The 123,712-nt window shown below is 40.0% G+C and overlaps 2 protein-coding genes across 5 annotated transcripts; one reads left to right on the top strand and one right to left on the bottom strand.

The window, feature by feature from the left end:
- The first annotated feature begins 5,131 nt into the window (after positions 1-5,131).
- plcg1 (phospholipase C, gamma 1) lies at positions 5,132-92,910 on the top strand. Of its 4 annotated transcripts, none has more exons than XM_079802762.1 (33): positions 5,132-5,376; positions 5,976-6,257; positions 34,533-34,685; positions 34,788-34,881; positions 36,106-36,153; positions 37,073-37,157; positions 37,395-37,478; positions 38,155-38,177; positions 40,536-40,605; positions 40,797-40,898; positions 41,496-41,614; positions 44,639-44,724; positions 46,324-46,444; positions 46,557-46,725; positions 48,222-48,344; positions 48,430-48,531; positions 51,322-51,509; positions 51,620-51,820; positions 56,531-56,650; positions 56,747-56,927; positions 61,142-61,219; positions 61,326-61,429; positions 67,341-67,434; positions 67,542-67,611; positions 70,000-70,163; positions 70,357-70,453; positions 72,217-72,441; positions 72,521-72,669; positions 75,194-75,308; positions 75,398-75,559; positions 76,884-76,990; positions 77,075-77,325; positions 90,649-92,910. In XM_079802762.1, the coding sequence occupies exons 2-33, from the start codon at positions 6,041-6,043 to the stop codon at positions 90,686-90,688; spliced, it is 3,942 nt and encodes a 1,313-aa protein (XP_079658888.1). In that variant the 5' UTR covers positions 5,132-5,376; positions 5,976-6,040; the 3' UTR covers positions 90,689-92,910. The 4 variants fall into 4 exon arrangements, with proteins under 4 accessions (XP_079658888.1, XP_079658891.1, XP_079658889.1 ...); XM_079802765.1 differs by having other exon boundaries at positions 5,146-5,376; positions 67,545-67,611; positions 76,884-76,972; XM_079802763.1 differs by having other exon boundaries at positions 5,146-5,376; positions 67,545-67,611.
- Positions 92,778-113,172, bottom strand: zhx3b (zinc fingers and homeoboxes 3b). Its single transcript, XM_079802767.1, has 3 exons — positions 112,945-113,172; positions 97,134-100,515; positions 92,778-93,631 (listed from the first exon to the last, which is right to left on the bottom strand). Exons 2-3 carry the CDS (start codon positions 100,354-100,356, stop codon positions 93,621-93,623), a joined length of 3,234 nt encoding a protein of 1,077 aa, XP_079658893.1. The 5' UTR covers positions 100,357-100,515; positions 112,945-113,172; the 3' UTR covers positions 92,778-93,620.
- Positions 113,173-123,712: the final 10,540 nt, after the last annotated feature.

Below are 123,712 nucleotides of genomic sequence, written 5' to 3'. Positions count from 1 at the left end.
CCTATGAGGGCATTGTGCAGTTGCGTGTCTGTGACATTATGCTGCACAACAATTTTGATTTGTAGAACATGTTCTGTGAGAAAACTACCAAAAAAATAAGGTTATGGTTTTAAAAGAGTTTCATAATCAGCCATCAGGAAAATCTCCATTTGCTAAATGTTCAAGTTAGCAGCCATGCTAAACAAACCTTAGAAATAATCAAAACATAATCTGGTGGATGTTATGACCCCATGAAATACTGTATGTATAAGTAACATTATGGCAACTCTTTACAATAAGGTTGGTTATGCATTAGTTAACATGAACTAACCATGAACAACACCTCTGTTCAGCATTAGTTCATCTTTGTTAATGTTATAATATAAATCCAGCTGTGGTTTGTTCATGTTAGTGCATTAACTAATGCTAACAAGATTTTAATAATGTAAATGTTGAAATTACCACAGATAAATAACTCCTTTAAAAGTGCAGTGCATTATTAGTTAATGTTAACTAATGTAGTTAACTAATTAACCTTATTGTAAAGTGTTACCAAAATTATAAAAATTAAATATAAATGTACGCACTCAATCATATGTTTCCTGAACTACACTTTGAAATAATATTTCTAAATTAGCTATTTAGATTAGCCATTCAATTAGCAAATTGACTTATTCTCTGGGACAAAAACAAAACAAAAAAAACTAAATTTATTTTGTGCAAAACCATTACATTTGTTTGTCGTCACATCTCACACACATGCCCTAAATCACATGACTTGTTAGACGTGACATCATTTCCTTAGAAGGAGAACAACTTCATGAAGTCAGGCTGAATCCGAAATCGCCCCCTAAACCCTCATTCACTATTCCCTACGTTCGTCCACTAATAGTTCACTTGAAGGAGTGAATGAAAACGAGTGAGTGAAGTCAGACAGCCGCTGTGTACATCGACTGTACTCTCTTTATTGCAGTGCATTATGGGATTGAATAAGTGCACTTAATAACGTCCAGTGGTTCCGGACACCACTACAAAGTTCCCTAAAATAATGCCCTATTTAAGGTTATAGGGGGTGGTGTCGGATTCATCCATTAACTTGTCTCTTTTCCTCATATTTAGAACACTAAAGTGATCGTGTATTTTTTTTATTTGATTAACATTTCTCCTAAATGTTAATCTTCTGCTAGCATGTTGTTGCGCTTCATTAGCTAAAATAGCTCCCTCAAAATGAACGCTTAATTGTAATGAAGATGAAGATTAGTGCGCAGTCAACTCATAAAGTCGTCGGCTGGTTCCTCAAAAAAGCCAAGCTGTTCTCACTCCAGTTTCATTTGATGTATGGAAACAAGCAGAGAATGCTCTGGTATTTTGACTCATTAGATCAGATATAAAAATATATATATAAATAAAATTGCTTAATAATGTCCTTTTCTAAGATGATAATTAATATGAGCTTGTGTGACAATGTTGTATACTATTCGAAACATTTCTCATTCTATATGCATAGTTTCATGCAGTAGGCACTTTAAGAACAGTAGACAGTGCACACTGCACAGTAGATACTTTAAGAACAGTAGACAGTGCACACTGCACAGTAGATACTTTAAGAACAGTAGACAGTGCACACTAAGAACAGTAGACAGTGCACACTGCGCAGTAGGCACTTTAAGAACAGTAGACAGTGCACACTAAGAACAGTAGACAGTGCACACTAAGAACAGTAGACAGTGCACACTAAGAACAGTAGACAGTGCACACTGCGCAGTAGGCACTTTAAGAACAGTAGACAGTGCACACTGCACAGTAGATACTTTAAGAACAGTAGACAGTGCACACTAAGAACAGTAGACAGTGCACACTGCGCAGTAGGCACTTTAAGAACAGTAGACAGTGCACACTAAGAACAGTAGACAGTGCACACTAAGAACAGTAGACAGTGCACACTAAGAACAGTAGACAGTGCACACTGCGCAGTAGGCACTTTAAGAACAGTAGACAGTGCACACTGCACAGTAGATACTTTAAGAACAGTAGACAGTGCACACTAAGAACAGTAGACAGTGCACACTGCGCAGTAGGCACTTTAAGAACAGTAGACAGTGCACACTGCGCAGTAGGCACTTTAAGAACAGTAGACAGTGCACACTAAGAACAGTAGACAGTGCACACTGCGCAGTAGGCACTTTAAGAACAGTAGACAGTGCACACTGCACAGTAGATACTTTAAGAACAGTAGACAGTGCACACTAAGAACAGTAGACAGTAGACAGTGCACACTAAGAACAGTAGACAGTGCACACTAAGAACAGTAGACAGTGCACACTGCGCAGTAGGCACTTTAAGAACAGTAGACAGTGCACACTAAGAACAGTAGACAGTAGACAGTGCACACTAATAACAGTAGACAGTGCACACTGCACAGTAGACACTTTAAGAACAGTAGACAGTGCACACTGCACAGTAGATACTTTAAGAGAACAGTAGACAGTGCACACTAAGAACAGTAGACAGTGCACACTAAGAACAGTAGACAGTGCACACTGCGCAGTAGGCACTTTAAGAACAGTAGACAGTGCACACTGCGCAGTAGGCACTTTAAGAACAGTAGACAGTGCACACTGCGCAGTAGACACTTTAAGAACAGTAGACAGTGCACACTAAGAACAGTAGACAGTGCACACTAAGAACAGTAGACAGTACACAGTGCACACTGCGCAGTAGGCACTTTAAGAATAGTAGACAGTGCACACTGCACAGTAGACACTTTAAGAACAGTAGACAGTGCACACTGCACAGTAGACACTTTAAGAACAGTAGACAGTGCACACTAAGAACAGTAGACAGTGCACACTAAGAACAGTAGACAGTAGACAGTGCACACTAAGAACAGTAGACAGTGCACACTGCGCAGTAGGCACTTTAAGAACAGTAGACAGTGCACACTGCGCAGTAGACACTTTAAGAACAGTAGACAGTGCACACTGCGCAGTAGGCACTTTAAGAACAGTAGACAGTGCACACTGCGCAGTAGACACTTTAAGAACAGTAGACAGTGCACACTGCACAGTAGACACTTTAAGAACAGTAGACAGTGCACACTGCACAGTAGGCACTTTAAGAACAGTAGACAGTGCACACTAAGAACAGTAGACAGTAGACAGTGCACACTAAGAATAGTAGACAGTGCACACTGCACAGTAGACACTTTAAGAACAGTAGACAGTGCACACTAAGAACAGTAGACAGTAGACAGTGCACACTAAGAACAGTAGACAGTGCACACTAAGAACAGTAGACAGTACACAGTGCACACTGCGCAGTAGGCACTTTAAGAATAGTAGACAGTGCACACTGCACAGTAGACACTTTAAGAACAGTAGACAGTGCACACTAAGTACAGTAGACAGTAGACAGTGCACACTAAGAACAGTAGACAGTAGACAGTGCACACTAAGAACAGTAGACAGTGCACACTGCACAGTAGGCACTTTAAGAACAGTAGGCAGTACACAGTGCACACTGCGCAGTAGACCCTTTAAGGACAGTAGACAGTAGACAGTCTACACTGCACAGTAGGCACTTTAAGAACAGTAGGCAGTAGACAGTACACACTAAGAACAGTAGACAGTACACAGTGCACACTGCGCAGTAGACACTTTAAGAACAGTAGACAGTGCACACTGCGCAGTAGACACTTTAAGAACAGTAGACAGTACACACTGCGCAGTAGACACTTTAAGAATAGTAGACAGTGCACACTAAGAACAGTAGACAGTACACAGTGCACACTAAGAACAGTAGACAGTACACAGTGCACACTGCACAGTAGGCACTTTAAGAACAGTAGACAGTGCACACTAAGAACAGTAGACAGTGCACACTGCGCAGTAGGCACTTTAAGAACAGTAGGCAGTGCACACTGCGCAGTAGGCACTTTAAGAACAGTAGACAGTGCACACTAAGAACAGTATACAGTGCACACTAAGAACAGTAGACAATACACAGTGCACACTGCGCAGTAGGCACTTTAAGAACAGTAGGCAGTAGACAGTACACACTAAGAACAGTAGACAGTACACAGTGCACACTGCACAGTAGGCACTTTAAGAACAGTAGACAGTACACAGTGCACACTAAGAACAGTAGACAGTACACAGTGCACACTGCACAGTAGGCACTTTAAGAACAGTAGACAGTACACAGTGCACACTAAGAACAGTAGACAGTACACAGTGCACACTGCGCAGTAGGCACTTTAAGAACAGTAGGCAGTAGACAGTACACACTAAGAACAGTAGACAGTACACAGTGCACACTGCGCAGTAGACACTTTAAGAACAGTAGGCAGTAGACAGTACACACTAAGAACAGTAGACAGTACACAGTGCACACTGCGCAGTAGACACTTTAAGAACAGTAGGCAGTAGACAGTACACACTAAGAACAGTAGACAGTACACAGTGCACACTGCACTGTAGGCACTTTAAGAACAGTAGACAGTGCACACTAAGAACAGTAGACAGTACACAGTGCACACTAAGAACAGTAGACAGTGCACACTGCACAGTAGACACTTTAAGAACAGTAGACAGTACACACTGCACACTAAGAACAGTAGACAGTAGACAGTGCACACTGCACAGTAGGCACTTTAAGAACAGTAGACAGTGCACACTGCGTAGTAGGCACTTTAAGAACAGTAGGCAGTAGACAGTACACACTAAGAACAGTAGACAGTACACAGTGCACACTGCACTGTAGGCACTTTAAGAACAGTAGACAGTGCACACTAAGAACAGTAGACAGTACACAGTGCACACTAAGAACAGTAGACAGTGCACACTGCACAGTAGACACTTTAAGAACAGTAGACAGTACACACTGCACACTAAGAACAGTAGACAGTAGACAGTGCACACTGCACAGTAGGCACTTTAAGAACAGTAGACAGTGCACACTGCGTAGTAGGCACTTTAAGATTAGTAGGCAGTACACACTGCACACTGCGTAGTAGGCACTTTAAGATTAGTAGGCAGTACACAGTGCACACTAAAAACAGTACACAGTGCACACTGCGCAGTAGGCATCACCTTGCTAGTGTCATTCCACGCGCAGCGGTGGTGAAAGTGCGGCGCTGTGTCTTTAAGAGGCCGTGCGCTCTCGGTGCTGTAGGGATCGGCTGATGGGGGAAGGGCTCTCGACTCGCACATCAACTCATGGCGGAGAGCAGATCTCACACTCGGCTCGATCACACCGCCGCGGCCGCCGCTCAGATCCGCCAAACCCGCGTCTGATCTCGAGCAGAGGGACGACATGAGCGCAGCTGAGATTGCGGACAGACTGACGTTGTGTTTCTGCTTTTCTCGAGAGCCAGAGAGCCAGCCGCATCCACACACGGTAGGACAAAACAAACCTGTGTTGTTATTATTACCATCATCTTCTTCTTCGTCTTCATTAGAAACAATGTAGATGCTCCGATCTGATGTCTATATTAAAACAATTTAAGATTGTACAGTTTTTGAAATGACTAATAATAGAGAATCAGTGATTTTTTTTGTTTGTTTGTTTGTATCGGTTGCATCAGTATTGAAGTGGTTTTATTTAGGCTAACTACGTTAAATGGTGTCAGATCAACTCATTCTCTCTCATCTAAAAACATAACTAGAGTTAAGGTTGTGGTTGCATTTGTTTTGCTGTCCATGCATATGTTATAATAATTAATAATAATGGTGCATGCACTTTTATGCACTGATTCATATTTCTATAGTCTATAATGTATGTCTATATGACCACCAGAAAGGCCAGTGTGTCCCAACTTAAATGGACACATGTGGATGTATGATACAGCAGGCCTGTGTGTGTGTGTGTGTGTGTGTGTGTGTGTGTGTGTGTGTGTGTGTGTGTGTGTGTGTGTGTGTGTGTGTGTGTTCCTAACCGATGTATACACTGCTGCCTCTACTATGCCATAATCCAGATTTTCCTCCGTGTTTTGGTAGGTGTCCTCCTCAGGCCCTGGAGGCTGTGAATTCTTCTGAAAGGAACTGAAGAACAAACAGGGGAAATGGCTGCGACCGCGGGTTTCTCCTCCAATGGACCTGTGCCCTGGACGCTGAGCGACACCGAGGTGAACAATCTCTACCGGGATCTGGAGCTGGGCACCGTGCTGACGCTCTTTTACTCCAAAAAGTCTCAAAGACCCGAGAGAAGGACGTTTCAAGTCAAGCTTGAGACCAGACAGATCATCTGGACCAGGGGAACGGATAAAATCGAGGGCGAAAGTAAGTTACGCCTTGTTTCTGGGTGTTGAAAACTCGGCGCTCCATAAATCAGTGCTCGGCATTATGGGTTCAGAAAAGGCCACTCGGTGTGGTATTTGCATGTTTCATAACCACAGTTTTAGGTCCCCACAGTCATTGGCTATTTATACCGAATACTATTTCCCTTTAAAGTGGTCGACGGCGTATTTAATGAATAGAGGAATTACACAAGCCGGCGTTTCTTTCATGTCAAGACATTCTTCATTTGCTTATTCAACCGTCTATTTTTAGTCTTCCTGGTGGAAAATGACAGGGATTTTGCCTGGCACACATGGTTTCTGTATAGGTGCTTATTAGGGATCGACCGATATGGATTTTTTTAGTGCCGATACCGATTTTTTTTCATCAGCCTTAGCCGATGAGCGATACGGGCTGCCGATTTTCTTGAGCCGATATTTAGAGCCGATACTGCTTTTGCTCCCTCAATTTACATCATAAAAATGACACAATGATCATGATGATAACAATTTAACATTTAAAAAAGGAACATTTATTGAACTAAAAAAAACTATATTTAACAAATAGTAAAAACAGGTGAGGTAGAACAAGAAAAAAAAGAGTTTAGTGGTGAAAATAAATTCTGAAAATAAATATTTAAGCATAAATAAATAATGACACTATTGCACACAGAATCAACAAGCAAGCAGCATAATAAAGTGCACACTGACTGTACTAGACTTCATTTTAAAACTATTTACAACCTAGTCATTTAATGGTTACACTCTAAAAAATGCTGGGTTAAAAATAACCCAAGTTGGGTTGAATATGGACTAACCCAGCAGTTGAGTTGTTTTGACCCAGCGGTTGGGTTAAATGTTTGTTTAAAACAACCCAATTACTGGGTTAGTCCATTTTCAACCCAACTTGGGTTATTTTTAACCCAGCATTGTTTAGAGTGTAGGTGCACTTCACTTAATCTCTTGTTGAGCAACACCAGCGGTAATTCAGGAAAAAATCTCCCAATGCTCCACGTGAAACTTCAGTCTTTCCACCTTTTACCATCGTGTCAATTCTCAATTGATTTTGATTAATATGCGCGAGGGAGAGCAAGAGAGTTTGAAGACGGTGAGAGCTGCCCTGTGGACGCCTGTCTGTAAATAATGCAGGGAAACAAATATCGGCCCGATATATCGGTCTAACACTAGTGCTTATTTTGACCTTTTGCGTCCCGTATGGTTCGGCTTCCACCAGCCTGGAGGTGCGTCTCCGGCTCTGCTGGACCCAATGCAGTGGTGTGCTTTTGTTTTGGCCTGAACACGTTTAACAGGAGTGCTGATTGTGGGGCAGGCCCATCTGCGCTGCTGCTTTCCTGCGGCGGGATGTCTTACACACAGCTGCGCTTTGCTCCGGATGCACCAGCCACACTAAACAGAGAAGAATAAAAACACCCAATGAGCCTCACCGTGGTGTTATATGTGACTTTCTTAAATCTGACGTTCGGTTGGGCCACTGTGTGTAAGGATTACATGTTGGGTATGCGAGATTGTTGAAGTAATCCGTGTTTAGGCTAGGTGTGGATGGATTTGATTGACTTTAATCGTGTCTTATGAAGCATACCTTCACCTTCTTGGTGAGAACTTTCATCGTCACAGGAAATTTGGTGCACAAACGTGTTGAGATCGGGCTAAAGACGGACCAGGGTTCCTACGGTCATGGGGAAAGCGGGAGTGTTTAAAAACACTTTGAAAAAGTAGCATCCTAAAACATTATTTTGGAAAATTCATGGTTTTGTTAGTCAAGCTTCGCTCTAAAATGTGTAATTGTTCTGAAATCACTTTCAGCGAGTGAAGTCTCCACAAAGTTATTTAAAAAACAAATTCCTTAATCATAAATTCATTGGTCAAAAGTAGTGATGCACCGAGATTAGTTTTTGGTAGTTGGGAAACTGATCTGGAACCTGCGGTTCAGGGTGTCGTAGTAAAGTTCTTCTCTCGATATTTCAGCCATGCTAATTTGACGTATTTTGGTCATGTTAGGCCCGTCCCAACTGTTAATATGTAGAGCAGAGGTAATTTAATGCCACTGGTTTTCGCCAAGTCTCTTTTGCACGAATATCTTCACTGTATTAATAGGATGGGAGGTCCGGCTGTATGCATGTTTTTTTTTTAATTGGGGAAAAATAAGATTTTTCCAGACACCAGTTAATCACTACTAGTTTTGGTAACCATTGTGGCCATTTGGATTGCTTTTATTAAAGGCACAATATGTAAGATTTTTGGATTACAATATTTAAAAACCTCTAGAACTGTTATATATTTTGTTGACTTGTGTACTTACATTATCCCGAATGTTTAAATCCAGAGAAATAAGCAGTTTTAACCAGGACACGGGCCGTGTGTCGCAAATCAATAACATCATACCTGCGATTCCCTCGATTTCCAGGTTTAGTTTGTATAAACCATGGAAACACCGAAGAAGCTTTAATATATTGTGTTTTTTATTAGAAAGGCGAGCAACTGTTTGGATAGATTCATCCACAGAAAACTAATCATTGTTCTCCAGCTCAACACAGTTAGTCTTATTGTTTAAATCTGGTTGATTTACGGCGAGTACCATGTTTTACCAGGCCTAATATCATCTCGCTCACTGCAGTGTGAACAAGCGTCTCATAGTAGCATTATAACAACTTTCAACACACTCAAATGTGTGTAATCTGATAAAACAGCGCTGCGTTACCACCATAGACTGTAAAAAAATATGGACGTAATAGGATTCTGAAGAGCCGTTTTGAAGCGTAAAGTAGGGACGAGCTGGCCGTCGCCATCTTGTCAGCGCGTCACTCCCGGATAACGGCTATCCACCTGTCACTCAAAGTGGCCACGCCCTTAATTATGCAGAACTTTAAGGCTTTATATAATGTAAACGAATGAGTTATAAAAAAAATTCAGCCCCTCACAGTCGTCGTGAAGGGCAAAATTAGCCGTAAAGACCAAAACCACAATTTGTATCAGATTGTAAACATGTGTTCTTCTGCTGGAAAGTTAGGCATTTTAACATGAGGCTCAATGAGATTCTGCTCCTTCTGGAGTCTGTCCCTATTGGCCAGTTGATGAATTGCAGTTTAAGTCACTTCCGTATTGGCTTCAAGAGAAACTGCGGGAGGTTGCTGCTTAGTTTCCACACACACACACACACACACATGAGAGGAAGAAGCGGAAGCGCTCGTCTGTGGCAGAATAAAAGCTCTGCGAAATGAAGGCGTCCTCAAACTACGCCTTTGTTTTGAATAACCGACCTCTAGCTGTGAAAAATGACATATTGTAGCTTTAATTACATGTTTGTTTTTCAAGGGTGACTCCCAACTTATTTTTGGAATTTAGGGGTGTGGGGGTAAACAAACATGATGGTTCGGGACGTACCTCGGTTTTGAAGTCATGGTTCGGTACAACAGGAGGGAGGAAACTAAACATAAAATTGCTTTTTTATTAATAATGATAAACAGTGGTTTACTGAACAAACCGTGTCTGTCTTTTCTTTAAATAAATGTAATTATAATTCATAATTTAAAAATCTGTCTCCGCTAATGCTGTAAACTATAGGGAGCCTTTGCATATTACTATAATATTAAAGGTTACAATTAACAACAGAGCCAAACCATTAAATTCAGTTGCTATTCATGTTTAGATATAAAAATAATAATAATAATAATAATAATCACACATACAAATTGTATGGCAGTTTTTGCATTAACTTCTAAATCTAATTTAAATTTCTACTCCAATTTGTTGTTATAATATATATTTATTTACACAGTGGCAGTCATAACTTGTTTTCATGACAGATTTATTTAAAGGTGCAGTGTGTAATATTTATTAGGATCTATTGACAGAAATGCAATATAATATACATAACTATGTTTTCAGTGGTGTATGAAGACCTCACATAATGAAGCGTTATGTTATTACCTTAGAATGAGCCATTTCTATCTTCACACACTGCGGGTCCCCTTACAGTGAAGTCGCCATTTTGTGCCGCCATGTTTCTACAGTAGCCCTAAACGGACAAACTTCTCTACAGAGCAGATAACCTTAATATTGTTTACTAGCCGTTTTATTGGCGTCCTTCCGCGGTTGAATCACTGATTGAGCGATTACACGTTGTACTGTTGTACTGTATCATTCAGCACACCTTCTGATGTTCATTCATGTTTCTGTAACTAGCATTAAAGAGGAAGAGATGATCGCGTTCACTCGCGCTACAGCCATCTGTCACACCACATTAAAGGGTTAGTTCACCCAAAAATGAAAATTCTGTCATTAATGACTTACCCTCATGTCGTTCGACACCCGTCAGACCTCCGTTCATCTTCAGACACAAATGAAGATATTTTAGTTGAAATCTGATGGCTCTGAAAGGCCTCCATTGGCACAATGCACGGTTCACTCTCAAGACCCTTAAAAGGCACTAAAGACGTTGTTACAAAGTCCATCTCACTACAGTGGTTCTACAATAACTTTATGAAGCAATGAGAATAGTTTTTGTGCACAAAAAAACCCTAAATAACGACTTACATAGTGATGACGATTTCAAAACACGGCCTCATGAAGCTTCGAAGCGTTATGAATCAGTGAGTCGATTCAGCGGTTTGAATCGCCAAAGTTACGCGATTTCAGCAGTTTGACACGCGATCCGAATCATGAATCGACTCGCTGATTCATAACGCTTCGAAGCTTCATGAGGCCGTGTTTTGAAATCGTCATCACTATGTAAGTCGTTATTTAGGGTTTTTTTGCGCACAAAAACTATTATCGCCGATTCATAAAGTTATTGTAGAACCACTGTAGTGAGATGGACTTTGTAAAGACGTCTTTAGTGCCTTTTAAGGGTCTTGAGAGTGAACCGTGCATTATGCCAAATCAATGGAGGCCTTTCAGAGCCATCAGATTTACACTAAAATATCTTCATTTGTGTTCTGAAGATGAACGGAGGTCGGAGGCGTTTTATTGGTTGAATTTCGTGAAATGGACAGAATTTGATAGATGAGACTTTGTTTCTTATAGAAAGTAACAGAGCTTATTGCGGTTAAAGCCGCGGGTATACTTCAATTCCCGCGCCTCGTGCACAGTCATGTCCGCACGGCTTTCAAAGTATACTCAACCGCGGATGGCCGAGTTCAACACATGCACTGCTGTACGTGTACCGTCTGCGCGGTCTCAAAAATTGGGTTGACTTTCTTACGCCTGTGCTGTTGATGGCCAAACCATACTTTGGGCTTAATGGTGGTTAAAGTGGTTAACTCTTTCCCCGCCAACGTTTAAAAAAAAAAAAAAAGCTTTTTTTTTTTTTTTTTTTTTTTTTTAAATCACAAAAATGTAATGGCCCATAGAATATTTTGTTGTATGAATATCTGAGCATGCAATATATCTAAACAAAAACTTGTATTCTAGTTTCATGCATTCCTTTTTTATTAACACTTGAATATAGGTAGTCTTTTTTTGTCAAAGACTACATCCAGATCAGATTCAGAGCGATGATCACAGATGGAGTAGATGGAGTCCATCAACACCCCAAAGCTTCACAGTCCTGTAGCTCACCCTGGGTCGACATTTCATTCAGTAACATTTGGCAGTTTTGATTGATATGCTCTTTAATGTTGATGATTGCGTTATTTTACATGTATCACTTGTTTCTGCGTCATCTTCGCCTGTGTTTTGATCAGGAGAATCGGTACTCTTTCAGAAGATGTGTAATGGCGCCCCCTAGCATACGACAGTGAAAACCGGAAAACCTGGAAAATTCTGTGTTTGGTGGGGAAGGAGTTAATGGGCTACAACTCGTAACCGAAAGACATGCATGTACCATTACACACCTATTGGAATTGCTATCCTGAAAGTAATCTTAAACACTCGGTACACATTCTGTGTCTTCTCAGACTTGTTTTGCCCACAGCGTCATGTTTTCTGTATGTCATCTGTTGATGACCTGAATGATGTGATGAGAAACACCGGCTGCAGGTCTTTAGAAAGCTCTTAATTTGACAGTTGGCATTAACAGAAGAGCCGTTCAGGAATGCTGTTGAACTGTATGGATCAGTTGAAGCCATTTAGAGGATGTTCTATTTAGTCAATTATGAATGTATAGCTAAGTCATAGGCCTAACAGACTGCGTGGCGGTGACGGACTTGCTTATCCAGTTCAGATGTCAGGCACGATGTGCTCGGTTGGGTTTTTATGCTCAAGTGATTGTACTGATATCTTTTGCTTTATTTTGTCTGATTATCAGCGCGTTGCTTTTTATCAGCCAGTCAGATAAGCTCAGCTACGTTTCATGTTTCGGTTGGTTTGTAAGCCAGGCTGGATCCACACCAAAACTTTCCCACAACTCGCAACCTAATTCACCCTCTGACCAAGAGTTCAGGCTCCATTATCACACAATCAAGCTCACTGTGCCTTTTGTCCTGTAGCGAAAGTTAAAGTTGCGTTTTTGGGACAAACTGTGCCAATGAATCTCATTTCGAGAAGTGGCCCTGAGTTTCAAATGTGAGGTTTTGACGGATTGTTTTTGGATGTTCTCATGGCAGAAGTCTCTTAAGGTGTGTGTGTGTGTGTGTGTGTGTGTGTGCGGCTCTCTGCTCTCTGTTGTGTGTTTGTGAGACAGGAAGACTCTTGGTTGTGCCGTGCAGTCTTGTGTTTCCTGCTGCCCTGTTTGGAATTGTCAAGCGGTTCTCTTACACCCAGCCTGAGCTCCTATCTCAGGCCAACTGCCTTTGTCCTGTGTGTGTGTGTGTGTGTGTGTGTGAGCGCCTTAGAGAGCGGCTTCCTCCGCAGGACTGTTGTTTGTACTATCCAACTTCATATAAAAAGAAACAGATGGAGCAAATATGGACACTAGTATCTGGCCCCGCTCTGGTCATATTTTGGGTAATGTACTTTGTTCTTGTAAATTCTGAGGAGTTCAGTTTATCGGGAAACGTCTTTAAAGAGGAACTGACTCAACTAATTGATGTGAAATTTTGTGGAGTTTGTTTTGACACGTGACGTGAGAGCAGTGTGTGTGTGTGTGTGTGTGTGTGTGTGTGTGTATATACACACACACACACACACACACACACACACTGCTCTCACGTCACGTGTCAAAACAAACTCCACAAAATGCACATTAAAGGTCCCATGGCATGGCATTTTTCTATTATTTTATAATGTTTCCTGAGGTGTACTTATATTGTTAGTATGACTTTTACATCATAAAATGTCATAATTTAGAAATAAAAGGCATTTTTTCTATACTGCTGTTTGCCCTGTGGCTGAATGCCCTGCTTCAAGAGGCGTGTCTGCTGTGAGACTTCAGTAAAAACGCCCACTGTTGTGATTGGCTGACATCTTTGCATTTTAAATGAGCGGAGGGGGCGTGGTTTAACAAGGCACGAGCAGGCACGAGTCTGCCAGAGAGACGGATGGACCTGAGTTCACTTCACATCAGTTCTCAGCATGTCTGAACTGTTGTAGTTACAGCATATACTTCAGGTTATTAGTCTATTTCTAGTCGGAGGGACTGTCACTCATGTCAGAAAGTTAGTAACTTTAGTAAATTATGGATCAGCGCTGACTGGAGACGCGAACCGTTTAGAACGATTCAGTCCGATTTGGTGAACTGATTCGGTTCACTAAAAAGAACTGGTTCAAAAGAAAGATCGTTCGCGAACCGGACATCACTAACGTACCAGAGACGGAGATCAGCGATTGCTAACAAAGTTATTTATAGTAACTACTGAGTTATGAGAGCGCTGTCAGTCAGCGCGAGTTTATTGTGTTTGTATCTGAGAGTTCTGAATAAACACGAGTCCCAGTCACGCCGAGTCCTCTTCATCATTATTACCAACTTTGTAACACATGCAATGTACCATTACAGCTGTCGAGATGAACGAGTTATGAGTAAGTGTTGATAATAGCATTATTTTTAAAATAAAATAAAAGCGTCAGTGACGCGCGTTGAGTACACAGCGCAAACAAAGACACAACAGCAGTAATCGGATGTAATCCAGTTTATTGTGGGGCTAGGCTGGCTAGCCCGGATATGATCACGCTTACCCCCCTTCTGCTTAATCTCACGCCGCGTTTGGTGCCTCCGCTGTGGGCCAGATGCAGTACTGGGGGTCGGGGATGTTGAAGGCCGAGCTTCGGCGTGTGTGAAGTTTATCTCTAAAGATCTGACTCTGCCGATGTTGAGCAGAAACTCATGACTGTATGCACATTTTAGAACCGATAGACGCGACGAGGACGTACAAAAACACTGACTCGCAAGATAGAAAACACGAAAACACCGTTCTGTCTGGAGAGAGAGAAGCCGCATTGTGTGCACGAATAATAAATAATTAGCTACACATCAGAAATTACTGATCACAGATCTGAAGGAACTGGAAAAAGACTTCTGTTTTCATTTGTACATCCAAACACTGAGAAACTGCCAGCGTTCACTCGTTCACAACCCATGATTTCTCGAGCGTTTGCATGGGCGTGCCAGATTCTCTGGGCGGAGGAAAGGGAGGAAACCGTTCCTGCTTGGACGTCAAACCAGGAGACTTCAGGATTGGCTCGTCTGGCCTGTCATTTTCTCAAAGGCAGAGAGAGACAGCCAGAACTCGGGTTTACACCGATCAACATTTCTATCCACTTGGGGACAATATTCAGGCTAGGGGAACTCATATTAATGTTGAAAAACCTCATAAAAGGAAAATTTCATGCCATGGGACCTTTAATTAGTTGAGTCAGTTCCTCTTTAAACACACACACGAACACTGCCCTCAACACAAACACAGTGGTGGATAAAGTACCTGAAAGCAATACTTGAGTAAAAGTATAGATATCTTACCAGAAAATGACTTCGAATATTACTAGTAAAAGTTGAGTAAATATTTATATCATATTATATTTCTACTTTTGAATGTAGAAATGTCTGTGTAAGGAAATCTGTACTGGTGATTGAAGTCTTTGATTTTATGGTCTTATATTTGAATTATACCACATCTCTGATCCTTGATTTAACTTAAGTTTGACTAGTTTCTTTATTGGCCTCATTAAGGACATTTTTAATTGACCTTTTAACAAAGATTTCTTAATCGCGCTCAGTACTTTTTAAGGGTGGTTATTCTATGGCCGTCAAACAAAATGATGCTGTGAGTCTGCTCGCTCATTGATTTGAAATATATGACTACAAATGCAGTTTATCATTATGCAAAAAAACAAAACAAAGCACAAGCTTTGTATCAGGTTATGTTGTAACATTAAAAATACCAGTAAAAGATGAGAAAATAGTGAATTTATAAGGGAAAATCTACTCCATTGTCAAGAAGCAAGATACTTTCTTCAAATCCAAACTGATCCAAAATGTGTTTTTGTGTGTTTTTCTTCAAATAAACGTATGCCTTGAATGATGGTCAGGTTCATAAAGAACAAGTGCTGTTTCAGCTAATAGTATATTTCAGCAAGTATTCACCTTTATAAAAACATCCACCCTAGACAAGTTTTCTATTTGTGCAAACGTAGATATATTTAGCTTCTGGGCAATTATTTAGTCCAGTTTAGTTGGTCAACTGAGTCTGAGCCAACAATTTTTTTTTTTTTTAGTTCACTGGCTGGTTTTGGGAATGGAAAAAACGAATCCCAATATCATATATGCACAAAAAAACACCTTTTTCCCATAATGTTGGGAATTACTAAACCGTAATGAGCCTTTAATGTATATGGGCGTAATATAGCCTATATATTCTCAGAGCTGGATTTACAAATTGTAGTCAGTTTCTATTTGCAAATTGCATGACTCAAATTTTAGTTGTTAACGTAATCCATTACGTTACATATTTAAGGTAACAAAATCGGACTACTTTTTAGATTACTTTTAGATTACTTTAGACCTAACTCATTTATCACATTGATTTGAATAGGATAATCTTGTACCATAAAATACAAAGAGAAAGAAAGAAAATGTAGCTATTAAGTAATTAAATCATGCAAATGTAAATACATAAAAATAAAGTACAGCACTTACTAAAAAAGATAAAATATTGTATGTTTACCTGCATGTCATCTGAGAACCGTGGACTTAAAGGTGCAGTGTGTAATTTTTTTGGACATTACTAAAACATAAAAAATAGCATATGTTTGCAGATATTTAGGAAGTTCACATGCTCGTTTCTCCTGAAAACAATCCTTCTACTTTGAAATGTCTGTTTTTGTTTTGGTCAGTGTGACTCCGCCCTCTGCCGATTTGCCCAATAGTATTTCAACACTCAATGAATCATTTACTGCCATTGTGAGAATAACATGCAATCAATAAAAAAGTAACTGTAGTCTGATTATGAGTATTTTTAAACTGTATTATAATGTAATTAGAAGACTACAGCGGATAGTCCGGACGGCTGAGGGAATCATCGATACACCCCCCCCCCCCCCCCCCTCCCCAAGAACTGTGCTCACCCAGAGTGAGGAAAAGAGCTGGCAAAATCACTCTGGACCCCTCACATCCAGGACGCTTCCTCTTTCAACTGTTGCCGTCAGTTGCCCCGAGCACCTGGACGGCCAGGCTCAAGAGAAGTGTCAATCCTCAGGCCGTCTTCCTCATGAGCAGATAAACGCCCCACTGGCCAAAAAACATAAACACTATACTCATATTTACTGAGAGAACCATACCTCTTATTCACATCCCATACATTATAACATACCTGTACATGCATGCATGCATGTCTATTTTGTGTCATTTTTATATACATTTATTTTTATTCACTTATTTTACTTTTATTTTCTGTCATTGTCTGCACTAAAAGCTTCTGCCACCAAGACACGTTCCTTGTTTGTGTAAGCATTATTGCTTAATTATTCTGATTCTGTATTACAAGTACATGAAATCTGATTACATAATCAGTTGAAATCAACCCAACACTGCCTAAAGCGTAAAGCTTGCCGCAAAAGTAATGATATCTAGGAGGTATATTATTAATTAGATAGTGGTTTCTGAGACAATGCTGACTCCCCAGTGGGACACGCCTATAGCGAGAAATGAGTTACCTAATCAGAGTGACATAATCAAGCTTTCTATGTATATATATATTTATATTTCCCTTTTCTATGAGACAAGTAGCCTATATGCTGAGTTTCAGTTCATTTTTGTGGCCCCCGTTTACACCTGATATCATAATCCGTCTCTTTTATCCACTTTCAATCACTTCTGTCCTGATTTCTTTGAGGGGAGGGTCTATGGGCGGGCTTTTCCAGATATTTCAATAGTCATCATAGTGGGCGGGCCTGGTTTGAACACATTCGACCACATGAGCGTTTACACTACGAAAGCAATCCGGTCGAATGCGTTTTCAACTACCCCTGGAAGTGATGGAAAGCGGACAAGTGCATCTCGGCGACGTCAATTTGATGTCTAAAAAAGTGTTTGCTCATCTGCAATTTGTCTATAGGGCGTATCCTATTAGATGTCATAGACATTTAGAAGACGTCTTTATGTTTGAGATTTAGACTGCATGTAAAACTGCTTTTTCTAAGACGCTTATCAGATGTTTGTACACAGCAGATGAACATTTAGCAGACATCTTACAGGCGTACCTGTGCTATTACAACCCCAAATCAGAAAAAGTTGGGATCGTATGGAAAACGCAAAATAAATAAATAAGTGATTTCTAAATTTACTTTGATTTGTATTTCATTGCAGACAATATGAACACAAAATATTTCATGTTTTGTCTGGTCAACTTCATGTCATTTGTAAATATGCATCCTTTCCTGTCATTCAGACCTGCAACACATTTCAAAAAAAGTTGGGACAAGAGGAATTTAGGGCTAGTAATGAGGTAAAATATAAATAATGATGTGATTTGAAACAGGTGATGTCAACAGGTGATTGTAATTATGATTTGGTACAAAAGCAGCATCCAAGAAAGGTCTAATCCTTTAGGAGCAAAGATGGGCCGAGGATCGCCAGTTTGCCAACAAATACATGAGAAAATTATTGAAATGTTTAAAAACAATGTTCCTCAAAGAAAGATAGGAAGAGATTTGGATATTTCACATTCAACAGTGCATAACATAATTAAAAGATTCAAGGAATCTGGAGGAATTTCAGTGTGTAAAGGACAAGGGCGCAAGCCTAAGCTGAACAACCGCGATCTCCGATCCCTCAGGCGGCACTGCATCAAGAATCGTCATTCATCTAGAAGCGATATCACCACATGGGCTCAGGACTACTTTGGCAAACCTTTGTCAAGTACCACAATACGTAGTTACATCCACAAATGCCAGTTAAAACTGTACTGTGCCAAAAGGAAGCCCTATGTTAACAGTGTCCAGAAGCGCCGTCGACTTCTCTGGGCTCGGAGGCATCTGGGATGGACCATCACACAGTGGAAACGTGTACTGTAGTCAGATGAATCAGTATTTCAGGTATTTTTTGGGAGGAATGGACGCCGTGTGCTCCGGACCAAAGAAGAAAAGGATCATCCAGACTGTTACCAGCAACAAGTCCAAAAGCCAGGGTCTGTCATGGTATGGGGTTGTGTCAGTGCCCTTGGCAAAGGTAACTTGCACTTCTGTGAAGGCAACATTAATGCTGAAAAGTACATAGAGATTTTGGAGCATAATATGCTGCCTTCAAGAAGACATCTTTTCCAGGGATATTTCAACAAGACAATGCAAAACCACATTCTGCACACATTACAAAGTCCTGGCTGAGGAGGAAGAGGGTACGGGTACTTGACTGGCCTGCCTGCAGTCCCGACCTGTCTCCAATAGAGAATGTGTGGCGCATTTTGAAGCGCAAAATGCGACAACGAAGACCCCGTACTGTTGCCCACCTTAAGACTTGTTTGCAGGAAGAATGGGACAAAATTACACCTGAAACACTTCATCACTTGGTGTCTTCAGTCCCTAAACGTCTTTTAAGTGTTGTGAAAAGGAATGGCAACATTACAAAGTGGTAAATGCTTTACTGTCCCAACGTTTTTTGAAATGTGTTTCAGGTCTGAATGATAGGAAAGGATGCATATTTACAAATGACATGAAGTTGACCAGACAAAACATGAAATATTTTGTGTTCATATTGTCTGCAATGAAATACAAGTCAAAGTAAATTTAGAAATCACTTCTTTTTTTTTTGCGTTTTCCATACTGTCCCAACTTTTTCTGATTTGGGGTTGTACATAACATTAATGAGAGCACTCTTTTAATAAATCGTTGTGGATTCGCTGGGTTTAGTTGCCGTTTTTCAGTCGTCTAGGATGGTACGCATCTGAGGAGTTGCTACCTGATTGCCTAACCCACCCCTAATCCTGAACCTACCAATACTAGGGGGGTAATAATTTGGCGGGGGTCAGAATTCGTCACCTCCATGTCATGCAGTAAACGCGCAATACTACAGCTTCCACACAAACACTTGGATACGCGCCTAATAATAGCGCACATTTATCTAGGTTAACATTAGAGCGAGCGGCCATGTAAAGTTGCCACGCTTACATGTTTCAAATGATTCGCCATATTTGAGGTCAATGGATGATAGGCGAATGTTTGGACACACTGTAATTACCACAAGGACCCGATGTTCACAGAAAGTGATGAAGTCACACAGATCGTTGAGTTTTTTTTTCTTTGCGACTAACCGACTAATACAGTTTTGGTTAACTAACCTTTAGTCCACTTTTAAGGGGTCAGCCCTAGTTGCAAGAACTGATTAAAGCTGCACTATGTAAGATTTTTGCAGTAAATCTCAGGTCAGTTATATATTTTGTATTATTTGTATGTACTTACAATATCCCAAATGTTTCCAACTATTTGTAAATCGTGAGAAATTGCTATTTTACCCAAGGAACCGGGACGTGTGAGGGAGTCGCCTGTCGATGGCGGCATATCTGCGTTAGCCTCGGTTTCCGGTTTTATTTTGCAGAAACGCTTTACTCTCACTGCAGTGTGAACAAGTGTCATAGCAGCCGCAGAGAGAACGCACAGAGTAACATCATAACATCATCAACAACACACTCAGATGTGTCTAATATGATAAACAGAGCTGCGTTACCTCATACTCATGACCGGAAAAGCGGAAGTGGCGCCGGTGACTATACCATAATATAAGTCCCGCCGGCCACTATACCATAATAAAAGTCCCGCTGCTCGCGAGGCGTGTGTTGCGTTCTTCTCATTAACAATCGCTCCAGCAGTTCCTCAGCTCCACAACACTCATCCTGCTCTGCTTCAGACTACAGTAACGTTAATAATCACATCCATCAACATGATTTCTGCCCGAGTCCTATCCCGAGGTGAAGACCACATGTCCTAAGATTTACCGTCATCAAACTACGCCTTTGTTTTGATTAGGCGACCTCTAGCGGATGGAACAGTTATGCTGCGTTCCAGGCAGGTTTTTGAGCCCGTAAATTACAACTTAAAACCACGACTCACGACTTTGTAATGTTCCAGGCAAAGTCACGCCAAACTGCCTGAGCGCAAGGAATTGTGTGGTAGTTAGATGTAAACAAAGCATGGCTCATTTACAATCATTTCTATCGCCAAAGGTGCTTACTCCTTGCTTATTTGAGGGAAACGGAGGAGAAAAACAGCACAGACGGCAAGAAAAGCTGTTATACCTTTATTTTACGTTATTTGTATATTTGTTCCATAAACACTGCATCTGTAGGGGGCTGCCATTGTTGCTTCGCGGGCTATGTGACGTCAGAGCTCGTAACTGGGAGTACATCGATCTAGTACGAGTTCATGGGTGGGAAGTCACGGGTTTGGCTGCCGTTCCAGTGCACTTTCACGGGTAGAAGGTTGGAAAAACACGGGTTACGGGTTGCCTGGAACGCGGGATTACATAGTGCACCTTTAAACACAAGTTTTGATGAGAATACGATGAATGGGAAAAATACAATACGTCAAGATTTTAACAAAGATTGTTGTTGTTGTTATTATTATGTAAACAGTCAATGTCATGAAGCAATAAATAATAGAATGCATGTTGTTCGGGTTTTATTTATTTGAGTCAGAGACTTTTTATATATATATATAGGAAGACGGTGCACTCCGATTACTTGTGAATGGGAGAAAGCGCAACAGCCAATATGGCGAATAAGCCCCGCCTTCTAAATGAAAGGGCCAATCGTTGATCAGTAAAGTCAACGGTTGCTATAGAAACAGGCAGTGTTCTGAGACGCATTCGCATTAGCTTTGTTCAGGCTGAAAAATTCAGTTTTTTGTTTGATTTAACACATCGCTGAGTGTTACCTTGACATTTTGTAAATTAATTTTTTTATATATTTTGTATAATGTTGGTTATGTTGTGTGGGTTAAACAAGTGCAGTGCTGTGGAAAAGAATTTCCCCTTTGGGGACAATAAAGTTTAAGTAAGTATGTAAGTAAGCATTTACAAACAAAATTTGAGACAGTTGTCAGATTTCATTGGTGACCTCGAATATGAAATTGAATCTTAAGTTTGGCAAACAGTTTTGGAGAATTTTATGATTCCCCATTCAAAGAGACGTTTCAAAGATGGCCGCCGAGTGAAATACCTCGTCTTAAAGGGACTTTCTTTGAGTGCTCTTGTGGAGTGGTTTTGAGAAACGACGTCTTTAATCATTTCAATATTTCAAAATTTAAATTTCCGAAAAACATTTATAGGTTTGGACAGGTTCGATGACCAAAATCAATACAATATCATAAAAAAATCACTATATTAGATTGCATTGGCAACTGTACACTCTTAAAAATAAAGGTTGTATAAAAGGGGGGTTTTCACAGCGATGCCGTGAAGAACTATAAGTGGTTCCACAAAGAACCTTTTTTCCCTCAGTGTGAAGAACATTCGAAAAAATCTAAAGAATCCTGTTTCACTAAAGAACCTTTTGTCCAATGGAAAGGTTGCATGAATGTTAAAGGGTCTTCATGGATCCTACAAAACTATAGTTTCTTGCAGATCACTGTAGTCACAGTACTATCATAATAAATATCATCAAGTCACATTTATCTAGCTCTTCACATAATGCAGATTGTTGCAAAGCAGCTTCACATTGATAAAGGTCAAAATAAAAATCAGTTATGCTTGAAGATAACTTGATGAAATATGAGACCAATGCAGTTCTGCTGTAAGGCAATAGTGTCGTTCAGCTGAAGTCAGGTCTGTGTTGAGTCCGTTCAATAACTGTAAAGATTATTTCAATTATGAATCTCATTAGATTCAAATGTTTGAATAAATGCACAAAACAGAACAGTGGCATTGTAGTAACAATATGATTATAGGTTATAAGATACAATTTTCCAGAGTCTGATCAAATGTTGAACTAGTGGAGAAATCTCTTGTTTTACTCAAGCAGTCGCTCGCAAGTGTAGATGGGATGTCGCTTTGCGTTCCTGGTCCAAATCAAGGTCTAAATTCAGAATATATTTTTAGAGATCCAGAATTATACAAATATCAAAAACATTTATGCTGTGGTCTGCAGTGTTCGCGGTATTAATGACGTGACATTACGAGGAAATTCATTCAGTGTCTTTTAATGACACCTTCTCTCTTACATATCTCTGTCTGAGCAGCACAGGATGAGTGCGGTTAAGAGTGAGGAGAAACAGGAGACACACACACACACACGCACACACACCTTTTTCTGCTAAGACTTGCAGGCAGAGTCCAAAAGTAACCGTTTGTCCCGCCTTCCAATAGGTGAATTAAAAGCTGTTGACTGATTTAGTTATTTTTTTCTTTAATAGACGTTTGACAGGTTGTTTCTGGTTTTGATTCTATTCAGTCTTGTCACTTACGAGTTTCAGATTACCTCTAAGTTAAAGTACCCCTATTATGCTTTTTTTAAATATTCCCTTCCATGCAGTGTGTAATAAAGCTGTTTGTGAATGTTTAATAAGGTGTGAATGTTTAGTAAAGGATTGATTCTGTTTGACCAATCACAACACAATCACATGGTGATGCTGCAATGGATGTTTTATGAGAAAATTAAAGGTTTTTGACCTTGGAAACATGTAAACCTATTGTAGGAGATTTGAAACAACTTTTAAAATGGCATAATAGGGGTTGTAAAAGTTGTAATTTAGCTTAGACATGTCGTAGTTTCCAATGAATTTCCAGTCCAGCGAGTGAAATGAACAATTTACGACAAGCCGTTGAATTCGCGCCATGACAAGACTAAAGTCAAGCATTATATATTCATTTTTGCTTACACAATAAACTGTATTTAATTTCATTCCCATTTAATTCATAGTCAGGAGAAAATACCAGTATTTGACACACATTCAATAAAGTATCAGGGTTATAATAGTTCACTAAAACCAAAAATCTTCATTACTTGAAATTAAATAAATGTTAACTGAAATAAAAAAAAACTAATAAACAAACTTATTTGAAGCTTTAGCTTAACCTGATATGGCCTACTAGCTAAAACAGAAATACAGAGTTATAAAAACTGTATAGATGTTTTTAAAAAACAAACAAAGTGAATTGAGCTCTTTCGTGTATTTTTAATGTCAAAAACAAAATGATGTCAATGTCAGTCGGCTATGTAATGCTTAATGTATTACAATTGAACTAAACCCATTAGATTTTAGGAGACTAAATCTACTGTAGAATTAGTCGACTAAAATCTTATGATATTTAGTCGACTAAAACTAAAAACAATTCAGGTGACTAAAATGACTAAATGGCATTTTAGTCAAAAGGCTATGACTAAAACTAAATCAAAATTTGCTGTCAAAATTAACACTGCTCACCAAAGCCTATAAAAGCACATTTTGCAGTTAATTTTAGGCTTTGCTTACATACAGGCTTACTTGGCGTGTAAGTAGCAGTGTAGCCAATCACAGACATATCTGTTGAGCGTGTGAACGCAACGGCCAATCAGAGTTGTTTAAGTTAATCAGAATCCACTCACAACGTGTTTGTTGTGTTCTGCACGTTCGCCAATCCTTTCAGTATAACCAACAAAGTCGGTTACCTCTTGTTTGTGGTGTCCCACAGGGATCTTTTCTTAGACCGGTGTTGTTTTCCCTGTAAATTTCCCTGGCCTCTATTTTTGAAAAAAAATATGGTGTCTCTCTTCATCTATAGGCAGATGATACCCAAATCTACCTTCCCTTATTTTTTACTCTTAAATGAAAATAAATCAGAAATGATTATGTTTGGCCCTAAGGAAAACAGTGTTTTTGATCTCGGTTTTCTCTCCTCGTATAATACACACACACACACAAACACAGAGTGTGCCAGGAATCTGGGCATCCTATTTGACTCCAGTCTAAAATTCGACAAACTGATCACTGCTGTTGTCCAACTTCGCCTTCTCAGTAAAGTTAAGCCCTTTTTATCCAGGGGCAATTTTGAAATCTCAATCCATGCCTTAAACATCTCTGCTTGACTACTGTAACTCGCTGTATTATGGTATCTCTCAGGCCTCTATCTCTCGTCTGCAGCTGGTCCAAAACGCAGCCGCTAGACGGCTCGACAGGAAACGAAAATATGATCATATAACGCCTATTTTAAAGGGGTGGTAAACCACGATTTCACTATTCCAACTTTAGCTAACGTGTAATGTTGCTGCTTGAGCATAAACAACATCTGCAAAGTTACAACGTTCAAAGTTTAAAGCAAAGGGAGATATTTGCTTTTAAGGAAATCAGTTTCTAAGAACTACAGCAAACGGCCAGTAGGCGACTACACACATTCCTCCAGGGTTGGTGACATCACCAGGCTCAATATTTACATAAACCCCTCCTCCGAGAATATTAAATAAGGGGGGGTGAGGCCATTTTGTACCGCGGCGCTGTTGTGGTATAGTAGGCTGGAGTGTTGTTGCCGCGATGCAGAGGAAACGCTGTTATTTTCATCCGGATTGCAGGTCTGGGGTACTTGCTCTGTTCAGCCTTCATAGGGACGGGGGTGCGTTGCAGAGCGTTTAACATAAAACATGTTATATGCACGTGTGTTTGAGTCAGCGGGGAATCAGGCGCGCGCGGGGCTCCCGCAGAACATCTAACAGAGGAAAACATCCACCGTCTTCGCGATTTCAATGCCGGATGTGCACAACGTCAGCTGCGTGAAAAAAACACTGCCGGTGCGTGGATGCACGACGCGCGCGCTGCACATTTCACGGAGGACAACACAAACTTCCACAAACTTTGCGAGTTCAATGCAGGATATGCACAACGGCTTGTCCTGAAAGCTGGATTTACAAACAGAAGCTGTTCACGGGCCACAACCTGTAAGTCTGATTTATTTTTCATCGATGTGTTTTCCTGTAATAGGTTGTAGCAAGGAAGTAAACAGATGACAGCGCTGTTCTGCAAACCAGTCTGTTAAATGTTCATTCATACTTAACGTTATCCGACGAACACCTATCGTTACAAACACTAACGTTAAAATCTCAACAGCGAACTTGGCATTAGTGTAAATGATTCTTTGATTAGAGCTTTTATGTATTGTTTATCTACAGGCTTGCTAAACATGCTTCTGTGTGTGATTTGGCTAACTTACTAGTTAGAGCCAGTGCTTAGTGTTCGTTTTGGGTTAGTTCTTGCGACAGATATTTGGCTATAATCGTTCTAAAAATACAAAAGTTAAAGTGCCATTCAGTAGCGATTATAGATCCGCAGTCTTTACTCTTGAGGACTGAACAGGTTCTGCTCGATCATCTTCACTCAAATGTTCTGGGTCTGATTCGGGCTCATATGGTTTTATTGACGCCGTTGTTTCTAATACTGACCAAAGCACAGCCTCCGGTAAGGGGCGTGACATTTCCGACAAACGTGCACTAGGCGGTTAGCGAATCACAACACACTGGGCCAGCTAACCAATCAGAGCCCATCGCGTATTTTTGAGGGACTGGCTTCATACAACCCGGAAAGCATCAGACCGTTTTACAAGGAGGGACAGAGCAGTGTAGAATAGGTCAAATATATGAAAAATAAGGCACTTTTTTTTAAAACGAAGCATGAACACATGTTACAGTGCACCCCACAAACACAGTCAAGCCTTCAAAAGAATGTGCTTTACCAGCCCTTTAATATCTTTGCACTGGCTCCAATATAGGATTGATTTTTTAAAATCGTGTTATTTGTCTATGAAGCCCTCAATGACCTGGCACCTCGATATCTAACTGATCTATTGCTTCCGTATGCCCCTTCTAGAAATGAGATCTCGCGACCTTGGTCTACTGACCCAGAGTTAAACTTAAAAATCGAGAGTTTTCGCGCAGTTTTTGTGTACCTGGCGTTGTGACCGCTTCAGTGATTTGTAACGGCAGCGATCTTTGAAGTTTCGGGATTGACAACCACGATTGAATCTGATAACCATCGCAATGGACAGAACAAAACATTCTGATACTGTATATGTCAAATGATCTGTGCATTAAGTGTAAATGCAAAATAATAGACCTGCCACTCTTTCTTTGTAATGTGTGATGTGTTGCTTTGTTTTTAAATCAGTCGCTCAGAGACTTTTTCCATATAAATTAAAGGCTTTTATTTTTACTACTGCTTTCCTTTCCTGTGGTGGGATCATGGTACAGTGATTGTATTACAGATGAATGATCATCATATTGTTATTTACATGGTACTCTAAGGTGCTTAATAAGGGATTATTACCATGGCACATGTCCAAATATCTGCGATGGCCCAAAAATAATTTATTAAGGTTCTAATTTGCAGTAATGGATGGACATTGTTTAAAGGGGTGCTATTATGCCCCTTTTTTACAAGGGATAAAATAAATCTCTGATGTCCCCAAAGTGTGTATGTGAAGTTTTAGCTCAAAATACCCCACAGATCATTTTTATAGCATGTGAAATTGTCACTTTTTGAAGGTGAGCAAAAACGCTGAATATTTAGTCCCTTTAAATGCAAATGAGCTTCTGCTCCGTGCTGTTAGCAGCTCTGATTACCTCACACAGACACAAACTGAACATATCAGAAACTGTTCAGCCTTTTATGTTCAAACCGGAGTCGGACGATGATGGAGAGACTCAAGAAGAATTGACAACATGTAGAATGAGACAATACGTTTGTGAAGGGTTAGTTGATGAATTTATGAAGCTGATGTGGAGTTAACTATCTTCAAGTCATCAATTAGCATATTCTGTCATGATAATCTATAACTCGCTCATGTGGGAACTGTTGTAAGACACACAGAGCAGAGAATATCTGCTGCATGAAGAGAGAGCAGGCGTAGTTTAGTTTAATTACGGTTATGACTTATGTTGTGATTTTGCTTTTATGACATGCTATTGTGTTTGTGTTCGTACTGTATTGCAACAAAAGACGGATGCGACAGCTTGAGCGACTCCCAAATGTGCTCGACTACAACAACTCTTCCTCTTCTCAACATGGCCTTTGTTGTGTGTTCCCGGGGGCGGGGTTTATGTAGATTTGAGGGTTAGGGATGTCACTAAAATGCGAAGAAGCTTGTTGTAGTCTCTACCAGCCGTTTGTTGTAGTCCTTAAAAAGCCATTTCTGTAAAAGAAAATATCTCCCTTTGCTCTGAACTTTGAGCTCTGTGACTTTGCAGATGTTGTTTATGCTCAAACGGCAACATTACACACTAACTAAAGTAAAAAAAAAGTCAAATCATAATCAACCACTCCTTTAATGTAATTTAGTAGTTGCCAACTCGTTATGTGGCATATAATGAAATCATATATATATAATCAAAATTTTCCAATATTTTCTATAAGAGAAAAGTGACAGCAATAAAAACCATGGCACCGTTTCTAAAGCCCTAAGCATACTTAGTTTGTTTTAATTAAACCAGTAGCTATTCAGAGTTTACTCCATTTGATGGCGAGCGCAAACCATCATGTTTGTCCAATGTCTACGCTAGTTTTCTCCATAGTAGACTATAAAAAAATATGGGCGTAGTAGTGTCCCTGGCGTCACCAACAGGATTCTGAAGAGCAGTTTTAAAGCATAAAGTCGGCCGTTGCCATCTTAGCATCGCGTCATCGCGTGTCACTCCCAGATAACTGAAAATGAGCAAAGAGGCGGGACGTGGGCGGAGCTGAGGTGATGACTAATGGACAGGACAGCAGACAAACGGCTATCCACCTGTCATTCAAAGTGGCCACGCCCTTAATTATGCAGAACTTTAAGGCTTTATATAATGTCAACGAATGAGTTATAAAAAAACTCACCCTCTCACAGTCGTCATGAAGGGCAAAATTAGCCGTACAGACCAAAACCACAATTTGTCCCAGATGGTAAACGTGTTAATTTTGACCGCAAATTTTGACTTATTTTTAGCCATTGTCTTTTGACTAAAATGCCATTTAAACATATTTTAGTCACCTGAATTGTTTTTAGTTTTAGTCTAGTTTTAGTCGACTAAATATCATAAGATTTTAGTCAACTAAATCTACAGTAGATTTAGTCTCCTAAAATCTAATGGGTTTAGTTAAATTGTAATACATTAAGCCTTACATAACCGACTGTCACTTGAACCGACATTTTGTTTTTGACATTAAAAACACACGAAAGAGCTCAATTCACTTTTTGTTTTTTTAAAAACATCTATATCGTTTTTATAACTGTATTTCTGTTTTAGTTAGTAGGCCATTTCAGGTTAAGCTAAAGCTTCAAATAAATTTATTTTTTTAATTTCAGTTAACATTTAATTTCAAGTAATGAAGATTTTTTTAATGTTTTTAGTGAACTATTATAACCCTGATACTTTATTGAATGTGTGTCAAATACTGGTCTTTCCTCCTGACTATGAATTAAATGGGAATGAAATTAAATACAGTTTATTGTGTAAGCAAAAACGAATATATAATGCGTGACTTTTAATAATAAACAAGCTCGAAATACACATTGACTCTTATTTTGAAATATTTACTATTGCAGTTGCAGGAGCGCATTCAAGTTCAGGAGATAAAATATGCATTGTTACAACCGTCTAAAACACATTACTATATAAACATCATAAAGTAAACATTGTCATTATTCATCAGCATTAGTGCATAAACAATTGCCTGGCATAAATGTGTGTTATTCATTGATTGTGAGCCGCTCTGGAGCGCTGGATTGGAGTGTGTGAGCTGTGTTTTCCAGCGGTTAGATCAGCTCAGATCAAATGTGCGCATCTGTTACACACGACATCAGTTCTGACTGGATCTCTTCCCTAATCGTCCCTCCCTAACATTTGTGTCTCGTTTTTATTCGTTGACGAAAATGAAAGTAAGTTTTCGTTATAGTTTTTATTTAGTTATCGTCTCGTTTTCGTCAGTGAAAAAAAGTCGTTGACGAAAATTATGACACAAATTATTCGTCAACGAAATTAACACTGATGTAAACGTGTTCTTCTGCTGGAAAGTTGGGCATTTTAACATGGGGCTCAATGAGATTCTGCTCCTTCTGGAGTCTGTCCCTATTGGCAGAGGTGTCAAAAGTATTCGCATTCATTACTCAGGTAGAAGTATAGATACTGGGGTTTAAAAAGACTTTTGTAGAAGTTGAAGTATCAACTCAAGCTTTTTACTCAAGTAAAAGTGTAAAAGTACTGGTTTTAAAACTACTTAAAGTATAAAAGTAAAAGTAATTTAAGGGGGAAAAATGCCATTAAAGAGATACTTCACCCAAAAATGAAAATTCTGTCATCATTTACTCTCCCTCAAGTTGTTCCAAAGCTGTATGAGTTTCTTTGTTCTGAAGATATTTTGAAGAATGTTTGTAACCAAGCAGATTATATGCAACCATTGACTGCCATAGTATTTTCCCCTACTATGGCAGTCAATGGTTGCTCTATCTTCTTGGTTACAAACATTCTTCAAAATATCTTCAGAACAAAGAAACTCATATATCTCAATGATGACAGAATTTTCATTTTTGGGTGAAGTATCCCTTTAAAGACAAAAGATTAGGCCGCGCCACAGTGCATACCCCACCTCCTCAAAAAAAAACATTTTTCTAAAGGCCATAATGACTATAATGTTGTATTAAAAAGTTAATGTTGAAAATGTTTAGATGCACTTGACTACGCGTTTCAGCCGCATATATTCCCATTGAAAATTAACGCATTTTAGGACAATGCAAATACATTAAAGAACCATATGTGTACTACTGAGCATTAACGTGTTTCATGGAGCGGAAGATTTGATGACTAGTTTCCTATAAATATTGTAAAGGTGCAAAAAGTCAAAATTCAGAGGCATGTTATCAATAACCATTTTTTTAATGTGTGATCAGTGTGGCCAGATTGGGTCGATGATTTCCAGCCCAAAAACCTCACCAAATGTACATTTATATTCAAAAAATGGTTATTGATAACATGCCTGGTTATTGATAACAATGTTGACTTTTTGCACCTTTACAATACTAGTCACTCCAAGAAAAAAGCCCAGAACTTTAACTGCCAAAATAATGTGATATTATTTTATTGCCATACCAATCAAGGTTGATAAGTAAGTTACCATTTTATCTCCTTAAAACATAACATTAACGATTAAAAAAAATCAATTTCCCAGTAAAACGGATCAAATATGACTATATGTCCAGGTAGAAACTGTCAAAACGGCAATCCCTCAGAAAAACACAATGTCAACAGTAAGAAGCCAATTTACGTGCAAAAAGTGCCCAATATAGAGATTGGAAAAAGCAATGTAAACAGGCATTTCACACGTTAATGCACACACCACTGCCAAAATGCGTAATTCATTGATACTGTACAATAATCCGTCAACAAATAAATAACAACAATGCGCTTACCTTTGTGTTGCACTTTGCTTTGACAAAACTACAGTATGTCTTTCGTGAAGTGCATGCACCTAGCACAGTCAAAATGGATTAATCGTTGATTTAAACCTCTTTCAGCAGCTGTCGGGTTTGCAGATGTCCTGAGTGTGTCTATGACGATGGACCGGAGACACGGTTATATTTATAAAGAGTCTTCGAGTCATAGGTGTTATTCAAGTTTGGGAGTTGAGTCACTCTCCCACTCTTTACTGTAGATACAACTTACTGTATATTTATGCCACTGTCATAGCGATCACTGGAATATACAGCTACGAGTTATCGCGCTAAAAACCCGGCTAAAGTCATGATTGAGCACGTCTGCCTGCTGATCGCTGATTGGCTGAAAGTGCGTGCTTGTCGACAAGAACCCGCCCTATCTGTCAGCATGGTGTGTGATTTGTGCAGGCGTGATTGATCGCCTACAACCCAATAGGGTGTCGGAATGGTTTGTGTTTATTTTCTCATCCAACCACAATCAAATTCACTCTGTCCGGGCGCGATTTATCTGGATAGTTGTTTTTTTTAATGACAAGCCGGAATGAAAACATGCCGAAATGGAATAGGAGTAACGAGGCTATTATTAAAATGTAAGGAGTAGAAAGTACAGATAATTGTACAGTAAAAGTAAAAAGTAGGCTGAAAAATAATTACTCCAGTAAAGTATAGATACTCCAAATTTCTACTTAAGTAAGGTAACGAAGTATTTGTACTTCGTTACTTGACACCTCTGCCTATTGGCCAGTTGATGAACTGCAGTTTAAGTCACTTCCGTATTGGCTTCAAGAGAAACTGCGGGAGGTTGACGCTTGGTTTTCTTCAGAAGTTATGACCGAATGTCTTTGTACTCTTCCAAACTAAAGTTGCGATGGCCGTCTGTTGTTGTTGTTGGTGCAGTCTCCGGTATTTTTCCCGGCCGGGACTACCACATACAAAGTCACACGCACTGTACGCTAACCCTTGCTTACACGTAAAATCCAGTGTATACTTTCATCTTAAGTTGGCAACCTCCTTTTTTTTATACATGTGCGGTCTTGAAGTAAAATAAAAGTAGCATTCCTGTAGCTCAAACAGAGGAGCACGACACTAGCAATGCCAAGGTTGATTCCCATGGGTTTCATGGGTTCGATTCCCAGGGAATGCATGAACTGATAAAATATAAATACCTTAAATGTAATGCAAGCGGCTTTGGATAAAAGCGTCTGCCAAATGCGTAAAATATTTAAATGTGAAATCAGTGGCATCGTTTTCATGTTGTAGTATTTTGCTCGGGTTGCTGATTACATTTGTAGACCAGTGTTAATTTCGTTGACGAATAATTTTCGTCATAAATTTCGTCAACCTTTTTTCACTGACGAAAACGAGACGATAACTAAATAAAAACTAGTGTTGGATGACAAAAACTATGACAAATCAAATGTCATTTTCGTCAACGAATATAAACGAGACACAAATGTTAGGGAGGGACGATTAGGGAAGAGATCCAGTCAGAACTGATGTCCTGTGTAACAGATGCGCACATTTGATCTGAGCTGATCTAACCGCTGGAAAACACGGCTCACACACTCCAATCCAGCGCTCCAGAGCGGCTCACAATCAATGAATAACACACATTTATGCCAGTCAATTGTTTATGAACTAACGCTGATGAATAATGACAATGTTTACTTTACCATGTTTATATAGTAATATGTTTTAGACGGTTGTAACAAAGCATATTTTATCTCCTCATCTGAACTTGAATGATCTCCTGCAACTGCAATAGTAAGGTGCATTTCAAAATAAGAGTCCCGGTGTATTTCGAGCTTGTTTATTATTAAAAGTCACGCATTATATATTCGTTTTTTGTTACACAATAAACTGTATTTAATTTAATTCCCATTTAATTAATAGTCAGGAGGAAAGACCAGTATTTGACACATATTCAATAAAGTATCAGGGTTATAATAGTTCACTAAAACCATTAAAAAAACTTCATTACTTGAAATTAAATTAATGTTAACTGAAATAAAATAAAAAAACACTTATTTGAAGCTTTAGCTTAACCTGATATGGCCTACTAACTAAAACAGAAATACAGAGTTATAAAAACTATATAGATATTTTTAAAAAACAAACAAAAAAAGTGAATTGAGCTCTGTTTCGTGTATTTTTAATGTCAAAAACAATATGATGTCAAAATGTCAGTTCAAGTGACAGTCGGTTATGTAAGGCTTAAATGCTTAATGTATTACAATTTAACTAAATTCATTAGATTTTAGGAGACTAAATCTACTGTAGAATTAGTCGACTAAAATCTTATGATATTTAGTCGACTAAAACTAAAAACAATTCAGGTGACTAAAATATGACTAAAACTAAATGGCATTTTAGTCAAAAGACTATGAGTAAAACTAAATCAAAATTTGCTGTCAAAATTAACACTGATTGTAGACTTCTAAAGCTAGAGTTGCTTTCTGAAGTCACTCAGTCCTCTGGTCACACATGTAATCTACACACTGTTGTATTTCAAATAGCCGGCATGTTTGTGAAGGTAATGTGGTTCTTTTTTTTTTTTGCAGTAAGTGGCCTGAAATAGCTTCTCTTTCTTTGCATTAGGTACATTAGGAAAAGTCAGGGCTTAAAACTAAAGGAAAAAAACTCAATTGGTTCACTCCAAGCAAGGGTAAATAAACTGGTTCTTTGAATAAGAACAGAGTTTCTTTATTCAAAACATGATGTGTGTAAAGGCTGATGTTTTATGTATTCGAGGAGCCGAGAAGTCTGGTATTTGCTGTCATGGCCAACGCAGCCTGTGCGTAACACTGCGTCTTTTATGACAAGCTTTTTGCCAAATATATTAAGACAGTAAAAACTGAGCGCCAACATAGTTACAATAACCTTTGTGACCTGTAAGTTGATGAAAACGTACCACGTCAGACTCAGATGTGACCGTTCCAATGACGGGCAAAACATAAATCTCCGGCATTCACTGGTGAAAACCCTTGTAACTCCAATTGAGCTTGATTAAAAAAAAAAAAAAAAAAAGTGTTAATGTAACACACGCAAGTGTCTGACCAAACAAAAAAAACAACAATACTTACTTTGACAACAAGGTTTTTAATCATTTAAATATGTAAATATATCTTTAAATTTCCTGAATAGTAGAAGTTTTACACTAACCTGTTTCAAAACACTGGATTTAAAGGGATAGTTCACCCAAAAATGTAAATTCTGTCAACCAAGCTGATATCTGCAGCCATTGACTACCATTGTATCACCCCCCCAACAAATAAATGCAGCTTTCAGAAGCAAAAAAAAATTAAATGCTACAGACCCCGACATTTGAATGGTAGTGTATGTACTGAGCTCTTGCCAACCCAAAGATTCACACCTGTAGTAAAAGATAAATTGTTCAAAATGGTTTGGTTTCTTTCCGGTGAAAGACAAAAACACGTCTGACTAAATGTCAGTGCATTTTAACACTTGTGGTGAATGTGTAAAATACATCAGAAAAGACTTGTTTGATTGACTGAAGGCTGTCTCTTGTGTCCCTTTCAGTTGATATTCGGGAAATTAAGGAGATCCGGACGGGGCAGAAGTCCCGGGACTTTGAGCGGTATGTGGAGGACTCGGCTGCACGGTCGGACCAGGCCCACTGCTTCGTCATCCTTTACGGGACGGAGTTTCGGCTCAAAGCACTCAGCCTGGCAGGTAACCGACCAGATAAATCTGCTGGCAGAAATATTAGAGTGCAGTACACACACACACACACACACACACACTCATGCTCTGTCCTCTGTCTGTGTCCCGCAGCAACCTCAGATGAGGAGATGGTCATGTGGGTGAAGGGTTTGACCTGGCTGGTGTCAGATACTTTACGCTCCCCCACACCCCTGCAGATAGAAAGGTGACCTTTGACCTATGTGCTCCTCTCCCTCTAGATATTGACTGATGGTGACCATTAAGCTCTGGGTTCACATGTCAAGTGTAACAGTGCCTAAAATCAGCTCGGCCTGTATTCATAGCTTTCACCAACCTGGAGGACAAAACGAGGCTTTCCGTTCAGTGTACTTCAAATAAGTAATTCAAATAATCACAGAAGTATTGGGATAAATGTTTATAGTTCGCATATAAACACTGATGTCTACGGTAGCAATCAAAATAACCACCTTTTGAAAGTAACTTGGTGCTTCAAATAAATATTGTATCAGTTTCATCATTACACCAGTGGGTGGCTACAAGAGTTTTAAACTCTTAAAAAATGTGTTTGTCATTGAATCATTCGTTCAAGAGATTCTTCAAAAACGCTGATTCATCCAGTAATGAAACAAGTGAAGTCATTGAGTGAGTCATTGAATCATTCATTCAAGATATTTGTTCAAAAACGCTGATTCAACCAATAAGGAAACAAGTGAGGTGTTTATGAGTGAGTCATTGAATCATTCGTTCAAGAGATTCTTCAAAAACACTGATTCATCGAGTAATGAAACGAGTGAAGTATTCATGAGTGAATCATTGAATCATTCATTCAAGAGATTCTTCAAAAACGTTGATTCATCGAGTAATGAAACAAGTGAAGTATTAATGAGTGAATCATTGAATCATTCATTCAAGAGATTCTTCAAAAACGCTGATTCATCCAGTAATGAAACAAGTGAAGTATTTATGAGTGAATCATTGAATCATTCATTCAAGAGATTCTTCAAAAACGCTGATTCATCAAGTAATGAAACGAGTGAAGTATTTATGAGTGAATCATTGAATCATTCATTCAAGAGATTCTTCAAAAACGCTGATTCATCCAGTAATGAAACAAGTGAAGTATTAATGAGTGAATCATTGAATCATTCATTCAAGAGATTCTTCAAAAACGCTGATTCATCCAGTAATTGAAACGAGTGAAGTATTTAGTCATTGAAACCAATTTTTAAAAAATATATTAATTGAAATGAATTAAATATTTTTTTATTACACCGGAGCGATTAACATTTTAACAGAACCTCTAGTGAAGTTATTTTGTTTAGATGTCTGTTCAGAATCGTGGGAGAATCGCAATGTTTATTTAATATCAATGCTTCAGTACATTTAAGGCAGTTTTTCACGTTAAGCATTTTTCTTTTGTTGAACTCAGGTGGCTGAGGAAACAGTTTTACGCAGTGGATCGCAACAGGGAAGACAGGTATGTTACATGTTTGTGTAATGGAGCGCACCGGCTCTCTGTAGAGCAACCGCTCATGTTGAGCAACTCTTACGTAGATGGATAGATAATGTGCGTAGCGAGTCTTTTAATCTCATCTTTCTTTTCGATATATCTGTGTTATGATATATGCTTCAAGGGGAATATGGCTGACTCAGAGGTACCAGGCCTTATCAACATATGCACACACACACACACACACACACACACACACACACACACACACACACACACACACACACACACACACACACACACACACACACACACTCTCCTGTTGGGTAAATAGAGCTCAGAGACGGCACATCCTGCAACAGGAAACAAAGCTCAGAACATGAGTGTGTGTGTGTGTGTGTGAAGGTAAATACACCGAGAGCGGGTGAAAAACACACAAGCTGTGTGAGGTGTTGTATTCAGATGAAATGGTGGTTGTGTGGAGATGAGAAACATGACATTTTCAGCTTGTCAGCGTATGTGACTAAATCAAATAAGTGACGTACACTGTTGAAATTAATAATCTTTTCCAGTCACAATGGAAAGCTGCCTCTTCACATATACATGCTAACCATGTCCGTATATACACTTGAATATAAAGTAATAATTATGATTTGAGCCTGCATTTATTTGATCAAAAATACAGTAGTATTGTGAGCTATTATTGCAGTTTAAGGTAGCAGTTTTCTATGTGAATATGTGTTAAAACATAACGTATTCCTGTGCTCAAAGCTGAATTATCAGCATCATTACTCCAGTCTTCAGTGTCACATGATCCTTCAGAAATCGTTCTGATTCTATTGATGAAAACACTGCTAAAAACGATAAACTCATAAACCTGGCGCTGACGTGACCGCATGAAGCCGTTTCATAACCACATTCCCAAACGTTGTGTGTTGTTTCGCAGGATTTCCTGTAAGGATCTGAAGAGTATGCTGTGTCAAGTCAACTACAGGGTTCCCAATATGAGGTTCTTACGGGAGAAACTTCCGGTAACACACTCGCTTCTGCACACACACACACAATGATTTTTGTCATGCTTTCTCAAGTGTAGAATGAATGATTTGGGTGTTTTTTTTTTTATTGTATATTGCTTATTTATTATACCGTGTGTTTTGATTGGCACACTGTGTTTATACATTTGTAATTACAGGACAAATATATAATATTTCTGCTTTATTATGATGATTATTATTATTAATATTAGTATTGGTTGTGTTTTTTGTTAGGATGGAGAGCTGAGGAATGGAGATGTGTCGTATAGTCATTTCGCCCAGTTGTACCGCAGCCTGATGTTTGATGCACAGAAATCAGTGAGTTACACACTTATTTGTGTGTGTGTGTGTGTTGTTATTTATATGTGTTGCTGGAGCAGGGCGAGAGGTGAACCCCTCCTCAGAGCCACTTAAACCCCATCAGTTTGCCCCGCTTCTCAAATGGCCATCACGTCAATACTCGCCCTTTTAAAAAGCCACAAGATCTATCGGCTAAAAGCCATTAGGCCACACAGCACTGATGACCTCTGCACTCAAAGGGCTGTGTGTGTGTGTGTGTGTGTGTGTGTGTGTGTGTGTGTGTGTGTGTGTGTGTGTGTGTGTGTGTGTGTGTGTGTGTGTGTGTGTGTGTGTGTGTGTGTGTGTGTGTGTGTGTGTGTGTGTGTGTGTGTGTGTGTGTGTGTGTGTGTGTGTGTGTGTGTGTGTGTGTGTGTGTGTGTGTGTGTGTGTGTGTGTGTGTGTGTGTGTGTGTGTGTGTGTGTGTGTGTGTGTGTGTGTGTGTGTGTGTGTGTGTGTGTAGATTGAATCACTTGTGTGGGTGTTTGATATCTCTATCAGTTGATTAGCATCTGATGGGTCTGCATATGGACGGGCTTTAGAGCTGCAGATGTTAACCAGCTGTTCTACTGTAGTGGAGCTGAAATGGCTGCAGTCACACGATGGGGTATTCAATGTATTATTCACATAATCAGCTTTTCTTTCTGTTTCTTTATAGATGGAGATTTCGTTGCTGCAAAGGTATTCACTCGTTTTCTCTTTTTCAAGCTAAAGAATTTATGAATGACATAAATTATCATTTACAACACATTTATTGGGATTTTATTGAACTGTTTGTGTTAGGCTATTACCATTTAGATTTTTGTTGTTGTTATTATTATTACTATTATCATTTTTTGATAATATTAGTTTTATACACCCGCACAGTATTGTCTGTGTGAACAGAAAATCAAACCATTTTAACAATTTGGTTGGTTTATTAGTTAGTTGGGTAAAAAATTGTTTAAATAGATTCTCCCTCAAAGAGCCAAAATGTTAGATTATTAGGAAAGATTTGGTTGGTTAGTAAGTGTATAAAATCAGTGGTTTGATCAGTGGTGTCCAGACCTGCTCCTGCGTCCTGTGATAATCTAGTAGCAAGGTTGGGTTGGATGGTTAGTTGATGTTTGGTTAGTTGGTTAGTTAGTTAATTAGTTGGTTGGTTAGAGTATACATTTTATTACCCACTAAGTAGCCAAAATGTTATATGGGGAAATAGTTAGTTGTTTAGTTAGAGTATAAATATGATTACCATCTAAAGAGCCAAAATTTTAGATGGGGAAGAGTTACTTGGTTGGTTAGTTACTTGGTTGATTAGTTACTTGGTTGATTAGTTACTTGGTTGATTAGTTACTTTGTTGGTTAGTTACTTGGTTAGTTGGCCAGTTAGTTGTTAGAGTATAAATGTATTCACCCTCAAAGAGCCAAAATGTAAGATGGGGAAAGGAGTTAGTTAGTTAGTTTGTTGGTTGGTTGGTTACAGTATACATTTAGTCACCCTCAAAGAGCCAAAATGTAAGATAGGGAAAGAGTTAGTAGGTTGGTTGGTTACAATATACATTTAATCACCCTCAAATAGCCAAAATATGAGATGGGGGGAAAGAGTTACTTGGTTAGTTAGTTAGTTGGTTGTTTGGTTAAATGTATTCTGTAATCACCCTCAAAGAGCCAAAATGTAAGATGGGGAAAGAGTTAGTAGATTGGTCGGTTACAATATAAATGTAATCACCCTCAAAGAGCCAAAATATGAGATGGGGAAAGAGTTAGTTGGCCAGTTAGTTGGTTAGAGTATAAATGTATTCACCCTCAAAGAGCCAAAATGTAAGATGGGGAAAGAGTTAGGTTAGTAGGTTGATTGGTTGGTTGGTTACAATATAAATTTAATCACCCTAAAAAGAGCCAAAATATGATATGGGGAAAGAGTTAGTTGGTTAGTTAGTTGTTTGGTTGTTTGGTTAAATGTATTCTGTAATCACCTTCAAAGAGCCAAAATGTGAGATAGGGAAAGAGGTTAGGTAGTTCATTGGTGTGTGTGTGTGTGTGTATACATTTAATCACCCGCTAAATAGCCAAAATGTTATATGGGGAAATAGTTAGTTTTTAGTTAGAGTATAAATATGATTACCATCTAAAGAGCCAAAATTTTAGATGGGGAAGAGTTACTTGGTTGGTTGGTTAGTTAGTTGGTTAGTTAGTTACTTGGTAGGTTACAGTTAGTTGGTCGGTTGGCCAGTTGGTTGGTTAGTTAGTTAGTTAGTTAGTTAGTTAGTTAGTTAGTTAGTTAGTTAGTTAGTTAGTTGGTTAGAGTATAAATGTATTCACCCTCAAAGGGCCAAAATGTAAGTTGGGGAAAGAGTTCGTTAGTTGGTTGGTTCGTTACAGTATAAATTTAATCACCCTTAAAGAGCCAAAATATGAGATTGGGAAAGAGTTAGTTGGTTAGTTAGTTGGTTGTTTGTTTGGTTAAATGTATTCTGTAATCACCCTCAAAGAGCCAAAATGTGAGATGGGGAAAGAGGTAGTAGGTTAGAGTATAAATATGATAACCATCTAAAGAGCCAAACTTTTAGATCGGGAAAGAGTTAGTTAACTAACTCTTACCAACTAACTCTTTCCCCATCAAGATAAAGGTTAGTGGGTTGGTTGGTTACAGTATAAATTTAATCACCCTCAAAGAGCCAAATGTGAGATGGGGAAAGAGTTAGTTGGTTGTTTGGTTAGAGTATACATTTAATTACCATCTAAATGGCCAAAATGTTAGATGGGGAAAGAGTTAGTTGGTTGTTTGGTTAGAGTATACATTTAATTACCATCTAAATGGCCAAAATGTTAGATGGGGAAAGAGTTAGTTGGTTGAGTGGAGTATACATGTAATCTCGAAGAGATGAAATGTAAGATGAGGAAAGGATTGGTTGTTTAGTTAGTTGAATTGTTCACAAAAAAAAAAAAAAACTATAAGTAAATGGTCATGAATTGTATTTAAATTGTTATCAGACATCCTAGAACATCTCCTAGAGTTTTCAGACATGAGGCTGTAACACTGATCTGTGTTTCTGACAGGTTTATTGAGAGACCAGAACAGAAGATCTCACTGGAGGACTTCCAGAACTTCCTAATTGAACATCAGAAGGTTAGATATGTGTTTTTCACTTTATTGCTCAAACCAAACCAGCCGTCACTGTATTTACACATTAATCGGACGCATACATTTGTACAGTAGAGTGTGTTGACGAGGGAAGAGAATCTGTACTTCAGATGTTGGTAACTCCATATATATATGTGTGTGTGTGTGTGTGTGTGTGTGTGTGTGTGTGTCCTCAGGAGCTTTGGGCTACAGACAATAACAAGGTGCAGGAGTTCATGTTCCACTACCTGAAGGATCCTCTACGAGAGATCGAGCAGCCGTACTATCATCAAGACGAGGTGACATTTACATGGCATGAATGTGTTTGCCATATACATAAATGGCAAAGTGACTAGTTCTAGACATACATTTACCCGTTCGTTCTCAGGTAATCAAACCCATATCAGCGGCGTTGCAAGCCCCATGTCTTACCCACATCACCACTTCCTGCTTCACTGCAGTATTGTGACCTCAGATTGTTTTGTTTGATATGTTAATCCGACCAAAGATGTTTAAACTTTGCATTATTTTGTAATGTGATCATACGAGTTAATATTGAGAGTCCCTGTTTATAAAAAAACAGTTTGAGACACTCATTCCTCATATTGAAGTAGCTATTTTACACACAAATCAATCATAAAGGTGACTGCTTATTATTGTTAGGAAACAAAAATAGGAAAGGACATTTCCTGGTTCATGTTCTTTTTGCTGATAAAACGACTCTCTTGCTGTATTTTGCACCCTTTCGTGGGGATTGGCGTTTAGCTCTGAACCGGTTCAGTGGTGTGTTTGGTGTTCAAACGCTCTACACCAGCAGTTCTGAGTACTAACTCAAGCTCTCTGTCTTCAGTTTCCGCATGCTGTTTTTTAACGCAAACATGTTTTGTGGTTCTCAGTTCCTCACGTATCTGTTCTCTAAAGAGAACACGATCTGGGACTCGCAGCTCGATCAGGTGCGGCCTGAGGACATGAACAACCCCCTGTCCCACTACTGGATCTCCTCGTCCCACAACACGTGAGTAGAGGCGTGATCGGTGTTCCCTGCTCACTGATGCACTGCATTTTCAGTGTGCAATTACAGTGCTGATTAATCTGACACGTTCAAGAGGCCAGTACAGTGATTTTAAGAGGCTGTATGTTTATTAAAGTTCTCTACATTCCCTATAAGGTATCTAGTAACTAGTCCTGATACGTTGACAATGGATAGTAACATGTGGTCTCAAGATAACATTCATCCATCGAAGAACGAAAATGTTAGATTAGGGGGAAAGGTTGGTTCATAAAATGAATCCCCTCTCGCTGAACCAAAACACTCCGTTAGATCAGAGGTGTCCAAACACGCTCCTGTCGGCCTCTATTGCACACACTGTGATGGGGAAGGTTGGGATAGATAGTTGGTTAGTAAGTGTGTAAAATCAGCCCCCTTCAAAAAAAAAAAGGTTTGATCAGTGGTGTCCAGACCTGCTCCTGGAGGGCCAGCGTCCTGTGACTCTCTAGTAGCAGGACTGCACACCCTGAGCTAGAGGATGGAGGAAGGTTGGGTTGGATGTTTGGTGTATTTAAAATGATTCTCCCTCAAAGAACCAAAATGTTGGATTATTGGAAAAGAGTTAGTTAGTTAGTTAGTTAGTTAGTTAGTTAGTTAGTTAGTTAGTTAGTTAGTTAGTCAGTTAGTCAGTTAGTCAGTTAGTTAGTTAGTCAGTTAGTTAGTAGATTGGGGCCTGAATTAGTTGGTTAGAGGGTTAGCTAGTTAGTTTGTTGGTTAGTTTTAGTTGGTTAGTATAAATTAATTTGTATAAAATTACCCTCAAAATAACCAACGTGTTATATGGGGACATAATTGGTTGGTTGGTTAGTTTGGGACAGAATTGGTTGGTTGGTTCGTTATTTGGTTAGATGTTTGGTGGTTGGTTAGTTTGTTTTTTCTTTCTTTGTTAGTTTTGGTTGGTTAGAGTATACATTTTATCACTCTAAAAAAATAAACAACCAACTAACTCTTTCCACAACTAACATTTTGGTTAAGTTGTTTGTTTAGTTGGTTGTTTAGTTAGTTGCTTGTTTAGTTGGTTGGTTGTTTAGTTAGTTGCTTGTTTAGTTGGTTGGTTGGTTGTTTAAATTGTTTAGTTGGTTGTTTAAATTGTTTGTTTGGCTGGTTGGTTGCTTGTTTAGTTGGTTGCTTGTTTAGATGGTTGGTTGGTTGTTTAGTTAGTTGGTTGTTTAAATTGTTTGGCTGGTTGTTTGGTTGTTTAGTTGGTTGCTTGTTTAGTTGGTTTGTTGTTTAATTAGTTAGTTAGTTGGTTGGTTGTTTAATTAGTTAGTTGGTTGTTAGTTGCTTGTTTACTTGGTTGTTTAATTAGTTAGTTGCTTGTTTGGTTGTTTAGTTAGTTGGTTGGCTGGTTGTTTAGTTTGTTGGTGGTTTGGTTGGTTTAGTTTGGTTGTTCAGTTAGTTGGTTATTTAATTAGTTGGTTGCTTGTTTAGTTGGTTGTTAGTAACTTGGTTAGTTGGTTCGTTGGTTGTTCAGTTAGTTGGTTGTTTAATTGGTTGGTTGGTTAGTTAGTTTGTTGTTTAATTAGTTAGTTGGTTGGTTGGTTGTTTAGTTAGTTGGTTGTTTAATTAGTTAGTTGGTTGTTCAGTTAGTTGGTTATTTAATTGGTTGGTTGGTTGGTTGTTTAGTTGGTTGCTTGTTTAGTTGGTTGTTAGTAACTTGGTTAGTTGGTTCGTTGGTTGTTCAGTTAGTTGGTTGTTTAATTGGTTGGTTGGTTAGTTAGTTTGTTGTTTAATTAGTTAGTTGGTTGGTTGGTTGGTTGGTTGTTTAGTTAGTTGGTTGTTCAGTTAGTTGGTTATTTAATTAGTTGGTTGGTTTGTTGTTTAGTTGGTTGCTTGTTTAGTTGGTTGTTAGTAACTTAGTTAGTTAGTTAGTTAGTTAGTTAGTTAGTTAGTTAGTTAGTTAGTTAGTTAGTTGCTTGGTTGTTTAGTTAGTTGGTTGGCTGGTTGTTTAGTTTGTTGGTGGTTTGGTTGGTTTAGTTGGTTGGTTGGTTGTTCAGTTACTTGGTTGTTTAATTAGTTGGTTGGTTGGTTAGTTAGTTTGTTGTTTAATTAGTTGGTTGGTTGGTTGTTTAGTTGGTTGTTTAATTAGTTAGTTGCTTGTTTGGTTGTTTAGTTAGTTGGTTGGCTGGTTGTTTAGTTTGTTGGTGGTTTGGTTGGTTTAGTTGGTTTTAGTTTGTTTATTTGTTTCTTAGTTAGTTTTAGTTGGCTGGTTAGAGCAGTGTTTCCCATCCACTGTGCCATGGCACACTAGTGTGCTGTGACAGGTTGTCAGGTATGCAATGGAAAATGTATCAAATTCCTAAAAATAAATGCTACAAATAAGAATGTATAATCGCTGTTGGGCCGAAACCTTGTCTAAATATTTTTGCTTTATAAAAGTAATGCTATTGGTCATCCTTTATGTCTGTATGTAGGTTTTTACAAATATTTAACCAATAAAAAGCGCTTAAAGTTACTAAACCTTATAAATCCATTAGCTCCTCAAACTGTCAGTCAAACCTCACAACTCCAGCCGCCTCCATTTAGAATGAAGTGCCGCACACAGTTAGGAGATCTCTGCTTGTTTGTAATGCACAGGTAAATAAAACAGAGTTTGAGTAAGTACAGCGTTTTCTTTACTCAAGAAACTCTGTTTCAAATTGGTAAAGTGTTACTATGGTGTGTTGTATTTTAAATGCTAGTATCTTGTACCCCCCACCCCCTTTGCTTCTTGCATGTTGTTTCTCTCATGACTTCAGAATAATTAAGATAGATTTTAGTGTTTAACCGGTATAACTAGATTATAAAGCTATTTGGTGGATCAAAGCGACCCGGGTTTAGACTGACAGAATGGAAAGAATTCTTGAGCGTGTTTGTACAGCATTACGTTTGCGTGGCTTCCGTCTGCATTGTTTATAAGCGGTGATAAAGGTGAAAGGGCTATTGATGGTGGAGTGTGAGGTGTGTATGAAGTAATGCAGACAGGCCTGACGTGTGTGCTGGTATTTTTAGCTATCTGACGGGAGACCAGTTTTCCAGCGAGTCGTCTCTGGAGGCGTACGCCCGCTGTCTGCGGATGGGCTGCAGATGCATTGAGTGTAAGTCGCAACACAACTCTCAGACAATCATTAGTAATGATCATTGGTTCATAAATAAATAGATTCTAAAATACTATATTTAACAGTTTTATCTTAGGAACTAACGTGCTGATAATACAGGTTTGCAATTATTGCATTGAACAATATACCATACAATATAAAAAAAAAAAAAACATTTATTTAACCGTTTTTCCCCAGTAGTAAAACTAGCAGACTACAACAGTATGACACTATGCATGTATTTATATAGGTAAATTGGAAACTTTTATTTTGGATGCGATTTAACCGTGACTAATCTTTTATAATATATAAAAAAATAAAAATAAAAAAAATTAAAAAAAAAAAATTATATATTATAAAAGATTAGTCACGGTTAATCGCATCCAAAATAAAAGTTTGTGTTTACATAATATTTGAGTGTGTACTCTGTTAATTATTATTTATATATAAATACACACACAAGCATGTATATATTTAAGAAAAAAATATTATTTTTATATATAAAACATTTATATTTATATATATTATAGATTATATAAATGTATATACATGCAAATATTTCTTAAATATATACATGAATGTGTGTGTATTTATATATAAATAATAATTAACAGAGTACACACTCAAATATTATGTAAACACAAACTTTTATTTTGGATGCGATTAATCGCAATTAATTTTTTCCCAGCACTGATATATAATATAATATATTTTTTTTTATTAATAATATTTTCTCCTGCAGTTTTAGTGTCCTAGGTTCTGGGATTAAAAAACCTACAAAATCTGAAATTAATTTTCTTTTCTTTTTTTGGTTGATTGATTTGTATTTTTATTTGTTTGTTATGGTTTGTTTGTTTTTTTAAACTTTTTTTTAAACTTTTCTAAATTTACCGGACAGACACAATAACAGTAAACAAACAAAAAGCACAGAAATCTATAACAATTAAATGATGAATTTATTGATTTTTGTTTATTGATATATTTATTTTAGGAACTGAAATGTGTCTAATTAGAAGGATTTATTTATTTCCTTTAGAACTATAACTGCAGGACCAGACATAGCAAAATCTGACATTTTATGATTTGTGGCATAATAAAATAAATAGCTTGTGCTCTGGAAAAAATAAATAATCTAAAATTAATTTGTTTGTTTTTTAGTTTTAGTTGGTTTATTTTTTTTTTTTTTACAGTTCTTTATTTTTTTTATTTATTAATTTTCCAAATTTTAACCAAAATACTCCTGGAATGTATAACAATTAAATTTTGTTTATTTTTTTTAGGGAGTGAATATTGTTTTTATTTACAAGAACAATTTATTTGTCATAACTACAACTATAAGTCTAGTCTTTATTAGACTCTAGTCATTATTTCAACTGAATAGTGAGTGTCTACTGTTGTCTTTCAGAGCTTCTTTACTCTGAGTCATTATTTTCCTGTTGATCACTGTAAAGCTGCTTTGAAACAATCTGTATTGTTATAAAGTGCTCTATAAATAAAGGCAGCTTAACTACTATAGCTAGATATGTTGTTTTATCATTTGTGGCATGTTGTTGTGTTTCTGGCAGGCGGTTTTAATGTGTGTGTGTGTGTGTTTTGCAGTGGACTGCTGGGACGGTCCTGATGGGATGCCCGTCATCTACCACGGTCACACCCTCACCACCAAGATCAAGTTCAACGATGTGCTTCAAACCATCAAAGAACATGCCTTCGTCACGTCTGAGTGAGTGTCTCTGCTCAGCCCACATGACGTGTGTGATTATTGTGATCTGGTCGTCTTTTCAAGAATGTGCGTCATGCGATAATCCCATTACGTCACATGTGTTTGCATGCAGCTATCCCATCATCCTCTCCATCGAGGACCACTGCAGTATTGTCCAGCAGAGAAACATGGCCACCTACTTTAAGAAAGTGTTTGGAGAGATGCTCCTGACCAAAGCGGTGGACATCTCGGCGGACGGCCTCCCCTCGCCCAACCAGCTCAAGAGGAAGATCCTTATCAAGGTGAGAGCAGGGAACGGGTTATTTAGTTAGTTGGTTGTTTAAGTTGTTTGTTTGGTTGGTTGTTTAGTTAGTTGCTTGTTTATTTGGTTGGTTGTTTAGTTAGTTGGTTGTTTAGTTGGTTGTTTAGTTAGTTGGTTGTTTAAATTGTTTAGTTGGTTGTTTAAATTGTTTGTTTGGCTGGTTGGTTGCTTGTTTAGTTGGTTGGTTGTTTAGTTAGTTGGTTGTTTCAATTGTTTGGCTGGTTGTTTGGTTTTTTAGTTGGTTGCTTGTTTAGTTGGTTTGTTGTTTAGTTAGTTGGTTGTTTACATTGTTTGGCTGGTTGTTTAGTTGGTTGCTTGTTTAGCTGGTTTGTTGTTTAGTTAGTTGCTTGCTTGGTTGTTGTTAGTAAGTTGGTTGGTTGCTTGTTCAGTTAGTTGGTTGTTTAATTAGTTGGTTGGTTAGTTAGTTTGTTGTTTATATAGTTAGTTAGTTGGTTGGTTGTTTAATTAGTTAGTTGATTGGTTAGTTAGTTGCTTGTTTAGTTGGTTGTTTAATTAGTTAGTTGCTTGTTTGGTTGTTTAGTTAGTTGGTTGGCTGGTTGTTTAGTTGGTTGGTTGTTCAGTTAGTTGGTTGGTTGCTTGTTCAGTTAGTTGGTTGTTTAATTAGTTGGTTGGTTAGTTAGTTTGTTGTTTAATTAGTTAGTTAGTTGGTTGGTTGTTTAATTAGTTAGTTGGTTGGTTAGTTGCTTGTTTAGTTGGTTGTTTAATTAGTTAGTTGCTTGTTTGGTTGTTTAGTTAGTTGGTTGGCTGGTTGTTTAGTTTGTTGGTGGGTTGGTTGTTTAGTTGGTTGCTTGTTTCGTTAGTTGCTTGTTTGGTTGGTTGTTTGTTACTAACTTGGTTAGTTGGTTGGTTCGTTGTTCAGTTAGTTAGTTTGTTGTGTAATTAGTTAGTTGGTTGGTTGTTTAGTTAGTTGGTTGTTTAATTAGTTAGTTGGTTGTTTAGTTGGTAGTTTAGTTAGTTAGTTAGTTGCTTGTTTAGTTGTTTGGTTGTTTAGTTAGTTGGTTGGCTTGTTGTTTAGTTTGTTGGTTGTTCAGTTAGTTGGTTGTTTAATTGGTTGGTTGGTTGGTTGGTTGGTTAGTTAGTTTGTTGTTTAATTAGTTGGTTGGTTGTTTAGTTAGTTGGTTGGTTGTTTAATTAGTTAGTTGCTTGTTTAGTAGTTTGTTTGTTTAGTTAGTTGGTTGGCTGGTTGTTTAGTTAGTTGCTTGTTTAGTAGTTTGTTTGTTTGTTTAGTTAGTTTTAGTTGGCTGGTTAGAGCAGTGTTTCCCAACCACTGTGCCATGGCACACTAGTGTGCTGTGACAGGTTGTTAGGTATGTAATGGAAAATTATCAAATTCCTAAAAATAAATGCTACAAATAAGAATGTATAATCGCTGTTGGGCCGAAACCTTGTCTAAGTATTTTTGCTTTATAAAACTAATGCTATTGGTCATCCTTTATGTCTTATTGATCTGTTCAGCACAAGAAACTAGCTGAGGGAAGCGCGTATGAGGAGGTCTCGTCTTCAACGCCCTACTCGGAGAACGACATCAGCAACTCCATCAAGAACGGCATCCTGTACCTGGAGGACCCCATCAACCACGTGAGATCCTCTTGATCTGCTCTTACAGGAGAGCTGAATCTGTTGGCAGACTCATGATGAATGTTCACTGCTGTCGTCCTCACAGGAGTGGTACCCGCACTTCTTCGTTCTGACCAGCAATAAGATCTATTATTCTGAGGAGACGTCGAGTAATCAAGGGAACGAGGACGAGGAGGAGCACAGAGAGGTGAGGAAAACACAGTGGAACAGTTGCTTAGCTGCTTTCAAAAACGGGGAGTCCTTAAAGTCATAAATAGGGATGTAACGATACTTCGTGTATCGAGATATCGCGATACAAAAATGTGACGATATGTAACAATTCAGTCAAGAGCAGTGAGTGTGTTTTCCTTCATTTATTGTGTGATTAACATGAATGACACAGACGCAGTAAGAATATTAGGCTGCTGTCGCTTTAAGAGCGACTGCACGGATTCAATACACTGATACACGTGCGGTTTCTTCTTAGACATTTATGTCTCAAATGAATGTAAACATCCTTGTTTATGAGGATACTTGCAAAGACATGATCACTTTGACGCATAAGTGTGTGTATTAAAGGATTAGTTCACTTTTAAATAAACTTTTGCTGATAATTTACTCACCCCCATGTCATCCAAGATGTCCATGTCTTTCTTTCTGCAGTTGAAAAGAATTAAGGTTTTGGATGAAAACAGTCCAGGGGTTTCCTCCATATAATGGACTTCAATGGGCCCCAAACGGTTCAAGGTCCAAATGACAGTTTCAGTGCAGCTTCAAAGGGCTTTAAACGATACCAAACGATGAATTAGGGTCTTATCTAGTGAAACCATCAGTTTCTGCGAGAAACCGAGCAGTATTTATGCTATTATTTTACCTCTTATCAGACGAACGTGATCATCTCTGAGATCCGCCATAACTTCTGCTAAGTGAGGTCAAAATACGAGCATGGTCATAGATATATCAATCGTAGATGCCTAATTCTATTGAACCGTGCAAGCGCTAATGAGGCATCTATGTATACATCTATGACCACGCTCGTATTTTGACCTCACTTAGCGGAAGTTATGGCGGAGCTCAGAGATGATCACATTCGTCTGATTATAGGTACAATAATAGCATAAATACTGCTCGGTTTCTTGCAGAAACTGATCGTTTCACTAGATAAGACCCTTATTCACCGTCTGGTATTGTTTAAAGCCCTTTGAAGCTGCACTGAAACTGTCATCTGGACCTTGAACCGTTTGGAGCCCATTGAAGTCCATTATATGGAGAAAAACCCTAGACTGTTTTCATCCAAACCTTAATTTCTTTTCGACTGCAGAAAGAAAGACATGGACATATATATATACATATATATATATATATATATATGTGTATATCCTTATGCTCATCAAGCCTGCATTTATTTAATCAAAAATACAGAAAAAACAGTAGTCTAATATTGTGAAATATTATTATATATACTTTTTAACTTTTTATTAATCAAATAATCTTGAAAAGAGTATCACAGTTTCCATCATTGACATTAAATCCTCATATTAGAATGATTTCTGAATGATCATGTGACACTGAAGAGTGGAGTAATGATGCTGAAAATACAGCTGTGATCACAGGAATAAATTATATTTTAAATTATTTTAAAATAGAAAACCATTATTTTAATATATTTCGCAATATTGCTGTTTTTTATCAAATAAATGCAGGCTTGATGAACATAAGAGACTTCTTTCATAATGCTACATAATATTCAAAAATGGTAATAAGTCCTTTCCTTTCATGTAACCATTTCTCCAGCCTACACTTCGCCTAATGTTGGTGCCGGTGGCACTTGGGTTTTGTTAACTTTGATAGTTTCATGAAGTAGTAAACGGTGTATCAATATACATAAATACAAGTGAATTCAACACTACTTACCATTAATGAAACGTTTGCTGCTGTGGTTTTGTGCAGGGATTTGTTTGTTGTCTGTTAAAATCCATTTTGTCAGTGATGCAATTTATAAAATGAGACAAACCGCAGGAAATCGTTCCACAAACGTTAGTTCGTCTGGCTATGTAATTTTCAACCGATTTATGAATAAGAACAGAAAATTACCGTTTCACATCGCCCAATGGAATTTCAACTTGCTTTGCCAGATCACGATTGGTTGGTGTAACACATGACAAACGGGCATTGGTGAATTGTGTAATACTTTAAAATATATAGCTAATATATAGATTTGTAATTAAATCAACACATTAGCTCTGATTATGGATGAAAAAAAATATTGGTTTACTTTTTTCCCGTGAGGCCACACGCTCTCTGAAAGGACCATATTTGGCTCGAGAGCCGTTTCCGAACAGTGGAAAATCAGCTGTCAATCAAAACGCACGCGACCCATAGCAACGCGTTATGACAACGCCTCAACAGAAATTATCCGACTTTTGAGCCGTTCGTTACTATTGTATACATTGTCATGTTATAATAATCACATTTATTTAGTTTTATTGACCACGATATTATCATTGATATTTGTCTGAGAGGGGCACTTTTGATTCATTTTGAAAAAGGGCAGGGGCTCGAGCACCCAAAGCCCCCCCCCCCCCCCCCCCCTCTGCACGTGCCTGCATGGGGGTGAGTAAATTATCAGCAAAAGTTTATTTAAAAGTGAACTAATCCTTTAAACTTTTCAAACCCAATTAAGCGGTAAAAAGCACAGTTTAGTTCTCAAGCGCTCTGAGCAGTGGCTTCATGTCGCGCGCCGCTCAGGAACCATCAGTGCGCGCATATGGCGAAATCAGTTCTCTTTAGCTGCTTCTCTAAACTACAATGCTTAGAAACGCATGCAGAGATGAGCTTTTCAATGAGCAAATTGAGAAATTTGTTGACACATTTCTAGCGGCTATTCCTATATCGGCCTCACTTAATTCACAGTAGAAGAAACCTTTGGTAATTCAGCCAGTGGTGGCTCTGGGAATGCAGAAGTGTGATTGAACATCCAGACTCTTGTGTTCTTCAGGTCTGTAACGGCATGGACCAGCATGTAACGGAGAAGTGGTTTCACGGTAAGCTGGGAGCGGGACGTGACGGGCGTCAGATCGCGGAGCGGCTGCTGTCGGAGTACTGCCTGGAGACCGGGGCGCCCGACGGCTCCTTCCTGGTGCGGGAGAGCGAGACGTTTGTGGGCGACTACACACTCTCCTTCTGGTAACAACAACACTACCTTACCATAGTCACAGTAGCAGTTGACCAGTTGTTGACTTGGAAACAGAAAAAGGCTTTAAAATGAAAAGGTTTCTGCCCCCCCCTCTCCTCAGGCGGTCCGGGCGCGTTCAGCACTGCAGGATTCACTCTCGGCAGGAAGCCGGCAGCCCCAAGTTCTACCTGACGGATAACCTGGTGTTTGACACTCTGTTTGCGCTCATCACACATTACCAGCAGGTGCCTCTGCGCTGCAACGAGTTCGAGATGAAGCTGACGGAGCCAGTGCCACAGACCAACGCTCACGAGAGCAAAGAGTGAGTCTCACACCCACCGCACCACTGAAGCAGCGGAGGAGGGGAGGCTCTTAAAGGGGCAGGGAGAGATTTCTGAGAAACGCTGTTGAAAGTGGATCCGATCGAGCAGCACAACACACTTGTAGCCAATCAGCAGTAGGGGTGTGTCCACTCATTATTGGGGTAGAGAGAGTGAGCCAATCAGCATTAGGGGCGTGTCCACTCATTATTTGGGTAGAGTGAGTGAGCCAATCAGCATTAGGGGCGTGTCCACTCATTATGGGGGTAGAGAGAGTGAGCCAATCAGCATTAGGGGTGTGTCCACTCATTATTGGGGTAGAGAGAGTGAGCCAATCAGCATTAGGGGCGTGTCCACTCATTATTTGGGTAGAGTGAGTGAGCCAATCAGCATTAGGGGCGTGTCCACTCATTATGGGGGTAGAGAGAGTGAGCCAATCAGCATTAGGGGCGTGTCCACTCATTATGGGGGTAGAGAGAGTGAGCCAATCAGCATTAGGGGCGTGTCCACTCATTATTGGGGTAGAGAGAGTGAGCCAATCAGCATTAGGGGCGTGTCCACTCATTATTGGGGTAGAGAGAGTGAGCCAATCAGCATTAGGGGCGTGTCCACTGATTATTGGGGTAGAGAGAGTGAGCCAATCAGCATTAGGGGTGTGTCCACTCATTATTTGGGTAGAGAGAGCCAATCAGCAGTAGGGGCGTGTCCACTCATTATGGGAGGAGAGAGAGTGAGCCAATCAGCAGTAGGGGCGTGTCCACTCATTATATGGGTAGAGAGAGTGAGCCAATCAGCAGTAGGGCCGTGTCCACTCATTATGGGGGTAGAGAGAGTGAGCCAATCAGCAGTAGGGGCGTGTCCACTCATTATGGGGGTAGAGAGAGTGAGCCAATCAGCAGTAGGGGCGTGTCCACTCATTATGGGGGTAGAGAGAGTGAGCCAATCAGCAGTAGGGGCGTGTCCACTCATTATGGGGGTAGAGAGAGTGAGCCAATCAGCAGTAGGGGCGTGTCCACTCATTATGGGGGTAGAGAGAGTGAGCCAATCAGCAGTAGGGGCGTGTCCACTCATTATGGGGGTAGAGAGAGTGAGCCAATCAGCAGTAGGGGCGTGTCCACTCATTATATGGGTAGAGAGAGTGAGCCAATCAGCATTAGGGCCGTGTCCACTCATTATGGGGGTAGAGAGAGTGAGCCAATCAGCAGTAGGGGCGTGTCCACTCATTATGGGGGTAGAGAGAGTGAGCCAATCAGCAGTAGGGGCGTGTCCACTCATTATGGGGGTAGAGAGAGTGAGCCAATCAGCAGTAGGGGCGTGTCCACTCATTATGGGGGTAGAGAGAGTGAGCCAATCAGCAGTAGGGGCGTGTCCACTCATTATGGGGGTAGAGAGAGTGAGCCAATCAGCAGTAGGGGCGTGTCCACTCATTATGGGAGGAGAGAGAGTGAGCCAATCAGCAGTAGGGGCGTGTCCACTCATTATGGGGGTAGAGAGAGTGAGCCAATCAGCAGTAGGGGCGTGTCCACTCATTATGGGGGTAGAGAGAGTGAGCCAATCAGCAGTAGGGGCGTGTCCACTCATTATGGGGGTAGAGAGAGTGAGCCAATCAGCATTAGGGGCGTGTCCACTCATTATATGGGTAGAGAGAGTGAGCCAATCAGCAGTAGGGGCGTGTCCACTCATTATTGGGGTAGAGAGAGTGAGCCAATCAGCATTAGGGGCGTGTCCACTCATTATTGGGGTAGAGAGAGTGAGCCAATCAGCATTAGGGGTGTGTCCACTCATTATGGGGGTAGAGAGAGTGAGCCAATCAGCAGTAGGGGCGTGTCCACTCATTATGGGGGTAGAGAGAGTGAGCCAATCAGCAGTAGGGGCGTGTCCACTCATTATGGGGTAGAGAGAGTGAGCCAATCAGCAGTAGGGGCGTGTCCACTCATTATGGGGTAGAGAGAGTGAGCCAATCAGCATTAGGGGCGTGTCCACTGATTATTGGGGTAGAGAGAGTGAGCCAATCAGCATTAGGGGTGTGTCCACTCATTATTTGGGTAGAGAGAGCCAATCAGCAGTAGGGGCGTGTCCACTCATTATGGGAGGAGAGAGAGTGAGCCAATCAGCAGTAGGGGCGTGTCCACTCATTATATGGGTAGAGAGAGTGAGCCAATCAGCATTAGGGCCGTGTCCACTCATTATGGGGGTAGAGAGAGTGAGCCAATCAGCAGTAGGGGCGTGTCCACTCATTATGGGGGTAGAGAGAGTGAGCCAATCAGCAGTAGGGGCGTGTCCACTCATTATGGGGGTAGAGAGAGTGAGCCAATCAGCAGTAGGGGCGTGTCCACTCATTATGGGGGTAGAGAGAGTGAGCCAATCAGCAGTAGGGGCGTGTCCACTCATTATATGGGTAGAGAGAGTGAGCCAATCAGCATTAGGGCCGTGTCCACTCATTATGGGGGTAGAGAGAGTGAGCCAATCAGCAGTAGGGGCGTGTCCACTCATTATGGGGGTAGAGAGAGTGAGCCAATCAGCAGTAGGGGCGTGTCCACTCATTATGGGGGTAGAGAGAGTGAGCCAATCAGCATTAGGGCCGTGTCCACTCATTATGGGGGTAGAGAGAGTGAGCCAATCAGCATTAGGGCCGTGTCCACTCATTATGGGGGTAGAGAGAGTGAGCCAATCAGCAGTAGGGGCGTGTCCACTCATTATGGGGGTAGAGAGAGTGAGCCAATCAGCAGTAGGGGCGTGTCCACTCATTATGGGGGTAGAGAGAGTGAGCCAATCAGCAGTAGGGGCGTGTCCACTCATTATGGGGGTAGAGAGAGTGAGCCAATCAGCAGTAGGGGCGTGTCCACTCATTATGGGGGTAGAGAGAGTGAGCCAATCAGCAGTAGGGGCGTGTCCACTCATTATGGGAGGAGAGAGAGTGAGCCAATCAGCAGTAGGGGCGTGTCCACTCATTATGGGGGTAGAGAGAGTGAGCCAATCAGCAGTAGGGGCGTGTCCACTCATTATGGGGGTAGAGAGAGTGAGCCAATCAGCAGTAGGGGCGTGTCCACTCATTATGGGGGTAGAGAGAGTGAGCCAATCAGCATTAGGGGCGTGTCCACTCATTATATGGGTAGAGAGAGTGAGCCAATCAGCAGTAGGGGCGTGTCCACTCATTATTGGGGTAGAGAGAGTGAGCCAATCAGCATTAGGGGCGTGTCCACTCATTATTGGGGTAGAGAGAGTGAGCCAATCAGCATTAGGGGCGTGTCCACTCATTATTTGGGTAGAGAGAGTGAGCCAATCAGCAGTAGGGGCGTGTCCGCTAATTATGGGGGTAGAGAGAGTGAGCCAATCAGCAGTAGGGGCGTGTCCACTCATTATGGGGGTAGAGAGAGTGAGCCAATCAGCAGTAGGGGCGTGTCCACTCATTATGGGGTAGAGAGAGTGAGCCAATCAGCAGTAGGGGCGTGTCCACTCATTATGGGGTAGAGAGAGTGAGCCAATCAGCAGTAGGGGCGTGTCCACTCATTATATGGGTAGAGAGAGTGAGCCAATCAGCAGTAGGGGCGTGTCCACTCTGAACTAAACAGTTCATGGGCCCCATTGAATTCCATAGTATGAAAAAAACCAAACTGAACTGTCACTTTAAGAATAAGGATGCTATATCCATACTGTATAATTCCTGTAGTGATCTACAGTGATGTGATGTCATGCATAATAAAGTTATAATCTACAGTTCTGAAGATGGTTAGAGTAACCGTTTACTCCATTTTAAACATTTTGAAATAAGAGAATTTATCAAAGATTAAGAAGAAAAATGTGATAATATCTGCTTCAAATATGGGCAGAAAAAATAATCAGGGAGAAAAAAATGGTTTGGAAATGTTATTAATAGATAGTTATTCATGTTTTAAGGCCAACTACATTACAATGACCAATAAATAAGTTAAATGGTGTAAAATTAAATATTGAACTGAGTGAAAATTTAATTATCATTATTTGGGCTTTTCTCAGCAAATATTGATATGGTTTGATAAGATTTTCCTTTCTGCCCTCCAAGGCTGCATTTATTTGATTAAACTAAGAAAAACTATTTAAAGTAGCTGTTTAAATGTGATTTATTCTTGTGATCAAAGCTGAATTTATCATCATTACTCCTGTCTTTAGTGTCACATGATCCTTCAGAAATCATTCTAATATGATGATTTGATAATCAAGAAACATTTATGATTATTATCAGTGTTGAAAACAGTTGTGCTGCTTCATATTAGTGTGGAAAACGTGATACATTTTTACCAAGACAGCATTTACTCATTTATTAAAATGTCTTTACTGTCACTTTTGATCAGTTTAATGCATCCTTGCTGAATAAAAATATTAATAAAAAAAGATCTGTAACACTTTATTTTAGTGTCCTTGTCCCACATTACATGTAGTTACTATGGTAATAACTATAAATTATGCAAACTACATGTAGTTTACCCTAAACCAAAACCTAATCCTATAGGAAGTGCATGTAGTTCATTAATATTAGTCAGTAATTGAATGTATAATTACACTGTGACAAGGACACCTTAAAATAAAGTGTAACCCAAAGTCTTCAAACTTGTGATCAGTAGTGCACATGTGGCAGGGAATAACAGCAGTGGATGTGGAGTAGGGTTTTGTGTGTGGTTTCCTGTCTTCCTTGTGTGTTCCCGGTCTAATTTGAGCGTGTGTTTTCCGTGCAGGTGGTACCACGCGTGTCTGTCCCGCAGTCAGGCTGAAAACATGTTGATGAGAGTCCCACGTGACGGGGCTTTCCTCGTTAGGAAGAGAACAGAATACAACTCTTTCGCCATTTCCTTCCGGTAAAATCCAGACTCCCGCTTTCATGTTTTTATTGTGTCCTTGATTCTGTAGTTTTTCCTCACTCCCCCCCCCCCCCCCCGTGTTTGCTCCATCAGGGCGGAGGGCAAGATAAAGCACTGCCGTGTGCAGCAGGAGGGACAGACGGTGGTTTTGGGCACCTCTGAGTTTGACAGTTTAGTAGATTTAATCAGTTACTACGAGAAACATCCACTGTACCGCAAGATGAAGCTGCGCTACCCCATCAACGAGGAGACACTGGAGAAGATCGGCACTGCTGTAAGTCTGGATTAACATCCATCTCGGCTCATCCAATCCGTGCTTAAAAGGATAGTTTACTTGAATGTCCTTCCAAACCTGTATGACTTACTTCTGTGCAACACAAAATATATTTTGTAACCAAACTGTTTTGGTGCCCATTGACTTCCATTTGTATGGACAAAAAGACAAACACTCAAAATATCTTATACACAGCAAAAACCCCAGTGTTAAATGAACACTCCTCAGAGTTTATTTGAGTCCGCACTCTGAAGCAGTGTTAAAGTTCATCATCACTGAAGGATTATGGTCGTCATTATGGTGATCAGTGTTTGTTTTAGTGTTAGCTTTTGACTTTTAAAACATATTTTTTTTCCCTGGCTGCTTTAACTGTGGCAAAGAAAGCACTGAGAAAATGTCTTCAGGTGTGGTTATGTTTTGATAGTGACATAATCATCATGTAGTTTAAGAAACACGCCGACTTTTTGGGACTTTAGATTATTCACCGTATCCCCCAGAGTTAGATAAATCCATACATATCATTCTCATCTCCGTGCCATAACTCTGTCTGACGCACCCACCGCTAGCCTAGCTTAGCACAAAGACTGGAGGTAAACGTCTCCATCCATTGCGGCGCAATGATATTACACAGCGCCTGAAAATAGGCTAACTTCCGTCGACATAACCAACGTGACAACCTGCTTGCACAGAGAGCGCTGGGGACTATTTTCAGGCGCTGTGTAATATCATTGCGCCGCTAACCCATGTTACGGCTCAAAGTTCCTTGAACTATATACACATAACAACATGTAAATAGGAAAATGTTGGCGTTATTTTGTCACTTATTGAGCAGGAGGCTAGCTGGAGCCGTTTACCTTCAGTCTTTGTGCTAAGCTAGGCTAGCGGGGGGGTGCGTCTGACAGAGTTATGGCACGCACGAAGATGAGAATAGTATGTATGGACTTATCTAACTCTGGGGGATACGGTGAATAAGATAAAGTCCCAAAAAGTCGTCGTGTTCCTTTAACTGAGATCATTCTCAGCCCAATCTCTGATTATATTTACGTCACAACATAACCAACAACCCCTGGTTTGGTTACATTTCATCTTGGTTTGTCTGGCTGCAATAACTTAGTTACAGCAGCCAGACACAATCTAATATTAGAAATCAAGGCTCAAACTAAAACTACAGAGATTCTGCTTGTTAACAGTAGGCATTCATCACTAATGGTCAATCATCACTCAATGAATCACTTAATTATCTCTAACTTTAACACCGTTTCAGAGTTACTTTTAACACTCGAGTGTGGACTAAAATAAACTCTGAGGAGTGTTAATTTAACACTGGGGTTTTTGCTGTGCATGTTCCACTAGACAGATGAGGGACATTTTGGTGAACTATCCTTTCACGGATTCACTTGATAATTAACTTAAAGCACTCACTGGTGCTACTCACGTGTATAAACTCAAAATCTGGACTTCCCGATCTGACAGCTTACATACCATGTACCTTATCATCATTTGTGTTGGTCTTTCTGGTTTGTAGTTAACTTCCTTCTCCTGTGTGTGACTGATGCATGTAAGTTCCCCTGAAAGAGCTTCAGTGGTTAGCCTATAATTAGTATCTAGAGGAAAAAATGTAGGCCTGCTGCAAGTCTCAGGTTGCACACCTACAGTCTGATGCACACAGAAATGCCAAGATGTGGCTGAAATCCCCAGCTCTAATGGGATTGACTGGTTTTATGCAACTTCCAGTAGTCGTGGGCTACGGCGTCTACACTAATCCGGATACATTTGAAAGCGGTGTTTTTCATTCAAAAACTGTTTTTGAACTGAAACGCCGGAAGACTCGTACTGCCTACTGCGCATTCATAAAATGTAATAAAAGCTCACTGAGATGATACACGATCACATATCTCACTGAAATGTCCCACTGCTTGCTTCTGCACTCAATCGCCCTGATGTTTTGCTGCAAGACAGCAACTGATGGATAACAGTATACGATCTTTCTATGTTACAAAAGGACTAAGCATTTTGAAATAAGAGAACTTAGAGAAAAATGTGATATCTGCTTCAAATATGGGCCGGAAAAATAATTGGGGAGGGAAAATAGATAATTATTCATGTTTTAAAGCTGCACTATTTAGCATTTTTCAGTAAAATATCCAAAAACCATAAGGCCAGTGTTATATATTTTGTTCAGTTGAGTACTTAAAATATCCCAAATGTTTCCAACTATTTGTAAATCGTGAGAAATTGCTATTTTACCCAAGGAACCGGGACTTGTGAGGGAGTCGCCTGTCAATGGCGTCATATCTGCGTTAGCCTCGGTTTCCGGTTTTATTTTGCAGAAACGCTTTACTCTCACTGCAGTGTGAACCAGTGTCATAGCAGCCGCTGAGAGAACGCATAGAGTAACATCATAACATCATTTTCAACACACTCAGATGTGTCTAATATGATAAACAGAGCTGCGTTACCTCATACTCATGACCGGAAAAGCGGAAATGCGACACTGGCATAATAAAAGTCCCGCCGGCGACTATACCATAATAAAAGTCCCGCTGCTCGCGAGGCGTGTGTTCCTCTCTTCTCATTAACAATCGCTCCAGCGGTTCCTCAGCTCCACAACACTCGGTCCTGCTCTACTTCATACCGTTAATAATCGCATCCATGAACATGATTTCTGCCGATCCCGATTGAAGACCACATGTCCCAAGATTCTAAGCTTAAACTTGGCGTCATCAAACTACGCCTTTGTTTTGAATAGGTGACCTCTAGTGGACGGAAAAGTTACATTGTGCACCTTTAAGGCCAACCATATTACAATGACTAATAAATAAGTTAAATGGTGTAAAAATACAAATATTGAACTCAATTGAGTGTAATATTTGTCATACTTGTTTAACTATCTTTATTTATCTGCTTTTCTCAGCATAATAGTCGGCAAGATTTTCTTTGTTTTTGAAAGAAACAATCGTGGGGAAATGTTCGGTCATTTGTGTGAATGTCATATGAAAATTGCACAAAGTAACATTTATCTTTAGCAACACTGAAAATGAATACTACATACCGCTATAAATAAAGATATTAATTGGTACAATATGCATCAAGACTAAACGTGTCATAGTTTTCAAATACCTCAGTTTTACCTCAGGAGTGTCCACATGGGATAGCGTCTTCAAAAAGCTTTGATGGGACAAAAATGAATTCACTAAAATCATCTTAGTCAATTAGTAAAAAAATTTGAAGTCCACCTGTGGTGAAAATCAAGTTTTTAATGTTATTTATATGCCTATGTGGTGTTTTTAATATGCTTTCAGACAAACCGTGTGCAAATTCATAAGTCAACATCATTGCTGGGTATTTTGTCCTTAAAACTGCAGTCTCATAAAACCATAGACTGTAAAAATATATGGATGTAGTGTCCGTGACGTCACCCGTAAGATTCTGAAGAGCATTTTTGAAGCGTAAAAAAACATCTTGGCAGCGTCACTCCCTGATAACTGAAAATGGGCAAAGAGGCGGGGCGTAGCTGGAGCTGAGGTGACGTGATGACTAACAGAAATGGCGTATTGATGCATGAGCTGATGGTGTTGAATATAGTCGTGTCCTTCAAAAAATCCTCCCCTCATCTTCAGTGAAGTGCTGCAGGACAGGGTTGTCCCATCAGTCCTTGTGCTTTTTTAATTCTATATATTAGTGCAGTGAGCGCATGCCATAAAATCAGTTCCGATCGGAAACTTGTGACATATAAACACGCACATCAACCCGATCACTTTATTTAGCGTTCATGTTCACACTGTTCGGATTCATCAATCGGAACGGTTTGAAACAAAGGTGCCCATGTAAACATAGCTAGCATCATGCTTTTGGAGGGAGTTTAATAATTGTTTTAAATCAGCCGGTCTCAAGGTAGTGCAAACTGTTATAGGAATATTTAGCTTTTCTAAAAAATACTTCTTAATGGTGAATATAGACCATAGGGTTTAAGAGCTGCAGACATTTGGGTATGTCGTAATCAGAAAATTCTCAAAAATAGGGGCGCAAGTTAAGAGGCTGTTATAACATAAGAAGAAAACGTCTGTTTGCAGCGAGTGCTGGAATTTATTTTGAGCTACTGTATCCTTGAGCGCATCTGTACATCCCGTCCAGGAATGAATTGATCATCTTGTTCAGGCTGTTTTTGTGTGGATGGCAGTTTGAAGGCTCTTTCTCTGTGTGTCTGTGTGCAGGAGCCGGATTATGGATCCCTGTACGAGGGCCGTAACCCTGGATTCTATGTGGAAGCCAATCAGATGCCCACGTTTAAGGTACTTCTGCTCTCAGGCTGCAAGTGTTTCCCATCATGTTCGGTTTAGTGTGTGACACCTCTATGTGTGTGTGTGTGTGTGTGTGTGTGTGTGTGTGTGTGAGCAGTGCACAGTACGAGCCATGTATGAATACAAAGCCCAGCGAGATGATGAACTTTCCTTCAATAAGAACGCCATCATTCAAAATGTGGACAAACAGGAAGGAGGCTGGTGAGTATCAGACTATATCTAAACACAGCTGCCAATTCACACCACAACATTTTACAACCATTTAAAAAAAAAAAAAAAAAAATGTTATTTTCATCTTTCTTTTTGGTGTGGTGTCTTTTGGGCTTGTTCTGAAGCTATAGAATTATTTAAGAAGAAATAAAATTGAAATACTGGTAGTTTTCAAACTGGGGTCCAGGGGAAATTTAGAGGCTGAAACATCCATAAGCATGCCTGTCTATTTTAGCACTACAACCTATAAAACATCCGCTCTGCGCTTTGAGTGGAATGTGGGACACAAGCTGGATAGACACCTTCTCGAATATCTTCATCTTCATGTTTTCTCCTGATGTTGCAAAAAGATCTGAAGAGCGGATTTTATCTTCCACAGCGTCAAGACATTTAGGCAATGTTTGATAATTCACTGCCAGAGAAAACTAAACTAAAATCGTGTGTGTGTGTGTGTGTGTGTGTGTGTGTGTGTGTGTGTGTGTGTGTGTGTGTGTGTGTGTGTGTGTGTGTGTGTGTGTGTGTGTGTGTGTGTGTGTGTGTGTGTGTGTGTGTGTGTGTGTGTGTGTGTGTGTGTGTGTGTGTGTGTGTGTGTGTGTGTGTGTGTGTGTGTGTGTGTGTGTGTGTGTGTGTGTGTGTGTGTGTGTGTGTGTGTGTGTGTGTGTGTGTGTGTAAAATGCGCTATTCAAATAAACCAAACTTGACACGCCTTACCAAGTTTAATAACAAGAACAAACTGTGTTAAATAAAATTTGAAGTAAAACAGTATTCATCCTACAGTTTTTTTTATACTGGATGTGAATAGTTATAATAGACTTAATTAAGCAAACGAAAGGAAGAAACGTTTATAATCCCCTGTGAAAATGGGTGCGACGTGAATGAAGATTTGGGAAAAGAACGAGATGTCCATGTCCATTGGGATAAAATGGACTAGGCCTATTGTTAAAATTCACTGAAAATCGAGTGACCATATCCAGATCGCAAAACAGAATGAAAAAGTGCTTTCTGACCATTATTTCCTTTCTATGCTAAACAAAGCTTTGTGCTTCACTCCAGTGGTAATATTCACGTGAAACTGCGTTCACATACAAAACACTGGGTTAGTAAAATAACGAAAATATTTGTTTTAAGTAGAAAATAGTATTTATGTAAAGAGATAGATAGTTTTACTGTAAACATCGTCAACTGCCAATTTAGGGAACATCGCCCAACCCTAACATAAACAAAACACGAAGTAAACTCCAGGCCTGGTCCTCTCTCGTCCTTCACTATCGTCGCTCCTCGTTTTATGCTCCTGTCACTCCTCCGTGAGATCCGACACCGGTGTGACGCGCATCTTCAAATCACTCACCGGCCTCGCCTCGCTCTCACGGCTCTCGCTCGCCACAAATATATACTAAAAACTATCTATAATATTTCTCAAAGAGGCACGTGCAGACTAGCCGCCAATGCAACAGCAGATTGTAAATCTGTTGTCAAGAATAAGACATTACTGTGAGTGTGAGACTTTCCTAGCCGAGGGGAGGACAATGTTCTGGGAATTTGAGTCTTTAAGTTTGCGCTTGGCTTTACAAGAACCAGGTAGCCGTTTCTAAAGATACAGTGGTAAACTCAAGGGGCAGAAAGACCACAATGATGCAGTATAGATACAGAACTGATACCCTCACTGTGGTAAATAATGTCACTAAATGAGGTAGATAAGGTCTAAAAACGGATGAGAGCAGACCTGAGAATGAAGGCCTGTTCGCATCAAGAAACGATAACTATATTAGCTATAATCTGCATTTTTGTCGTCTGTCTCTTTAAATGCTAAAGCTTTAACGCATGTTGGATTCTGATTGGCTGTCAATGTTTTAATCGTTCATCAGCTGGAATAAAATCGTTCTGAAAGAGATTACAACAATATTGTTGCTCTGGGTTGTTATGGTTATAGTTGTGAATTTTTAGAACTATATCTTTATTGTTTTCACTATGTTATCGTCCTTGGTGTGAACGTCTTACACTCTGGCTATCACAATTCAATCACAAATTATGCCGATACGTTTTAATAATCATTCTGTATCTGTGAGAATAGTGAAGTCCAAACTATAACCATAATGGCAGAGGAAAAATATCGTTGGAATCAGTTTCAGAGTTTTTTTTCCAGCTGATGAATGATAAAAACAGCCAATCAGAATCCATCCTGCTTTAAAGAGCTTGAGCATTTGAAGTGACAGACGTGCTTAGAATGAACAGAACTTTATTGTTTGTTGGTGTGGAGATAATATAGTTATTGTTATAGATATCGTTCTTGTTGTGAGCGGGCTGTTGTTGTCGTCAGTGTTGGGAAAAGTTACTTTTAAAACTTTTAATAGAAAGTAATGCGTTACTTGGGCTGAGTTGGGTTACTTATCTGGGCTGAGCTTGCTTGTTTGATTTTAACAACAACAACAAAACAAATTTGGCAAATGTAAAAGCCCTTTCGCACCAAAAGTGCAATGAATAAGCCTTATGTGTGTGCACATCAAAAGCGAACGCGTGAATAAAAAGAAAAAGAAAGTGTTTTCATGCACATCATCCATTTTTTCCGTCATCAAACATGTTGGAGATAACAACTATTGCTGGACTATATCGGGAGGGCCGCTGGACGATGTGGGCCAGCCCATTGCTACGTAAATATATATGAAGTAAAAATAATAGTACATTTACATAGCCTAGGTAGCCTAAGTCTTAAAACTCTAATCTATTTAGCCTGATCAGTCTCATTGGTCTAAAAGCGCTTGTCAATGTCAAAATGTTTGAGATATCCAATCAAATCGAAGGAGGTGGGATTTATTGTCCACAGAAACCGAGCAGTGGCACTTGAATGCGAGCCGAGGTTAGATAAACCGCTGAACTTGAGGAGTAAATGCAGCAATATTTCACGACTTGTTAACAAAATGTTAAACAATGGACATTGATTTCCAGGGATTTCGAATTTCTCAGATTGTAATGCCATTTGCGTTATTCGACGCGATGCACAACGAAACATTAACATAGCAGTTTTCAGCATATCAGAGTGAATGTTTGTGTATCTGTTTCCAGGCTTTCTTCAGTAGCCTAAAATCAGTCATTTGAAAATGATTCATACAACTCAATATTATTTTCACTCAAATGTGGTAAAACCGCTCTCCGCCCTCCTACATACTTCCGCTTAATTGTCATTTTTCTTCAGTTCTCCGTCTGGGACTGTGGTATATTCTTAGGTTTTCTCCGAACAATTTTTTACCGGTCCAATCAGCGAACAGAGGGAGTGGCTGAGAACGATGACGTTGATGTCGTACGCTAGTTTGAGTTGTAGTTCAGTAACGGCGGCGGAGAAAAGATGCGAGCGAAGCCTTTCATTCCTTGCACCGCTGCCGAATATCCAGAAGTTAAAGCCGGAGCAAGAACAATCTTTGCTGAGTTCTGTTGGTGGTCATGATGTTGTGGCCCTCCTCCCCACAGGGTTCGGGAAAAGTTAAATTTTCCAGCTCACTCCGTTAGTGGTGAAGGAGTTGGCTGAAGCCCTATTCGGACGGTAATTTTCCTCGTCAGTGATTTTATTGGCGTCCGTTTCCCACCACCCGCGTAAAAATCCCCGGCCGAATGACTTACTGTTTTAGACACACCAAGGTTGTGTGGTAATTTAATTGCTGTCCGAATCCACATCTCTGAGTTTTCAAAAATATATTGCTTCAAAATTCTCTGTTTATATCCTTTTTGACCCCTGCAGAGCACCGTACGGTTGCGCTTCGCTGTCATTTGGATGCATTTCTAGACTCGTGTTTATAAGCGCAATATATTTCATCACCGCACAAAAAATAAAAAGAAGAAAAGCACATAAACATTTGAATTGGGCCGTTATTTACGGCAGCATTTATTCTTATCATACCATGCATATGACATTTTATTTACAGCACAGGGCTCGACATTAATTCTTGTCCGGGACAAGTGGATTTTTTGAAGGGGCAAGTGAAAGAGAATTTTACTTGCCCGACGGACAAGTAGCCTGATAAAACGTCATTAAATAAAATAACTAGGGAATCACCCAAATGCAAGAATGATTCTGCATTCATTACTGTAAGTGGCGATTGACAGTGAATGATAATAATGTATAATGAATAACTGACGGTAATGTTGCACTGTTGACGCTCGCGCAGCCTCTCGAGGAGAAATCAAAACATGTGCACCACTCACACAGAGAAACTCAGTTAACACACTGCCGTAAACATGTAGAAATGTGGAGTTTATATTTATAACATGATACAGTTGCAACGTCACATTACCAAGAGTGCTTTTTTCCTGAATAACATCACAACTGAAAATGACACTGATTTCATATGACAGTTCCATAAACAATGATTAATATTAAGTCACATACATTTTGATGCAATATTGAGTGTTTTTGTTCTATTTCAGCAGCGAAAATAGTTCCAAAAGATCACAGCAGAACGCGTGTCACAGCAACAGTGTGTTAGTGAATGATTCAGCATTTTGAATGAATCGATAGAATCAAAGATTCAATGAACTATTCGTAAACGCCTACCTCATTCTTGAATGAGTCAGTGTTTGAACGAATCGACTCAATGACTCACTCATTCAGACGGTCACATGCTGCCACCTACTGGTGGTTTAGTTTCATCTTTCCAACATTTCTTATTTGTATATTCAAAAAATATTTAAAACAATCTCATAACATTATTTAATGCAGTTGTAATTTTTCAGTGTAAATTATTTAATTTGACTGGTAACAGCCAGTGTCATCTAATTTAATTTATTGATCCAATTTAAGAATATAAAAGGAAATCTGAATCATAGCCTATATTTAATAAGATTAGGGTAGATAAAATGCCCTTTATAAAAGGTAAAAATATCACAAATATCCATATGTCAAAGCTGATTGAACACTGGTGAGAATATTGCTTCAGAATAAATTTTATTTACAACACAATTTTTTTTTCTTTTTTTTTTCGGACAAGCACATTTTTTACTCGGACAAGTGGATGACAGATTTACATTTACATTACATTTATGCATTTAGCAGACGCTTTTATCCAAAGCGACTTACAACTTGGGGGTACAATAAGCGATTGGTCGTGAAGAGTCGAGTGAGCGCAACAAGTGCCTGAAATACTTGGTCCGTGTACATTTCTCAGTGTAGCACAGGCTAGAGTAGGGAGGGAAAGAGGAGGAGAAAGAGGAAAGGAAAGATTTTTTTTTTTTTTTTAGGAGGTTAAGTGCTCACGGAAGAGATGAGTTTTTAGTTGACTTTGTCTTTTAGTTGACTTTGTCTCCGAAGGACAAGCATGTGAACATGCTTAATGTCGAGCCCTGCAGTATATACATTATTTACATCCCCTCTACTGTGAATAAATCTCAATCCGAATGCACAAGTTTTAGGTTTTATCACTGAGGTGGTGTGCACAATCTGCACAGTTATTTTTACGGACTTCCATGTGAGAAACAGAGGCGAACGGCGCATGACATACGTCACGACCAAACGTTAGCGATTGGTTATGGCAGATCCAGAGTGACTCTGGGCAGATCCAATAGTTTTAAACTTCATCAGAGTACCGCCTTCAAGGGAGTAAACGCTTGTCAATGGAGAGTGGCCAGAATGTGTTACCCCGACACTGATTGTTGAGCCCTGAAGGGTCAAACATTGCTAATTTTCCATTTTTATATTGACATCTACGCCATGCTCTGTTTGAATTTCTGAAACAGTAATATCCATCTAGCCAGAAAGTCTGGTTTACTTACCAGAGCCTATTTTTACCTGCTTTTGGTGATGTGTGGGTTTGTTTTTGGAGCCTGTCTGGGCCGTTTCTCTCATCCAGTGTTGATTTAGTTCACAACAACACGAAAAACCTGAAAATAAACGTGTCTGTGTGTGTTCTCCACACAGGTGGAAGGGAGACTGCGGTGGGAAGAAGCAACTGTGGTTCCCTGCGAATTACGTTGAGGAAATCAGCCCGACGGCCGTGGAGCCGGACCGATCTGTGAGTGTTTGAACTCCAGTCAGACGCGTGTGTTTGTGTTTGTTGTTGTTCTGTCATCCTCCTCACGCCGCTCTGTGCTCGACCTTTACCCTTTCTCTCTCTCCCAGCAGGCCACAGAGAACAGTCCTCTGGGAGATCTCCTGAGAGGAAGTGTGGACGTGTCTTCCTGTCAGATCGGTGAGTGTGTGTTTGTTCCTCTTCCCTGATACACACTCATCGCTGTTTGAGGCCCTTACAAAGACCAGTCATTATTCATTTAATGTTGTTCAGCTTTTTAGCTATATTTTCAGCTTATTATTCTCTTATTTACTTAGTTTTCAAATGATTTTCTCTCCTTGCAATACAATATAATACGCACACATACGTGAAAATATATGTAATTTTCTTCCAAATTTAGTGCATGTAAATTTTAAAGTAGGTATGAAATGGAAGTTGTGATAGTCTTTTCTGCCCTGTTGTAACTTACACAGATCAGGCATAACATTATGACCACTGACAGGTGAAGTGAATAACACTGATGATCTCTTCATCACCTGTTAGTGGGCGGGATATATTAGGAAGCAAGTGAACATTTTGTCCTCAAAGTTGATGTGTTAGAAGCAGGAAAAATGGGCAAGCGTAAGGATTTGAGCGAGTTTGACAAGGGCCAAATTGTGATGGCTAGACGACTGGGTCAGAGCATCTCCAAAACTGCAGCTCTTGTGGGGTGTTCCCGGTCTGAAGTGGTCAGTCTCTATCAAAAGTGCTTCAAGGAAGGAACAATGGAGAACCGGACACAGGGTCATGGGCGTGGGGAGCGAAGGCTGGCCCGTGTGGTCCGATCAAACAGACGAGCTACTGGAGCTCAAATTGCTCAAGAAGTTAATGCTGGTTCTGATAGAAAGGTGTCAGAATACACAGAGCATCTCAGTTTGTTGAGTATGGGCTAGGGATGGCGAAAACTAAACATTTTCTTGACCGACCACCGAGCCTCATTAGCCGGTTGAAACCGGTTAACCGATTAGTTTAAAATATGCTGCGCTATTTGAAATAACAGTCGCGAGCCGCGCCTGCAAATTTCGCAACTGTGGCATCTCTCTGCCGCTCTGCCTCCCGCTCACACACACACACACACACACACTGTCCCGGTGCCGCCGCCTGCCTTCCACTCACGTCACTTTTTTAAAATGCCCTACTGCGCGAAACATGAGTCCTGCAAACGCGGCGCTGAGGAGCTTGTTTTTAATCGGAGGACAAATGGCTCCTTAGTTTCGAAATGGTTTGGGTACAAGGTGATCGCGTTGAAAATAAAGGCATTTGTCTAGCGTTAGAAGCTCATTTGAAACATTGCCGCGGCTCATTTAAGAAAATGACTGCTCCGAAGAGACGCCGCTTTAGTTCGAGGTAGTGCTAACAATAATAAAGAAAGATGATGATCAACACCTTTTGTGTTACCACTGAAATGTAGATGTAATATATTTCCAAATGTAAGCCCATCTTATGCGGAATGTTGTCTAATAGACTGCAACATGATAAAACCAATGGATAAAACAGGCACCTTCAGAATGCGTAAAAGACGCACCGGCCAAGGCAGGTCTAACTCACTGTGTGCCTTCTAATTAAGCACTGTATCACACAAGTTGCAACTCACATCTGTGTCGTTCTTTTTGGTGAAATGGTCCCACACACTACTTTTCTTTGCACGCTTCATACTGTCTGCCCTGGCTCTAACCGCAAACCTTGTGAGCGCGCAAACCCAAACGCTGTGACCTCTGTCTTTATGGGTTTATTAAGTACAAACAGGCGAGTTATGAAAAATTGAGTGTGAGGGATTTGTTCACTTCACACAAAAAGATTTTGGAATGAGATGGCTAACTGTAGTAGCGTTTAGTCCACTGTCTATAATACCCTTATTTAGAATGATACGGTCAACCATCGGTCAAACGGTCATCGGTTAACATCCCTAGTATGGGGCGGCATAGCCGCAGATCAGTCAGGGTGCCCATGCTGACCCCTGTCCACCGCCCAAAGCACCAACAGTGGCACGTGAGCATCAGAACTGGACCACGGAGCAATGGAAGAAGGCGGCCTGGTCTGAGGAATCACGTTTTCTTTTACATCACGTGGATGGCCGGATGTGTGTGTGTGTGGCTTACCTGGGGAACACACGGCACCAGGTGCACTATGGGAAGAAGGCAAGCCGGCGGAGGCAGTGATGATTTGGGCAATGTTCTGCTGGGAAACCTTGGGTTCTCCATCCATGTGGATGTTACTTTGACACGTCCCACCTACCTAAGCATTGCAGACCATGTTCATCCTTTCATGGAAACGCTATTCCCTGGTGGCTGTGGCTCTTTCAGCAGATAATGTGCCGCCACAAAGCAAAAATGCTTCAGGAATCAACTAGTGGAATAGTGCACTCTAGTGGAGGCCATGCCTCGACGGGTCAGTACTGTTTTGGCAGCAAAAGGGGGACCAACACAATATTAGGTCATAATGTTATGCCTGATCAGTTTAGTGAGTAAAATGATGTTTCACGTTGACTTTTAAATATTTGTGTGTGTGTGTATCTTGTGGCTCCTGTAGTGGTGAGACCAGAAGGGAAGGGCAGTAGACAGTTCGTCTTCTCATTGGTCCCCGTGGCTTCGCCCCGCACCGGCCCAGTGCTGGACATCGCCGCTAGTTCACAGGAGGAGCTGAAGGACTGGGTGGCGAAGATCCGCGAGGTCACCATGACCTCTGAGGCTAAGGTCAGGCCTTATCTCCTCCTCTCCAGTAAAACAGTAACTGACCGTGACCAGCTCTTACTAAATTAGATGCTAGACAATCATGTGGTCAAGTTTATCTCAGATTTATGCAATTTCTTTGGAGTTATCGGTTTGCTTTTCCCATGGACTGTGTGAAAGTGTTTGATGTGAGTAACGATTGTTTGTTCTCCTTCAGATCGAAGAGGGTAAAATGATGGAAAGAAGAAAGAAGATTGCTTTAGAGCTGTCGGACCTTGTCATCTACTGCCGCCCGGTTCCCTTTGATGAAGACAGTAAGACGAACAACACTTTTCAAATCCAAACGTATTGTTGCCTCGTGGAAACGTCAATCTCCAGCTCGTGACCAGGGTTATTATTGTTACCTAAAACTATAATAATGAATAAAAAAAATAATTTCATGAAATAAATCAAACATGTAATACAAAAAACTAACATAATTAATACAATTACATTATTTTAAAATGAAACCGAAAATATAAAGTAGTATATGAGTGATACTAAAATAACACTGGCCTAACTCACTTTTTGCCATATATTTAAAATCTCTTTAAATATAAAATGAGTTTGGTCAGAATTATTAAAGGAACACACCACTATTTTTGAAAATAGGCTCATTTTCCGACTCCCCTAGAGTTAAACAGTTGAGTTTTACCGGTTTCGAATCCATTCAGCCGATCTCCGGGTCTGTCTGTAAATATCGAAACTCTTTGGTCATTTTTGAGCGAGATGCTAACGGTCTAATCATACTCAATGATGTATGCTAAGCTATGCTAAAAGTGCTACCGCCAGACCCGGAGATCGGCTGAATGGATTCAGAAACGGTAAAACTCAACTGTTTAATTCTAGGGGAGCTGGAAAATGAGCCTATTTTCAAAAAAAGTGGCGTGTTCCTTTAAATCTAGTTTGAAGAAAACACCTATTGATGACTTAGAGTATAATTAGTTTGAATAATTCTGACTGACCAATACCAACATTGTACAAATAAGGGTTAAAATAGTGCAAATTCGACCGTAATTAATTCTCATTAAATTGACACCAATATTATTTGTAATATGCACAAAATATTACAATACATAGCAATAAACAGCAATGTTTACTTCCATATATTTTGACTAATACATGTTAATGGCTTCCATGAACATTTCTGACTGATAATGAGTCTGATTCATGGAAATAATCATTCTGCACTTACGTTTAAATCCGAACTATTAAAACCGTTTTTAATGCTTTCATTCGCTCAAGGAGGGGTCACATGATTAGTCTAACAAGATGCTCTCTTGGAAACTTAATGGCCAAATAAACACTGTATATTCACATTTGCCAAATTTGCACTATTTTAACCCTTATTTGTATTGGTCAGTCAGAATTATTAAAACTAATTATACTCGAAGTCATCAATAGGTGTTTTCTTCAAACTAGATTTAAAGGAACACAGCACTTTTTTTGAAAATAGGCTCATTTTCCAACTCCCCTAAAGTTAAACAGTTGAGTTTTACCGTTTCCGAATCCATTCAGCCGATCTCCGGGTCTGGCGGTAGCACTTTTAGCATAGCTTAGCATAGATCATTGAATCTGATTAGACCGTTAGCATCTCGCTCAAAAATGACCAAAGAGTTTCGATATTTTTCCTGTTTAAAACTTGATTCTTCTGTAGTTCTGTAGTTATGATTCATGGAAATAATCATTCTGCACTTATGTTAAATCTGAACTATTAAAACCGTTTTTAATGCTTTCATTCGCTCAAGGAGGGGTCACATGATTAGTCTAACAAGACGCTCTCTTGGAAACCTAATGGCTAAATAAACACTGTATATTCACATTTGCCAGAAAATGACTGTGAATGCCTTTTACTTGAAACCTGACCTGATGGGATTCTGCCCCGGTCACTTTATATAACAAGAGATGCTTTTTTTAAATTGAGTTCAGGATGTTTTCCAGCATCTCTGGAGTGCTTTTTCCATGATTTTCTGTACATGCGCAGTGTTTTACTAAAGTAAGTTAGGTTTAGTATAATGGCATGTTCTGTCTCTTACAGAAATTGGGACGGAGCGGGCCTGTTTCCGGGACATGTCGTCGTTTCCCGAGACCAAGGCAGAGAAGTATGTGAACCGTATCAAAGGAAAGAAGTTCCTGCAGTATAATCGGCTACAGCTGTCTCGCATCTACCCTCGCGGCCAGCGCCTGGACTCGTCCAACTACGACCCGTTACCCATGTGGCTGTGTGGCAGTCAGCTAGTGGCCCTCAACTTCCAGACCGCAGGTGAGTACAGGGCCACAACCCTCAGTCCTGTCCTTTGGTGTCCGTCCTGTCACCTCACGGTGTAATCGTTTCTCTGTAGACAAGCCGATGCAGATGAATCAAGCTCTCTTCATGCTGAACGGCAGGAGCGGTTACGTGCTGCAGCCGCCAATCATGAGGGACGACAACTTTGATCCTTTTGACCGGCACTCTCTGAGAGGAGTGGAGCCGATCACGCTGAGCATAGAGGTACAAGTGCATCCCACACCCCTGCCGCGTTAGGACAGACTGATGGTGCGTTCACACCGGACGCGATTCGCGCGAGTGATTTACATGTTAAGTCAATGCAGAGACGCGAAATGGCATTCTGCGGCACGATTGAGGCGGCGCGAAGGACGCGAATTGAACGTTTTGAACGCGCGATTCGTGCAAATCGCTCAAGTTGAAAAATCTGAACTTTGGCGGATATTTCGCCCCCCCGTTAACCAGCTCTAGTAGTGACAACAATGAGGAGAAAATCTGTATATTAATATCTGGTTCAGACAATATGATTATACCTGTGATAACATTAAATGACGTGAAACACAACCCAGTCTCTTTTTGTTAAATGCAAGTTTATGTATGATCAATAATACAAAAGTATAAGTAAAAGGTATAATAAGCTACACATGAAATGAAGCAAACAATTCACTCAAACATTCAAAGTCAGTGCTAGTAGGCTAACGTTACAACTGCAACGTACAGTTATAAAAAAAAGTAATGAAACTTCACTTTGCCCTCAGCCTCAGAACAAATTATAGATCCATGAGACCAAAGATCGATGGCCGAGGAAAGGCTGCTCTCGCCAGGGTAAACGAGCGCCGCTGATCCACTGGAGCTCCGAAAACGCCAGATAAAATGTTCAAATAGGCACTCTTTATATAAATAAACCACAGATTTGAGCTTTAAACAACTACATTATCGACTGAAAAAGTCTTAAAACTACGTTTTGTCACACATTAACAGTAGATTTTAACAAAAAAGACGTGTAAACACAGCCCATGTCAGCCATTTCTCAACGAGACGAGCCGCTGGCGGAAGCCCCGCCCATGAGGCGAATTCACATCTGTTGTGCAGTGAATGTCACACGCGATTCGCGCGAATGAAGCGTAAACATACCTTCAGATGGTCATTCATGTTTATTCCTTAGTAAGCGATGATCGATCGCCTTCACAGATGATCGAGTTCGACCGCTAGAACTGTGATCAGTGATCAGTCACGCCACATAGAGCGTCGAAACGGCATTTATCGTTTGAATTTCATGATAAAATGGACTGAATACTTAATATGTTCGTGTGGGAACTCGGATTGAAGTGTGTTCCGCACTTAAAACAAGCCGACAGTGAACTGTTAAAGATTGCACTCGGAAACCGTTCGGTAACGTTACACGCGTGCAAAAATTGATAAAAAAAATAAATAAATGATTGAAAACAATAGTGTGGATGCAGAGCGTTTTTAGACAACTCTGTCAAATGTATCCGGATTAGTGTAAACGGAGCCTAAAACACCAGGTGCAAACGGGAATGTGTCTCCCTCGTCTACTTGTGCTCGGATCGAAAAATGTGGCTAGGGGATTTGATTTCCATTACTTTCACACAGTGTCACCATAGAATGGCAACATGTTAAAGGGATCCCCTGGTGTTAAGACTTGTATGGCTTAATATAACATAAATGATGTCTCTTACTGAAATATGTAGTTGAAAACCCATGAAAGATCCACGTTATTTAAAAAATCCATTATATATTTGGACAATGGGCGGCACCATTTTGTTTGCATTTTAGATCGATGACGTAGAATGGTTGCACTCAGCAATCAACTGGTGCTACCCGTAGCTATTCTTACCAAAACACAACTCGAAAAATTGTTTCAGAGTTAAGCAAAACCAATTAGTTGATTTGTAATTGCATTTCAAACACACGTGTGCACACAAACACACACACACCAACAGATCGGCAACCGCAGACACACACACACACACACACACACATACACACACACACACACATACACGCTCAATCAGCTGTAATGTTATACATGAGGGTTGACTTGCCTAATTTTTCACTTGGGTCTGATTCTGCAGGCCAGCACTCTCCCTGGCTGAATGCGAAATTGCCCCCTAAACCCTCATTCACTATACCCTACTTTAGTCCACTAACACAGTTCACTTGAGGAGTGAATGAAAACAAGTGCGTGAAGTCGGGCAGCCGCTGTGTGTACATCGGCTGTACACTAGTTATTGCGGCGCAATGTGGGATTGAATGAGTGCATGTGCACTATGGTTTCGGCTACCCCTCAAATAATGCCCTATTTGAGGGTATAGGGGGCGATTTCGGATTCAGCCCCTGTCGTGGAGACTGACGAGGGCAGCCCATAATACATCTCGATAGAGACAGAGCAGTCTGTCAGATGTGTGTGCGCGGGCCGATCTGTGTGTTTTTGAGTTGTGTTGTGGTAAAAATAGCACCAGTTGATTGCCGAGTGTAACCATTCTACGTCATCGACCTAGAACGCAAACAAAATGGCGCCGTCCATTGTCCAAATATATAATGGATTTTTTAAATAACGCAGTTTTCTACTACATATTTCAGTAAGAGACATCATTCATGTTATATTAAGCCACAAGTCTTAACACCAGGGGATCCCTTTGAAAGCTACCAGAAGCCAAGCACATACTAAAAGACTAAATGTTTGGTCTTCGGACCAAATGGCCACTGAACGTTTGTGTGTTTTAAGGTTTTGGGAGCACGCCACCTGCCCAAACATGGTCGAGGTATCGTTTGCCCTCTCATCGAGATTGAAGTCTGTGGAGCGGAATACGACAACGCCAAGCAGAGGACCGACTCTGAAGGTGAGGTGGACGTGAACACACCTTACAGGGGTATGTGGGATCACCTGGGAGTTCATCTGTACCAAACCATTTTCCTGTTTTACTCTCAGCGGACAACGGTCTGAACCCCACCTGGCCCAGGAAACCCTTCCGATTCACCGTGTGCAATCCTTCTTTTGCATTTCTGCGCTTCGTGGTCTATGAAATCGACATGTTCAATGACCAGAACTTTCTCGCCCAGGCAACATTCCCCATCAACTGCCTCAAAACAGGTAAATGTCCAAAGTAGGGTTGGGTACCGAAACCCGGTGCCATTATATAACCGGTATGTCATTTCGGTACCAAAATTCAAACGTGCTTTCGCGCTTTGGCCGGCACCGAGCCAGAGACAGACGCTCAGCGCTCGTCACATCACAACTCATGACAACTATTCAGTGTTTTCAACCACATCATGTTTATTCCAGGTTTCAGACATTTAAATGCTCATAAGTAGGCTACTAGCAAAAAACACACACTGATGTCTATGAAAGCGGCAATGACCATCCTTTCAGACGGTTATAATTTGACTAACGTTACGTGTTTTATTCACATCAGATACATGCACATTATATAGTAACTATATAGTTTACTCTATTCTTCTTCCAGTTCACTGGTCACTTACTTTCATGTATTTCGTGAGACGAGAATGAACTCAAGTGTTGTAAATCCGACAGATCTGATTCTGAGGCGCAAACTAACATGGCGCCGCCCATTGCGCTTTATAGATCAACTAACACACATTCACTCACACATTTGAATATCAGATAGTTCGTGACACAGTTAAGAAGTTCGTGAATATTTTGAATAAAAAGAAAAAACGAAATAAACCCGATACAGCTGAGCTGTCAGCGCTATTGCGGCTGCTGTGTCATCATGTGAGAAACATGACGCGTCGCCATGGAAACAATAAGGCGATGCGTTCTAAAATATTTAGCCAGAGAATATGATCATATTTCAAAATAAAGCTGAAGTTTGAAGCTGGTTTGTAGCAGATCAAGAATACAGACTCTGCTGTTATTACTGTAACTGTTATTTAGAGTTATATTAGGCTTGTTGTAGTTGGGTTAGGTGGCTTAGGTTTTACTGTGAATTTGTAAATAAGTCAGTAATAATTTGTAAATAAGTAAATTGTGTTTTGTATTTATTTATATTCATACATTTAAGTATACATTAAACTTTTAATAAATGGTTCAATTTAAATAAAAAATAAAAAAAATAAGTCATTTAATGTCATCCACCTCGTTTTGTGGCCTTTTTTTTCTTTTAAGTATCTGTTCAGGAACCGTTTAGGCACCGGTACCGTTTTAATAGTATCGATTTGGCACCGGAATCGAAAAAAACCCAAACGATACCCAACCCTAGTCCAAAGGGAACTTTTCCCTGGTCTAAATAAATCGGGGATGTGTCCAGTCCTGCTCATGGAGTTTAGCCCCAAACCTGAATCAGTGAATCAAGGTCTTTAGGATCACTTAGAAACTTGTGTGCTGGGGTTGAAGCAGGATTGGGCACCCCTGAAATGAATATTGCAGTAATGTAAAAACCCCTGTCCGTCTGTAGGCTACCGGTCAGTCCCGTTGAAGAACAGCTACAGTGAGGACCTAGAGTTGGCGTCCCTGCTGGTGCACATGGACATCATCAGAGGAAGGGTGGGCTATGAGATCATAGTATGTAGAAACGCACCTCAGTAACGTCATTCGGTAGACTAAGTGAATCTGCTGTTTTGTAATGGTACCTCTTTTCCTCTGCAGCATGAGAACGGGGAGATGTTGAGTCCGTTCTCGGCGGCCGGGGCGATTGGCGTGGCCATGCAGGTGGGCCGGGAGCGTATGGGGGACTCCAGCTCGGTTTCCTCCACGTCCTCCATGTCCCCTCTGCCCTCGTCTCCGGGTCAGGCCCTGGGATACCGCGCTCGGGAGGGCTCGTTTGAGGCCCGGTACCAGTCCCCTCTGGAGGACTTCAGAGTGTCACAGGAGGCGCTGTTGGACCATGAGAACAGGAGGTGTGTTTGGTTCAAAGAGCTAGCTAGGATGCAATTCATGAAAATTGGGCACTTCTGGAAAAGTTTTACATTTTTGGCAGGGTGTTCGGTATGGGCCTAAGGTTTTCAAAAATGCATGGATACAAGTTAGGGTGACCCCCCTAGTGGCAGATATCCATAAAATCCAAATTGGCCCCCACTGAAAAGAGAATAGGTTATATCTCAGCTTCCTTTAGTCTTAAATTGTTGTATAATGTCATTTTTTCTACTTTGTTAGATACAAGGAATCCAATTCTGATATATTTGTCTTATTTTAAGTCCATTTTGATGTTACATCTATTATCATAGTCATATTTAGCTCAAATAAACTGTCAGTATCTCTGAAAAAGTCACATTGAAATATTACTCAGGGCCCTAGACCCATATTTTTACCTCCAAGGTATGCTTTAGGTTGAATTGTCAATACACAGTAGTGCTCAATTATAATCACAAGGATTGTTGTCATTCGAGAAATGTATTTATTGTTGCACTTTCAACGATAAGCACAAATCAAGAGAATGTCGATCCATTCGCATGGTTTGTTTAACCTCGTCTACTCTAATGATTTATTATAGGCTATTTATCATATAGGCCTAATGGGAAAATAAGAAACTTAAAACAGTGAAATTCCACATCTTTAATGTTTTTCTGTTAAAACAACAGCAAAAAAAGACTTTGTATTATCACAAAGGTTGCGTAAGTGCAGTTATTCAGCAAACACAAGCGCTAATAGTCGAGAGATCCATGTTTGGATTTATTACAGGTCATCACTGAGGAGGTTTGATGGCAGATTTAGTCGCACAAACAGCGGCTCGTGAGTCGTGACAGAACACAGACCGAATGAACGACACTTTAAAGGAACACTCAAATTTTTTTTGAAAATAGGCTCATTTTACAAGTCCCCTAGAGTTAAATAGTTGAGTTTTACCGTTTTTGAATCCATTCAGCCGATCTTTGTATCTGGCGGTAGCACTTTTAGCATAGCTTAGCATACATCATTGATTCTGATCAGTCCATTAGCATCTCATTCAAAAAATGACCAAAGACACTTTCAATATTTTTCCTATTTAAAACGTGACTCTTCTACAGTTACATCGTGTGCTAAGACAAACTGAAAATGAAAAGTTGCGATTTTCTACACCTATATGGCTAGGAACTACTTTCTCATTCCTGCGTAATAGTCGCGGATCTTCGCGGCCGTACCATGGCTGCAGCGGCGCAATGATATTACATCGCCTGAAAGTAGCCCAGCTAGGTAACTTTCAATGTGACCGGCAATAAGTTTGTGTAGTTGCAGAGAAAGTTTCAGGCTTGCAGCCGATGAATTGTGTTGTGGATTTAGCTGTGTGATTAGCCTTGGTTCTGTGTGTTGTAAAGGGCTGTGATAGTAAGTCCAAGGTGTAACTACCACCATGTTTCACAGAATACCAACGAATCATTGCGCCGCTGCAGCCATGGCACGGCCGCGAAGATCCGCGACTATTACGCAGGAATGAGAAAGTAGTTCCTAGCCATATAGGTGTAGAAAATCGCAACTTTTCATTTTCAGTTGGTCTTAGCACACGATGTAACTGTAGAAGAGTCACGTTTTAAATAGGAAAAATATTGAAAGTGTCTTTGGTCATTTTTTGAATGAGATGCTAATGGACTGATCAGAATCAATGATGTATGCTAAGCTATGCTAAAAGTGCTAGCGCCAGATACAAAGATCGGCTGAATGGATTCAAAAACGGTAAAACTCAACTATTTAACTCTAGGGGACTTGTAAAATGAGCCTATTTTCAAAAAAAGTGGAGTGTTCCTTTAATAGAAGCAGAACATTGTAAGTAAAACACCGGATAATACGTGTTCTATTAACAGAAAAGCTCTGATTGGGCAATTTAAATGATTGAAATCGCAAGCTCGAGTGATTTTGGTCAAGTTAAATTTTTTTAACTACATTTTAGCCTAGTCTTTTTTTCGTCAACAATATTGCATGATAAAGTCACTGTTATCGTTTAAGGACGTTTGTCATCCCGTCTTCTCGTCTTAGTCATGGGAAAAAAGGTTGTCAACGAACATTTTTCGTCATATTTTGGAAATGAAATTTTACAAGGAAATGAACACTAATACACAGAGGATGTAGCCGATCTCGCTCCTTTGTGAGAAAGGGGCGAAACTCAATGATGGGAGAAGTTCAGCATGCATCGTTGCACGAGAAGATCAAGTTTTTGACATTTCGATTAGGGCTGTCGATTTAACGCGTTAATTAGATTTCATCAGTTATGGTAAAAAAATCATGCGTTAAAATTAACGCATTTAACGCACTTGCCCCGCCCCAGACCTAAGCAGGTCATCTTATATTTCATACAGTTGATTGATGACAAATATGACAATAACTCGCTGTGTGATGAAACAAATAGAATGCAGTTAAAATGTCCCTTAAACTCAAGAGTTTTTGTCTCATATTTACATCATATGAGATATTTAAGCTATATCACACGAGTAACGAGTGCAGTATTGTCTGTTATTCTGTCCAGAATAGTCCAGTTCAATAAATAAGAAGTTATTATTGTGTTATTTTGGACACTATTGTGCGTTTTGCCAACGAAAATATAAACCCAGAGCAGAACTGTTCGTCACACAGCGGCGTTTCATTTCTGAATCTGCGTTTTGAACGAATCCAATGATTCACCATTTATAAGGAGATCCATTTACTTCACTCCTGAACGAATCAGCCGTTTTAACGAATCCAATGAATGAACGACTCAATGACTTAATCCATCAAGACATTTAACGCCACCTACTGGCAATTTTAGTTTCTTATTTAGGCCCCGTCCACACGGAGACGTGTTTAGCTGTATATGTAAAAATGTTGTACCGTATCACACACGGATGGTCCACACGGATCCAGCGTTTTGGGAACCTGAAACTGCTATTTCTTTTAAACCGCGTCCCAGAGTGGATAAATCTACTTTTTTGTGTGTACAGCCAATCGGTGTATTTTGTGAAACGGTGACGTCCTGCAGGGTAAAGACTAGAAAGGGATACAACTACAGGCACTGGGCATGCACACATCAATATTGCGTCATTTAATTACTGTATTTGCATTATTGTAAGGATAGCTTTAGGGGTGGGGTAGGTGTAGGCGTTAATAAACCACAATCTGGTAAGTAGCTTTTTAGTTTTAGTTTATTTATAGTTATTTTATCGTGAGATTTCGACCGTTGCTGTACCCCTTCTAAGCACAACTGAGAGATGGTTAGGGTTGGGTACCGAAACCCGGTTCCAATATGGCACCGGTACTTATATAACCGGTATGTACCGGACCGAATCAGAACGCAGATTTCGGTTCCTCATTTCGGTGCCAAAATTCAAACGTGCTTTCGCGCTTTGGCTGGCACCGAGCCAGAGACAGACGCTCAGCGCTCGTCACATCACAACTCATGACAACTATTCAGTGTTTTCAACCACATCATGTTTATTTCAGGTTTCAGACATTTAAATGCTCATAAGTAGCTACTAGCAAAAAAACACACACTGATGTCTATGAAAGCGGCAATGACCATCCTTTCAGACGGTTATAATTTGACTAACGTTACGTGTTTTATTCACATCAGATACATGCACATTATATAGTAACCAGTGTTGGGTATAGTTACTTTGGAAAGTAGTTAGTTAGGTTACAACGTTACCATCAATTAAAAGTAATCAGTTATGATACAGCGTTACCTATTCATAAAAGTAACGCGTTAGAGTACTCATGCGTTACCAAAAATTAAAAGCCGTTTGCAGCGGCTCACACATGACAGACACAGCCCCCGGCCCCTTTAAATGCACCTAGAAGTCGTGACTCCCGACAATGAATAACGTCAGTCATCCGACTAAATTAACACTGCAGGATAACAATAACAGGAAAGACAGTCAGCAAATGCCTACAAAAGACAGATGAAATATGAATAATTGATCCATGTCGGTATACACAGCCTAATATTTTTCACTTAGGCTATAATTAAAAAAAATAGCCTACAAAATCAAGATAGCCTATTTACTTTTTATTTATTAAATCCATCCAGGAAATTAGTTAATGAAACATGGATTAAAATTAAGATACAATTAATACAAAACGAAATTCGTTTTAAAGAAAGGCTTTGTGCTTTCTTTTTGAGGTCTCTGTGAAAGTTTTAAAGTCTTTAGTGCCGCGGCGCTTTCAGGGTGGTCGCGTCCGTAATGGAGAAGAACTGTCACGTAACATTGTTTTTTCCTCATAAATGACAAAATACTTTTAAAAAAAAATACAAAACCATAATTATTATTTTTTTCCTACTAAAGGGATTGAAACATCTAGTTCTATTAGCTTTACTGATCTTCTGGAAGAAAACCCAGTGACTGTTGTGAAAGTGCAGCTGACGACAAGGGAAAGACTTTGTGACAGCATGGAGAGACAGCTGACAGGAGGAAATAGACCACAACGGGGCTGTTATGGGCTAGCTACCCATAGCAGCAGGCTCCGTCACCCTATTAGGGCACAAGAGTCACCTTATCTGGCTACGAAAAGTTCAAAAAGAAGAATACCCCTAGAGTCTGCGAGAGCAGGGGCGCAAGAAGACTCACAGATTGACCTCCCGGTAATGACCCTTGGAATGGACATGACATCGAATGAAGGAAGTAGGAAAACTCTTGAGAAACTAGCAGATAGACATGTTCTTCAGACTTGCGTGTGTGGATGGGCGAAAGTAACATCGACCCATGGTCTAAAGGTACATCAAGGACGAAAGAAATGCCTGAAAACCAGCAACCCAGGGCCCCGCATTGACCGGATTCTGTCAAGAAGAAGGTTAAATCAGTCGGATGAGACTCAGCGGCAGGAAGAAACCCACAGTCCGCAGAGAATCAGCACCCCAGGGAATAAGGAGGAAGCTTCAGGCAGAACCACCAGTCCAAGACAACAACCAGCCCACCACAAAAAAGAAAACATGCAAGGACGTAAGCCATTGGTGAAATGGCCGAAGTCTAACAGCAAGGAGTGGGAAAGCATTAACACAGACTTAAGCCTTATCCTAAGTAACATCAAAGGATCAGCCGAGAAGAAGCTGGAGAAGATGGGCAATCTTATTTACAGCTACGGAGAGGAGAAATGTGGAGTGAAGGAGCAAGTCCGTGAGAAAGATATGCTTCCCGCCCCCAAGTCCCGTCGGCTGCAGGAAATCCAACAACTTGTGAAAGAGAGGCGACGGCTAAGAAAGTTGTGGAGAAAGGCGACAGTAGAAGAAAGGGAAGGCATCAATTTCCTTCAAGAGGACCTAAAGCACAGGCTCTCAAAACTCCGCCGAGCAGAAAGCCTACGGATGCGCCGGAAAAAGAAGGAAAAAGCCAGAACCGATTTCTATAAAGACCCTTTTAAATTTGTGAAAGGCATATTCACAAAGGAGAAGAGTGGATCCCTGAAAACATCAAGAGACCAGGTTGAAGAGCATCTTAGAACCATCTATACTGATGAGAAAAAAGATGAACCGATTATTGTCCCAACAGACATCCCTCCAATATCACCACCACAACATCAGTTTGATATCAGCCCTCCCAAGCTGAGCGAGGTAAAGCAGGCAGTGAAAAAGGCAAGATCGGCATCTGCACCAGGCCCTAATGGCGTACCATATAGTGTCTTCAAGAATGCTCCAGATATTTTGAAAATCCTGTGGAAAAACATGAAAGTGGTGTGGGACAAGCAAATCATCCCGAAAGCTTGGCGAAGAGCAGGAGGGGTGTTCATCCCAAAAGAAAAGAATTCAACCACCATTGAACAGTTCCGCCAAATAAACCTTTTGAACATTGAAGGTAAGATCTTTTTCAGTGTGTTGGCACAACGACTGACAAACTATTTAAAACAAAATCACTTCATTGATACGTCAATCCAAAAGGCTGGCATCGCAGGCTTTTCGGGATGCCTTGAACATAACAGTATCATATGGCATCAAATCCAGACTGCAAAGAAAGAAGGGAAAGATCTACACGTCCTGTTCCTCGATCTGGCTAATGCATACGGGTCAGTCCCTCATTCAGTTCTGTGGGCTGCCTTTGATTTCTTCCAGGTGCCGACAACAATTACAAATCTAGTAAAACACTACTTCCAGGATCTACAGTTTTGCATTACAACATCAGGCTTCACCACAAGTTGGCAACTGCTGGAGGTAGGCATCATGGCGGGGTGTACCATCTCCCCATTGGCCTTCACGATGGCAATGGAGATTATTATAAGAGCCTCAAAATGGGTCGTGGGTGGAGAACGACTACAATGTAATCAGAGGTTACCACCAATTCGAGCCTATATGGATGATTTAACAACACTCACAACAACTGTCCCCTGCACCAAGAGACTGCTGGAAAAACTTCATCAGAATATAACATGGGCGAGGATGAAGTTAAAGCCCAATAAGTGCAGAAGCATCTCCATCGTGAAAGGCCAAGTCAAAGACCAAAGATTTTATGTCGGCGGAACACCTGTCCCAACTGTCTCAGAAATGCCAGTAAAGAGCTTGGGGAGATGGTATGATGCGAAGCTCAGAGACACAGAGCAGTTTGAACAACTGAAAAATGATACCAACATGTACATGGAGCGCATCAACAAGACCCTGTTGCCAGGAAAACTCAAGTCATGGTGCTTTCAGTTTGGCATACTCCCAAGACTCTTGTGGCCATTAACTGTGTATGAGATCCCTATCACCAAGATTGAAAAGTTGGAACGGCTGATAAGCACACAGTTGAAGCAGTGGCTTGGAATTCCACGTTGTTTAAGTTCTGTCGGACTTTATGGACATGGCAAGTTGGAATTACCAATCACAGGGCTCGTGGAAGAGTTCAAATGCACTAAAGCAAGGCTCGTCATGACCCTAACTGAATCCGAGGATGCAGTCATTCGAACAGCAGCCCCCCGGGTGGTAGCGGGAAGGAAGTGGACTCCATTAGAAGCTGTTCAGAGTGCAAAGTCTGCACTTCACCTCAGAGACATAGTTGGACAAGTACAGCATGGGAGGGCAGGGTTCGGACTCATCCCAAAAACTAACCCTCTATGGCATAAAGCAACATCAATACAGAAGAGACAGCTAGTGATAGGAGAAGTCAAGAGACAGGAGGAGGAAGAGCGATATGCCAAAGCCGTCTCAATGGCCAAGCAGGGGAGATGGACCAAATGGGAGGGTCTGGAGAAGAAAAAGCTCAGCTGGCGTGACATCTGGCAGATGGAGGGAGCTCGACTGAGTTTTGTCATTAGAGCCACATATGACCTGCTACCCTCCCCCCAAAATCTGAAAGAGTGGTATGGAGAAGACCCTGCCTGTTCCCTGTGTCAAGTACCTGCTTCCCTAAGGCATATTCTATCAGGGTGTACCACAAGTCTTACCCAAGGGCGCTATACTTGGCGGCATAACCAAGTACTCAGAGAGCTGGCATCAATAATGGAACAGAGGCGAACCACCACAAACAATCTCCCACAAACATCAGCAGGACAGGTCAACTTCATAAACTTTGTACCAGCTGGCCAACATCAAGAAAATAGTACAACACCTAAGGATGTAAGCATCCTGCAGTCAGCGCGGGATTGGAAATTGGAAGTAGACCTTGATAAAAAACTTGTGTTTCCCCCAGAAATAGTGGCTACAACACTCCGGCCAGACATTGTCCTGTGGTCTCCAACAAAAAAGCTGGCATATGTTGTAGAATTAACAGTACCATGGGAAGATGGGGTTGAAGAGGCTTATGAGAGGAAAAAGAACAAATATTCCGACCTGGCAGCTGAAGCATCTCAGAACGGCTGGAAGACCAGCATCTTCCCAGTAGAAGTGGGATGCAGGGGATTTGTTGCCACATCTACTACGAGTTTACTGAGAAAAATAGGGGTGAAGGGTCGCTCTCTCCAACAGGCCATCAAGTCCATGTCAAGCGCTGCTGAAAAAAGCAGTAACTGGCTCTGGATCAAGCGCAAAGACCCTAACTGGGCAGCAAGGTAGAGGCAAATGGTATGCAGTCAGGCTTAGGCCTGACTCAGGGAGAAGGACGCCCCTGCCATGCAGAGCCCATCAGGAATATGGAGGGTAAGGCATGGAGGGGGGTGTACCTGGGACGCTGGGTACACCGTTGAGCCTTCTGGAGACGTTGTGGGCTTCAATCAACGAAACGTCGATGAAGCAGGGTGCCCACCTGATGACCCCAATGACATACCTTACCCTTCTTTTCACCACTCCACACCGGCTGCTACAATCAAGAGTTTCCTACTAAAGGGATTGAAACATCTAGTTCTATTAGCTTTACTTTTTAAAGGATGGATTTATAGCGTTTTGGGGAAAAATGGATGGATGACCTTCTATTGCCTTTGTTAATTCTCATTTTTTTGAGTTTGTCACGTAAAGTTACCTCCTTCGCCTAAAAATATTTTAGTAAAGCTTGGTAAGAAATGAGCAAAAACAAAAAACAGACGAAAAAACTATTTTACCTCAACTATAACATCAGGCAGGCGGCAGGCCAGATGACAGTCCGGGAGAGACTGTCTTTTAAATCCAGTGTTTTTGCATCTCCTCGACTACATAACCGGCCACAAGTTTGTGAACCTCACTGATGGGGACTGTTTTAGCAGAGTTAAAACTCAAACGCTGTTGCTTTGGAGCTGGTGCACCACCGTCGTCCTCCTCAGCAGGCTTTTCACCAACGCAGAGTGGGCATTTTACCGTTATGTTCTTTTCTTTTTCGTTGACAAATTGAAAATAATGTGCGTACTTCCATAAACCAAACGCTGTCCTCTCTGCCATCTTGCCGGGAGTTCGAAAAAAAAAAAAAACCCCACACACACACAGGGTCAGGCGCAGGGCACAGACGTAGGCTATCACAGCCATTGACTTTACGATCACAGAGCTTCGGCTCCGCTGATACATCCGCAGGTGGCACAGTAGACCTAGGCCTACTGTCTGACAAAAAGCAGGCTGCAGTCGGGATTTTCCTTTCCTTAAAATAACGGATTACTTTTTTTAAAAAATAACGAAGTTACTGATTACTTACGCACGCAACTAACGCGTTAAGTTACACATTTCAGGAAAAAAGTAATTAGAGTACTCTAACGCGTTACTTTGTAACGCGTTACCCACAACACTGATAGTAACTATATAGTTTACTCTATTCTTCTTCCAGTTCACTGGTCACTTACTTTCATGTATTTTGTAAGACGAGAATGAACTCAAGTGTTGTAAATCCGACAGATCCGATTCTGAGGCGCAAACTAACATGGCGCCGCCCATTGCGCTTTATAGATCAACTAACACACATTCACTCACACATTTGAACATCAGATAGTTTGTGACACAGTTAAGAAGTTTGTGAATATTTTGAATAAAAAGAAAAAACGAAATAAACCCGATACAGCTGAGCTGTCAGCGCTATTGCGGCTGCTGTGTGTCATGTGAGAAGCATGACGCGTCACCATGGAAACATTAAGGCGATGCGTTCTAAAATATTTAGCCAGAGAATATGATCATATTTCAAAATAAAGCTGAAGCTTGAAGCTGGTTTGTAGCAGATCAAGAATACAGACTCTGCTGTTATTACTGTAACTGTTATTTAGAGTTATATTAGGCTTGTTGTAGTTGGGTTAGGTGGCTTAGGTTTTACTGTGAATTTGTAAATAAGTCAATTATAATTTGTAAATAAGTCAATTGTGTTTTGTATTTATTTATATTCATACATTTAAGTATACATTAAACTTTTAATAAATGGTTCAATTTAAATAAATAAATAAATAAAAAGCCATTTAATGTTATCCACCTCGTTTTGTGGCCATTTAAAAAAAACAAAAAAGTATCGGTTCAGGCACCGGAACCGTTTTAAAAGTATCGGTTTGGCACCGGAATCGAAAAAAACCCAAACGATACCCAACCCTAGAGATGGTGGTCCAGTGGGTTAAACCATGGAGCTGATATGCAGAAGGTTGCTGGTTCGATCCCAGCGGTCGCCACCAGTGTGTCCTTGAGCAAGGCACTTTACTCCATGTTGTTCCAGGGGGATTGTCCCTGTATTAAGGGCACTGGAAGTCGCTTTGGAGAAAAGCGTCTGCCAAATGCATAAATGTACATTCTCCGTTTTTAGTGTATTTCTGTGGCAGAATTACAGCGCCACACACTGGCCTGGCATGGTCGGATAGATCATTAGATAGGGAAAGCTCTGGCTTCATGTAGATGCGGCCTTTATTGTATCATTTCATTAAAAAATAATTTCATATTTCCATATTAATAAAAACAAAGGTATAGTTCACCCAAAAATATTTATTTCTGAAACAATTTTTTGTAATGTCTATTTGATGCGTTACACAATAATGGCTTTAAATGATCTTTTAGGGGTAATTTCTCGGCCAAATTGGATGTGAGATTAATTTCCACATCATGTATTTAATAAAAAATGTAATCGCTTGACAGCTCAAATTTTGATAAATTGAGGCCAAAAAAAGACACTTGCATGGATGTATTACTCAAGATAAATGACATGCATTTAGCATGCAATTTTGAATGATGAATAATGTAGCTGTGGTAAATATTATTTTGTAGTTCATAAGCTGGTCCACTTTGCAGCTTATTGTGGCCAAAAAACGGCCACATCACCGGAACAGTGGTGACAGTGGCTAAATTGCTATTTCTGTTTGATTTCAGATTTATCTGCAGCATTACAATAGGTAATAGAGGCGTGCAGGGATGTGGGAAATTTTGGATTATTGCAGAAGATAATGTCTACAAAAGCTTAGGATTCTTACATCTTCACAACTTGTATAATTTTTGAAGCCTAAATACAATCGGAAGGTCATAAATCAGGGATGTCCAAACTTTTTTAAAAGGGGGCCAGATTCGATATAAAAATGACATGTTTTGTTTCTTGGAAACATGACAGATTTGACAAAAGCTTGAGCTGACAGTAGAGTAGCTTGAGATAGGACACAGGAAATGTAAAGATATTTAACAATATCTGTAAAACTTTCATCAACCAAAACGTTTTAATGGGTGAAATTGTAATATTATTACGGAGTTAGAACTCTATTCTTATTTAAATTTAATAAGTGCTCTATTTAGATCACCACAGGTAAAACCACACTACAAAACAGGCTTTTCTGACTTGGTCTTTTTTTCCAGTCCAAATATCTAAAAATTCTTAAATCAAGATGCTTTTACTAAGGAAAATTACATATTTTTTCTTGATTCCTGGGGGGAAAAATCTAAATGAATTGAGTTTTTGCTTGAAACAAACAAACAAAAAATCTTGTTTCTGTTTGGGACAGAAACAAGATTCCAAACAGAAACATTATTTTTCTTACCCCATTGCCAGATATGTTTTAACCAAAAACTCACTTCAATTTCATTTTATTTTCCAGAATATATCTAATGTCATTTAACTTAGTAAATGCATCTTAATTTAAGAATTTTTAGAATATGTATACTAGAAACAAGACAAAAATACTAAATTAGCATTTTTTGCAGTGCACACAAGGCAAAAAGTAAAAAAAACCCTGCAAATTTATGACAAAAATAGTCTGCAATTTGGCCTTTGTTACTAATTTAAGACATGTCTACATTACAAATTAAATAAAATTAGATATTAACCTACATTTCTGACAAATTACCACGGTTACAGTTAGTGTTACCACAGTAAACCTATGATAAATGTTGGTGAATTGTTTGAAAAGTATTTTAACTGAATCGGCTCAGCTCATTTGCACGTTAGTGTTGTTGATTAAGTCAGCGCTGTTTAATTGGATTTAAATTCAATCAAATCACAGAGAGATTCGCAGCTCGTACCGGAGTCCTCTGCGCTGAACTCGAACGCTTCTCATTGGCTGTTTAGTGGTCATGTGATCGAGACACTCAGCAGGTAAACACATGTGTTCAGAGTCAGAGCTCGCGAGTTGCGCAGAGCACAAGTTGCGCTGTTTCGTTCTGCTTTGGGCGCTGTCTCACTGGCCTAAAGTCTAGTACTGCCACCTTGCGTTGACATCGTGAAACTGCACGATTTGTAAATTATCCGTGGCGGGCCACATATAATATATTTTAATAGACAAGCTGCAGGCCGTTTGAAATTCATCCCCGGGCCGCATTTGGACACCCCTGTTATAAATGAACCTCCAACGTCACCATCATTAACTCTTTCATTTTTTTAAAACATTTTCCATGAAAGTTTGAGTTATAATGGTTTACAAGAGCGCGATTTATAAACACAACGAGTCTGTGAAAGTGACTAGTGAGGTGATGAGTTTACCTGTTCGGTGTGATGATGATTGTCCCCAACAACCTCTGGAGTCCCATTTAGAGACACCTTTAAAAATCACAAGAGTGCATTTTAAAGGGTTAGTTCACCCAAAAATGAAAATTCTGTCATTAATTACTTACCCTCATGTCGTTCGACACCCGTAACAGTTGAAATCTGATGGCTCTGAAAGGCCTCCATTGGCTCAATGCACGGTTCACTCTCAAGACCCTTAAAAGGCACTAAAGACGTCGTTACAAAGTCCATCTCACTACAGTGGTTCTACAATAACTTTATGAATCGGCGGGAATAGTTTTTATGCGCAAAAAAACCCTAAATAACGACTTATATAGTGATGACGATTTCAAAACACGGCCTCATGAAGCTTCGAAGCGTTATGAATCAGTCGAGTCGATGAATCAATCAGTGAGTGGATTCAACAGTTTGAATCGCCAAAGTCACGTGATTTCAGCAGTTTGGCGGTTTGACACGCGATCCGAATCATGAATCGACTCACTGATTCATAACGCTTCGAAGCTTCATGAGGCCGTGTTTTGAAATCGTCATCACTATGTAAGTCGTTATTTAGGGTTTTTTGCGCACAAAAACTATTCTCGTCGCTTCATAAAGTTATTGTAGAAGCACTGTAGTGAGATGGACTTTGTAACGACGTCTTTAGTGCCTTTTAAGGGTCTTGAGAGTGTAAAGCCTTTCAGAGCCATCAACTAAAATATCTTCATTTGTGTTCTGAAGATGAACGGAGGTCTGACGGGTGTCGAACGACATGAGGGGAAGTAATTAATGACAGAATTTGCATTTTTGGGTGAACTAACCCTTTAACCTAAAAAACTAAAGTACGATTCATCCCTGCAGAACTCTATAGACCAGCACATTCAAATAATTCAAAACCTCCACATTTTCATAATCAGGCTGGTTGAGTAGTGAGATGGTCTCTTCCTGTCCGAGTTGGCCAAATGAAGCTGCAGTGTGGACCCAAATATTATAATCCTGATGATCAAGTCAGGATAAACGGTTCAATTTGAGTCTCTTTTCCCCTTGCAGGCTTCGCAGGGCTCGCGTCAGCGCTGATAACCGCGCGTAAAGCACCGGCTCGAGCGGACGACAGATGGACAGAGCAGACGCAAGGCCAGCCACAGGGTTCCTCCAAAGCTGGTGATGTCAAGGACTGCCGAAAAAAACAATTTCTATGGAAATCGTCATCGCCAGCATTTTTTGGACAGATCTCCCTCTCCCGCTCAGGGCCGTGCGAGTGGCAGAGGGACCTGTGAACCGAGCCTTCGCTCACGGACAGAAATGAACAAATATCTGCTTCGCTACAATCCGGACCTGCGGCGGAAGGGACGGTTGTGTTCTGATACAGCTCCAGGACAGCATTAGGGTGGACCACAGGGCCAGTGTTTCAGAATCCAGCCGGGGCTGCATCATTCATCACTTTAAAACCGATTCCAGGTTAACATTTATGGAGTAATAATACTTTTCTTTACTCTGTCTCTAGCTTATATATAAATATATAAATGTGTGTGTGTGTGTGTGTGCCCCATTTTGCCGTCGGTTAGAAAAGCGTTGCAGCTCTCAAAGAGCCTCTCACTCCATGTTTTTATTATTTAAACGTCCGTTTTTAAACTTTTCGTGTTTTTTTTCTATACGAGTATGTTCTAATATGAGGGCTTGGCCTTTTTAATTGCGTTTCTCGCGCTTTCTCTTCCCTCTCTCCGGACTAAAGTGTTGAATGTGTCCCGGGATCTCATTTGCTGTCCTCGCTTCAGGAAGACATTCTTCAACGGCTAACTCAAGAACAGCCTTTATTTTGTTTTAAAATAAAGTTATGAAGTTATCAAGTGACCAGAGAGCAATATCACTCCCCTTATTTTATGTTGTTGTTTTTTTCCTTCCCAGTCTGCACCTGTGGACTTCAATTCACACACAGCTCAGGTGGGGTTTTTAGGCTATGGGCGCATCGGGAATGTTGTGTATTTAGTTTACAGAACTTGGACCATCTCATTTCAGAACGTTTTAACCCTCTAAAAACATTTCTGTGATTTTTGTATCATTTACATTTCCTCCTTTAGCAATTGAAACGTCTTGTTCTTGAAGGCTTTTTATTATGTCGTCTTATCAGATCAAATAGGGAGGAAACGTTATGTATGATTTAGTAGTGTGTGTTAGCCGTGGTGTCTTTTAAAGAAAGCCAAAGGTAGACTGTACAAGTGGTGTATACAAGAAATTGGGACCAAATCAGTTTGTCTCAGTACATTGGGATGTGTTGATAAATGTTAGTGTGGATAAGAGTTAAGGGAATTTTTGGTCATTCCTTCATTTGATGTACACCTTGTGCCAAGCAGTCATTTAGTTTTGCCCTAGCACAGATTGTAATTCATTGATAAACAGGCTAAGACTGCTAAACCTCAGTATTTACAGTCGGTGTACAGTAAAAAAGGCCATATTTATTGCAGCTGTTTCATGCAGTTCTCTTGTTTAGCCAGCAGAGGTTGAGATGTTACTGATCCGCACACATACACATGTATTTCTGAGAATCATTTACTCTAACAACCACATACACAAGTCATTGTGATGCTTTACCTGGCTCTCCATTTGACCATGAGGTCCAGGTGCTTTTTTTTTTTGTACGGAGCAAGGTGACTATGCAGAGTTTGTGCTTCGCAGCCCCGCTTTCTTTGCAAAAGTTATGGCACTTTTGTCAGTATTTATTTGTTTCTGTGCATCAGAAGTACTATTGTTGCATGTTCCCCCGTTTGGGCATATGCAGAAATGTTGAAAACTGGAGAAGAGGGGTCATTTTTACCTGGAGGGATGTGTAGCTGGCTTGCGTCTTTGCATAAATTGTCATTCCTCTTTGTTTTCCCTAGTCTGTCTCTGTGATTTAAGTGTACAGCGGCTTTTCAATCTAGAAATATTACAGAAAGACAGGAACCACAATCACTTCCTGAGCTTTGAAGAAGAAAACACCAGGCCAAAGCCCTTCAGAGGGAACTTACCTGCATTTATTCCTAATTCCCTTTCCATGTCGAATTTCTGTAGCCCTTCTCCATTAGTTTCTGCTGCGTCATCTTTCATGTGCCTTGGTGTATGTATACATATATACATCAACGAAAGGTCCCCTGTTGGACATGTATGCCTTTTTCCATGCTTTCTTGCATCAGTGTTTTGTTACCAATGTTTTTATTTACATACCAAGCCTTTTCTGTAACGTGCCTATGCTCTATTGGAGGAAGTACACATTTTAATTTTGCTTTTCATATGAAACATAATCAAGCCTGAGAATAAAGTACTTATTCAACAATGAAAAGGTGACTTATTTTGTCCAAGCCTGAAAATCCATGACCATTTGTTTTTTATTAAATTTATTCTGCAAATAATATTTGTAAAAATCATACAAGCCTAAGCGTTCACACTGGTGAATCTGTTTTGTCATGATTTTACGGTTTTCTTTTACTTTCAATGAAAGGAAGAACACAAAAGTGCTGCGGTATTGACACTCACCTACAGCACACGACTTAACCTCTCTGAGGTGCAGTTATATCATATTCATATCGATATCATATTTTAAGAATTACAAAAGGGCTCAACAAGAGCTGTGCAGTTTACGCTTCATACGCCATCATTTCCCTAAAACTGGCAGTTCCACTCCAGAAGTAGAAAGAAGGAAATACCCATCCAAAAAAAAAAAAACACAAGTGTCTCGCTTCACGAAACCGAGGTCTGTTTCCCCCTCTATTCTATCCCAATGGAAGAAGCAGCTGGCTGGTGAAGGGGTGTATCCTGACCTTTAATAATCCTCACCGTGTCCTGAACAGTGGGACAGCTCTTGGGTGAAAAAGAAAATGTACATTTATAGAAGAGAGATTTTTTTTTTTTTTTTGCAGAGGTGTCCTCCAGTGCTCCGGTTACAGTTTCATCTGATATTAAAAAAAAAAGAATTCAATTAAGTCACATGTGCCGTAATCCCATAGGCTGATATCGCTTTACATCCATTCATGCATCCACTCTCCTCTTCAGTCAGACTCTGCAAAAAACAAACACACAAGTATTAACCGCAAGAATGACCAATTCCTTTTTAATTCACCCATCCTCATGAACTACAGTGGAAATCATTTGATGGCTACCAAGCAGTGTCGGCCCAGATCCCAAACCAAATGTCGAAACTAACACAGAGAAAACGGGTGTCAAAACTGCTCGTCACTGGGGCAGTACCTTAAAGGGTTAGTTCACCCAAAAATGAAAATTCTGTCATTAATTACTTACCCTCATGTCGTTCGACACCCGTCAGACCTCCGTTCATCTTCAGAACACAAATGAAGATATTTTAGTGTAAATCTGATGGCTCTGAAAGTCCTCCATTGGCACAATGCACGGTTCACTCTCAAGACCCTTAAAAGGCACTAAAGACGTCGTTACAAAGTCCATCTCACTACAGTGGTTCTACAATAACTTTATGGAGTGACGAGAATAGTTTTTGTGCGCAAAAAAACCCTAAATAACGACTTACATAGCAATGACGATTTCAAAACAAGGCCTCATGAAGCTTCGAAGCGTTCTGAATCAGTGAGTCGATTCATGATTCGGATCGCGTGTCAAACCGCTGAAATTTGGCGATTCAAACCGCTGATTCGACTCACTGATTCATAACGCTTCGAAGCTTCATGATGCCTTGTTTTGAAATCGTCATCACTATGTAAGTCGTTATTTAGGGTTTTTTTGCGCACAAAAACTATTCTTGCCGATTCATAAAGTTATTATAGAACCACTGTAGTGAGATGGACTTTGTAACAACGTCTTTAGTACCTTTTAAGGGTCTTGAGAGCGAACCGTGCCATTGTGCCAATGGAGGACTTTCAGAGCCATCAGATTTACACTAAAATATCTTCATTTGTGTTCTGAAGATGAACGGAGGTCTGACGGGTGTCGAACGACATGAGGGTAAGTAATTAATGACAGAATTTTCATTTTTGGGTGAACTAACCCTTTAAGGTACATATTTACAGTTGCAAGCAAAAGTATGCGAACCCCTTGGAGAATCTGGGAATAATTTTCATACAAAATGCACGTTATTTTTTATTTTGTGCTGTCCTGAATAAGATATTTTACATAGAGGTTTACATACAGTCCACAAGACATCTGAATTTATCAAAATGGCCTTGTTCAAAAGTTTATGAACCCTTGATCCTGTGTGTCGTTCCCTGATGATCCACGGCTGTGTGTGTGATGGTTGTTCTTGAGTCTCTTTGTCCTGAGCAGTTAAACTGACCAACGTTGTTCAGAAAAATCCTTCAGTTTTCCAGCATCTTTTGCACATTTGAACCCTTTCCAGCAGGGACTGTATGATTTTGAGATCCATCTTTTCACACTGAGGACGATTGAGGGACTCAAACACAACTATTAAAAAAGGTTCAAACATTCACTGAAGCTCCGACGACGCATTAAGAGCTTTTGAATTTGAAGATTAAGGTAAATTGTACTTAATTTGTCTTCCAGGAAACATGTGAGTATCCTTTGTTGCTTCCGAATGGCAGTACTAAAGGAACAAAATCATATTTAAACAAAATAAGAAACATTGGTCATCCTGTTCAAAAGTTTTCACCCCCCCAGCTCTTAATGCGTCGTGTTTCCTTCTGGAGCTTCAGTGAATGTTTGAACCTTTTTTAATAGTTGTGTTTGAGTCCCTCAATCATCCTCAGTGTGAAAAGATGGATCTCAAAATCATACAGTCACTGCTGGAGAGGGTTCAAATGTGCAAAAGATGCTGGAAAACTGATGAATGTGCAGGAGCTGGAGGATTTTTCTGAAGAATGCTGGTCAGTTTAACTGCTCAGGACAAACAAGAGACTCAAGAACAACCATCACCAAACACACACACACACACACACACACACACACACACACACAGAGCCGTGGATCATCAGGGAACGACACAGGATTAAGATTCAAGGGTTCATAAACTTTTAAACGGGGTCATTTGAATAAATTCAGCTTTTTTTGTCTTGTGGACTACATGTAAAGATCTTTCTTATGTAATACAGGGTTCCCACTCTTTCATGAACACCAGATTCAAGGACTTTTTAAAGCACCGTTTATTTTAAATCAAGCACAATAAATACAATAAAGGTGGGTGTGTTACTGCCAATATATCAAATACCTACTGTACCTGTGTGTATCATTAATGCAGTAATGCAAAGGCATATACTGACAACTAAAATACAATTTCCAATTTTATAAAGTCCAATGAGGAAAGAGGCTGGTTTACAAGAGCGAGCGAGTTTTAACGAGAGATGCAGTTTGCAGCAGCTCTTATTCCTGCTTTTAACATTTATTTCACACTAGTTTTAGATTTCTTTTTTATAAATCATTACTTCATTAAAACATCAACATATAGAGATAATATTGTATACAAGCATTTTCCAATTAAATGAAAAGATATGGACAAGTTAATTGTTAGACATTAAAAATATGCTAAATTATTAATTAAATCAGCTGTACATGTACCTTTTTAAAAATCAATTTGAAGGCTTTTAAGACCTGCACATATATTATATTTAATGAGTATAATTGCTGCTGTAATAATGACCCATTTCAAATGTTTACCTGCTTTTCTTCTTTTTATTTTTTGAGCGATGATGAAATATTGCTCTTGTAAATACTTGCCAGCATTTTAGTAATCAAAGTCTAGATCTTTAAAATGCATCCAAATTACAGCGAAGCGCAACCGTACGGTGGCCTGCAGGGGTCAAAAAGGATAATTTCCAGTGAATTTTGAAGTGATCTCATCTTGAAAACTCAGAGATGTGGATTCGGACGGCAATTAAATTACCACACGTCATTGGGGTTTGTTTAAAAACAGTAGGTCATTCGGCCGGGGATTTTTACGCGGGTGGTGGGAGAAAAACACTGACATTCTGGATTTGGGCGGCAATAAAATCAGACTAGCCCCTGACAATGATGAGAATATCTTACGACCCCATGAGAAACAATTTCCGTCTGAATAGGGTTTTTGACAGTAGATGGCACTTATGGAACAGCAGAAATATATTGAAATAGCTTCCTCCTGTAATGCTGTTTTGTTCTGGCTTTGGCTGCGCATGAAGGCCAATTTTTGTAACAGCACCATGCTACTCTAACAAAATGCAGTTCATGCTTAATTCAAGCACTTTCAAGGACCTATGTTTGTTTTCAAGTACTTTCCAGGCCTTGAATCCATGTGTCTGAAATTCAAGTACTTTCAAGAAGCGTGGGAACCCTGTGTAAAATATCGTATTCAGGACAGTACTAAATAAAAAATAACATGCATTTTGTATGATCCCTCTTATTTTGTTAAAATGATTCACTTATCACAGATTCACATACTTTTTCTTGCAACTGTATACTCTTGAGGTACTAATATGCACCTTTTAGGAGTAAAAAAGGAACAAAGATGTCCTTTAAGGGTACTGCCCCAGTGACAAACTGTTGTACCTCTAAAGGTACAGTTTTGACACTTTGCGTGCTGGGTAAGTTGGCAGAAAATGAATCACCTTTAGTATTTGTTGATATTTCAATGGGTGACTTTGCTGTTTGATCCTTTGAGATTAGGCTGCTCCCTGACTGCTCCACCTTTACATCTTCATGGTCTGGATTCTGTGGCGTTAGAGCAGCTTCTGTTGGGGTTGCAGATGACGAGCCAGTCATCACGCTTCCTGTGTTCTCCGAGTTCCTTTCCTCCAATACAAGTGGCATCTTATTCGCAAACCACCGCCGGATCGACTCTTCACCTAGCCCACTTGACTTGGCAATCTCCTCCAACTTAGTCTCATCTAATTTGCCATGCGTGTCAAGGTGCTCCTTTAGAACACTAATGCTAGCTTTCTGAAAGTCTTCCTCATCTACCATGGTCTGGTAACTCTCGAGCCACTTGAGCTGACCGTTCTTCAGGACATAGCGGCAATCTCCAAACCAACGTACCACCTCTGGTCGTGGTAGGCCTGATTTAGCGATCAGTTCATTGTACTGGGGACTGCTGGGCCAGTGGGTGCGTGCAAAGACTTGCTTCAGCAGGTGGAGCTGTTCGGGTGTTTTTTTACCTCGGTATGGGGAAGTCTGAGATTGTGGCATCTTGGTACCTTCAATCAGTTGACTTCCCTCAGGCTCACCTTTTCCATTAGATTCAGTAACTTTCAGCATTTTGAGATTGATCTTGATAGGGTTAACTTTTGGCTCCGTACCGCTCTCATCCCGCTGTTTCTCCTCTTTGACTTCTTGCATTTCCATGGAGGAGTCTTCAGCTTCAAGCGTCTCCTCATTGCTTGGTTTTTCCTTTTGTATTCCATCCACCTCTTCCTCTCCCACAGCATCAACATCTTCCCTTTCCGCCTTCTCGGCTTCCTCTTTCTTCTTCTCTGCTGCTACCCTCTTTCGCCGCTCAGCAAACCAACTATGGATCTCGCGGCGGGTCATCTTTGTTTCTGTTCTTAACCGGTCAACTTCTTCACCGGATGGATCTGGGTCCTGAGCAAAGCTGGCTTCCAAAGCACGAACCTGGTGAGGCTCTCGCTCCTTGTACCGTATAGCCGTGAAATCTGGCGATGGGGGTCGTGGAGGACGGCGTGTTGGAGTTGGTGGAGATGAAGTCTGTGAGAGGCTGAGAGGCGACTGCTGGGGAGTTCTGGGTCTCTCTGGGGGTGTGCTGTTTTCTGACAGGTCTACAGCAGCGAGTGTATCGAGTTGGGAAATGCTACCACTAGCTGTACCCGTTTGACCACCGCCACCGCTTGACCTTGAACCCTTCAGATTTCGGAAGTGATAGCGGCGATCGCTGAACCATTTCCGTACTTCACGCACAGACAGGCCAGTCAGGCTTATAAGTCTGTCTACTTCCTCTTGATTAGGAAATTGGCTAACAAGGAAGCTCTCCTTCAGGGCTGCCAGCTGTCCCTGGGACTTTTTGGTTTTGTTAAAGCTGGGGTCCAGGAAGTTAGCGGAGGAGAAACTACGAGAGTTCATAGAGATGGGACACGGGGAGTCTGATTTACTTGGTATTGCGCTATCGGTTGTAGCTGTAGATACCAAGGTAGTGGTTGGAGTGGTACTGGCTGATGAAACATTGCTTTTGCTGTTAATGCTGCTTTTAGCCTCAGAGTTGCCTTTACCCTCACTTTTCACAATACTACCGTTGCTTTGCACGCAAGTGCCATTAGTACCCGGTGCACTGACCTTAACATTGCTGTTTGACTTTGCAGTGCCTCTGGCACCAATACTGATTACACTAGCCTGGCTACACAAGCTGCTAGTACTACTAATACTGCTTGAACTGCTGCTAGCACTAGCACTGCTGCTACTACTGCAATTTCCACTACTACTACTACCAACGGTGCCTAAAACCATGCTGATTCCTTTATCAGCTACCAGGGCTGCAGCGGGTCGGGCCTGCATCATAGGCTTTGCGGCAGCCTGAGGTTTGGGTGTGACCGCTAGTGCAACAGGGGCACTGCTGACCTGAATCCCATTAGCCATCATTGGTTGGGTGACAATCACCCCTCCTTGTCCGACCAGGCTACCTTGTAAGATGTGGGGGATGGCAGTTGTGCCCAGAACTGTGATCGTTGGATGAGTAGCAGTGTGGTGGGTCTGACGTTGCTGCCCATTGGAAGGTGCTGCCTGTATGATTGTATTGAACATTTTCCTGCGGGCATCTTCAATTTCCTCAGGAGACCAGCTGATCCCTTGTTTTAGCCTCTGTGCCGTGAACCAGATCTTGATCTGCTCCTCGGGATACCGGGTGACTACAGTAAGGTAGCAAAGCTCAGCCTTGGTAGGATAGGGGAACTTGCTAAAGGATGTCTTTAAGAAACTGCTATTGTCCATTGATGCATTATAGGTAGGAATGCTGCTGAGAGGGATCATCACTTTTGGAAGATTCTTAGTACTTGATGAAGAGCCTGAAGAGGAGTGGGATGAGGAGACTGGAGCAGAGTGTTGATTGAGACTTGTGTTCTGCACAACAGACACAACTTGTGTGACAGCCGTCTTCAGCATGGGTAAAGCCCCAGAGCCATTAACAATCTGAATGGCGGATGGCAGAGCAACTTTGCTGACTGCTCCACTGTGAACAATAGTGGGTACATGGGTGACTGTAACTGCAGGAGAGTCATTTTTCCCCACCGCTTTAGTAACAGAAGGCGGAGGGTCATCAGTGGCGGGGTGAGAAACAACAATCCTTTTGGATTCTGATTTACCCTTCAGCATTTTCATGATTGGTGTCTTGGTGATGGATATCTCCGTTTCTTTAGAGCTGGTGCTTTCACAAGGCTCCATGCAAAGACTCTGCTCTACCATGATCCTGTTGTCCTTCTTTTTGAGCTTAAGTGTGGTGGTTATTGTACTGGGATGGACACGGGCATTGTGCAGAGCTAAGCCCTCGAATTTTGCAGCACTTATCCCGCAATCCACACAAAGAAAACAGGGGTCGACGCGGAAATCTGGGTGCCCACTGTAGACATGATCGAGGAAAAGATTTAGGTCCTGGGTCTCGAAGTCACATGGCTTACAAGTGTAAACGTCGCCATCTTTATGGATATCACCTGCATCTTGCCCGGAGGACTCACCCAAACTTTCACAACCTTTTGCATGCGTTCCCTCTCTGAAGGAAAAGCCAATGTCCTTGGTTGGAGGGGACAGTCTGTCCCGTTGAAAGTCATCCTGCAGATGCAGGGTTTTTACAGGAATCATGCATGGCACGGAGGACTTCCTCTTGCTAGCCATGGTTCTGTCTACTTAGTCTCCAGTGAGATTCCTGATTTCTTATGGTTCTCCGCTCTTATAGAACATCCACTGATAACTTGGAGATGGACATGATCATCAGTCCATGATAAGCATTCTGTGTCCTTAATGGCAATGTATATCAGGCATCAGAACATCAATCTGTAAAGACAAAAAACAACAGCATTTAACAATCACAGAATTCAAGATCAATTTAGTTATACTAAAAAAAAAACTGCCTATTGAATGACCACTGATCTATAGGGAACTGGATTGCTCATGACGGCATAAAGTGAAGCCGCCATATTGGTATTCACGGGTTCTTTTGAATCAATAGGAAATGATATGATTTTACTGAGAAAACATTGCCTGAGGAGGCACCGTTTTTATATCTGAAGTCTCCCTGTACATTCTTACAACAAAAACGTCCTAAGCATGCAAATGGTTATTCGTTACAAGTCAGGAATTTCCCCTGCTTTTTAAAAAGTTACGTTCATATTCATTACAGTAGTGAACATCAGCTCGGCCGGCGAATGAGACACTTCAGCGCATGCGTTACAAATGTCAAAGTGTGCTTCTGAAATCAGAATAAAGATTTATGCCTTGTAACCTGAAATCGCCTTGTACTGTGGTGTTTATGTATTTATGTTGTGCTGTAGTATTGGTTTTATTCATACAGTAGGCTAACTGCAAATGTTTCAACTATGATTTCATTATGCATTTCATGATTTAAACGATGCTTAAATTAATAATTAATTCAACAACATAACATCGATAATATTTTACTCATATGGAAACTGTAAACGCTATAAATTTCGTCTTTAAGAGCCTGAAATAGATGTTGCTCAATCAGGAAATAAAATACATGCATCATAACTTATTCAGACAGATAAAGCTTTATTTCGGAGATAACGCTTGGCAAATGTTGAATTTTAATACAATAGAGCGCAATATAGTAACAGAGGCTTGTATTACTTTTTATTGTATAAGCTATTCGAATCAATTTCTTCAGCTAAACACAGATACATGTTAATGTTTAATATTTCCTCTATAATTACACACATAAAGAAATATATTTTGTGTTAACGTTACCTGTGTCGGCAGTGTGCAGAAAAAGTACAAACATCTACCCATTAAGCACAGCCAGACTTTTTGCATTTAATGATGTATATCTTAATTTAATACAATTAAATATTATTGTGTAAGAGATTAATATTTTATTTTAACACAAGTTCTTGTACTGAAACCAATACCCTGAGCACGAAAATGTCTCAATGTAGATTTTGGTGAGCTTAATAGGTAATCCAAACAAATAAGTTCAACAGCGTATTCACCAAACAAACAGCAAAAAAGCCACTGCAGTTCATTTCTGCTTCTCATGGCAACTGCTCGAAATACAGGCCACTTCTCTCAAATTGACTAATCTTTGACTGCAGCAAGCAGACATACCCAAGAACAGGGCAGCACGGTTTCTTAGCTCCAAGTTAACCCTCAAAAGGAAAGTGGTTTGGGGCAGTGGCACAAATACACAGATGCATCATAATAAGAGAGATCCACAACAATGCCAATGTGAACATGTTTCCAATACAGTAGAGCTATCTATGACTGATAATAACCAAGCTGAAAAGTCTTCTGGGAGAGTACTACAATTTTACCCAGTTCTACTATGTCACAGAGACAAGGAGAGGTTTAATCCAGTGGCCGGTTGCATAAACTGCTTAGACTAGTTTTACATGTTAGGCCCTGTCCCAAATGACACATTAACAATGCCGATTGTTTCAAAGCAGCTTCACAGTGGTAACAGGAAAATAATGCAACAGAATTTGATTCGGCTGTACAGCCGCTCTGGGAAAAACGGTCCCATCAGCTTACTTCAATTATCATACAGTGACAATGTGGGCAGATCAGTTATTTATTTGAAAATGTATTTGAAAATGTATTTAAATATTTAGTTGAAAATGTAGTTGAAAATGTAGTTGAATATTTAGTTGAATATTTAGTTGAATATTTAGTTAAAAATGTAGTTAAATATTTAGTTGAAAATGTAGTTGAAAATGTAGTTGAAAATGTAGTTGAATATTTAGTTGAATATTTAGTTGAAAATGTAGTTGAAAATGTAGTTGAATATTTAGTTGAATATTTAGTTGACTATTAAGTTGAATATTAAGTTGAATATTTAGTTAAAGGGGCTATATGCGTTTTTCTGAAATTTAAACTCGCGACTGACACCTGTGGCCAAAAAACAGAACTGCTCTCATTTTCTGCTGGCTCTCGCAGTGGTGGTGACGTCACATCCGCAGACAGCGCGGGAAAAGACGACCCGCCAGAAAATATGAAAAATAGGATACAGACTTATAGGTGCACCCACTGTGAGCGGACAAGGTGTCAGTATGCTCATCAGGAGATCTTTGAGTCATAAATGGTAAAATAAAAAGGCTATTGTTACGTTTATTTTGGGGAAAAAGTTGCATATAGCCCCTTTAAATATTTAGTTGAAAATTTTGTTGAAAATTTTGTTGAATATTTAGTTGAAAATTTAAGTCCACGAGACTGTAGGGTGTCCCATTTGTCATTTTAGGATTCAGAACCCTTTGCGGTCGACATGTGCCCTCGATGCGTACTTTACCCGACTATTTCATGCAGCAGAAACAAAAGTGCGGTCACGAGTCGGAACCGCAGGCGGTAATAATGTAAACAACACAAACGTATAGTGAATTGAAAGTTATCCAGGGAGTGTGCATGCTCGAAATTCTTTAGCTCCGCCCACTGCACGCCTCCACGAGTTCGGCTGTTTTCTGAAAGAATCGGTACAGCATATCTGTCTTTTATAACTATGATCAAACTAAAGACGCTTCAGAGATATGATATGAAGGATGCAGTACTCTATAGGTACTCAAGATTAACATGAGCCCCCAGTGCGAGTTTTTTAAAGCGACCGTTATTTTAGAACGTATTTCCATGCCGACACGTCATGCAGTCACAATACAGATAAGTATCGTGTTTATTTCCTTTTTCCTTTTTTATTCAAAATATCTACAAACTTGTTAACTATATCATGAATTATGATATTTTCCAAATGTCAAATATGTGGAAGTGAATGTGTTTTGTCGTTTAAACACCTTTACAGTGATCATGTTAGTTGATATAACACGCGACGAGTTTGCAATTCAGAGGATCAGTTTACATCACGTAAATTAATCAGTTTTCCCCAAAATACATATTCCCAGAGTTTTGATTTTATGAGTTGTAACTCCCAGTTCACGTTCCCTGTTTAGGGTATAAAATAGGATTATTCACAGTATTGGCAATGAATGGAGTTCAAAGGTAAACTGGCGCTGGGCTCCCTGTACTGGTCATTGCATTATTGGGAATTCTGGGGTGACGAGTGAGGGGTCGGTTGTGGGTGGTGTGCAAAATGCAAAGATGTAGTCAACAAAAAGTAATAAATTCAGTTTTACATGTGAATATTAACATTTGCAATTTTTTTTTACTCAAACTACCTAGATTGAGAAGGGGGACCGTGTACAGTGGGCCTATAAGGGTCTTCCCTAAGGGCCCCGTTCCTGAACGAGATTTCTATTGGCCCTCCCACCACCCACAACCGACCCCTCCCTCGTCACCCTGGAATTCCCAATAGTGCAATGACCAGGGGCCTCATTTATAAAACTTTGCGTAGGATTTGCGTCAGAAGTGGCGTACGGATGAAACATAGGATGTGCGTACGCACAGAAATATTCGGATTTATAAAACCGTGCGCACGCACATCCTACGCAGTTTTCCCTTAATAAATCACAATCAATTCTAAATGTAGCGCAGCTTTTGCGGCTTCATGTCACGCCCATCGTTGCCCATAAATAGTCCGTGAAACGCCCACAAGTTAATATTCATCGATTGCGAAATCATGGCAAATACAGAGAGGAAATAAAAAAAACGTAACTTCACTCAATGTGAAGTAGAAATTATCGTTGGCGAGGTGGAAAAGAGGAGAAAAATATTTTTTGGAGGGCACAGTGTGGGCATTACTAATGCCAAAAAGGCACTTGAGTGGCAAAAGGTTGCAGACGCCGTAAATGCTGTAGCCTCACAACCTCGGACCGTGGCCGAAAAAAAAAAAAAGAAATGGTCGGACATCAAAGTCGAGGCAAAAAAGCGTTTAGCGCTCCATCGCCAGAGTGCCACGGGTGGGGGAAAGGGGACACCGGAGCTGAGCCCTCTTGATGAGGGACTGCCGGCAATTATTGGGGAATCCCTATTAATCCCTTTCCCTATTGTCTACGTGGAAATGGGAAATAGTTCAGTGCAAATGTAATGTCTTGCAGCTTTCTGAATGGTTGAGACATACGTCATGTGTTATTTTATCGAAAATAAAACAAACTAAAGGCATTTGCATGAATACCATGATTCCGTAGCTGATGAAGAAATTTTAAGTATGAAAACAACTTTCCCCAGTGGAAAATTAATACATCTATCTATCTATTTATCTATCTATATATCTCCCTAATTATCTATCTATCTGTCTATCTAATTGCATCTATATCTGCTCCGCCAGACGGACACATTGACGAGAATATCAGTTTTGTACATTATTTCGTTCTGTCTACCATATTATTTATGAGGATGAATTGCATAACATGCCAACATTGTTGCAAAACATATTTCACTTTTTTATTTTTTTTTGCATTTGTTGTAATTTTCGTTTGATTTTGTTTGTTTTACACTGCAGATCGATCAAACGTGTGTCCGTGTAGGCTGTTCATTGTAAGACTTGCTTTGTGAAGTCTTCAAGTTATTTATGAGAGGCAGTATTGCCATTTCTTTTACACAACGGTCTACAGTTTCACACACTTTCACGTGTTTCTTCCATCTGCCGACGGTGTCGCCATTTCTCATTTCACCCGTTTTTGTGCGTACGCCTGGGTCAGAGCTTGCGTGAAGGACCGCACATTTTCCCGTCAAGTTTGCTTTTTATAAATACCAATTATTGCGTAGAGAGTGGCGTACGCCTTCTTTTGTGCGTACGCAACGTTTATAAATGAGGCCCCAGTACAGGGAGCCCAGTTTACCTTGAGACACCATTCATTGTCAATACTGTGGATGATCCTTTTTTATACCCTAACCAGGGAACGTGAACTGGGAGTTACATACTTTTTAAAATGCGGTAAATAACAGCATGAGGAACATTTAACTTAAATTTTCTTTTTCAACATCTTAAGACAATGTTCACAATTAATATTAGCAGTTGTTTTGCATTTTTTTCTAAAAGAAAGTTAGATTAATATATATTTACTTATCACAAAATCTGAATGTCCTGCACCAACGTCCATGTTGGGTTTAGGACAGGCTGACTAATTGATCACAGAAAACTTGAAACAAATCATGTGACCAGCATACTCAACACAGACCAGTCACCAGGCTATGATAAATGATAAAAGGATTTGATGAAAACATCTTTCTTATGCCCCAAACAAGACACTAAAGAGTATGCAACTCGTGGGTCACGTTGCCTCTTTTAGGGTTAAATTATAATTGAAAACTATTATTGCAGCTTCCATAGATATCAGTGTATAGAATTTAAATTTAACAAACTATACATGTCTTTTTTATATAAGCTAGTAATTCATTGAAATGTCTATTTAAATCTCTGAAAACTCAAATAAACATTATGAGGTTGAAAAGTGATATACGGCTCAGTGCCAGCCAAACCGCGGAAGCACGTTTGAATTTATCAGCGACGCAAACAAACCAGAATAATAGATTTGACTTTCTCAGGCCACGTGTAACATTAGATGAATTATTATTAAAAAGAGTATTAAAATGAATACGTATGGATGACAATTGGTGACAGAAACAGTTCAGTTTATTCCCCTCACAGTGTCATGGATGTTTACAGAGCAGAGGTCAACTCTCTTTAATTCCAAAGGGAGAGATGGACTTTTGTCTTCATTATTATTTTTGTGCTGTATTATTTGGTTACTGTGTTATTTCTGGTTCAAAGGGTAGCAAAAAATAACACTTTAAAATCTAAAGAGTGTTCATGTGATTTTGTGCATTGTGAAATTAATGAATGCATAATAATCGTGAAACCATGATTATTTCTCAGACTATAATCGTACCAACAAAATCTGGTTGAGATTGGCAGAAACTGTGTGTGTTATGCCCCCTTTAAGAGCATTTCGTTATAATTGGGGAAATTATGTGTATGGCCAGGAAACTTTGAAATTACTCGTTTTCTTCTCATGATGAAGGCGTATTTATCATTATATATCGTTGGTTTTTGGTAGATACTTATTTTAAGCAAAATATAAAAATGGTCATGAGGTCAACGGTTCAAGAGGAAAACCCTGAACCCCCACACAGTATCTCTGTCACACGGCCTTCTGCCATACATGGGTATCTAAATGTAGCCTGATTAAAAATGTCCCTTTCATATCTAGTTGGGCTTCAAAATTCTCAGATATCACTGTTTTTGTCATCTTTGATGAATATTTTGACTGCTTTTTCTTCTTCTTTTCTTTTACAAAGCACTACTGCTGGCCAGATGGAAATGTATAACTTTTCAACAAAAAAATATTGTCTGGACCTTCACTGGGAAGGAAATATAGAGACTGGACCTCTTGAATACCCCAGGTTTAGTCTGTTAAAGGGATAGTTCACCCATAAATGAAAATTAGCCCATGATTTACTCTCCCTCAAGCCATCCTAGGTGGATATGACATTCTTCTTTCAGACGAACACAATCAGAGATATATTAAAGGGTTAGTTCACCCAAAAATGAAAATTCTGTCATTAATGACATTAATGACTCATGTCGTTCGACACCCGTCAGACCTCCGTTCATCTTCAGAACACAAATGAAGATATTTTAGTGTAAATCTGATGGCTCTGAAAGGCCTCCATTGGCTCAATGCACGGTTCACTCTCAAGACCCTTAAAAGGTACTAAAGACGTCGTTACAAAGTCCATCTCACTACAGTGGTTCTACAATAACTTTATAAAGCGACGAGAATAGTTTTTGTGCTAAAAAAAAACAAAATAACGACTTGTATAGTGATGACGATTTCAAAACACGGCCTCATGAAGCTTCGAAGCGTTATGAATCAGTGAGTCGAATCATGATTCGGATCGCGCGTCAAACCGCCAAACCACTGAATCGACTCGCTGATTCATAACGCTTTGAAGCTTCATGAGGCCGTGTTTTGAAATCGTCATCACTATATAAGTCGTTATTTAGGGTTTTTTTGCGCACAAAAACTATTGTCGCCGATTCATAAAGTTATTGTAGAACCACTGTAGTGAGATGGACTTTGTAACGACGTCTTTAGTACCTTTTAAGGGTCTTGAGAGTGAAACGTGCATTGTGCCAATGGAGGCCTTTCAGAGCCATCAGATTTCAACTAAAATATCTTCATTTGTGTTCTGAAGATGAACGGAGGTCTGACGGGTGTCGAACGACATGAGGGTAAGTCATTAATGACAGAATTTTAATTTTTGGGTGAACTAACCCTTTAAAGATGCGAAATACACTTTTTTTAACTCTTATTTTGTGTCCGTCGTCATAGTGCCAAGTCTTCACAAGTAACCATCTTGAGCTGTGAACGCTTTTGTGGTGGCGTCAGCCATTTGCCAATCCTGCCTCAAAAAGCTCTGAGCCCAGAAGCAAAAGTGTCAGATGCTAAATCACGTACATCTAGGTGATCATGTGTTTGTCGGAGGGTAAGCGGAGGTTCATCCTTGCAAACAGAACACACTGCCACGCATCTCCTGTTTTTCCCAGATGGAAATGCCCTTCGTTGCAGTGTCGCCATTCCGGTTTGCATGAGGGCACTGCCAACGATGCTGGGTCAGATAACCAACACAAAGGGGTTGAGCGGTAGGCGGGCCTGACATCCATCATGTGGGTCAGACCCTGAGGACGAGAAGACGTGTGGGGGCAGGGCAAGAGAGTTTGGGCTGAGGTGTGAGTGTGTGTGTGTGTGTGTGTGTGTGTGTGTGTGTGTGTGTACACATGTGTTGGGAAGTTGGGGAGGGGCCATTAACTGTCGCAGGAAGCAGTGAGGTGTTTCACCAAGGAATTTTTTTGCCTTGATACCAATTCCCCATCCCTACCCCCATCACACACACCCTTTTTTCACCCTCATCCAACAATCACAGAGCCGTTACCCCCCCCATCTCCTCCTCCTCCTCCTCCTCTATGGCTCACTCCAAAGACTCTGGAATGTTCCACCATGAGCTATTTAGCGAGTGGTCAACCTGGGAGCCAAGCTCTCGAAAAAGCTGAGGATACATGAACAAGCACTCCCAACCCGCAACCAGCAACCCACGTCTGCAAAACTACCTAAAAATGAGCTTACCCTTCAACCCGACATAAGTTGTAAAAGTTTACAAACGTGTTCCTGAAACCCACATGTTTACCGAAAGCATCGTTGAGCTAAAGTTGATGGTAGAGAAACGCAGATCTACTCCGACACGCTAAAAACACGCGGTAGCATTTTAGGGTCTGACTGAGACAAAAGGTCACGGACGTGTTTGGCAATACTTAAAGGGTTAGTTCACCCAAAAATGAAAATTCTGTCATTAATGACTTACCCTCATGTCGTTCGACACCCGTCAGACCTCTGTTCATCTTCAGACACAAATGAAGATATTTTAGTGTAAATCTGATGGCTCTGAAAGGCCTCCATTGGCACAATGGCACGGTTCACTCTCAAGACCCTTAAAAGGTACTAAAGACGTCGTTACAAAGTCCATCTCACTACAGTGGTTCTACAATAACTTTATAAAGCGACGAGAATAGTTTTTGTGCACAAAAAAACCCTAAATAACGACTTATATAGTGATGACGATTTCAAAACACGGCCTCATGAAGCTTCGAAGCGTTATGAATCAGTGAGTCGAATGATGATTCGGATCACATGTCAAACCGCCAAACTGCTGAAATTTGGCGATTCAAACTGCTGAATCGACTCACTGATTCATAACGCTTCGAAGCTTCATGAGGCCGTGTTTTGAAATCGTCATCACTATATAAGTCGTTATTTAGGGGTTTTTTTTGCGCACAAAAACTATTCTCGCCGATTCATAAAGTTATTGTAGAACCACTGTAGTGAGATGGACTTTGTAACGACGTCTTTAGTGCCTTTTAAGGGTCTTGAGAGTGAACCGTGCATTGTGCCAATGGAGGCCTTTCAGAGCCATCAGATTTACACTAAAATATCTTCATTTGTGTTCTGAAGATGAACGGAGGTCTGACGGGTGTCGAACGACATGAGGGTGAGGAATTAATGACAGAATTTTCATTTTTGGGTGAACTAACCCTTCAAATGTAATGCATACCTGTTGATCTTCTTCACCCTTGAGCAAACAAGTCTGTTGACACTAAAAGGTACGAATACCAACTTTAAATGCTGGAGGCCTATACACTCGAACAGAGTATCTTTGTCTCTCTGCCTGGAGGACACGTAAATCAACAATATCACATGTCCTGTGTGACACAGCAGTGGAAGGACCAATTCTCAGCCGTTCGGATGTTGGGGTTACAATATATTCTCTATCTGTTATGTTTGCTTTGGCAAAAACACAAGTACCCCAGAGTCGCCACCCCTCCCCCATTCCCTCCATTCCCTCCCTCTCTCTCTCTCTCTCTCTCTCTCTCTCTCTCCTTCAACAAGTTCAGCCCAGTCTGCAGGGAGACGGGTCGTCAGCACCACTGGTGTGTTACTATCCCCATGGCAACCCCCCCCTAGACACACACACACACACCTCACATACACACTGAATTAACGCTCTACTACACACAGTGGTCAACCCATGGGCAGCGTTCGGTCCCTGGCTTGTTTTTCCGAGGCCCTGATCTTATTTCAGACTCTGTTGGATAGGTGTGGTTGTCCTCACTCTTTGTCAATCGCACGGCGTTCCCTCGTTCAATGCATGTGGACTCACTTCAACTGAAACTAAAATTGCTAATAAAAGTCTATTGTAACAATTCACAAAAGTTAGTCCGATTTGGACTAACTCAAAATATGCTTTACCTCTTCGTCAAATACACCAGAAGTGCCACAGTATGGCTTTCTTGCTATGTTTTGCTCAGTTTGGTTATTATCCCAAACGTCATTATAATAAGCTGCCAATGCTTTTTAAATGCAGAGTGGCACAGATTCGATGTCGCCAGCACCTAAGGTGTTAAGGCTCAGTTAAAAATGGAAGAGTGAGGGGGGAAAAAAATGGCGGCACACCACACGCTCTGCTGTCCAACCTAAAATGGCTGACATCACATTCTCCTAACCAGCGAGGCAGTGCAATGCCAGCTCCTGCTGACCAGACCAGAGCCGCTAACAGACCCGCAACCCTCATCCTGACTCAGACCCAGCCACGGGAACGCTTCCATGATTTGTGAGGGGACAGATTTGCAATAATCCCACCTGGACGCCGGGAAGAAGGAGAGGAGAGTAAAACAAGGAAGACCTGAAACCCAGTTTCATAGAGCCACTGTACTGATGATTTAGGGTTTTTGTTTCTTCCTACAGACATGATACATCATGAAAACAAAACCGAGAGGTTCAGCACAGCCAAATACTTTCAGATGACTGTCATTCCTTTCAAGGTAATAGCTCTGAATAATACGTCAGTCATAAAGAGCATTTTCACCATGACCTTTTGCTGAGGCCTGGCATCAGATGTTCACCTCAGACAGCCTTGAGCTTCAGGACAGGAAACAAAATGTTTATCCGTTTCAGTCTTTACCACTAAACTTCACTGACTGAACACAATCCGTCACATCTACGTGTGGATGAGCGTTCATAAATGTGACGCAAGTGAGTGAGTGTACTTAAAAATGACTAATACTGATGCTATGGTGGACAACGGGGAAAAAGTATGAATAACACAGTTTAATGATAGCAATTATGCAAATTTAAATAAACACTTGTCAAGTTTTATAATAACATTCATTTTGCATTTTCCACAAGCTACATTTACAATTCAAAACAGAATTCATGTGCACCATCCAACTGGTGTATTTTAAATCTGACACACTTGTTCTGTTTACTTATTTATGATTTAATGCCATATCAGCAGCGGCTATATTCATTGGAAATCAGCAATATCACTTCAATACATTGTTTACAATAATTTCATGACTTGTTCTGTTTATCAGCCAATCTGGCTGTTATTGGTAGGGTCGGGTATCGAGAACCGGTTCCAAATTACCAAGAACCGGTGATCTCCGCTTATCGGTTCCTGTGAGCGCATTTTAACGTGATTTTTTAACCATTCAAGCGCAAGAAGACTCGCTCGCTGTTTTCTGTGTCCAAAGAATGCGCACAGAAAGCCGCCTTTCATACTAAATAGTGCGCAATACTGAACCGAGTTCTCTCTCTTCCGTGTTTTTTTTGTGTTTGAACGGACAAATACACACAAAAATGTCAAAATATCCTCGCAGTCTTAAGTGAGCGTAAACAGTTGAGAAAAATCGTGTGTAACAGTATATTAGAGCAGTGCAGCTCTTAAAGGGACAGCAGCCTAATATTCCTAGGACAAAGCTGTTCTTGACTTTTGTAGCTATATTTGTAATGTACATTTTATTCATAAAGTGCAGTGTTATGTTACATTTGATTACAGTTTCTGTACCTGGAAATCTTAAAACTGTTTATTTCAATCATATCTTTGTTCAGTTGTACTTGTTATTTTGTCATTTTTGAGTGTTTACTTGTCTTTAATAATGCCTGAAATGTATGTTATTAGTTGTGCTAGTTGTGTTTATGGTATTTTTAAACCATAGACAAGCTCCTTGTGTAAATGTCCTTTAGCCTGTTGATTTCTGTTCTTGTTAATCAGCTACAATGAAATGTTTTGCAATAAGACTTCGAATAAATGTGAAATTTACCGTACTGAAATTGAGAATCGATAAGCAGAATCGGAAATGTTAAAATTCAAACAATATCCAAAGTCATAATCTCAAAATAACCAAATATTGCCCCATGCATCGGCCTAACTGACACATATCAGTCTTTCACTAAACATGACTAAAACGTGTCCACTGTCAGAGATATATTTTGAGTTCTGATCACATGAGAGTTCATTAAAAATTGAGACTAGATGACAGCCTGGAAATACATTTAAATAACAATTAAACAACCAACTTGATACATTCAACTTTAAGATGAAACTATTAAATCAGATTACATGAACATGACCTCAGCACTAGTAGGCTAATTCACATACATTATTGTGCATGCTCTGATCTTACACACACACACACACACACACACACACACACACACACACACACACACACACACACACACACACACACACACACACACACACACACGTACCGTTATCCTGGTCGACTTCAATGTATATGAATACTAATATTATGAAATATGATCACATATTAAAAAACCATAACCACAAACTCCATCTCCACCCCTTCTTCCTGTCGCCATTACACACACACACACACTCACACACACACTCACTCACTCACTCACAGAGCAGCAGTCAGTCACTTTACATGTATCAGTGCAGCATAGCTGCTGTTAATGATAGATTAGGACGTCGATGTGTAACAATAAAAGTCAAACACAAACTCACCCGCGGGCACGAGCCAAATCCCGTCGGAGACGCGCAGCTTCAGCTGCCATACACACAATAAACACAACTCAAGTCAGCTTGTGCTGGAGGATAGATACAGTGATGAGTGCAGCACAAAGGCCCTTCACTCTTGTTTATGTCCAGTCGAGTGTGTGTGTGAGAGTGTGTTAAACACAGACGGCGAAAGAAACTCACGCCGTACGTCACCAGCAGCAGTGTCATGTGACTGGTGCGTCACTGGCATCCGAAGCCCTGGTGACCAGCTCATGAATATAAACTGATAATGAGTTATTAACATTCATACACAAGGATACGAAATGAGTCATTGTCATGAATGAAAAGTTATTTCTGCGCCTGAAAGTTTGAGTTACAGTGAAGTAATGTGTTGTGGTTAAAGCTTTGCATCAAAGGTCAAGTGAGGTAATGTGAAAGCTGCAGAAATACTACACTCATGTACAGGGCTTTTGAAACATATGGATGCCTATGAGCATGATGAGCCCGTGTGAGTGCATCCCTCTTAAATATAAAGACAGATATTTTCATGTATACTGTGCATCGGTGCTGTTGTCTAAATTATTGGCTTAATAAACGCCGATAGCATACATAGGCTACATCTCAGAGATTTGATGTCTGGCAGATATATCGCTCACATTGTATGGTCAGATGTTAAGTAGACATTTAGAAAATGTCTTTAAGATGTTTATGATTTAGAATGTATAAAACTGACATTTTAAAGATGTTTATCAGATGTTTGTATGCTTACCAGATGAACTGCTCTTTGACATATCATAATACTAATTTGTTACATTTACATAGCGCTTTTCTGGGTACTCAAAGCGCTTTACATGGAAGAGGCCAAGGGGGGGAATCTCCTCAAGCACCACCAATGTGCAGCACCACCTGGATGATGTGACGGCAGCCATATTGTGCCAGAACGCCCAACACACACCAGCTTATGGTGGAGAGGAGACCGAGTGATGAAGCTGATCTGTATATGGGGATGATTAGGAGGCCATGATGGACAGGGGCCAATGGGTAAATTTGGCCTGGATGCCGGAGTTCTAAGATGTTTGTCAAGCGTTTTGTTTTCCAGATGAACTGCTCTTTGACAGACATCTAGAAAATGTATTTAATATGTTTATGATCTAGTGAAACTGCTTTTTCTAAGATGTTTATCAAATGTTTCTAGTACACTACAGATGTTTTGCAGAATAGGCTATCTTAAAGACATCTCAATAGCAGATATCTTAAAGACGTACCAGTGCTGTGAAGCAAATTTACATATTATGTCAAAAATATTTACTTTACTAATTTTGCAGATACTTTTATCCAACATAAAAAATGTAAAGTAAAGAAAAATTACTATTAGCTATCATTTTTCTACAGTAGGTACAGGATGACCTAAATAAAAAAAAAAATGCAATTCAAATGTATACTTTTTTACTATAAATAAAATTTTAAACCAATACAAGGGCAGTCAATGGATCAAATAATCTTGAATAATAGCCTATTCATCGCTTTTCAAATTTTTTTAGTCTTTTGAAAGCACAAAATTCTTTAGCCTACTACACTATATTGCCAAAAGTATTGGGACGCCCCTCCAAATCATTGAATTCAGGTGTTCAATCACTTCCATGGCCACAGGTGTATAAATCAAGCACTAGGCATGCAGACGCTTCTACAAACATTTGTGAAAGAACGGGTCGCTCTCAGGAGCTCAGAGAACTCAAGCGTGGATAAGTTGACACCTGTGCAATAAATCCATTCGTGAAATTTCCTCACTACTAAATATTCCACAGTTAACTGTTAGTGGTATTATAACAAAGTGGAAGCAATTGGGAACAACAGCAACTCAGCCACGAAGTGGTAGGCCATGTAAAATCACAGAGCGGGGTCAGCACATGCTGAGGGTCACAGTGCGCAGAAGTCACCAACTTTCTGCAGAGTCAACAGCTACAGACCTCCAAACTTCATGTGGTCTTCAGATGAGCTCAAGAACAGTGTGTAGAGCTTCATGGAATGGGTTTCCATGGCCGAGCAGCTCATCCAAGCCTTACATCACCAAGTGCAATGCAAAGCGTGAGATGCAGTGGGGTAAAGTACGCCACCACTGGACTCTAGAGCAGCGGAGACGTGTTCTCTGGAGTGACCAATCACGCTTCACTGTCTGGCAATCCGATGGACGAGTCTGGGTTTGGCGGTTGCCAGGAGAACGGGACTCGCCTGACTGCATTGTGATGAGTGTAAAGTTTGGTGGAGGGGGGATTATGGTGTGGGGTTGTTTTTACAGGGGTTGGGCTTGTCGTGGAAAAAAGAAACTTTAATAATTATCATGGTGAAGCTGAAGTTGAAAAACACAAGCAAAGTGTCTTTTAAAGCTTTTATTCTTGCCAAGAAGGTCAATTCGGAGTTGTGCAGTCAGAAAAGACAAAAACCAAAGCCCCTCACTCATTCTTTTATACTCTCATTTCAATGGGTGAGGCCCAATAACACAAAAACACAATAACAAACTCCCTAGATGGTGTCATCTGCAGCTGTCCCACCTTGAAGTTTCCAAGAATTTGTTCAAGGCTACAGACAACAAACACACTAGTTCTTTTAAGAAAAGTATCAAAGGTTATCAAAATAAATTGTGTTTACTACAGAAAACTAGAATTCCCCTTATATTTTACAAAAACATCTGATATAAGTTTAATATAATTAAAAACACCTTATATGGTTTTTGTTCAAAATTTCTCTTAGGTTTTTCCACGCTCAACTGTTAGTGGTATTATAACAAAGTGGAAGCAATTGTGAACAACAGCAACTCAGCCGTGAAGTGATAAGCCACGTAAAATCACAGAGCGGGGTCAGCGCATGCTGAGGGTCACAGTGCGCAGAAGTCACCAACTTTCTGCAGAATCAACAGCTACAGACCTCCAGACTTCATGTGGTCTTAAGATTAGCTCAAGAACAGTGTGTAGAGCTTCATGGGATGGGTTTCCATGGCCGAGCAGCTCATCTAAGCCTTACATCACCAAGTGCAATGCAAAGCTTGGGATGCAGTGGGGTAAAGTACGCCACCACTGGACTCTAGAGTAGTGGAGACGTGTTCTCTGGAGTGACTAATCACGCTTCTCTGTCTGGCAATCCGGTGGACGAGTCTGGGTTTGGCGGTTGCCAAAGTGTAAAGTTTGGTGGAGGGGGGATTATGGTGAGGGTTGTTTCTCAGGGGTTGGTAGGGCTGTGCAATTAATCGAATTTCGATTTCGATTTCGATTTTGCCTCCCAACGATCACCAAAATAGTACAATCGAGAAAAAACGATTATTTTGCCATGTTCAGTTTTGCAAGAACACTCTTATTTTGTCTTGCGTTCTGAATGAAACGCGCACGCGCACATCCGCCCCTTCCGAAGCCACAATCTCTCTCAGTTTGTGAGTCTCGTGTGCATTTCATCCGCTGGAATTTAAAAACTCGGCGCGAGTAAAGATGGCAGAAGGAGGGCAGTTACAGCAGCGTTTGGTGAGCAAAAAAAGTAAAACCAACTCCGTTGTCTGGGAACAGTTTGGCTTCGAGGAATCAGACGACGAGCAGAAACATGCTACGTGCAAGATTTGCTACATGGTAGTGACTGCAACGCAAGGGAACATCACGAATTTGTTTAACCACTTGAAAATTAAACACAGAGTGACCTATGACCAGGGCCGTGCAGAGAGTTCTATATATATATATATATATATATATCCTTATGCTCATCAAGCCTGCATTTATTTAATAAAAAATACAGAAAATAAATATTCTGAAATATTATTACATTATGTTCTTTTTAACTTTTTATTATCAAAGAATCTTGCAAAGAGTATCACAGTTTCAATCATTGACATTAAATCCTCATATTAGAATGATTTCTGAATGATCATGTGACACTGAAGAGTGGAGTAATGATGCTGAAAATCCAGCTGTGATCAAAGGAACAAAATATATTTAAAATTATTTTAAAATAGAAAACCATTATTTTAATAATTTTTCACAATATTGCTGTTTTTTATCAAAAAAAATGCAGGCTTGATGAACATAAGAGACTTCTTTCATAATGCTGCATAATATTAAAAAATGGTAATATAATTAAGTCCTTTCACGTCACCATTTCGCCAGCACTTCACATAATAGGCCTGTAGGTGCCGGTGGCACTTGGGTTTTGATAGTTTCATGAAGTAGTAAACGGTGTATCAATATACATAAATACAAGTGAATTTAACACTACTTACCGTTAATGCGACTTTTGCTGCTTAATGGTTTTGTGCAGATTTGTTTGTTGTCAGTTAAAATCCATTTTGTCAGTGATGCAATTTATAAAATGAGACAAACCGCAGGAAATCGTTCCACAAACGTTAGTTCGTCTGTCCATGTAATTTTCAACCGATTTATGAATAATGCTGCCTTCACGTGCTATCGGAAATTTGATTATTCCGACTTCTGAAGTCGTGATTACGAGCGCATTGCATTCAAGATGCAAAATGTGAGGGCGTTCATGTGCAATGTTTACCTAGGAAACTCGTATTTACGATAATTCCGAGAGCACGTGAAGGCGAACAGCTTTGCCAGATCACGATTGGTTGGTGTATAGTATACATGACGGGCATTGGTGAATTGTGTAATACCTTAAAATATATAATATACATATTTGTAATTAAATCAACACATTAGCTCTGATTATGGATGGGAAAAAAAATATTGGTTTACTTTTTTCCCGTGAGGCCACACACTCTCTGAAAGGACCATATTTGGTTCGAGAGCCGCTTCCGAACAGTGGAAAATCAGCTGTCAATCAAAACGCACGCAACCCATAGCAACGCGTTATGGCAACGTCTCAACAGAAATTGTCCGACTTTTGAGCCGTTCGTTACTATTGTATACATTGTCATGTTATAATAATCACATTTATTTAGTTTTATTGACCACGATATTATCATTGATTTTGTCTGAGAGGGGCAATTTTGATTCATTTTGAAAAGGGGCAGGGGCTCGAGCACCCAAAGCCCCCCCCCCCTCTGCACGTGCCTGCCTATGACAATCTAATATAGAAACAAAAACTGACGAGAGCAGGGATGCCGTGTAAACGTCATTTTTTTCCTTCATATTTTTCAAATAATTCTCTCTTTGTAAACTTTGTTCAATGCATGCGAGTGCTGCCATTTCGCCGTCTTCACCCGGGTTTAGTGCCAGAAGACGCGAATGAGAAGACACACGCGCTGTGAGAAAATGTGCGTCTCACAGCGCGCAAATATTGAGTTCTCTTTCAAGTCTTGCTCTTGAACGGACAAACTCACACAAAACGTATGTCAACATGTCCATCTTGATGAGTATCCTAGCAGACATAGTCTGTATATGCCTTAAGTGAACTTTATACAGTCTAGAAAGACGACGCATATCCGATCATTAGGTCTTAAAGAGGCAGTAGCCTTTACTGCTGTCTGTTTAATGTCAAGGTGTATTTTTAATAAATGCAACACATTCCCAAAGTCATGTGAAATAATTGTGTTACATAATCGTGATTTCAATATTGACCAAAATAATCGTGATTATGATTTTTTCCATAATCGAGCAGCCCTAGGGGTTGGGCTTGGCCCCTTAGTTCCAGTGAAAGGAACTCTTAATGCTTCAGCATACCAAGACATTTTTAGACAATTTCATGCTCCCATCTTAGTGGGAACAGTTTGGGGACGGCCCTGTCCCAGCATGACTGTGCTCCAGTGCACAAAGCGTCGCTCCAAAAAGACATGGATGAGTGAGTTTGGTGTGGAGGATCTTGACTGGCCTGCACAGAGTCCTGACCTCAACCCAATAGAACACCTTTGGGATGAATTAGAGCGGAGACTGAGAGCCAGACCTTCTCGTCCAACATCAGTGCCTGACCTCACAAATGAGCTTCTAGAAGAATGGTCAAACATTCCCATAAACACACTCCTAAACCTTGTGGAAAGCCTTCCCAGAAGAGTTGAAGCTGTTAAAGCTGTAAAGGGTGGGCCAACTTCATATGAAGAATGGGACGTCATTGAAGTTAATGCTCATGTAAAGGCAGGCGTCCCAAAACTTTTGGCAATCTAGTGTATAATATATAGGGGTGTAACGGTACATCACAGTACGGATGTCAAGGTTCTGTCCATACAGTCAGACAACGAATACAGTCAGTGACAAATCTGTGGCATTCAAATCTGATTGCAGTATATTTTGAGTTTGAGTCAAATGAGGTTTTGAAGAATAAATAACAGTATGGTCTGCATAAAGATGAGCAGACGAGTGTGAAAGAACTAAGGGAAGATCATTAATGAGGATATAGAAAAAAGAAGAGGACCCAGCATCGAGCCCTGTGGTACGCCAAACACATCAGGGGGTATTCCAGAAAGCAAGGTTAACTCACCGTCTCATATACCCTGAACTCTCGATTGATTAACCCAAACCTTGCTTACTCGAGGTGTGCTGGTTCCAAAAACGCGTCCCGGAGTAAGTTCAGACTCAGAGTATGTCCCCGGATAACACACAAGACCTTCTCAACAGAGCGACGAAACGATGATTCACCATCAAAACAGACGCTAAAGAAACAGCGCACCATTCTACTTCCTCTTCTTCTTTTGTTTAATGGCGGTTTACATAACCTACTTAGTGCACATCGCCACCTATGTGGTGGTTATGCAATCCTTTTTTCAATCTTTTCATTTAAGAAGAGATCTTTATTCACTGAGGATAAGGATTATATTTCTTGTTTGAAGCAAATTAATTGAATGCAGATCCATGTGTGAGATGACAATATAATAAACAGTGTTGGGGGTAACTCATTACAAGTAACTTGAGTTACGTAATAATATTACTTTTTCCAAGTAACTAGTAAAGTAACGCATTACTTTTCAAATTTACAACAAAATATCTGAGTTACTTTTTTAAAAAAGTAACGCAAGTTACTTTTTCACATTCATTTGACTGACAGCTCTCCTGCCCCCATGTTGAGAAAAATAAGTGCAGAGGCGTGTGTGTGAACATGATGGTTATTGTAGTTCTAGACTAAATGTGAGCATTTATTTAACTTGCACAATAAAGATTCTGTACTCCTCAAAATGAATAAAATCAGTACTATGCAAACCTCCAATAATTAAATGTTAAATAAAACAACTATTTTTATGCATAATCTACCTTTATATTTAATTTACCAATGTCTTGCTGCTGACCTTTGATGATGAAATTTACTAGATTTTTTGTTTTTATTGGTAAAACTTTTTTCTCCTGCATCCTATTCTACCATTATCCAGAATGGAAGCACAGCAGAGCAGAGCTGCGCCCTCTACTGTTCATGCGTGAATTTGCATTCTTACCATTTTTATTATTTCAATTTTGGTATGAAGAGGTCTTTACCGTTGCACAAAAATATAACTTTTTTGTTATAAAAAACAAAACAAAAACAAGCCCAGCCCAGGTGAGAAAAAGTAACGCAAAAGTAACGTAACGCATTACTTTTCTTAAAAAGTAACTAAGTAACTCAATTAGTTACTTTTTAAGGGAGTAACGCAATATTGTAATGCATTACTTTTCAAAGTAACTTTCCCCAACACTGATAATAAATAATAAATATATTTGAATTGAACTAACATTTGAACATTACCTTGTTGTAATAGTGCTTTAGAATTAATATAATAGTGTATATTATATAACTGTAACTATATAACACATTTAGTTATATTAATATAACTCAATGAATTATATAAGACACATCTGAATATCTCTTAAGCAAACTAACCCTGGATCATGAGCAGGTTATGTTCAGAGAGTGAGTTGCTATGGCTACACATAAGCTGAAAGTTTCCTCCGTCAGTCAAAGTCAAATGCATTTCTCTGAGCTCCGCGGAGCCGCTGGCGCCCCCTGTCGGCTCTGGGATGACAGGACAGGCTCATACAGGAGATATCGCTGTGTCATAGCTAAGCGATGAAACCCGAGACACCGACCGAGGACTGTAAATAAGGCTACTATGTTATGCATAACGCGAAACAGTGTATATTTACTATTCACAATTTATCTCTGCCACCTTGTTGCTTTCTACGCTTTACATAATACAAATGGGTGCCACTGTCCACATACGAGGACATTATATATTTTAGTGAATGTCTCTGACCCCACACATGACACAGTTTAAAGTCTGGATGTCCTGTAAAGAGCACATTCTGGACTTTTCCTGTTTTGAGGTTTCACAGGACAACAACTTCTCCTAAGTCTTTAAAATGACTGATGATCATATGTAGCACTCTTACCGAAATATGATAGCTATTTTGTAATTATCATTTAAATCTGGCTAATTTTCAAATTGTTTGTCATCAACATCTCAGGAAAATGTGATGGGGTTTCGAAGGACACCGGGACTTAAATCGTGTTTATCAGGCATTCTGGGAGACACAACAAGTCAACAGGGAAAGAAACATATCAATGTTCCTATTAAATATTAGATATTATTATGAAAATGCCAACTATTACTCCCATTATTACACTTATTAATAATGTGGAAGAACTAGTTTATTAATAGTACACTTTCATGACATGTTCCTGCAATAACACATTAGGCTAATATGCAAATTAGAGACAGTGTTTAGATTGCATTGCATTGCATTGAATGGGAAAACCCATGGCCATTATACCCACATATTGCATAAAGTAAAATGGTATATCAATTAATTCCGTTATATCTTTCATATCGTTGAGAAAGTTTGGTTAAAAAAATCCCGAAACTTGAAAATTGATTGGTGAATGAAAAAAAAAGTCCCATCGTTTTTGCCTATACCTGTCATTTCATGTCATTTTATTGACATTATTTTATAGTCCCGGTGTCCATTTACAGGGACATAGCATAACATATGAATAAAATATCATTTATCAAAAAAAAAATAATAATAATTGTTTCTTATGCTCTAAGCAATGTAATGACATGAAAAACACTAAATTCAAAAGACTTTGTTTTCCAGGGCCTTAGGAGTTTAACGTTATTTTAAGCATGTTGTCATTGCCTCTTTACAATATATTCTTAATAAATAAAGACACAATATGTACAAAATGCACACAACGTGTGCCATATAATCTGTGTGTATTTTGGGAAACAAAGCCTCCTATTTCGTCCAACACTGAACACTTTAGCCTACTCGAAGAAACAATAAAATCTTATTAAAAATGAAAAATGGTTATCGATCGATCGATTGATTAATTAACTTATTCATTCGCGTCACAATTCCTGGTATCTTTAAGAGTCTCTCTAGAAGTTATTTGCTATCGTTTTTATATACATTATTTTTGCCTCTGGTTCTTGCTTTGCTATGTGCTTATTTTACTTTGCAATGAAAGCAACAAATATATGCAGGAATTAATCGAGTCGGAGCTCAACGAGTATGGCAAGCAATGTTTACATTTAATCCTTAAAACGTACTAGTATTTACATTTTTTGCCATTGACTTCTATGGGGATCTGTCATTCTGACTAGTATGTATTCCAATTGTGACTACTATGTATTTATTAGATACTTGTACTTATTAATTAGGTACTAGTACTTATTTATTAGATACTACCTATTACGAGATACCAGTGCTAATTCATTACTTATTCATTAGCTACCAGTACTTATTCAATAGATACTAGTACTTATTCAATAGATATTAGTACTTATTCAATAGATACTAGTACTTATTCAATAGATATTAGAACTTATTCAATAGATACTAGTACTTATTTATTAGATACTAGTAGTTATTCCAAATGTTACTAGTAAGATTTTTTATTTTAATAATAAGATTTTTTCAATTGAACAATTGAAGTAGCTAATAAATAAGTACTAGTAGCTAATGAATAAGTACTAGTATCTATTTAATAGGCACTAGTATCTAATAATACATACTAGTATCTAATGAATAAGTACTAGTATCTAATGAATAAGTAGTATCTAGTGAATAAGTGCTAGTTAATGAATATGTAGTAGTATCTATTGAATAAGTACTGGTAGCTATTGAATTAGTACTAGTAGCTAATGAATAAGTACTAGTAGCTAATGAATATGTAGTAGTAGCTAATGAATAAGTACTAGTAGCTAATGAATATGTAGTAGTAGCTAATGAATAAGTACTGGTAGCTAATGAATTAGTACTAGTAGCTAATGAATAAGTACTAGTAGCTAATGAATAAGTACTGGTAGCTAATGAATTAGTACTAGTAGCTAATGAATAAGTACTAGTAGCTAATGAATATGTAGTAGTAGCTAATGAATATGTAGTAGTAGCTAATGAATAAGTACTAGTAGCTAATGAATATGTAGTAGTAGCTAATGAATAAGTACTAGTAGCTAATGAATAAGTACTAGTAGCTAATGAATATGTAGTAGTAGCTAATGAATAAGTACTAGTAGCTAATGAATATGTAGTAGTAGCTAATGAATATGTAGTAGTAGCTAATGAATAAGTACTAGTAGCTAATGAATAAGTACTGGTAGCTAATGAATAAGTACTAGTAGCTAATGAATAAGTACTAGTAGCTAATGAATATGTAGTAGTAGCTAATGAATAAGTACTAGTAGCTAATGAATATGTAGTAGTAGCTAATGAATAAGTACTGGTAGCTAATGAATTAGTAGTAGTAGCTAATGAATAAGTACTAGTAGCTAATGAATATGTAGTAGTAGCTAATGAATAAGTACTAGTAGCTAATGAATATGTAGTAGTAGTTAATGAATAAGTACTAGTAGCTAATGAATAAGTACTAGTAGCTA

This window comes from Gobio gobio (assembly GCF_949357685.1).
Source record: "Gobio gobio genome assembly, chromosome: 21".
Classification (NCBI taxonomy): domain Eukaryota; kingdom Metazoa; phylum Chordata; class Actinopteri; order Cypriniformes; family Gobionidae; genus Gobio; species Gobio gobio.
This window is presented reverse-complemented; position numbering and strand designations above follow the sequence as displayed.

Excerpts from the sequence above, each read along its gene's own strand:
- zhx3b (XM_079802767.1), bottom strand. The coding sequence starts at position 100,356 with ATGGCTAGCAAGAGGAAGTCCTCCGTGCCATGCATGATTCCTGTAAAA.
- plcg1 (XM_079802762.1), top strand. The coding sequence starts at position 6,041 with ATGGCTGCGACCGCGGGTTTCTCCTCCAATGGACCTGTGCCCTGGACG. Across the intron at positions 44,725-46,323 it reads GGGCTGCAGATGCATTGAGT|TGGACTGCTGGGACGGTCCT; the intron begins GTAAGTCGCAAC and ends TGTGTTTTGCAG. Across the intron at positions 76,991-77,074 it reads GGGTGGGCTATGAGATCATA|CATGAGAACGGGGAGATGTT; the intron begins GTATGTAGAAAC and ends TTTCCTCTGCAG.